Genomic DNA, 114,003 nt, shown 5'->3' with positions numbered 1-114,003 from the left:
ATTTGAAATGAGAGCAGTGATATGTTTTAACTAAAATTATACTCTTATCATAGGTTGTCTGTCCAAAATATTTCCCAAAGCTTGCAGAATTCTGAGAGGTTAAGCTGAGTGCACTGAAATTTAGAGTAAGCTTTGTATCTAGACTTTGAAGCTTTCAATTTTTAATTCTGAAATCTTTATATAACATTGTCAGCCAAAAGAAATCAGTCTGGATTTTTTTTTCTGAACTCTAGCTTACTACTTTCTAACTCTTTTCATCTTTTCTGCTTTCACGTTATCACTCTGTATCCTGCACAAAAAATAGTCTTCATTACAAAATCATGAACAATTCCAAAAGCACAGTTTAAAGATAACAAAAAATTGGATTTAGAAATGTAGCTGAGTTCTAATCCAGGCCTGTAAGTGCCAATTTAAGAGACATTATTCTTACTGCAAAAAGAATTTCTAACACCAGTCTGCAACTATTCATTTAAGAGGTTTCAAATTAAATACAGTTATCCTAATAAAAAATTCCAAGTGTGTTCATTAGATTCTTTCATATTGTTTTTCTTTATTTCTGAGCATCTTTGAAACCACCTAAATCATCTATCAGATCGGTAGCTTTAAGAAATACCAGCTTACTTGGATTTGAAAGACAGTCTGAAGTTCGGGAAACTAGTTTGTGGCAAAAGCTGTTTTCAGCTAGGTATTATACCAGAAATGTCCTGGTCTGATGTTGGGCAAGCCCAATTCTCCCGTCATAAAGTGTGTGCCCAGTAGCAGAAATGGAAGTATCTATAGGATTTTATTAGCAAACACTTAGGGCTCTAAAAGTTTTAGGTTCATACAACAGCAAGTGGCTAACAAGCTACAGGACTGTGAATATCAGTAGTGCTGAAACGTTGGCTGTAAATACCTTACGGAAAGACTTGGGCTTGTAGTTCCTATTCGTGAACCTAGCCCCTAGCTGCAAAGCAACATATATTGTTGACGAACTGGTTAGGAAGTGACTAATTTAAACATTAACTTTGTACAAAAGCAGACTGATTCATCTTTTTCAGATGAGAGATAAAACTCACCTTATGACCGTTTGCTATCACTAAAGTTGCTGTTGTGATTCTACAAAACTATAGGGAAAATCCAATAGGATTAACATTCTGAGTTAAAACTTCAGACCACTGTATTTGCAATACAATATCAGTAATAGATTATGCTGCTGTTTTTCTTTATTAGTCACTACATTTGGTTAGATGATAAAAACTGCTAGATGCCTGCAGTAAACCCTAGCTTTTGCTATTTGATTTCCTCAGGAACGGCTAGTTTCCATGCAGTATGCTATGTCTCTATGCTAGATGACATCATTAGTTCAGATTCCCCAACCATCCCTAGGACCTCCTCAAAAAATGGCTGGAGCCATGATGATCATGGCCTATTTGGAATAACAAGGGAGAAGCACCAAGATAACTCAGGTCTTAAAGCATATTCTTGCTTTGTCCTATCAGGATGCCTAACGAAGCGTACAGACTAGCTCCATGGAGCCCTCAAGCAGCATTCTAACTAAACGGTCTGGTATAGCTTTTAATCAGTTATCAGGATCTGTCCCCTGGCACAGGTTTTTCAACTCCTTTCATTTTGTTCTGAGATACTTACCATTATCTGAAACTATCAGTTATCTCATGGGGGTATGTTCAACCATGACACAGATAAGACAAGATGCAGGTAAGTGTTAAAAAGACCCTAGGAGGAGATGCTGACAGAGCTTATGAGATGGCTGTTGTGCCTGAGAGCATTCTATGTGGTGTCCCCTCACTAAGGAACCCTAAGATCTGGCTTTCCAGCCTGGGTTGCCTTTAATGGAATGAACCTCAAAAGCAGAGTAGATATAGTCCCGGGTAACCAGCATTTGAAAATCAGGTCATTTACTGGCTGTGTAATGACAAACTTCATACTTAAAACACCCAGTCTGAAAAAAAACCCTTGTTCTAAGTCGTGTTGCTCACATCAGACTCCCTAACTTAAAATACCAACAACTGATAACGTAAAGCTTTGTAGCACTGAAGTGTCAAGATTACTCTTAAAGAACTTTTTCTTAAACATTTGGTTCCACATTAGAAGCACAAAAAACAATAAACCTTTTCTTTTTAGAGGTTTACATGAAGATTTAACATATTCCACATGTATTTTGAGTTTTACATACATACTGAACTTAAATGAATAAATTTTAAAATATATTGCTGTCTGACACACTAAAATGGCACTTACCCACTATCGATTTGTGGGCACTACTATATCCTGAGCTGCATCTCCAGATCTTGAGAAGGATGATGAAACTTCAAAGCTGGAAAGAGATGATAATCTATAAGAATGATGTAAGGAGCTGTATGATCAGACAATGACGGCGGTATGGCAAATGGCATATCAGAAGTTCAGATTAATGACTCAACTTGTCAGAAACAATATTGTATTGAAATGACATGATATTAAAAGGATACATATATTGAGGAAAAAAACTTTTCTTTGGATCAAAGTGGCAGTTAGGAAGTACAGCTATGTACCAGCGTTGGTAAAAATTCTGAATGGATCTTGGGTCTGGTTTCCATAAGTAATGTAAAATTTTAGGTGACATCTTCATTTAGCATATATCTGTGTAGCACCACTCCAGTACACTATCTGATTAATTTGGCCCATCGGATTTGTAAAATATCCCATTACCTAGACAACAACAATCTTCAGGAAGGCCAGATTAGGAGGGCGAACGTTTTTTTATTCAGAAATTGTGATCAATTGTTGCCATGTGAAGCTCTAAGTCATTACCCATTTCTACATGCTGTTCCCAGTGCACTGGTTGAGTACAGTTAACTGTGTGCAATGAGGTGCTGATCTCTGCTGAGGTAATTGGAACGGGATTGGTTCTAAGCCTCATCTTTATAACTGACTATGAAGAATATGCTCTATTTCCCCTGAATCCCACAACTCATGCTAGGAAAAAGGCATGTTGAGAGGAATGTTACTTCACTCTTTTAAAAAACCCTGCTGCTCTCAAGAGGCGTACCCTTGTCTGTCATGTTGCTTAGAGATTAACTAGTTTCTATCTTTAAGCCTTGTCTGGTAACAAATTTAGTTACTGCATATCAAGGTAATAGTTAAATATTCAACAGTAATGTTTGGAAAAAGTGACCAATACCATTCCCCTTTGCCAAATAATCTGCAACCCAACCTGAAGCAAGAAAAATGCCGTTCCAGACAAGATTTAATAAAGAGGTTGCCTTGTCTTTCAGATGACTTGTATGAAGACAGAGTAGCCACTTTGCACCACCCTATTGTTTGCATGTCCTGGGCTATTTCTTGTTTCTTCTCTCTTTCTTTTCTCTACCATGTGCCTCTGTCTTTGTCTTTTTCCTCCGTAAGCTCTGATCTCTATGTCCATAATTCCGAGCTGGACTGACCTTTGTAGGGCTTGCTTCCTTTGTTTGTCTGACTGCATCCTCTGGCAATATGGGAGTTTTGATGCCTTCTCTCCTCAGACTAGCTCTTTTTAAATTTTTATACTTGCTATATCTTTCAGTTGTACCTTAAACTCTCTCAATTTTCAACCTTAAAGGAGCTTTTCCTGTTGTCAGTCTGAGACAAAATAAATAAAGTACAATAAATGCACAAATGGTTTCCTAGACTTGTAAGATGCACACTTCTCTGAATCTCAATATCTATACCTATATGTAGAGAGAGAGATATCTCCCCGTTCAATATCACAGATAGGCTTGGATTAAGCATAGTTTTTCTAATTATTTCCTCCTTAATTTTTGACAGCAGAACCACCAACTAGCCTTGCAAATTTATGTATCTTTATATTACATTGTTAATTGAGTTATAGTTTATAAAGCATTTTTGTAATGTGCAGAGCATAAGCTCTTTACAGAATAAGAAGGAAATGCAATGAAACATTTTGTATTACCTTAGAGCTCTGAAAATGAAAAAGTGAATCTGTAAATTTTGCAGATATTTAAATAGGAGCATAAATTCTTTCCAGGCCCACATCGTAAATTATTCATTATCCAAGAAAATGGAGAAATGTCATTTAAGCGTCAGAAAGATTACACTTTGAGATGCAGTGGGTGTGTCCATACCGCTGTGCTAAACCACACCAGATAAAAATGAATCAAAAAAATTATATAATAACACAAAAGAATTAAAACATCTTTCAGGAGTGTCAGTGTGACTGCTTCACCTTTACAAGTGTCAAGCAAATTCATGAAACAAAACTAAAAACATACAGTATTTCTATGGTTTTAAAAATGGATCACCTGAGAATAAACAGCCTGTAAAAAGTACTGCTGATAAGAGTAATAAACAAGTTGGCTTGAAGACTACAAAGTAGTTAATACCAGTTTCTGACGTCACAGGTTACAGATCTGTTTCTCCAGTGGCACTGATACGCTAATGACAATATGGTTTCATGCAGTGACTTTTCAAAGCGTAATCTAGAGACGTGCTTGCAAGGAGCCCAAAGACTCTTACGAAACACAGTCTTGCATTGTTTATAGCACTTTTGTCCTATTTTCAGTTTAAAGTTTGGTAATAAGAATGGGTGGTGGCATATGCAGGTTCATTGGCCAAAAAAGCGCAGGGGTCACTATTTAACACTGCTGGGCAGGTTTTTTTAGATATTGTCACGCAGACAGCTCACCCAAAACTACTGCTGCACCAACAGGAACAGCAGGGTAACTTGAAACATGAGCCAGCCCACGGGCTGCCTTTACTGGTACATAATGGAAAGTAATCGAAACTAATTATAATCTAACAAACCCTTTGTGTACTATGCCCTGCCCTAGTATGAATACGGTTACAGAGGTTTGTTAATGTAAACAGGGTTTAAAATGACCGGCTGCTTAATCATCAAGCTGATTTGAAATTCTGCCAAGAGACTTCTGTGAAAAGCACAAACTTCTGTGAAAAATTACTCCATTTGATTTTCCAGCCGGGTCTCTCAGTTGTACTTGTGATGTTTTATTTGAAGAATCAATTAATGATCCTTTTTCTCCCCATCTGCTATGAATCATTTCAAAGCACAGAAGTGCTTTGTGTATCATTCCAAAGAGGAAGTGCTTTGTGTGTTTTCAGACAGCGGCTCATCCAGCAAATTAAGATTTAACTTTACATTTGAAATACAGGGTATTTGCCTTTGAAGTTTATGCACCTTTAGATGACGGCTGCAAATAGAAATTTAAATTAGTTTCCATCAGTGTTCTCTCTGCTGCTTAAAGCAGCTAGCCTATACTCTAGATCCTGAAGATCATGTCAGGATAAGAAATTGATGATAGAATCAACGCATCTTTGATGCAATATTATTTACTTGTAAAAAGACACACAACATTTAGTTTCTCTCAGTATATTAAGAACAAATAACAGAAAGCAATTACCAGTTCCAAAGCAGCCATTTCAGACAGTGCTGCATGTTAGCGTGACACGTCTTGCACAGCCTCCCTCAACTTCCACTACTGTACTTGCATTGCTGCTCTGGGACAAAATAAATTGTTTCTTAGGTGGAGAAATATGGGCAGAGGCTAGAGAATAGCTCACACCAGGGCCTTGCCCCTTGCATGCACAATCTATGCAGAGTCTCAGTTGTTCAGGCTTTTTTATCCTGCAAAGGATGAGGTCTCCTGACTTTGCGCACCCTTCCAACCCCCTTGAGTCACATCCTAATACCTGCATATCCTGCCCCATCACCTTACAAAAACACATGACCAACAAGCTTTAGAACAGGCACCTCATTTATGTGCACCTTTAGCAAGATACAGTACACACGTAAGAGGAGACAAGGACCTTCACTGAGTTTTAAAAATGCCACTTTCATGCCTTTGACTTTGCTGACAGGAATACTCACCAGCTGCAATAAGAAGAGACAGCAAATGATCTACCAGAGGTTGTTTTCATATAAGATGACAAGAAGTGCCTATTCAACTTCAAGAAATTGAAAAACACATGAATATAGTTCCCCAATCTACACTGTGCTACTGAAGATCTTTAGAATTGCTCCACAGTTCTCTGGGCTGGGTCCAGCCACCAGTTCTCTGTCTTGGCCTGTTCTGGCACAAAGACAGCCCAAGGATGCTGGAGGACCTTACCTGTAGGCCACCCAGGCCAGCCTCTCCCCTGTGCCCTGAAGCAGCACAGGCCAGCCAGCACAGGACTGCACACTGGAGTGAAGGCGATGAGTATTGGCTGGATAAAATTTCTAAAGTGAGGAAAATTTTTCTTCCCAGTCTTACCCATGCAGAATGAAAGCGAAGTCCATAGGACAAAGTACAGTGACTTGTACCTCTTTATGGCATCCTATTGTTATTACCCAGCTGGCATGAATTGATACTAATGAACTAATTAACTAAGGTACAGACCCTGCCTACAAAAGGCGGGCCATTTCCTCCTGGCTGTGGAAGATGCAATGGCATCCTTGGAGCTGCAGCTTGGGCTGGTGAGCAACATCTGATGACCCTGATGTGATACGTCTGAGAAACCCTGAGGACCGCGACTCCCTTGCTGGAGCCAGACTAGCCAGAGCGAGAGTCCTTCGGTAAAGAAGGTAAAGCCACAAGCCCCGATGTGGTATTCGTGGGGGGGAAGCGTGCTGGAGTCGGAACAAATGGACTGGGCCTCTGCTCACTGTAAAGCCTTTACTTTCCTCTAAAAACAAAAAATTGTAAAACAAAAAGGGGGAATTAGGGTATCCTGTTATTACCCAGCTGGCATGAATTGAAACTAATGAACTAATTAACTAAGGTATAGACCTTGCCTACAAAAGGTGGGCCATTTCCTCCTGGCTGTGGAAGATGCAACGGCATCCTTGGAGCTGCAGCCCAGGCTGGTGAGCAGCACTGCTTGATTTGCAAGTCACCAGTCACAGGTGCTTATTTTGATAAGTATGTCACTGCCTAAGTTACACCCAGCCATGTCATGCATGGTCACAAGGTTGACGAGGTGCCCATTCCTCCCAAGTAATTCCCTCTGGAGGTAAGCAGGTGAGTGATGTTCTGCTCCCTACACACCATAAAAATACTACCACGCTCCTAAAAAAAATGTGCCATGCTCCTGCTGTGAGGTCATTCAGACTACCCCCAGGATTATGCCATTTCTTTCAGGTTCACATGTCTGCCAGCAGGTGCTAAGTCACTGCATCCATTGCTCCTCACCAAGGAATTATCCTCAGATATGGTCACTAAAGGAATGATTGCAGCCTATGTGTTTACACAAAGATAGCGTCCTTGAAATGTGGGTATCTCAGTAGGTTGTGTCTGGGGAACCTCCAGTGAACTGTACCTCTCCAAACACTACCAAGCACAAACATCTTTGTCTCCACAAATACCCCTGATGGAGAGATACTGACTTTCATTGTTCCACTGCTTTCTTCAGCTCTTGGACCAAGAAATACTCTGAAGCAGCTCAAAAAGACCAAGCATCATTTCCCTGATGGAACTTCTGGCTTAAGCAGTGCCATTTGGATAACTAGGTAAATCAGTGCCAGGCTCTGCAAGAACACCTCACTGCAACTTTCAGGAGTAAATGTAGATGAAGTGCTGTTAACAGCTGTGCTGTATGATGGCAAATGATGTGCACTTGCACTGCTATTTTGTCTTGGAACATCCATGCTGCCCACATACTAAGTGTTAATCTGCATCAAGGATGCCTGGACAGCTTTGTTTTGCAGCATGCATTCCAATTGGAAAGGCTCCATAAAGTTTCAGACAAGTTACGGCTCTGTTACTATGTTTTCATTACTGCTTATCTGACAACTATGGTACTATGTGGCAACTATAGTTGTCATGATGATCTGGAAACTGCCCTTGCTGGTCTGTTCCATGCAGCCAGGCACCTGCAGGCACATTTGCACCCTACCTGCAAGAGCTCAGGGCCTGGCTGACCAACACTGAGTAGAGCTGTATGATGAAAAGGAATAGTGATAAGCAGTAACATCAATAATCAGACAAATAATCTAAGGCTGACAAGGACCACAATCCTTATGGAGATGAGAGTGCTGCTTTGTCCCTAGTGAAGATGCCCAAGCTCTAGAAATCACAGATGTTACATACTTATTTGGTAGACTGCATCACAGAGCCTGTAAATCATCAATGACAATGTTCACCATCCTTGAACTTGTGAACAAGAACTTGCAGAATCAGTAAGTCAAAATCCTGAACAGTCAAAGCCTCTTGCAGTGGGACCCAAATGAAGATCTGTATGTCATTCATGGCTCTTCTTCCTCTATACAGAGACAATATGAGACTCCATGTCACATGAACCTTTGAGAACCTCAGCTTGGCAGTAACATGGGGGATAGAATACCTGGATGATGTGGCAGTTCAACCAAGCAAATGAGTGTCACTACATTGACCTGGTTGCCCAGTAATTTGTAGGAATTAGGAACGAACTAGTTTTGTAGACAAATGGCCATCACACTGACCATGGGAAGAGAGGTTCTGCAAGTGGTGTGTTGGTGCTGCAGAGTACTAATGGTGCCTCTAGTTTCCCTCTCCGTTTCTGAACTCATAACAGTCATTCGAGGCCAGCATATGATGTAATCCCACTGGGCAATGGTCCTCATCCACCAGAATAATCCTTGACGAAGTTGTCGATCCAGCTGCTAGGAATTTTGTCTGCTAGGAATTGTGGTATTTGTAATCAATTAATCAATTACCTTGAAGTTAAGACCCTTTCTACAAAAGGTGGGCCATTTCCTCCTGGCTGTGGGAGAGTGACAACCTGTTTTGGAGCCACAGTCTGAAGCCTTCTTCTGATGACCCTGATGTGATAATAGAGACCCTGAAAGAGACAGAGCCAGAGTGAGAATTCCTTCAACAAGAAGGTAAAGCTACCCTGAAAGAGGGAAGCGAGAATCCTACTTAACTTGAAAGAGGGAAGAGAATTCTATTTAACAGGGTCTCTGCTCACCATGAAGTTTGAAAAACTAGTAAACAAATACGAGGGAATTGTGGATCCAGCTGATCTAGCTGCTAGGAATTGTAGAATTTGTAATCAATTACCTTGAAGTTAAGGCCCTTCCTACAAAAGGCGGGCCATTTCTTCCTGGCTGTGGGAGAAGTAACAACCTGCTTTGGAGCTGCAGCTTGAAGCCTTCTTCTGGTGAGTGATATGAAGTAACAAATTAATTACTCTACAGCCATAGACTGCAATGGTGTCTACTGTCTAGAAGAAAGATGGGCTTGAAATCCCTAATTACCTTAAACTTGTACATTGAGGGAAAGGATACAGGGCCTTTTCAAACTGTCCTGGACACCCAACGCCAGAGGATGTGGATGGTTCTGACGCAGTCAGTCTATCACGGTATCCTCAGAGTGTCAGCACCGTGGCTCTGTAGTAAGCGCAAGAGAGAAGTTTAGGAGCTCTGCTAGGCTTGGGTCCTAATGGAGGTCATGTGAAGAACTGTGTCATATAAGTTTCTGGTTACAGACTAGATTAGCTATCAGATGATTAAATGCTGTCACTCTGTTAGCTATTCTGTGGCTTATACAATACACTACTGTGCTCAATGCAGTTACAGCAGACATATCTCAAACCACTGCCTTCAGGTGCAGTTTCAGCAGAGAACGCAAGATGTTGAAAAAATACATAGTTCATCTTTCTAGCTCATAGAATTAATCCTGAACTTTTACTGCTTTTCCCTATGTTCCGTGAGTAAATAGAGTAAGACCTGTATGCCTATCACCCTCGTACCTTTTATCACCATTAAAATACTTTTTTTTTTAAAAAGCAGCTCAGTGTTAAAGAGATGACTCACAATGCTGCAGCATCAGTTAGCTGACTTGAAAGAGATGTTAATGTCATCATTTTGATTTTCATTACCAAACAATAAGAAGGTAAGGGCTGAAAATGTCTTACACATCTATCACCTCATTTTATTTTTTTAAAATGTAAATAAGCTACCAATGGTATGTCTTGGTGTGGTCTACTTCCAAAATTCCATTTTAATATAGATTTGAGCCCATATTTTGTATAGAAGGAACACAGAACAAAATTTAAGCTATTATTATTTTGTGTTTATTTATTTAAGGTTTTGTTCCCAGATACAGTTGAGGTAAGATGCGTAAAACTTTGTCTCAGAGCTGACAGTTTAAGGATTCAAACCTATAGTACTTCCATGAATACAAGTAATAGAGATAAGTAGTCTTATTGAGTTCAAGGACAGATGAAGTACTTAAGCATTTGCTGTATTGTACTTTTAATAAGTACAATAACTGTTTGCATACAAGTCATACTATACACAGACCTGAGTAAAGAAAGAAAAGTTAGTTTAAAGTAAAGAGAGAAAAAGATATGAGCAATACACATAAGCAATACATGTGCTTTTTATAAACTTGTGTATGGAACAAGCTAACATCCTTGATATAAAATAAGTTATAATTAGTATTGATAAATCATACAGTTTGGAAATAAGGTTTAGCTCTTTTTCCGTCTGCTTAGCAACTATTGATCCTTTTTTCTGTTTTCTGTACACATGCCAGATAAGCAATTGCAATAATGTACATTAAAATTCCTAGCTTCTACTTAGGAGGTGCTTTAAGATAGTAAGTTTTGAATAACCATTTTTGTTCTTGGATTTTTTTCACATAACTTATTATATATCCTAAGTATGGAGAGTGTGCTAAGTTTTGGGTTAGTTTGTTTTCAGATGGGAAAAGATTCTTGGCTTGAGTATTAGGTTTTGATCTGGCTTAACTTTCCTCCTCTGAAATAGATTTGACTTTCCACTACATCATGGTGCCTTAAGATTTTTGTGGTGTGGATTAATACATGAATAAAGTAAAAATAATTCAAAACATTATTACAACAGTATTATTCAGTAGATAGGATTCAAGCTACATCAAGTCCAGTATTGTGACTTTGATAGTGGCCAATAATGCATGTTTAAGAAAGAGCTTAAAATCAGAGCAAACGTTGACAAAACTTAGTTGGTATACCCTTCCAGCATTCCGTGACCTGTGGTTTAGGAACTTTGGAGCTAAGGGTGATTTCTTTGTTTGTATAGGTTAATGTAAAAACTGATAGCCAAGGGGACTTTGTCCCATATAACTGCAGTTTGCAGTGTATTATATGGATTTCATTAGCTACCTTCTAAATTAATTTACTTTGCTAACTGTCTAGATGCAAAAGCCAAGAATTTTGCATGTATTGTTTTATTAGGATTCCAGTTCCAAAGCTAATACATTTAAAAGTAACCAAACTATCTTTATATTAAAATGCAATCTACAAACTCAGACATTGCTTTAATCTTAATTCCATAAATATATACCCCCTTGAGACAAGCATCTTAGAAGGGTATTCTAAATACAATTAAGAAGCTATTGCTGGCAATATCTTCTCTCAAAGAAGGGCCGCACAGTATACACAGTGAAAAAAGACATGACAAATTAGAAGCACTCAGCAGCTTGCACTAATGAGCTCCAAGTCTAAATGTACAATTAAAATAGGGTATTCATATTTTCAAAAACTGAACTGTGAAAATCTATGGGTTTTGTCTCCAAAAGATTAGTCAAACATGTGGCGTTTTGATTGTGGGGGAAAGGGAGTATTGAATTCGGTTCAAACCTAGGCCTATTTACCTAGCTTCTCTTTAATACAATTAGTATGAAAAAACATTTTTGAGACCACCTAGAATTTTGAAAATGGAATGAGTACTTAGGATCAGCATTTCTGGACAGAAAAAGATAAATCTACAAAACAGCTAATTGCTTGGAAATAAAACTAAACAAAAAGCAGGGTATACTGTATAATATATCGCTATATCATACCTATCAGGAAGTATTTTTAATAATATGCAAAAATGGAATAACATCATTTGAATACAGGCTGAAGGTGTTTCTCACTACAGAAAGAAGAGAGAGGATTTTAATCAGCTAAAAGGAAGATGAACAGGCATCAGTCATTAGTACGTGCTATGATTTCCAGTCAGAGTGATGGAGCAGTAGAAGACTGCTACTAAAAAAAATAGTTACTACTACTAAAACATTTGAAAAGATGATGGTAGCTAATGACTTTCACATTCCATTCTCTATTGATAGATTTCCCTAATGGAAATATCTTCTCCATTCTCATGATACTTGTCTTTGTAAATCAACTGACTTTGACACAGAAAGTTTGGTATACAAGGCTAATTTGAATCTACTAAGCACTTCAAACTGCAGATATGTGAGATATACAATCATTGCGTCCATGGGAAAATTGTCAGAAATAATGCAAACTTACTGGAGCATGAAAATAGAAGACTGGAAAGAAGTGAGACTTTCTTGCTTGACATCAAAAATACAGTTTACCAGAAGGCATATAAAAGAATATGAAACCATATATAAGAAATAGCAAATCTGCGTCCTCCTGATCAAACAATAAAAATGCTCTTTTGTATTCCCATTTACTGGAAAGTCTAAAAACTAAGCATTCTGAGTAGATCCAGCTTCAGTTTGGAAAATATTACCTAATATTTTCCACTCCTTTTGAAGAAGGAAACTATTGTGATCAATACTTGGTTTCAAACTCCAGACAAAAAAAAAGTGTGTTTATATATAATATATATGCATTTGTTCCATGGTTGATCACATAAAGCAAACTGTTCTCAATTAAAGGGTTATTTCAAGATTCCATAAATTTAACAGAATAAAAGACAGTCCAAAATGAGTATCTTATAGTTCAAAGAATAGAATGATCTGTATGTGGCTTTTCCATGGTTACTAAGTATACAGAAGAAAATATGCAAAACAAAGTGTATTAAGCAGGCATTGTTTAGGATTTAATCTATGTATACTAAAAATAGCTAAGAATATTAACAGAAATGCATCTAACTTCAGTGACTTTGGCTTCATGAGCTCTGCAGAAGTCACACATCTCAAATGTCTTTCTTAAAAATGAACAGGAATAGAGAGAATACCATGCTTACACATGGCCTGTTTTGTTCCCGATAGACATGTAGCTTTAATGGACAACCAATTTCTGACCTTTATAGCAACTATCAGCTTCAGCGAAAAAGTTAAAGTTTTCCCAGTTTTCAGTTGTACTCTAAGGGCTTTCATCATAGCGCATTAATGAGGAATTTGGGAGGGGGCATCTTTTTATCCTGGCACTGTACATTGCTCAGCACAAAGGCGCGCCAATCTATAGCAAGGGCTCTTCAGCATTACTGCAATGTGATGTAATGTCACTGAACGCTTGTCCTGTGACTAAAATCATAAGCATAGGTTTTCAATTATAGGTTGAAACTTCTGCTGAAAATAACCTCAATACCACCTATAAAATAACATTTAGAATTGATTCATTAGATCTTTTTTAATAAATCAGAATAGATTTGTGGCTTCTTTGAAACAGCTTGTTATACGTAACTTGACTGCTGGGATATTTACTGCATGAATATGTAGACCTAATAGGTAGATGCAAGATAAGCAAATAATGAGGAAAGACAAGAGAAAAGCCTCTCCAAAGTAAAAAGCTAAAGATTAGCAATGAACATTCTATGAACGAGGGATAGTAAGATTATTAATACAACAGACAGGCAGACTTTCTTTAAATGTTTTGCTTTTATTGTGTTCTAGACAAGGCTCTGTTTTAGTAAGACTATACTATTTCTATATTTGCAACTTTTAAGAATCTCAACAGGAATAAAGTTTCCAAAACCAAACAGACCAACCAACCAAACAGGGCCAAAACATCGATTTGTAGCCCAAAGCTTCAACTACATAAGAGGATGCACTGTGAAGCTTCAACCCAGGTAAGTAAAAACATTCAAAGGAAGAGACAAGTGATGATGTGCAGCTGCTCAACACCACCTGCAACTATGACAATAACATCCCTGGCCTGTAACTGAAGACGAATGATGCTGCTACTGTAGCAGAGGCAGGGAGTCGGGGAGAAGGCTGCTCTCCTGGGGCTTGTGGGCGGGGTGAGAAGGCATTTACTTCTGCAGAGAAAGAGAGGCACTGGCAAGATTGGGCAACCGTTGCCTCAGAAGAGAAATGATTACTTTTTCATGGGATACCTGAAGTCAGAAAGGGTACATAAAAGACTACAGAAAGCATGGTCCTGGTCTGGTTTGAAACACGAGATTAAATAAGGGATTAACACTCACTCTGTGTTTGTCAAAAGCAGGAAGAGACTCATGATTTTTGCAAAAATCCCCTTCATCTCCTTTATCCAAAAAAGGATACTGCTCCAGGACTGCATGGGTTCGTGTCCAGTCCCAAAAGATTTATAATTCTGTTGCTTTGGTACTTCCCATCCAAAAGCAATTACTTTGTCTTAACGTTTAAACCAAACCAGTACCTCACCCTTGTCCTCTGTCTTGAATCACGTAGCTTTCTAAAGAAAAAAACTGTCACACGGTGGAACAGTTTTTTATCTAAAGACTTAAGAAAATAATGGAAAGCATCTTGCAACAACTCACTATCACCCAAACCCAAATGTTTTGATGGGAAGACATTGTTTGGCCACACTGCAGATATAAGTTACTCAGAGAACAAGTGATCGAGTTGAAGTCATGCCCTAACTCCCCCACATATGACACGTAATTCTAAGAATCTGTGTGGTTCACCTCATTTGGCTTCCCATTTTGAAGATGCATCTCACTAGAGTCATAGAAAGGCAACACTGAGTCCAATGGGAAGCGAATCACTTACTAGAGAGTTTATGTAATGACATGGTGGATTTGGTGTTGTAAAATCTAGTTGAATAGGAATGTGTTCTTTTGAAGCTAGAAAGAGATGTGGTATTAGTGTAAATCTTCATTAAATCCCAGAAAATGCTGGGGGGTGAGGGGGCTGAAGTAGCTCAGAGTTAATGAGTTATTTATACCGTCAATAATCTGCGCTGCTGTAATGTTGCCCATGAATATAACAAGCAGTCACAACAGAAAAGTAACTTTGAATGCCACGTGTTGTGAGGAGGAGGATGCCAAACCTCACTCTTAGCCAAACTTAACAAATGACAGCCAAAGGAAAATTGATTAATGGGACATTAATAGAAGTCTAACACTTCAGAGACAACGCACGTGCTGAGGAATTTACAAAAGGAGTGTAAAATGCCTTTTGATCAACTGGGGTTTTGAGATCCTCTTGAAAGACTGCTGTAGCAAACACTTTACATTAGAGAAGAGGTGTATTGAGGGTTCTAACATCTAAATAACCTAGCTTTGCCCTACAAGCTCTTTACTAGAGAAAAATGAAAGAATGAGGCTGTGCATGGATTACTGAAAGCTCAATGAACTGCTAGTGCCTGGGGCATAACTTGTACCTACAGCAAATATTTTACTGGACGTTTTGGGGTTGTGGACTAGTGCTTCACATTCTGGGTTTGCCTGTGAAAAAGGGGCACATCCAACAAAAGCATGGAGGACAAAAAAGGTAACAATTCTTTACTCTGTTTAACTACATCATATGGGTCATCAGATGAAAGCAGCAAATGGCAAAGTCAAAGCAAACAAATGGAGGTCTTTATTCACAGAATCATGGAATCATAGAATGGTTTGGGTTGGAAGGGACCTCAAAGATCATCTAGTTCCAACCCCCCTACCATGGGTGGGGACATCCTCCCCTACACCAGATTGCTCAAAACCTTGCAAGTTTCTTACCACAGTTTGTCCTGACACTATACAACTGCTGTTGGCTAGTGCTGGAGATGGGATGCTGAGCTAGACATACCCTAGTTTGTATCCTATATCTCAATAAATCAGTATGAGATGAAAAACTTAAGAAAAACAGTAATGAAATGATAGAATTGCTAAGTACCATTTACTGGTTAGCTCTAGTCCCAAGTCACACAACTTACAGTGCCAGTGTCAATTATGCCACTTCACTTAAAATCCCCATTTTCTTACATGTATTGAAAATTGTAATTTATTATTATACATACTGGTTTTACTATCTGATTTTTCACAGTAGTATTTTATATCTGGTGTGTGTCCATGGAATCATGTTTATCTACTGGTTTTATAATGCATTTTATTTTTTTTTCATCCTTTAAAACTAAGGGTAATCTTTCAAATCTTTCCTGAAAACATTTTCCTGGTCCTTTTGAAGAGGTTTTTATTTGTAATGCTGCTTATATTAACTCATATTACATTACGTTAAGAGGTACCTTCCAGTCAGCTGGTACAGTCCTTGAAACTACTGGGAGTTTTTATATTTTTTCTGAGGAGGTCCAAGTTCCTTTCAAACTCCAGAGATACACCACCTGAGTCTGGAATATACTTCTCTTAATTTATTCATCTGCCTCAGAATTTTCTCTTCTGTTATTTCATGGGAGGATCTCACCTTTTTAACTTTAAAATAGTAGGTTCAAAATCAATAACCATGAAACTTTTGCCAAGGTAAAGGGAAAAGGAAAAAAGGAATCTTTGCAATATTGTTCACTCCATTAAGTCATTTCTTTGCTCTATGGTAACTTAACAGATGCAATATCTTTAAACATATCAGTAGAAAAAAAAGCAGTGAAAATTAACTTACTATCAGTTGTGCTTTTCAAAACTGCCTTTCCCCCTTCATTTTATGTGGCACTTATTTTTGCTTACCTCCATTTTGGTAGCCTCTCTTTAAGAACTACAATGCATACCTTTAAGCTTTGCCATTTAATCACTTTTTTCCTCATGTTTTTGCTTCCTTCTTTGGGGATGGAAAGCAGATGTATGGCTTCTGCAACTATCAGGATGTTCTCATGGTCTCCACATCAAGTTAAAAGTTTTAATTTCCTCATCTCTAGCTTTCAGATCATCTTGATTAGCTTCTCCTTTCTAAAGTCCTCTTCTACAAAGTTTACAGTCAACTTTCAAAATAGTGAGAATTCACATGTGAGTCTTCTGAAAAGGATTTTGAGTTTAATCACACTGCCGTCAATATTACTCAGAGGTTTAATAATACCATTATGTAGAATAGCCCTTTATGTTTCTTCCAACAAATTTGAAAATAATTTCAAATTATTGCGAGTGAGTGAGGATTAGGATCCAAAAGTCAATTCTTTGTATTAACTAGAAATTCCATCTCTGCCTAGCTCTAAGCATTTAAGCAGATCGGAAATTGAAATAAACCTCTATTTCTGTTTTAATAGATAGTGCTGCTTCCTTTCCTCTCTGGACAGTGTTAATTCATTTTCCTTTTCCTCATCAGAAACTGAGTAACATAACGAATATTTTTATTGGCTTTTATAGCCATTTATATTTTTAACAATTAAACTTTTGAAAGTGTTGCCTGAAATCGCAGTTTTTACTGTACTGTAACTGAAGAAAAAATTAAAGAATGAATTTTCAGTGAAGAAATGAATACTAACTGAAACAGGACCTAAGTTTAATCAAGGATGCAACCCTAGAATCAGTAACACATCTTCACTTATATGCACTCTTTGAAGAAACGATCCATTTCCTGACAGAGTTGTACCACTTCCGTTAAGAGAATTATTAGGCTTGGATGCTTAGCATAACTTCTCCTTTCATGGTAAGACTGTAAGTGGTTTTAGAGAGATAAAATTGTTGGCCAGAGCCATTTCATACAAAATGCTTTAAACAGCAAATTTACTTACCCAATCTACTTTTCTGACAGTTATCAAGAACATTTTCTTTAAAAAAAAAAAATCACAGAGAATACGTGTAAACTAGAAACTAGAACTAATACTGTACTACTATCTCACACACAAGCTGTTTCATGTCATGACTGTCTTTCACGGGTGTCCTTCCCTAAATTCATTTCTTGGTTTCCAAAATTTGATCCTCTTTTTCCTTTGCTGGGCAAATGTTCTCTGTGGAGTGATTAAGGGGAACATTTTGTATCATCCGGCTTTCCAACATTTGTACTTTGAAAATAACACCTATTTCTGTAACAATTTGATGACCGTAAGAAAGCGCCAGATGCCTCCAACTTTAGCTCCATAGAAACTACATTTTTCATATGCAGCTCCCCTTCAGAAAGAAAGTAAATCAAGTACCTCAAAACTGTGAAGCAGTGACGCTCTGGAAGTACACAGCTACAGCACTCATTTTTTTCTTTCTTCCTATCTGTCTCATTTCCTCTCAGAAGTCTGTACGCTGAACATTTTAATTTCACCTCAGCCCTCAAACCAGCTTGGCATACCATCTCTTTCAGAACCAAAAAGGAAATATTGTGACACTTTTTCTTAAATGAAGTTCAATAATATCTTTCCACGTGGGTATTTCCCACAACATTTTTTCCTCCCTCTCTTCACAATTAGGAGTGGCAAGTAAATACACATATTTTTGAACAGTTGTGTTGTGGGGTAGAGAAGGGACATCTATCTTTAGAACTCTGTTACTCCATGTTCCCAAACTTGCAGCACATGCTCAGCCCAAACATTGAACTGTTGGTTGATTGACCTGTCAGGTTGCTCTTATCATATGCATAAATTTGAAAATGCTATTGTAAAAAAATTATTTACACTACGGAGGGAGAGTGGCTCTGCATCACCCCATGGTTATTAGTTGTTTTTACATCAAATATTTTTCCTTTTAACATTGGAGAGGTAATCTATTGAATGCAAAACCGTGCCAAATAGGTTTCTTTTTTTTGTGTGTGCAGTATCATAGCACACACTTAAATGAGTATTTAAAATGCAAATAACATTTTCAGTCAGTTAAATTGTACTCAGAGCAGCACTTCTAAAAACACAGTTTACATAGCAAGGGTGGTTTTACTTCTCCAAATTATAAAGGCATCTCTTGCAGTCCATTCTGTACTCCCTGTGGGTCAATAGCCCATCATTGTTTCTGTACTTTCACATGCCTGCTTTGGCTGCACGCTCAAGCCAAATTTCCTCCCTCATCTGACTCGGTGACTGTCTGTGTTAGTGATTTAAATGGGACAAAGGCAGAATCTGAGCGCAAGCACATGACTATCCATAATCCTGACTGCTGGCATGCTGTCGGGAATGGTTGGGCCCCTGACAAGTACTCTCTCAGATAATGTCCTCGTACAAGTTGAGGGCTAGCATGGCTCAGTAACGGTTTGCAATCTGTATAAATCCAGCAGGCAGTATGGAAAAGGCCACTCTGTTTTGAAGGGAAAAGAATTTAGCTGTGTGCATGCAAGCTATGCCATGCTATGCCATGCCACTCGCCCTGACAGCTAAAGAATGAGTCCTAAACTCCTGTATTTTCTGGTACAGATCTAGCCTGTAGGTTTCCACCTACCTGTAAACCCTATCTAGCATCAAGGCTGACAAAACCAAGTCCTTTTATTAACACCACAAAACCACATGATACAAAGACGAAGGTGATCGAGGTAATGAAACCAGCCCACTATGCCTGAACTATTCCACTGAAGGCAGGTCCACTCTTAAACACTCAACCAAGTTTAATCCTCCACTACTCCCAAAAGTTCAGTCAAAATGAAAACTTGAGCATAGTCTTACACTCATGGACTACTGACAGGAGGTTTAGGATTTCAGTGTAAGTATAGCTCTTTTGTCTGTCAAAAGATGGGATTCCTTCCAAGCATTCAGTAGGGCTGCTTTGCTGTTTACGGGTATGACACAAGAATCCCACTGTAAAAATATTTCAACACTGAAGAGACTGTTATGTAAAAATTACTTTTTTTTAATGGAACGACCTTGTTGCTCAGTTACTTTTTCCAAGGTGCAAGCATCAGCATATCCCTCAGTGGTAACAATGAACTTTCAGTTCATGTAATAGTACTTTCTAAGCTCAGTCACAACTTAAATCTAAATATACAGGGTAATCACTGTGTCTTGCTATATGCACAGTCAGCAGCTACCACAATGGATCACTAACCTTGGTCTGATGTTTTAGGGTTATCACCTTATTCTTTAAAGCTGTTTTAGCTGAAATTCAAAAGGAGAAAATAGAAGGTTTCAGCCTCAGGCAAATACGCAGATAAAGTCTGTCAAGTTATGAACATCTGAAACTAAGGCCATTAGCAACTACCGGATTCATTGCCAGCTCCACTCACACGGAGTGCTACTAAGGAACAGAGTGGAGTCAGATTGCAGTTTCTCTCTTCTGAGGCTGCCAGGGACAGTTAGTCCAAAGTGTAGACTAGTAGAGCCCCTGGATGAATTATAATACTAGTCTCTTTAAAGTGTAACATCTGGGACACAGACTAATCCGAAGTGGTTGTTACTCCTTGTAAAGAAGAAGTAAAACTGACATTCCCCACTAGTCGCACAAAGGAGCTGTTAACTATAAAGATGCAAAAATTGAATTTAACAAGCAACTTTATAAGTTTCTTTTCTATTTTCATTATTTTCCCTTCTGTAATTTAATATTATGCTGATGTAACATTTACTGTCTCTGCAATAGAGAGGCTTCTAAAATCAAGTGACGAAACTTAGTGAATCAATTTTTTTCAATTTGAAAACACTTTCTGTGCCTACACTTTCTATATTTATAGTCTTAATACCGTCAGAAAGCTAGGTAGCTGGATGGACATTTTCAGTCAAGTTATGTGTGTACCATATGTTACAGGGAGGTACCTCCACAGAACACCTGCAGCGCTTTGTGGAAAACACCTTCAAAGTTTTTCCAGGAACACTTATGAAACCCTTAGGCAGTATTTTTAATTTTGGGGCAGAAAACCAATCCCAAAAGCGCTCTAAAAATGAGGTTTGGTATTTAGACAATTCTATAGTAGAAAGGTCTTATCAACTTTGAATAGTTCAACTCAGTTTCTCTACGGGAAACTGTAGAAATGTGTGTATGTATATATGTACATGCATTTTATGTATATATGCACACAAACACATACACACAAAAATATATAATACTGGTATGAGAATGAAGGATTAACAGAAGACATTTTATTCCATTAGTGTTTGATGTACCAGAATCAGACCCTATGTGTGAACACAGCTGTTGTATGTGATATGGCACTGCAAATTAGCATCCTGTTACACAGTGTCAAAGGGCAGGAAGCAAAAACTTTCAGAAGGAACATTCTTACTGCAAATAAGAAACGGAGAGAAAAGTGATTGGTGTGATCCGTCTCAAGGAAACGTGGACTGCTTTAGACGTATCAGATAGCCTCCAAAACATAACAGACTGACAGGCTGAAGTGAGATGATGAGGTCTAACACGATTCAAACCACATTTTCCTTAAAAACGAATCAACACCTGCTGTCAGAACAGCGTGTCCCACGCAGCTAACAGGACTCAAGCCGTGCGGTGTGAACCGGGAACCTCGGTGACCCGGGTACCTTCCCCCACAGCACACCGAGGCGGCAGCCCTCTCCGCCCTACGGCCGGGCCGCGGACGCCGCCTGCTCCCCCGACCTGGGCCGTCGGGCGCCCCGGCTGAGGGCGAAGGCCGCGCCAGGCGCGACCCGAGGCGCCTCTTCGCGCAGCCCCCGCAGCGCAGCGCAGCGCAGCCCGGCGCCCGCGCCCGCCCGCCGCCCGGGGGCCCCGCCACCCGCGCCCCCGTTTTGTGGGGCCCTGGGGCCTGCGTGGCCCGCGCGCGTACGGCACGGCCGCGGCGCGGTCCCCGGCGCTGAGCGCGGGCCTGAAGACGGACGTACCGAGGCGCCGCACCGACGGCGGCAGCGCTCCAGCTTCCCCAGCCCAAGGAGGCAGCCGCGCCCTGCTCTGCCGTGCCGCTGCTGCGGGCCCGCACACACCGCCTGCGCCGTGCCGGGAGGCGGCGGTTCAACGGGCCATCGGGGCCCTGCGGGAAACCGCCCCCCGGCCGTCCCTCACTCCTCCCTGCCCCGTGGCGTCCCTAGGCGAGGGGGATACCCGTCTCCCTCATCCCGCTGCTACCTCCCCCGCGCCGGGCTGGAGCTCTGCTCGGTTCCCCCCCTGCCGCCACTGCGAGTGGGGAAGGCCACGGCTGCTCCCCCCCGCCCCCCAAGTACGATGGAACCGGCCCATAACGCGCGGGAGGGGTGCCACCCGCCGCTCTCTCGGGTGATTGCCAGCCCCGTTGGTCAATCAGCACCTTCCCCTTTCTCTAGGCAACCCAGCGCCCGCCCTCAAGCGGAGGGGAGCGGGAGAGGAGGGCGGGAATGTTTACAAACAAGATTAGGGAGCAGAGGGATTGGGGGAAAGCTGAGGGGGCGGAGCCAGCGATTGGCGCAGCCGCTGGCCCAATGAGGGAGCGCGCCTCGCGGCGGAAGGGCGGGGGGAGGGATGTAGGACGTTCTCTGCCCAACAGCTGCTTGGTGCTCGCGGGCGCGCGCGCCCAATGAGCGCTCAGCGGGGGGAGGGAGGGGGCGCGAGCGCCTGAGTAGGAGCCGCTTCTTACAGCGCCCCCTCCTCGCGCCTCGCTCAGCCTGTGCTGGCTGGGCCGCGCTCGGCTCGGCTCGGCTCGGCTGGGCTCGGCTCGGCTCCGCTCCGCTCCCTGCTGTTGGCGGGGAGGGCGGCCGGAGCAAGGGGGAGGGGAGCCGCAAAGACATGGGCCGGCTCTGAGGGCCGAACGTGCGTGTGCTTCCTTGTATCTTAATAACTGTTTGTTGTTGGGTGGTGTGGGTTTGGTTGTTGTTTTTTTTTTCCGTTTTCCCCAAGGCGGAGGGGAGAACAGCCGCCCTCCGCCCCCAGCGCGCCTGCATGGCTCCTCTACCCCGGAGCGCCCCTGGAAAATAAAATCCGCCTCAGGCCAGGTGACGTCCCCCCGCCTCCGCGCACACACATACGGGGAGCGGCAGAAGCGGGGGAGCGCCCGCCTGTGAGAACATGGAGGGACCCTCGGGCCCGGCGGAGGAAGGGGAGCTGCCGCTCCTCACCGTCAAGCACGAGCTGAGGAACGGTGAGCGGGGTGGGCCTGAGGGGCCGGGGAAGATTATGGCGGGGGGCGGGGGGGGGGGATGTCGACCGGGGGCAGGGGGCGCCGAGAGGAGCGTTCTTGCCTGAGGGCAGGGCGGCGGGAAGCGCGGGGGGGGGGGCGGACGGGGCCCGAGCTGCGGGACGTGGGGAAGAAGTGTTGAGGGAGGAGGTTCGAGAGTTGATCGGGACCAGGAGGGAAATCTCCGTGAGGAAAACGGAGAGGATGAGCTGAAAGACATGGGCAGCAGCGTGTGAGATGGGGGCGGGGGGTCCCTTCTTTTTTTTCTGAAAAAAGTATTTCAGTCGGACTTCTGCTGCGTATTTGGCTCCCGTGTCCCACTTCCTCAGTGGTATTTGACGCTTTTGAAGGAGATAAGAGTTAACTGTTTTTTGGGTTTTTTTAAATTGTGTGTTTGACTTTTACGGCTATGTCAGTACTGGAGGGGGCTGTTCGTTACTGTCCTAGATGTTGTTTTATGTGACAGCTTTTCTCTGACCTCGGTGAAATGCCAGAATTGTAGGGAGGGGAATGTGCTAACATGTAACCGCAGAGTAATCTGGCTTTTCACTCTACGAATCTTCTTGTAGGTCAGTGGTTACTTGAAGACCCTCTGGAGAAGTAGTTCAGCACATGAAATATAGATGACCTTTCAAGATACAACAGAAATGCTCTGTTGTACATTGTTATGTTCGGGAAGGTCTTTATATATTTCTAAGAGGGATTCTGTGCTTCTCAGAAGTTTCTAGGCAACTTGAACACTGCGGTACATCTAGATATTACTGTTAATTTAGAAGTCCTTGTAAAACATAATCAGGATGTATATTCTCTGTATTTATTAACGGTGGAGGTGCTGTTAACCCATGGCCTTCATTCCTTTTCTCTCACCTTTTTGCTTCATGATGAAGTGAAAGTGAGTACATGATGCTATTAATCACAAAAGTTTGAAAGAACTGCCCCCCAGCTTAATGTAGTTGACGTTCTCTGATGGGCAGATGCGGAAGGCATGTGGTGGTGCTGGATCTCTCTTACCCCTCGAGTCTAGGGGCTCAGTGGAGGTGCCCCAGCGGAACGTAGCTATCACTGCAGCTGAAAAAAAACCCGCTCTCTTCCTGATAGCTTCGCAGAAACCAAAGGGACTGTAGTTTCCTTCTTTCAAGAAGCAGCAAAAGAGCTCGTGGAAAGCCTAGTTGTCTCGCTGAGTGTTGCTAGATTTGAGTGTGCAGGAGAGAAAGGGATAAGGGGAAAGGAAGTGGAACCCATTTATTCTATATATTTACCTAGCTATGTCTAGATTTGTTTTATAAAAGTTGAGACAGCACGTATCCCTGTGGGATAGTTATTTAAGTACAGTTTGAGGAATGAACATATTCATATAAACTAGATGAAGAGCTGTCTAATATAGCATAATAAGCAATTTTCATTTTGATGCTGATCTTAAAGCTTTATAGATTCACTTGTTTTTAATTTAAAAATTTTCAAGCTTCTGAAATTCAGCTTAATAGGAATCAGTTGCTTCTCCCCACCTCATTCTCTTCTCCTTATTAAGTATTTCAAAAACTGCTTTCTGAAAAATGCTTTCTAGCAATGGCTTGTCTTATTTCTGGAGCATTAGGGTGGAGGAGGGAGCTGCTCTGTCATGTACTCCTGGGAGACTCCTACTCCTGAAGGTGACAATAGTGTCATCACTATGCAAGACGTATCAAGATACTGTTTCAGAACTTGTCTCTACATAATGCACAGAGATATGATAATTTGAGGAGAAAAATTGCAATCAGCTTCTGTTAATACAGAAATATATTAATAATCTATAGGATACTTCAGCTGTTTTTCTTAGTTTTTTGTACTGGGTCTAGCTGCGTGGGTGCCCAGCTGCTGGCTAGGGTCAACCTACCAGTTTTAAAGTGTACAGTATGTTTATTTGCTTTTGCTTCATTTTGGGAAAGAGGGTGAGGGGACGCACAACAACTAGAATTGGAGCCAGAAGATCTTTGTTGTTTGTAAATACTGAGGTTGTATACCATGAATATCCTTTCAATGTGTAATTTGTTTAGATTCTAGTGTTCCCTTCCTTTTTGTTCTTCCTTTGATGTTGCTAACTCTGTGACTATTGAATGATTTAGAATTACATTTCGAAAGTAGCTGTCAGTTGGCAGATGAAAAAGAGGTCAGTCTCCCCAGTGCTTTGAGAGAATATACTGTTGTGGTAGAAATAGTGGCTTCTTTGAGAAGGGGATGTCTTGTATTGTGGAAGTCGTCGCTTGAACCTCTTGATAAAAAACTCAAAGTACAAAGAATTGTGTATTCAGATCAACTAAACGCAAGTGATCCTGCAGTTATATTTGGCATTTGCAATTACTTGGGTCTTGGAATTGCTCTAAAAATATTAAGCGAATTAGAGATGGGCATCGATTACTGTCAAGTGAGTAAGTGAACATACTATAAAACTTGAATTTAAGATGAAATGAGTATCTTCATTCTTGAAATAGATGATTGCGATTACCTTCAAGCAAGTATTGCAGCATATGAAAACGCACAGTTAGAGCACATGCGGTGCTATTTCTACACAGCTCCCAGTTGATTGTTAACCCTGTCATACCATGGTTCGACTTCTCAACTTTGACTTTGAAATTTCAGTGCTGACTTTGATATGTAGGGTCAAGCTTAGTTTCAGCTCTATATCCTGTATTCTTAGGGCCCTGCAACTCCTCTGCTGCGTGACCAAAAAGCAATTGCTGAAAAAAACATCACTTCATAGGCATGTAGATTGGGCCCGTGATAGGGGAGGAGCTGTGATGCGTAACACTTGAGTGCCTCTATAAGATGCCATGTGATTTGCTCTATTATAAATACTGGGCACCGCTCTGTGTGTATATATTTTATTTTAATGATGCAAAGAATCAGAATGACCCTCTACTGCTGGGGAAGCTGTAAGCATGCACGTGCTTCAGTGATAGTTCCTTCAGTTGGTTATTTTGCGGATTAGGTGCAGCAGTGACTTTCAAGACACATTTCAGTTAATAATATTTTTCTCCAGTGAAGTTTTAGCAACTTTTTTTTGCCTCCCCCCCCGTCACACAAACCATTTTTTTCTCGATAGAAGCCTCACAATTCAGTCACTTTAGAATTGTCACCATCTTTATTTTCTCACTTTGGGAAGGAAATGAGTTTTTGGGGAAAGTGGAATCACCTTCTCTTTTCAGGAAGTAGAAGGGAAAAATATGCCAAAGATCAAATGGTAGGAATTGGTGACTGTCTCTTATTCTCACTGAAGCTCTCCAGTGGAAATAATAAGAAAATAAAATTTTCTGCAGCATCTGTATCTAGAATCTTGTAAAAGAAAACATTTTATTTTTGAAGGCTAATCTCAGAGTTAGTACAACTTCAAGTCTTTTTGGAGACCTAAAAAGTTACATATTATTTACAGTAGAAAAAGAATATCGTTGCCTCTTCACATTTTCTGTTTCCTGGTGATGCCATGGAACTGAACAATGGCAAATTTAAAACCTATTAGAGAAACATTTTGGTGTGATAGGGAAGGATACAGGCAGAGAGGGAAGGACTTGTGATGTAGGAAGGTAAGAAGGAAATAGAGCTGTTAACAGTGATATTTCCTCCCGCTACTTCCTGTTGACTTCTGTTATAGCTCTTGTTTTTTGAAAAAAGAATAAAATAAGAATCAAAGGATCTTGAACCTTCAATGTATGTGACTAGGCAGGAGGTTGACCATCTTGCAGTATGCATGTGCACTCCCTGCTTTGCCCAGTGAGAGGCAGAGATTGGCAAAACTGGGATCTTGAAGGGAACTTGTGAGACATTCCATGAATGTTTGGGTGATAGGCTGTATGTAGGTTTTTTCTTTTGCTGTAAGATGTTCTTTTCCTCTTGGCAAGTCTGTTTTGAGGAGGATACTGGAGTCATTTTAATGCTATCACAAACTTTGGGCTAAAGAACTTGCTTTAGTTTGCAGTGTGTCTGACTGTAACACGTGGCACGTGAAAAAGCATGTGTAGCCCGTAAGTCGACGTAGCAATGGGCTACAGGGGTCCAGAGGCAGAAGAATTTGAAACTTCCACTTGAGTCGAATAGTCTAACTTACAATTCAGTACGAAACTATGAACGACTTCAGACAATAAATGTACTATTTCAAAGTTTTAATAGTGCAAATTCTTAGTTACTCCTTCTTGAATGAAAACTTAAAGTAGAATAGATTTATTTGTAAACTGTAAGGCTCACGTTATGTCGTAAGGCATGGTGAAAATTCCTGTGGCTAAAAAACATGATGAATCTTGCATTAAATAGAGTATTCAGCCTTCGCTATGGAGCTACACCTGGCACCTCTACAGTATTCTATGGTGTTTTTTTTTATTTTTAAAAGGAAACGTTCTTATGAAAGTTCAAGGATACTTTTAAAATTATATCTTCTGTAAGACACAGATTATTTTTTTAAATTTGACTCTATGTAGTAACTCTATTGTTTAGAGATCAAGAGATATTAATAGTTGAGTATTTAAAAGCTTCAGTTTGCTTTTACTTCTACTTTTCTCTTTTGAGCACTAAAATACATGTGTTCTCATATTGCTGTGGGAAGTATAAGGAGTGTTTCAAGAGTGTAAGTTTATGAGTCATCCTTAATATATCTTAAATCTCTGGATTTTACTTTTTACAGAATCAATGATTTCTAAAAATATTTTGTAGTCTAGGAATTTATTGTTATTTGTCTTCTGGTAACTTTGATTATGATAAGCTTTGATTATGAAGGAAGAGAATGACTATTGATTCTGCCCCCCTACCTGGGCTTTGGAATCTAACAAACGTGACTAAAATGATCTATAAAAGGATCTGGTACCACTGCTTGTTTTGTTTTCATTGCTTCAGTGATATTCTGAAAAACGTCTAATATAAATTAGGAGTAGTAGTTGCAGTCTTCATTGTCAGCCTGTTGTTTAACTTTGTTCCAGTGTGTTATAAATGCGATAGTTTAAAAGCTCGTGCTAGATTCCACAAAAAAGTTGGGAGACTTATATGCCACTTTAATGCACTTTAGGATTTAATTCAGGAGGCAATTAAAAGGCTTACCAGAGTTGCTTAAACTTATGAGAGAGCCTGAGTATCTGAGGGTGTGATTTGCATCTATATTGTTTGTGTAAATATTTCTGTTGGATCCTCTTCATTGCTTGGCATCATTCGATATCTTATGGTAAATATTCTTTCTTTCATTCTCTCTCTTTTTTTATTTTTAGCCTTTATACAATCCTAATGATGAGGTGCAAGCTCTACTAAGATTTCTTTGCTTCTGACTCATTCTGTAGATAGGCAGATGACCTGGTTTATGAAGGATTCACATTACACACAGTCACTTTATTTGTTTCTGTGTTTTGTTTTGGGATCTATTGTGACTGTTTCCTCTTCCCGTGTTTTGTTGATGTCTGTAGATATTTTATGCTAGCTTGGACAGATGGTTATAAAAGCTTTACCTGAGAGAGAATAATTGTGAAGATAATTAAGTTTCCTGGTTAATGTCTGCATAAACTAATACGTAAATACCTTCCATTAACATTTAAGTTGTCGGTTGCTCTTCTGTTGATAAATTAAACTACATTCTGTTGCTTTTAACACTGTGTCCAAGGTTCTTGTGATTGAATAAATTGATTTGGTTTTCTTAAAGTGTTGTACTGATTTCTGATGATAGAGAAGACCAAAGTTGATTCATATTTTGTACTTAGGTTTATTTTCTTTTTTGTAAAGATATGCACAATCTTTAGATATCAGTTATTTTGTTCTGACTGTTTCAACTCTGTTCTGCATTAGACTATTTGTAGCAACATTATTCATTAGCGTCTTGCCTAACTATGTTTCGATTTGTTTTTTGTTTTGTTATTATGCGATGTATATTATTACCGCACGTTAAGCTAACCATGAAGGTGCTTCTAGGTTGAATCTTGGTGACCTCATAGTGATTCATCTCATCGTAACGACATGGCAAAATCACCTCTGTAAGAGCAAAAGGGCAACTGCTGATGAATGCAAATGGATCTTAACATGGAGCGTTCTCCAGTTCAGACCATTGTGAGTCTGGATTGTTAATCTCAGATCTCTGCACTTTTATCTTTATTTCAGCTTCTGATGTGCAAATGATAACTTTGGGATAACCTTCTGCAGCTTCACTCTGTTTTCGTAATGGTAATGATAGTTTCCTGTCATGTTCCCCACAGCACTTCATGCTTCTGAATTTCCACATACTGTATTTTCTGTTTAGCTAGTACTTCAGAGATCTTCATCATCTTTGGCTGTGTAAAGTTTTGGCTTCCAGACCTTCTAGAATGGGATCAGTAGCTTTTTGAGATAGTGAATTTTTTTCTCAGTTAAGATGATCTTCTGCTTAAGCATACGATATTATAGAGAACGAACAGTTGGCACCTCAGTTATCTGAGTTGTGATCCTAGAGTTCAGAGTAATATGAATTGGATTTTCTCTTCTTTGATGTGAGTTCAGAACTGTATGCATGTTTTATTTTTGCTCTAAATTTTTCCTTTTTGGCCTAAGCAAAATGCAGGTAGTCCTTGAGATGGTATGCTTTTTAAAATTCCATTTAAGTTGGTAAGATAGTTCCCCATCCTGATTAAATGGTAGTCTTATTCAGTGACCTGACAATTACTACTTAGTGATGGTCTGTCAGACTTCAAGGACTGTGGAATATTTTTCACTTCCCTTCACAAATAGTTCTCAGTTGCGGTAACCAGTTACAATCAAACTATAATTTTACATATAGCAGAAAAACTATATAACATCCTAGATGCATTTTTTCAGTGCCTAACAAAGTAATAGTTGTGCAATTTCTGTTATGTGGTGGTTTTGTGTTTGTGGGGTTTTTTTTGTCTGTTGTTTTTTTTTTTCGCCCCGGAAAGGAATGTGCTAGTTTTGCTTCATTTCAAGGCAAAACACCCACTCTTCACTCTGAGTAAGGGATAATCTCAGGTTTGTGTTCATATAACTTTGAAAACAGCATCTGTTCTTTGTTGCTGTGACTTAAAAAAGCAGATCTGCTAGGTGAGTTGGGATGGGCTGTTGTCTGAAGTAACAGGTTAGAATCAAGTTGATCTTGGTACCAGGCATTGGACACCTAATAGGACACAAGACATTCTGTAATATTTTAAACTGTTTTCCTTCTTACTTTCTCTATTCTGCTTTGAATTGTCGGAGGTTCATTGTTCTGCTCAGTGAAACAGCAGAGCTGCGCTCTCACCTTACAGAGAACAGCAGAGACAAGTCACAGCTTTCAGACAGAGCTTGTCTTTGAAGGTTGCTTGTTCTAGTTCAGTAGAGGAAGCTCTAGTTTCGTTTGTCGTCTTCAAAAGTGGCATGCAATGGAGGACATAGCATGAATTAACTTGAAAACAACCACTGTTGAAATAGTATTTCTTAAGACTATAAAAGTACAGTTAAAAGCAAATAGAGTCATTACACAGTACCAGCTTGCACAGTTCTTAGTTCACACTTGGCCGTCTCAAAGTTCAGGTATAGTGCAGGTGACAGTCATGTCTCTCATGTCATCTGGAGGTCCTCCATCAGGGAGTTCTGGTTCCCGGAGTTAAACAAGCTGTCCTACTTTCAGGGGATCAAGAATGACAATACTGATCTCCATGCACTGGTGTCCCTGCACGTGGGGATTTGTCTTCACAGTGGGAATATTTCTAGACGTTTGCTTTCCTTTTGCCTTTGGAGGTGATAATTGTGACCAATACTGTTAGACCAGTACCATTTCCACTTTGTTATTATGGTTACTGTGATGTCTTGGCCTTTCCTTTTAGTCTTTGTTTCTGGGTTTTCTGTTTTATCTTGATGTTGCTCTTAGCTGCACACTTTCCTTCTTACCATGTTGGTCCAATGCAGATTACTGTGGACTACAGTAGAAAATCAGTAAAGGGAAGCTTTTCCTATTTGTACACCTATCCAGTTAGCTTGTCTCCTAGAAGGTGTCGTGAGCTTACTGCTTTTTTTCCATGATGTACCACCATCCGTTATACTGATGTGTCACATGTGGCTTCAGATCATTTGTGAAGAAACTCTTGTCCTATTGACTTGGGCAGTTCTTACTTCCTGTCCAAGCTTAGCTCCCTTCCTTGGTACTCTTCAGCTGATATGTCAACAGACTTGAAGAAAAACGGCGTGGAGAAGTAAATCTTCTGTTTCCAGAACTGCTTCCCTTGCGCTCAGTTCTTAAATTATGAGCTTTCCCAAAGCCACTGTTTCTGAATGACGTCTTTGCATACGCTGAAGTGTTATGATGCTATTTGCAAGAAATACTGCTAGCTAGATGCTAGAGTGTACATCCTGTTGCACTCTTGACAGATATGTTGTGTTCATGCAGGTTGCAAAGGCAGTTGTTGAGTCGGGTTCTCGTAGCAATCCTAGCATGGGGATGCCTGCAAGGTGAGAGCAGCTTTTCACTGTTCTGTCAGTGGTAGTAGTAGTGGCTTTCTTGTTGCAATCCTTCAAAGCTTCTCAAACTTGAAACAGTTGTCTTGTATTTGCGGAAAGCGTTCCTTGCGAAAGGTCCTCCAGCAGTGGTCAGTTGGGGTCCTGGGAGTGACTGGTGAATAGAATAACAGATCTTTGGGGATTTATGCTTCTGAAAGGAAGTTGAAGGAAATGCCAGTATGACGACTTTCGTTCTGGAGAAGCTGGACCTCATCTCAGCTAGAATGTCAAAAAGTGCTGCACCCCGGTTTCAGCAGATGAAGACAAAGAACTGCTCTAGCAGTGTCGTTAGAAAGTATGTATGTGGCACAGACACAAGCTCTTCAGCTTGCTTTTCTAGGAGTATGACTTCAGAGATGGACTGAGTGCAGCAAGTGAGGCTGTTGGAGCAAGCCATTCCTAGCTGTGGCAACACTGGGAGAAGTGGGAATTGTTAATCTTTTATTGTAGCTTTGAAGATGTGTTGTTTTTTTTTTTATTCAGGATAATTCTACTTCTTGCTTTATAAGGGGTAATTCTGAGAGAGTTTTTAAGTATCACGTGTCCTATCATACCTCTATGTGTTATGCAGCACCTTTTAGGTATCTGATCTTGTGGGATGGCTTTTTTCGTTAGTATAATGCAAAAAGAATGAGATGAGACTGAGATCATATGCTTATTTGTGATGTAGTTTTTGCCTTTTACTATGAAAATAATATTACAATAACCTTGAAGACATCTTTTTTTTTTTTTTGTTTAGGATAAGGCAATTAAACTTCCTAAATGGAAGTAAAATGGCCTTAAGTGGATAGTACAAAAATTACAGTTAAAAATTACATTGAAACAAGTGCATAATAATTCAAACTAAGTATCAGTCAGCTTTTTACTGTGTGGCCTCTTGAAAGTGGGAAAGGTTTTACTAATGTTACTGACTGTAGAATAAAGGTTAAATTGAGTTTATGATACAGTTTAGAATAATGGATTGAGTTTAGGACTTAATCTCTTTTTAGAACTACAACCAGCACTACAAGTCTTCAGCACATTACTGGAGATGCAGTGTGTTTCACTTTCTCAATCTTCCTATTCTGTGTTCCATTCTCTCAGTCTTCCTAGCAGGAGTCATCCCTCCTGGCAGAATTAAATGACTGTTTATTTTCTAGAAGGATGTTTAATTGAAAAGCCTTTTGCTGACAGCTCTTAAAGGATGTGAGATGGTAAAACCTTTCTGGAGTACTCCATAATGGAAGATCCAAATCAGTGGATTTCTTACTGAAAATTTGTTTACACTCTTGAGTTCAGCACACACTTATCTAGTATCCAGAGAAGTTCTCTTAAATTATATCCACTGCTTCATTAAAACTGTGGATGCTGGGTCTCTTTAGGATTGTTCCTGATTCCTGCTATCCTTGGCAGGAAAGACACTGTTTTGGAAGTGCCTACATTGAATACCGTTCTCAGTACTTGTTAAGAAGAGTAATATGTAGTATTAAGTTGCTCCAAGACAGACTGCTTTCTGACTGTGACATGACGTACTGTAATTATATGGACACTAACTCAGGCTGGATTTGCCTTACCTGCTGTTACTCCGCTGACTTCAGCGATGACTGTGATGTGGCGGTAGCAACAGTGTTTGTTCTGTTTGCAGTGAAAATAGTATGGCAAGCTTCAGTTCTACTTGTGGTGTGTATTGCCTCATTGATTTGTTAATGATTCTGGTTCTGTCTTGCCTAGCACATGTTATTAAAATGGAACTGATCACAAAAGTAATAGTTCTCGAATAATAATTTCACAGTGCTGTGCGTTTTTGAGGTTTTTTATGTGTAGTATTAGGATAGCTTGTAGATTCCCTCAGATTTGCAAAAAAAAATGGTCATGTGTGCTGCTGTTTGTACAAGAAAAAATCCTGAAACTTCTCCTAGGCTTTCTTATCTCCCAGTAATTTCAAGTTATCTCTCTGCACTTATTCCAAGCTTGATTAATCTCTCGTAAAGATGAATGATAAGAATTGAAAATAGTATTTAGATGAGATTTCATCAATGCCTTGCATGAGGGCACTAATGTTACCCTATCCCAACTAGATGGATTTTGTGCATGTTTACAGATTCCTAGGATTGTTGGAATAAGTCGCGAATATGCTTTTTTGTTTGTCCTTCTGAAGCTTGACATTTTCTGTTTGTTTTGAGTTGTTGAGTTACTGTAGTTCTGCGAATGGTGATTAACTATACATTTTGATAATTCAGAAAATGCACTGTCTTGATAAAGTTTCTTAGAAAAATCAAACCAAATGGTAATTTCTGTTGAATGAAGCAAGTTGATTTCAGCATTTCCTATGAAAAGAGTTTTCCTCTTTGGTTAAGAGATCTTTGTACTTGGAGTCTGTGGTGCTGCTACTGAAAGCTTCTTGCACAGCTTTCCTAGGCGCCCCCCCCCCCCCCCCCCCCCCCCCCCCCCCCCTTTTTTTTTTTTTACTAGCCTTTAGACATACAGTTTGACTTGAAGTTGCTCTTTGGGAAACATTCTTTTAGCAGCCATGCCAGCGTATGCAGCTTCTGCTGCTTGATGCTGCATCCTTAATTGTGCTAGTAAAACTGCTTATGCAGCAGCTTGTTAAATTGGATCAGGAAACTGAACTTGGTTAAGAATAATCAAACCTAGTTAGTTTTTGCCTTGCTGCTTTTAACTTGGATCATTTCAATGAGCAACTTTGGTGCATGGCTTGCGGTCATATTGATGCAAATGGATGGATAATTTATGATAGGAATGAAAGATGGAAAAAATGGAAGTGCTTAAGGCTTTCTTTTAGCAGCTTATAAATGAAAAAAACAACAAACCAACCCACCACAATTCATTTTTTAAATAAGACTTCTCATTTCCCTGCTTAGAAAAATGTCTGTTAGACAAAAAAATACTCAGTGGTATAGATTTGTATGAACATAGAATCTCCTCCTCCTGAACTCCCCAACAAATGAAACAACTTTGTAGCAGCTTTGATTTTTATAGACTACTTGATTATGTAGACTCAAGGTCTTTCCAACTTGATAGTAGTGGAGAGTCTTTATCAGTTTAGTAATCCTATGTTAAGTACATGAATAGTTACCGGAGCTCTGTTTATGTCATCTCAAGCACCATATAATCCAAGAATGTGAAAGCATTCAGGGTGTTTGGACTAAGGGATGACCTGATTGCTGCCTCTAACTGTGATTAGAGATTACAGACAAGGTGGAACTAGACTCTTTTCAGAGGTGTCCAGTGATAGGATGAAAGATGGTGTGTGCAAGCTAGATGGGTTTCAGTTATTATTCCGTGATTTTTATACCTCTGGGAACACTGATTGCAACAAGAAAATTGCTCTCCCTTGCTTTTCAGGTTAAAAGAATACAGTGTGCAACTGGTATGTCCTTTTAGTGCTGCTTATTTCATTCATCTGCTAACTTGTTTTTACTGAAACTGTAGTAATATGTCAGAATGATGTTTTAGTGTACTACGTATCTGACATGAATTTTTTTTTTTTCCTTTCAGCAAATTTGACAGGCCATGCAGAGAAAGTTGGCATTGAAAACTTTGAACTCCTGAAAGTTCTTGGAACAGGAGGTAAGATGTACTCTTTTTCTAAGTTGAATGTTGGAAGCATTACTCTTAAGTATAGTTTTATTTACTAGCTGAGGTTTTGGTAATTGGAACACTCTTTAGGAAGTTATATCACTTTTGTATTGCATAACATAACTTTCTTCACTTTTTTCCTCACAAATTTTGTGCAAAATTGGAGGTCACACGTTCTAGGTTATAGGGCTTTTGAAGATGAACTTTTTTAAAAAAATGGAAGATAAATGGCTTGATCTCTGACAATTTTCATATGGTTGGTGAAAATCTGATCTAAGTTGAGGCATGATTTTGATAATTTCATTACTTTTTCAGACTATGTTTTAATGAATTTTGGGAGGAAAAACCCAGTAATGTTAGTATATTATTGAATAGGATGCTCCACTCTTAATATAGTTTAGAATTGGCATTGACTCTCCTAGTCTTTTTCTGTTCTATTCCAATCCCAGTAATTTTTAAGATGGAAAATGGTCTCTGTTGTATTGTGGATTTCAGCACAATGTTGGAGATTTGTAGGATTGCTGACTGTAACTTTGGTTCTCCTTTGTTAAAGGACACACACAGAGACCTGTAGACAAAACGAAAGTAATGGCTGTTATTCTTCTTAGTGTGTTTATGCATTTTTTTGTCAGTGTTAACATCAGATGCAGTGTTGAGTAGATTGGGGTAATCATGAAGGTGGACTATCATCAAGGTCTGTGGAAGTTAAGTTAGTTATGATACTAAATTTTGGGTGTTACCAACCATTAATGGCTAGCAGTGAGGCTATAATTGCACAAGCTGCTACATCACTGAAAAGAGCGAAGGGTTATGATTTCCACGTTTAGCTGTCTTACAGATTCTTTCATAAATCCATTAAGCCCTTAAATCACCTGAGAGTGTATTTTTCTGTTTCTGAAGTAATTTTCTTTAAATTTAAATTCAACAGGCTTAACAATTCAACCCTTGCTGTTAAATTTCAGTAGTTAGTGGTAGAGGCAAGGAAGCTTTAATATTCATAGATATGTGTTGCATATTCATAGGTAGAAGCAGCTATGCTGTTCTGAAGTGGTCAGTATTGGTCTGTGTGGGGTTGACCAAAATGAAATTACTTAGTTATGCATTTATGTGAGTATGTCTTTCCCTCCTGCTGATGGAAACATTGGCTGGATTTTTAATTATACATGTGTATGTGTGTGTACAAGAAAACTAGTCCTATACTTGAGTTTTTTCCTTTTTTCCTAACCACTGCCATTACTCAGAGATCACCTTAAGAGTGCAACTATTGCATTTGGAATACAAAGTAAGTTTTGGTGATTTCATAAGTATCAGTCTTCAAGTTCAGACTCACAGTAGCCTGATCTCCTTCTACTGTGTTTAGGTAGTATCTCTGAAATACCCCTTTTGCTGCTGTTGAACTTCTGTCTGTCATTCGCAGATACCTTCCATGCCCTCTCTTCTTCATGAACAGATTAGCCAAATTTCTCCTGGCCTGGGATACTCTTAGTCATAGCAGGTAGTCTTTAGGCTCATAGTGCAAAGCTATCCTATTCAAACAGGTTAACAGTGTAATTTTTGAATGACCCCTTTCAGAGAAGTCTACTTCAATGGACTGACAATGGAACTGACAGTGTTTATATTCATGAAGAGAAAAAGCTGAGGAAGCACGTCTGTTTTCTTCCTGCTCTAGTAGTCATGTTGCTTCAGAAACATCTTCTGTCTTAGACTTCAGATAATTTCAAGAACTGACTAAAAGGTTCCTGCAAACATTAGGAATCCAAGGGCACTGTGGGTATCCTGGAATGACATTTGTAGGAAGAGTGGTGTATATATATATTTTTTTTTTGTCAGGGAAATGCTAGTTGCACTTTTAATATGTAATTTTAATCATAGCCTGAGGTTCTTGCTTCAGAAATCTTAAACCATCAGGACAGTTGAGAAGCTTTGTTCAGTCTTAAGTGTATCACCGCTAAGACAAGTGCACTAGGTGTATCAGAGGTTGTTGCTTGGCAATTATTGGAAAGCATGAAATGTGAGTGACCTGATCAGAATAAAGCTAATTCCTTTGGCTTTTGGGGAAGTGACCGTCTGTGAATGGTCAGTGTTTGCAATAACATGGAATTACTGAAAACAGGACTGGAATGGACTTGAAGAGATCCTCTGATTGCTTGGGCCAAGTCAAGTTTTATTTAGTTTTTAGGAAGTTCTAGAACTACCATGTCAATAACCAGAATTATTGTGCAAGCAATCTATTTTAAGTATGGAAAACCAACTTAAATGCTGTAGACCTTGCAGTATCTGCTGCATGTGAAAAATCTGGGGCTACATGTTGTTATTTAGCTATCTTACTGACTGTATGTTTTTTTTCTTGTGCAATGTACCTTGCTTTTTTCTCCACAACTTCAATAGCAGAGAGATTATTTTTCAAAAACTTCCAAAGACTCTAACCACCTGTTTGCATGCAGACTTTGCTACAAGATCTCAAGTGTGTTGTGTTAGGAGTTATGGGGTCCTGTTTAGGCCTGCAACTTCTTGTTCTCATACTTGAATTGAGGTTGGAGGAGCAAGTATGATTGCTCTGACTTCTCAGCAATTTGTACTAGAATATATGTTTATTTGGGGCAATGAGAAGAAGCATAAAGAAAACTGTCTATAATCACCACAACATGTCAGAAATATTTGGAATAGCAAGCTCTTATTGCAGACTTGTCTTAAATGATACTGCACATGAGTAAGGCCTCGTTTAGAATTTGTACTCTCCTGTACAGAGCTACTCATCTGCATTTCAGTTGTCATCCTTAGGCTTGCTCTCACAAAGAAAAGATGCCTTCCGTATTGGTACGAGTCTGAATTATCTTGTTCTGTAGGTTTTTATTCTAGTATAATAAGAAAGGAGGATGTTTTCTTCAATGTATGTATGGCTGGCAATCTAGTTATGGTGAAGCTAAATGCCGTGCCTCTAAACGGTATCTGCCTGTTGGCTAGATTGCAAACTGTAGGTGTTTGTTAGATGCATTTTACCTTTCAGCCAGAAAAAAAGAAAGATAACTTCATTATTTCAGAAATTTGAAATATTTCAAGTATTTTCAAGTGATATGTGTGTGTGGAGGGGTTTGTTTTGTTGTGTTTGTTTTTTTTTTCTTTTTAATTTTTCCCTTTGTTTTTAGTCAGGATCTGTGAGGGAGACAGGGTGACTCCTGGAACCTAGAGAACTCTTGAAATAGCTGTTGTATCTCCATTAGTGACTTGCCCCCAGATTATGAGCAGGATCATAAGAGAATCATAGAATGGTTAGGGTTGGAAGGGACCTTAAAGATCATCTAGTTCCAACCCCCCTGCCATGGGCAGGGACACCCTCCACTACACCAGGTTGCCCAAAGCCTCATCCAACCTGGCCTTGAACGCTTCCAGGGATGGGGCAGCCACAACTTCTCTGGGCAATCTGTTCCACTGCCTCACCACTCTGAGTAAAAAATTTCTTTCTTATATCTAACCTAAATCTGCCCTCTTTCAGTTTAAATCCATTGCCCCTTGTCCTATCACTACATGCCCTTGTAAAAAGTCCCTCTCCAGCTTTCCTACAGGAAAAGGCCCCCTTTAGGTACTGGAAAGCTGCTATAAGATCACCCTGGAGCCTTCTCTTCTCCAGGCTGAACAGCCCCAACTCTCTCAGCCTGTCTTCATAGCAGAGGTGCTCCAGCCCTGTGATCATCTTTGTGGCCCTCCTCTGGACTTGTTCCAGTAGCTCTATGTCCTTCTTGTGTTGGGGACTCCAGAGCTGAACACAGTATTCCAGGTGGGGTCTCACGAGAGCTGAGTAGAGGGGCAGAATCACTTCTCTCGACCTTCTGGCCATGCTCCTTTTGATACAGCCCAGGATACAGTTGGCTTTCTGGGCTGCCAGCACACATGTTAGGTTGTGTTTTTTTTTTGTTTTGGGGTATGGCTTTTTTTTTTTTTACAATTTTGAGAACTTTGTTCTTTTACACTAGTAAATTCTATGAAGTTGAAGTTGAGGCTGGGGATTGAGGCCACCTTAGACGAATTGATTCACAGAGGTAAAAGGCATACTACTGCTTTTTTTGGGAGCAATTTAAAAAAAACTGAGGAAGAGGGCATCTGATGTCTTCTATTTACATGTTACTGTGTATTTTTAGGCAAGAGCTATCTTTACTCTGGTAGTGAAAGCCTTATCCTGGTGTGAGCTTTTAGGTATTACTGATATTACTTTAATATAGCTACTGCTAAATAAAAGCTGTGATGCTGTTTTAAACTTCTTCGCATGCTGCATAACTCCACAGTGGTGTTTTCAAACTATCTGTTACTTCAGTGCTCTACAGTAGTGCAAGGCAGAAAATATTGAAACCTCACAGTCATATTAAGTGATGACTGTAGATGCAATTTTAATTAATTACAATATTTTAAATATAGTCTGCTATGAAGCAACTGGAATAACTAGAGAAGATACTCAAAATACGTTAAATTAAATGATACCTTGCTTAAGTATATGTCATTATGGTAGTTTCATAGAGACTTGCTGGTGTTTTTTTTCAGGTAACAGCAGGGTTTATTTACATCTCATTTTTTTTAAGCTTTTAAAAAATAGAAGACAAAAAACATTAATATTATTAGAGATGGTATCCTTGTGTACTGATGTTTCTCCTGTGGAAGTGATTTTTTGTGAGTTTTTTTGTGAAAACATTTTCTTCATGCTATGGCTTAGCATAATTTCATACTTACTATTTTTAATCTGCATTTCTTTCTTTCTTGCATTCCTTTATCTGGTTTGTTCTTCTACAGACTCAATTGGGAACATGCTTGTTATATTTTGCTTTTTGGTATTAAAATAGTATACACATTCCTCTTTTGACCTTAGTCACAGGAAAAGATAAGGAAGCAAAAATCTGAATTAGTAGCCTTTTAATCTGAGTTGGATCCTTTTACTTTGGGTTTAGGAGCTACTAATAGAATAAACTTCCCCATTGAAGAAATCAGTAACACTTTACATCGGTAAAAGAAAATACATGACAGTATGCCACTATTAATAAAGCTGTTAATAATGTATGTGTTGCTCTGGGAGCAAAGTATTGCTTATTTGACTTCTCTGACTTGTGTTCTACTCAGTATATCTTTCTGAAATTCCAGTCTTTGTTTTTGTTTAAGTCCTTTTCTCCTGCTGTTACTGTATAGCCTTGCTAATTTGGAATTTTCAGGTTTCCTATCCACTTAATTCATGTTTCCAGCTATCCCTTCCTGTGACAAAAAAACTGAAGTCTATTCTATAGAAGGAGGTTACTTTACAGCAAAGTGATCTAATTGCTTCCCAAAGCCATGAAGGGAACAAGAGAAGGTGACTGCGTTGGTTTCTGCATGCCCACTTGGCTTATTTGCTTCATTCTTCGTGTGTTTTTAAAATAAAAAAAATTGTTAACATAGAGTGCGCATACATTTTTCTACACAGAAATTGTTCCTTTTTTTCTACTGAACTGTTCTTCTTTTGATGTCAATAAATTCCGTTTTCATTCATTCAACTGTGCTTAAGAAGAGACAATAGAAGTGTTTCTTGAGCATGTGCTGCAATAATCTGGTCTACCATTTGAACTACAGTTCAGTAATGAAGACAAAAAAAATAGGAAAAAAGAATGTAATTGCTATCTATAAAAGAACATTTTATACATGGCCTTTTGGAATTAAGTGCTTATATGGGAAGGATGTGCTCCTTCTATGTGGAGATACTTAGAATCTGAAGGATGTATTCATATGAAGGGAAGAAAATTGGTAGGATCAATCTCAGATTTAAGAAATCAGCCCAAAAATCTTGTTATTCAAGAAGGAATAATGGAGTTCCATCTAAGAGGTCAGAAAGTATTCTGATAAAGTTAAGACTGTGAAATTAAGTCAGATCTTTCAATGTATATCGAAGAAAATATAAAATATTATTCTCTCATAAAAGCAGGAGAAAGAAAAAAGTGTGGTTAGTGTACTCAGGAGAATGAGCCAAAATTAAGAAGTGTCTAAAAATAATTCCAAACTCTAGTTAATACTTTACTTCAGTTTCTGCTGAGGACAGCTGTGGTGAATACTTAATGGAAGATGAGAGGCTGATTGGACACAGAGTTTGGAAATAAGAAATTATTTTTCTATACGAAGAGTGAACTGAAAGGAGGGGCACTGTGTTCAATCCAAGAACCTGGAACCTGGACAAATTTGTCCCATTCATCCATCAGAGAATTCTGAAAGAATCTGGACATTAAATTGGAGATCAGTAGCAAGGATTCTTACTGGAACTGGTGCCAGAGGTGATTCAGTATAACTGGGGAGAATAGTAAATGCAGTCCTCTCTAGAAGATAATTCAGGCAGCTGTTGGTTAATTGTTCTGACTTCTTCTGACTTTAGCAGTACAAAGTGCCTTTAAAGCAATTTTGAAGAAAATAATTTACCTTAATTTCTGTAATAATTAAAAATTAATGGCATGCTTATCCAGTGGTAGATTGTGTTACATGTGTGAGCCTTCTAAAAACTTGCCTAACTTTTTCTTTTTTAAAGAAAGTATGTGTTGCCTGTCATACCTATATACTGTAATAACATTTACTTTTTTAAAAAAGCTAAAGGTAAAAAAGGAAAAAAAAGAAAAAAAGCACAAAAGCAAAATGCTGATAGAAAGTATGTTTTAAGATGCAACTTACGCCCTCCTGTCAGTTTCTGCCTCTCTTATTTATCATCTCTCACTCACTTGTTTAATGGGACAGGGAACTTGTTCTTGGGGAAATAATAATGTTGGAAGAAGTCCATTAAAAATTCTTGCCTAGCTGATACTTAAGGAAAGATGCCTCATCTTCGAGAGTGTGGTAGTGGACAATAAAAATTGGAAGTGCTTGTTCAGTGCTATAATTTGATGTTTGTTAAGGTTTTTGCTTGGCTTTTTCTTTTTTTGGAGGGGGTTTTAGCTGCTAGAGCTATATGCTCTTCTGACTTTGCATTGTCCCAAATTTTAATTCATACGGACAGATGCCTGGACAGAGAGTTCTGCCTCCAAATTCTTTACGAAGATTAAATCTAAAGACTGTTTTAACAATAAAAAGTGTAGAGTGAAGAGGTCATTAGGCACATATCATGCAAGAATACAGTGAAATTTACTCAAATCATTAAATATTTTGTACCTCTGAGCATTTTCCTGTTGTTGTCTCATGATTATTCTTACACTGACAGTAAAAAAGTAATTTACAAAAGAGGTGTATCTCGCCTTAGCATTTGAAAACACTTTTTTAAAACTGTCTATATACAAATGTCAAGTTTTGATGGATTTAGAAGTCTGCATAAACCATCTGATGTGCTATAAACAATAAGAATTGCTTGCCTTTTTCTCTGTAAGAATTAGCTGACATGATGCAAGGGCTTAATGTGCTTGCGTTTATACAGAGAGAATAAAGAAGCAAAAAATACTTTATATTTTTAATTCATTGTATTTCAACAAGTGTGTACTTTAGAATATTCTAATGACTTGCTGAATTGTTACTTATGATTATGTGTATTACTATGAATGTGTATTCATGAAAAAGGCAGTAGTGAAAGGAAAGCTTTAACCTCTAATTATATTTTTCTACTTCACAAATTATGTGGAAATTTTACATAAATTGCTAGTATCAAATCTCTTATTCATCTTACAGGCCTTATATCAATCTTCAACTAATAATTGCTTTTTTCTTCAACTTTAAATTTTTATTGTATTTCTCTTAATAAACTGCAAAGTCAATCTAACATAGTTAGTGTTTGCATGTGTATATGTATATAGTATGTATTATATAGTCTTTTAGTTCTTCCACAATTTAAAGTATTTTAATGAATTTTGGGGGTGAATACTTGGTGACCCTGTGTGTTTCTTTATGGGGAATATATTGCTGGCTAAATATTTCTGCCTTGGAAGTAGTTGAAACGTGCATCAGATTTTATGAGAATGAACGTAAAAATGCAGCTCTCTAAGAAAATAAAAAACCTTTTCTGAAATGAGATTAACAACTAAGGGTATTCTTGCAATTAGCTTATGTGCCTTCTCCTTGCTGCCACTCAAATGAATTGCTTTTGCAATGTTGTCTTTTAAGTAGATTTCTCGTGGTGGTATCAGAGATTCTGGTGTTGAATGTATTGTGAGTCATTTGATTAAAATAGTGCTACTTAAGATTTATTCTCATCAAAGCTGCTGAGAATCCTCATCATTCTGTCAGTCTTTTTCAGATTTCTGAAGAAACGATTTTTGCCATGGTAAAGTTCTATATTGCGAGTTCTTTTATGATAACACTAGCATAGTTTCTAGAGATTTCCTTACAGCTGTTACACTTAGATAATTTTCTGCTGTGCTGTATGTAAAGCTGTAGTAGGTGCCGCTAATACACTGCTAGCATTCTGCCACTTAAAATGCATTACTGTATGTTTTTCTAAAGTGTAGTTAAAGGTACAGTGTTAAAACCTAGGGGCTTTGGTTTATTTTAATTTAGGTCAACTTAATGTTCTCCAACATTTTTGATAAAACTACTGTTTCATGGGAACCTAAGGAAACTTCAATTTAATGCTTTAGACTGGGCTTTTTGGAGAGTCCAAAGGAAGTCCAATGTCAAGCCGAAAATTGGTGAAAACCAGGGCTGCTCCCTTAAGTGGTTGAGAAATGCAAGTTAAGGCCATTCTCCACACTGTTTTTGTTGCGTGTTAGTAGAATGTAGAAGTGTTATCTACTTTTTTTTTTGACAAGTAACTTCTTAAAAAGATGTAAATACTATTTTTGGAATTTTTTTTTTCTTTTAACTAATACTCTCAGGAGTAGAGGTCTGTTTTTCAGATGCTAAAAATAATTTTACATCCAATATTGGAAAAACAAGTGAATAACATTAAAATTGTGCATATGCATAACAGTATTACTGTGGTCACAATATTATGGTCTATACAACCTTGATTCATATTACTTATATCTATACATCATAACAGGATTTATGACCCATGCCTATTTTACTAAAGCAATCTTTTTACGTCTATGGTTGTCCATTTTTTGATGACTGGCTTGTGATTATTGAGTCCGACTTAAAAGTTGGGGAATGTGATATAATACTGAATGTCTTGAAAAAATTTGTCCTGGGTATCTCACATTTGTCTCCCAAAAAGGAAGGATATGTTTATGCTAACCCGTTCTGACTCTATTTGCCATTCTTGACAGATACGTTCTGAAAACTTATTTTATGAAAGCTCTTATTGAGAATAATGAGTTCTGTAAAGAAGGCAAGCATGATTCCTTAGCGTGTTTTTTTAATAAAAAAAAATTGTTCATTGTGAGCAGTATCACTTTTGTATACTGAAAGGAGCAGAACTTGGTTGTAGGAAAAAAAAACACACATGTAATTTGATAATTTAAAATTCTCTATTACCCATCTGGAAAAAAAAAAAAAACCCACAAACAAAACCAAAAACCAACAGAAAAAAGATCTGGAGTTACATGTAATTACTTACTGGGAGCAATGTATGCTATAGCATTTTTAAACAACTAAATTTGAGTGTCTTGCGTCAGGACAATATACCCTGTCTACTGTATTTACAGTTTTGAGATACTAGAGTGTTCTTTTTGAGAAAATAAGTGAAGACAACTATAGAGTTTGGATGAAACGCCCAGCTGGTTCAGTTTTCTATGTCTCTTGATGGTTTAAGGAGGTCGTACAAGAACATGGAGAGGCATACAATGATGGTTTCCTTAGTGAACTTGTAGCAGCCTGCAGTTTGGGATCTGCCTGAGCCAGAGATTCTCTTCTGTGTTTAGCAACACTTGGTATACTTTCCTCTCCGTCAAGAATTCATATAATCTCTTTGAACTCATCTATATTTTTGACATCTGCACCATAATGTAACAGTAGTTCCACCGCTGACTGCATTATTTGTTTGTGTGTTTTAGGCAGTTCTTAATCTTGATAGCTAATGATTTAATTTGTTACCTTAGTTTTATTTCTAGAAATAATGAAAAGTTGTTCCTTACTAACCTTCATGTAATTTTTTATTTTTAACTCTCTAGCATCTTCTTAAGTACTCTACTTGTTGAGGCTGAACAAAAGTCTAAGTGTGTTTAGTTCCCTTCATAAGTAGAAGGATTATTTTATCTTTTTCTGTATCTTTTTTTTTTAATGTTCTCCTATACTTTTTTTTTCTGATGAGAGGGAAGGGAACTGGGGACAGAGAAGAGGAGAGACTGAAATACTGTGTATCGCTCAAAAGGTTTCATAAGGGATTTCTGGTTTTGTGTTGAAGATTTGGGGGATGGTACATTTGTGTCATTTTCCCCTTCAATACTTTTCTTGAAGTTCTAACAATCTATTTGGTTTTTGGATTACCGCTGATGTTTTCTCATACAGCTGTCTGTGGTAACTCTAGGTTGTTGTTTTTTTCTTCTCGATTACAACACTATGCCCAGTTAATTATTATCATACTTGATGCGGATTACTCATTTACCTATTTGGAATTTTATCTGTCATTTTATTTTTCAGTTACTTAGTATTTTGATACTGTGGTACAGTTTCAGCAGTCAGCTTTGATTTCTGTTGCAGTGGATAATTTACTAAACCAGGAAAATCAGCTTCTTCACTGTTCATATATGACTGAATCAGGCAGGATGAATTCTTGTGGTGACCTCCTTTCACTGAAAAAGCTGAATATTTATTTTGAACCCTTTAGTTTTTTGTCTGCTGATATAGCTCTTAATTCGTAAGAGAACCACCCTCTTTGCACCCGTGATTGTTTAGTGGTTTTAAGACCCTTTTGTAAGGGAACTTAAGTACCTTGGAAATCTAAAGAAGTCAGCCATATCATTGATCCATCCTCCTTATTCCTTTGAGCGATTATTAATGAAAATAATTATTACCATCTACAAAAGTAACACTCATTCTTTCACGTAGTATCCTGTTTGTGTATCTACTGATTCTTACCTCTTACTGTTTCTACAGGTTTACCTCATAGAGGTATCAAATTTACTTGTGTGCAGTTCCCAGGAGGCCTTTTTATTTATAAATAAATAAAGGATGTTCATGTTCACCACTTACTACTCCACTATGGAGTGTATTTTTAACCCAATACGTGAACAGAACACCTAGATGCAGTAATTTAAAACTCTGGAAAGACTTATCTTTTGGTCCTGGTGACTATTTCTTGTACTGTTTGTGTTGAGAAAACTTTCTTTTTGAGATAATTCCTCTAGCGTATTCTCATTTAAGTCCAGTGTGAGAGCTTCAGGAAGTTCCCATGTACTAAATACTGATGAGAAGAATTCATTGGCTTTTCTATGGGTTTTTGGAACTTCAGTGCTATAAAGCCAATAATGAAAACGTGTAAGTTGTGTAAATATGGGCAGACTCTTTTGAGGACAAAAACAATAGCATCACTCTTGCTCCAAGCTCTTGCTAAATTCTAGGCATGGGAGTTTTAGATTATTAAAAAGGAATAAATCATCAACTTTTAAAATTGTTTTTAAATACTGAAACTCTGTTTGAGTTCCCGCCCCTCCCCCCACCTTGCTGTGTTGAGTTATGTCCTGATTTAAGCCCAGCTGGCAACTAAGCACCATGCGGCTGCTTGGTCTCTCCTTCCCCCGACTCCCCGGTGGGATGGAGAGGAGAAAATATAGAGAGACTTGTGGGTCAAGACAAGTATGGGGAGGGATCACTCACCAGTTATGGTCGTGAGTAAAACAGACTTGACTTGGAGAAAAAAAAAAATCAGTGTGATTTGTTACCAATCAAATCAGAGTAGGATAATGAGAAATTAAACCAAATAATAAAAACATCTTCCCCAACTCCTCCCTTCTTTTCAGGCTCAACTTTTCTCCTGATTTCTCTACCGCCTCCTCCCAGCATCACGGGGGGACAGGGAATGGGGGTTGTGGACAGTTTACCGTGCATTGTTTCTGCTGTTCCTTTCTCTTCTGGATGAGGACTCCTCACACTCTTCCCCTGCTCCAACATGAGGTCCCTTTCATGGAAGACTGTCCTCCATGAACTTCTCCAACATGAGGCCTTCCCACAGGTTTCAGCTCTTCACAGTTTCAGTGTGGCTCCTTCCTGCGGGGTGCAGTCCTTCACCAACAGACTGCTCCACCACGGGCTTCCCACAGAGTCATGGCTTTCTTTGGGCACAGGCATCTCTGCTCTGGCATGGGGTCCTCCAAGGACTGCAGGTGGATCTCTGCTCCACCGTTAATCTCCATGGGCTGCAGGGGGCTGCCTGCTGTCTCAACACGGGCTGCAGGGGAATCTCAGCTCTGGCACACCTCCTTCTCCTTCAGTGACCTTAATGTCTGCAGAATTGTTTCTCTTGCGTCCTCTTCCTCTCTCCACTGCCCAACGAACCATGGAGGCCCCTGCAGGCACCTGTGTGCACGGGATGCCAGGGATGAGGCCCCCACCTCCCTTCTTTCTCCACTGCAGGTTTCCCCCAGCAGTTTCTTTTCTCCTTCTTAAATGTGTTTGTCACAGAGGTGCTGATGGGCCTGGCCTTGGCCACAGACAGGTCTGACTTGGAGCTGGGGAAGCTTCTGGCAGCTTCTTACAGGAGGCACCCCTGTAGCCCCTCCCCTGCTACCAAAACCCTGCCACACAAACCCAACACAAGTCACTAATCTCATTTGGTTAAAATTTTACTCAGAAAAAGGTCATTCTGAAACAAAAAATGTTTTGGAAGATTTTAGCCTGTATGGTTACCGTTTGCCATAACGATGAGTAATTGAAATAGTGATGATATCAGTGAGACCTGTAGTATGAGTAGGTGACTGTTGTGGTGTTTTTTTTCTTCTCCCCCTTTTTTTTAAGCCTACGGAAAAGTGTTCCTAGTAAGGAAAGTAAGCGGCCATGATGCTGGAAAGCTGTATGCCATGAAAGTACTGAAGAAGGCAACAATAGTTCAAAAAGCCAAAACAACTGAGCACACAAGGACAGAACGACAAGTGTTGGAGCACATTAGACAATCACCATTTTTGGTCACGTTACATTATGCCTTCCAGACAGATACAAAGCTTCATCTCATTTTAGGTGAGTAGTTTTCATGATTAAACTCTTATGTTAATGAGGAAGAAAACCTCTGCCCTTTTATCTCCTTAATGTTTTGTAGGTTTCTTTTTCATGTGGTCTTCAGTACTGTGTGTTTGGAGATTGCATGAGAGACCATAGGAAGTAAAATACTGTTCATCTTCAACTGTGTCTGTTTGTGGTTTTCCTGTTTGAACATCAGTGTGCTATGCTGACTTGGCGGAGGGGGAGAAAGTATTATCAGTGACTTATATGCAGTAAAAAAACATATATGACCATAAGTACCTAAACCAGAGAAGTATTTTCTTGAACTTCACCTAGAAGATGAAATTTTGATTTACACTTTTTTAACCATTATTATATACTGCAGTAGTTTTGTACAGGTTTTCAGACAATCTGCTACCATGAATGGAAAAGTTCTTAATCTGTATGAATATAAGCATTAAAGTGATTTAGTTAATTTTCTCTGCACGCTGCCTTTGTGTATGTGACACATAGATTATCGATGAAGTGAGGTGACCCAACATAGCGTTGTTACTGGGATTAGTTGAAAGAAGGAAACAGTAAGGAAATATTTAAGCAGCAGAAAGCCTTCTAGTTCAAATATACTGCATGTTTCACTCTAAGAACATGTTGTATATTGTCCTCAGTGTGATCAGTGTTTTTGAAATGTTGCCATCTGTCTGAGAGGACAGGGCTACCTGTTACTATGCTGACCAGTTAGTACACTGTTTTAGCACTGAAATGCTGCAAACTGAAAGATCATATCAGACAGGTCTTTTTTTATGAACAAATGTGCTCATAACATGGGCGATGCCAGTTAAAGTTGATGGTGCATTATTTCTGGTCAAATTCCTTGTAACACTGGTATTTCCAAGTCGTTAGTACAGTTTCCTGCTGTAAAATGCAGATGAAATAATTGAATTGTGGATCAGTTTCTTGTTTTATGCACTGTGATACTTCATTTTGGTAAGTTCTACCAGTAACTTTCATGAATCTCCATTTACGAGAGATGCTTCTTAATGAACTATTGTATAGCAAGCCTTATTAGAACATTCTTCGTTCCACTTCTGCCCTTGCCATTTTGCTTTCCATTTTGATGTGAGGAACCACATCTATTTCTGTAGCATTTGCAAGGTTGGCAGAAGACATATCAAGAACTTAAGGTTTTACACTCAGATACAACTTTGGATGTGTGTATGTGTCTCTATTCTCTACCACTATCCTTTTTCAGGACAGTAACGTTTTGGAGAATCGTAGAATGGCATAGGCTGGAAGGGACCTCACAGATCATCTAATCCAACCTCCCTGTCATGGGCAGGGACACCTCTCAACTAGATCAGGCTACTCAAGGCTCCGTCCAACCTGGCCTTGAACACCTCCAGAGAGGGGGCATCCACAACTTCTCTGGGCAATTTATTCCAAAGTCTTACCACCCTTGTACTGAAGAATTTCTTCCTAAGATCTAATCTAAATCTGTTCTCCTTCAACTTAAGCCCATTTCCCCTTATCCTATCAGTGGACACTCCTGTAAAAAGTCTCTCCTCAGCCTTCCTGTAGGTTCCCTTCAGGTATTGGAAGGCAGCTATTAGGTCCCCCCAAAGTCTTCTCTTTTTAAGTCTGAACAATCCCAGCTCCCACAACCTGTCCTCGTAGCAGAGGTGCTCCAGCCCCTGGATCATCTTTGTGGCCCTCCTCTGAACACACTCCAACAAATCTATGTCTCTCTTATGGTGGGGACACCAGAACTGGACACAGTATTCGAGGTGGGGTCTCACAAGAGCAGAGTAGAGGGGAAGAATTACCTCTCTTGACCTGCTGACCACGCTTCTCTTGATACATCCCAGGATGCGCTTGGCCTTCTGGGCTTCATGAGCGCACTGCCGGCTCATGTTGAGCTTCTCATCTATAAACACCCCCAAATCCTTCTCTTCAGGGCTACTCTCAACCCACTCTGTGCCTAGTTTGTATTTGTGCCTAGGATTGGCCCGACCCAGGTGAAGGACCTTGCATTTTGACTTGTTGAAGCTCAGGCAGTTTGCACTGGCCCAATTCTCAAGCCCGTCAAGGTCCCTCTGTATGGCATCTCTTCCCTTAAGTAAGTCCACGGCACCACACAACTTGGTGTCATCAGCAAACTTACTGAGGGTGCACTCAATGCCGTCATCCATGTCGCTGACAAAGATGTTGAACAGCACTGGACCCAGAACAGACCCCTGAGGGACACCGCTTGACATGCTCGGATTAAGGAGTTATATTCCTTTTGCTTTATTCCTCGTTTTCATTGCCTTTGAAGAGTCCTGTCTTTCTCAGAAGGATGAAGGATTTTTCTTGATAATGAGGAATACTTACTTTGGGAGCTGAAAAGGTGTATTAAAATCAGCTCTCAACCTTACTGCTTTAGGAGCATTTGCTGCCAAAACTTTTGCTATGAAACCATCTGATCTTTGAGTATTGAGATACTTGTATGCTTCGATTTTTGAGTGTTGAGAGGCAATCAAAAATCACACGTTTCTCTGCTGAAAGTATAGCTTGTTCATAAGGCTTGGCACCACTCTGAAATTAGAAATATTTCTACCTTTTTGGAAGAAGGAAGCAATTATAAAATGTGGGTTATTTGTACTTTATTATAATTTTTTTCATATGCTTACTGGTCGAGATAAATAATTTTCCTCACATTGTTTGATTCCACTAATATTCCTTCCCAAACAGAGAACTGGAGAACTAAAAAGAGGAGAGAGATAAGAATGTCTATAACTTGTATATATGCTTTCTCCTTCAAAGTATTAATTTACTCATAATAGTATTGAATCTTTTTCATCAGTTATGTATTATACCAATGAATCTATAGAAACCATACTCAAGAAAATGTTGAATAAGGTGGTGTGGGCCATGTTCCCTGCTCTGTATACGTAGACCTCAAATACAATATGAGTGCTGTGGGGTTGCAAATTAATGACTTTAATGTACACTGCTAGCATAAACCTCTGCCTCTAAAATGTGTTTGTGTTTCAGTGGAGCTCTGTTGTAATAATTACTTTTTTTTTTCCCCCCTCCCTGACTGTGGGGAAAAGCCTTGTGTAATAACCTGCAAAGAATGAAAGTGTGGTTTCCATGAGGGAATGTATGTGGAAATAATCTCCTCCAGCAAGTTTTGCCATCAAAATTCCCCTTGCAAAGGATAAAACTTGTAATTGTCCATAGCTGATTATTTCACCTAATACCGGTTTTCTTAATTGCCTTTCTTTGTGTCACTCTGCCTTGTTGCTCTTAAGTATTTCATAAGAGTGTATAAGTTTTCTGTTTGTAGATATTATTTGTACTCCTTTCTTTTCATATTCCTAAATAACTAAAAGACTGATTTTGCAAAATATCCATCTTTGTAATTTATGGATATTTGAGGATTATTTCATGGTTTTGCTGCTTATTTGAGTTGATCGTGTTCTTCTGTCAGTCCTCTAAGAAGGAAGTTGAATATGGTACATCATCATGAAATATTACTGAATTACAATAAAGTAAAAGCATCTGATCCCAGAACATCTTATTTAATAACTTACAAAGTACGTATTAATATTCCAATAAGAAAATTAACTTGTCAGACAGTGAAATTATAAGGTTCTTTATTCTACTTTTTAGACTATATAAATGGAGGAGAATTGTTTACTCACCTTTCACACAGAGAGAGATTCTCAGAAAATGAGGTGCAAATTTACATTGGGGAAATTGTTTTGGCACTTGAACATCTCCACAAGGTAAAGTAACTACCACTGTTTTCTTTTCACATCATATTAAGTTAGTAAGGAGAACTATTTCTTTTTTTTCAGATTATTTTAAATTCAAAGTAACTTTATCTAGCAATGGGACATCCGTTGTATAATTAGAAGTCCTTCCAATGAAGTGTCTATTCATGTGCTCCAGATTAAGGCTACAAGTTTTCGTCTGCAGTGTGAAAAGTGTTGTTATTGACAAATGATTGTTAATTTTTAGTAATCCTGATGAAATGGTATACGTCAGTAAAACTGTTTTGTAGTCAACATGAACAGTGTTTGGGTTGCACTGTTGTTCAGTTATCTTTTTTTTGATACAGTTAAACAGCAGAGTTCTGAAATTTTGGCACAACTGTATGCATGAAAAGAGTTACAGTTTTCAGAGGTAGGAAGTAGATTTGTAAACTATTACAAAGCATGCATGTATGGTCTAGAACATATTACAGAAGCATCTATTTTTGTTCTTAATGAAAGCTGAACCGAGTTCTGTACTCAACAGCAAGTATTCAGTCACTTAGATTGAAAGCTTGTAGTATGTCCTTTAAATTTAAAGACACTAATGACAGTGTAATTTCTCAGAAGTTTTAAGTTGCTCAAAGTTGTTTCTTCAAAGGCATTTTAAAATTGCCCTTTTTGAGGTGCAGCTTTCAGGTGTCAGATTACCTTAATAACGGGAATTTAGCTAACTTTGTATTTAAATGCACTCAACAGTGTCTCCTTTCTGTGGTTACACTGATTTGGAAATACTTTTTCTTATATTCTGTTTGCAGTTGGGGATTATATATCGGGATATAAAACTTGAGAATATTCTCCTCGATTCTGATGGCCACGTGGTGCTGACAGACTTCGGTCTGAGTAAGGAGTTTCTTACTGATGAGGTGAGTATTTGAATCTCTAGTAAGTGTGGACAGAATCCAGCAAGGTCACAAAGTCAGATTCTGTCTCATGGAAATCATGAATGCATTTGAGAGAGGAGAAAAGCCACCTTCTGGACTTTTACTTCATAGAATAAAATCTAGTACTCTCTTACTGGGTTTTGAGCTTTCAGTTCATTGGTCTTTGGCCTGCCAGTGTTGTCAGGCGTTTTTGTCTGTTCTAGTTTTCCCTGAAATGCCTTCATGCTCCCTCCTGCTGCCCTTCGTGTGAAAAAGGAAAGATCCACATAAGTCTGAAAAGCCACTTACATTATCATTTTCAGATGCCTTTTTAAAAATGCTTGACTGTGCTAATACTTTGCAGTGACTAGGCAATTGGTATGCTATGACTCTTCTTTATGCTAATAATAATTAATATATTATTATCTTGTCTCTTTCTCATGTCTTTATGTCACTTTTGATAAGCTTAATTGCAAGCTTTTAGGATAAAAGCTTATCTCTTATTAAATATGCGCATAGTACCTAACATAGTGATCTCTGACTGTTGGCTTGTTAATTATTTTTAAGGTACAGTTTTCTCTCCAAATATGCTTTTTAGATTTCAGAGAGTCAAAATTATGCAGTATTTTACTTCTGAAAAAATTTAAAAATGGTTGTTATTTGGCTTTCACTTTAGATATTAGAGGTATTGAAATCTGGGACTGCAGATCTAGAAGTATTTGTTGGAAGCAGCAGAGGGATTTTCTAAAAATAGACAAGTGGTAGTTTCCTCTAGAATATTTGCATTTCAAATGGAGTCTGGTGGGATTTGGGAGGTACCATTTTAAGAGATATGAAACATTACTTTCTGAATCAGGGAAATAGTACAGATAATATCAGTATATTCCTTTTAGATTATAGTGTGAAACCAAGAGGAGGTTCAACTGGCATGACAAGGGATTAACAGCAGATTGCCAGACCAGTGCAAAAGAATGTGCAGTTTTCAGCAGGAAAGACTGATAGTAAAAGGTGTGACTAAGGAGAGTAAGACCTGCTTAAAGTTGTGAGAGAAGCTGTGCTGGGCACAAAAGACAAAGTAAAGTGCTTGGAATGGTATTACTGCAAGGATGAGAGAGAAAAGAGAAAAGGAACAGTCCTCCAGCCTTTGAGCCAAAGTTGAATGAAGCAGCAATCTTCCCTGTGATAAGAATGTCATAATGAATCAGGACCACCTTTAATTCTCAAAACAGACAGTTTTAGGAAATATGCTTATTTCTTATCTGTGCTCACCTTTGGGATGTCATTTACAAGCACTGCAAGGAAAGGGAAGGACTTGGATAAGTATCAGAGATGCCTGTCTGGTCTGTTTTTCCCACACTCTGAATGGGATTCCTCTTTCTCCACTTGTTAAATAAAGCAGTCTTGTTGCTTGGTCATTTAAGGTTGGTTCCTCTGACTCTAATCCATTCTGGTTTTAGTATATACCTCATAAATCTCTTCATTTAACCTTTTTTTTTTCTCTCTCATATTCTCCTTCACATTTTGTTTGTCTTCCCTGTCAAAAAAGCTCAATATTTCTAGTGTTTCTTTTAAGGAAAAGAGCAATTTCAATTGTATTGTTTGCTTTCAAAATCTAAGGAGTTGTCTTCACTTGACTACAGATTTCATGTGTGCTATTGTAATTTAGCTACTGAAACTAAACATGATTATAATGACCCATTTACTCATAGAAATTGACATTTCATATTGTATTCTCTGTAGACAATTCAGCTACTACTAGAACACTTAGAATTCACATTAAAAAAGATACCTAACATGCACTTCTGAACCAATGCACTTACAAGAGGTAAAATTTGCCTGTATAACTGCGTAGCTTTATATCTGTTTCCATGCTCATTGGGTAGCACTTGTGATAAAATTATACAATTGCGTAAGTCAGGTAAGAATGTAGTATTTGCAATTTAGTGAGAGCATTATGCTTTCCTTTCTCCCTTTTTCTTCACACTTCTTCCCTGGCCCACCCTGTGTCTTGCAAGAACTTTGCCATTAAAAAAGTATACTGAACCGAAGTGGCATTTATTCTAGCAACCGCCCTCTTTGGATTGGATTTTCTGAAACAACACATATTTAGTAACTAAGAATTTATACAAATTATCAGCAATTATGTTTACAATTCTTTCCCATGTATTTATGAATTTTGGATGGTTTTGTAGTTAGGGATACTTGCTAGGAAACGTCATAGTTCAGTGTTTTCATTTATCTCTGCTTTAGTCTGATGGTTGTTAAATATTTCCAGGTACCTGAGCAAGTATAGAATCTTAACAGAAAATCTTTTATAATAAAAAGAGTGTACTATTCTTGACTATAATAACTATAGCAGATTAATTGACTGTTCAACAACGAAGAGATGGGAAGCTGCTTTTCCTAAGCACTGTTTGAGTGAAAAGAAGCAAAGGCATGTGACTTGTAGGAAAACAGAAACTTACTGGTCTCTGCCATGCAGCTACTGAAGCATGAGTGTGAAGAGTGCATTGTCAAGTATCCGCTTTGTTTTACAATTATTGTGTGAAAGTGCTTATAAAATGTAAGAATTACAGAGGCGAGCTGAAAGCATTGTGATTTTAAGAGCTCTAAAGCATTTTATACTAGTTTTGCAAGAAGCTGAAATTTCTCTTGAACAAGTGAAATGGCAGTCTGGTTTTGCCTTTGTTTTATCTTTAAAATGAAGTCTGTGTGCTTGTATTTGCATGCAAAAAGAAGAAATAACCTGTCTCGCATGAAGTAGTTTATTAAAAATGAATTTTCACATAGGATAGTTCAGTGTCACAAGGTATTTAGATATGAAATGACTTTGGATATTCAAATTTTATTTAATATCTCATGAAGACCTACGGTTTGACTAGCCTAACCATAGAATGGGATTAGGTAAGAGATTGAAATTTGCTATTAAGTTTTATGGCATTTGTATTCTTAGCCCCATGATGAATTTAAGGATAGTCTTTCTGGCTTTTAACTTTCAACTGAATTGCAAAGAAAATTGAGATAAACCCCACACTCTTTACCTTATGCTTTCATGCATCTCAGTTGAGTTCCTGTCTAACTGGGATATAGAATATATTTGCACATGGTGTTAATATAAATTGTTATCGGGGGTGCAGGGAATTGATAGGACTGACAGACTTTGTATTGAAACTTCTACACCGTTGTTTTGATCATTGCATAAGTGCAATCACTTTGATGTTGCTATTTTTTTCCAAGTCTTGCATTGCGTTTACCTTTAAAAAAAAAAACCACAACCCTGCTTTGTTGATTTTTTTTTTTTTGCTATCTTATTTCTTGTGTAGTATATTTATCTTCTGGATTTGTGGCTTAGGCATATTTTTATTTTTTGATCTCATTAATAGCTCTCCTTGTATGCTGAAATTGTTTTGATTTGGTTAATGTCAGTTTAATCTAGTCATCAGGTCTGGTGTTCATTTTAATGCTTGTTGTTAAAATGGTACTTAATTTTTTTAAATCTTTTTTTCTCTTTCTTTAATTCTATAACTACACTAAAAATCATATTTTAGTATATGTGGAGATCTTTGTCTTCAAAAAAATCTGAACATGTTAATTGAATTATTTTAGTAGTAATCTGTTCCATTGGACTATGCATAACGATTAACATTTTTCTTGTTAATTAGATCCCATACAGTACGCTTTCTTCCAGAGTATGGTGAAATGTTCAGTTCTTCTGCATTGGTACACATCTTGTGCATTAGCTTCAGTTTGTTTTGAAGTTTTTGTGTTTGCTTAATGAAGTTTAAAAAAAATATGTAGTACATATTGAACATTGTCAGTCTTCAAACGTTATATCTGAGAGCATACAAATGCCTTAGTGATAAATAATACAAGAGTAGCTATTTTGTATGAGGGATGATTGAATTGTAATATAAGTCAGTTGGATGGATATCTGTGTACTTCTGTCTGATGTGTAGAATGAATAGTTCAGATACATTATTGTTTTTTTCTATCTGAAAATGTCTTTATCAGAGTTGCAAATTTAGTTATAACTGTCAGATGCTTTTCACTGTTGATCATTTATTAGCTGGTTGAGTGAACATTTTGTTCTGGAAAGAAAATTAGTATGTAATTTTAAAAGATTTTTCAAGGAAATTTCATTAAAGGAGAAATGATAGAAAGGTGGTTAGTCCACTAGGGATTTTAGTAGATGAAGTAGGAAGAGATCCATACACATTCTTAGAGCAGTTTAAAGGTAGTCCAGAAGAGAGGGAAGTGACTACAACTTGACTCTTGTTTAGTGCTGTATGAACTGTCATTTTACTTGAGTGATGTGGTAGATTAGCTGTGCATTTAACTTTGGAAGACTTATTATTGTCCAATTAAAATGATGATGATTATTGAAATTTAATCGTGCATCCTCTAAACATTGAGCATTCTCTTGCAAAGATGAGTTAGAATGATCCATACTGTGGATGACTTACTAAGATGCAAGCAGATGTAGTTAAACAATTGTTCAGTGATGTAAACATAGCACAGTTATAAGGAGTAGATATACATTTCTGTAGAGAGGAAAAGGTAAGAAAGAGTAAACTGAATAGTGAAGTTATTCCACAGAAGCGAACATTGGCTATAGATCCGTCTGGACAATTAGTCATTATTTCCCTTATTTTGAAAAGGGAAGTAAAACAATGGCAAAAACTTTTTCCTTTAAATGATATACTTCTTTTGGTGTTTTAAGTGTCCTGAATTTGAATATTGAGAACATACCAAACACTGTAAAGGCACATAACTGAACTGTTAATTGCAAAACTAGATCATCAATGATCAGATGACTGTTCATGCCTTAGACCAAGAGGTATCCCTTTTTCAATGCTTATCACAAAGATGATTGTGCTTTCCTGGCGTGGAGCAGTAATGCAGAAGACTGGAGCACAAAATACATTCTGTTCAGACTTTGATGCCAAAATCTCCAAGTGCCATTAAGAATTTTTGTAAGACAGATCATGATTTCTTACAGTGACTGCTCTAAGGATACTGTTTTCTTATTGTAATATACCACTTAAAAATCACATTTTGGGGAGAAATACTGATCTGTGTGTTAAATAGCCTGATATCTTCTATCAGATCTGGAAATGCTGGAATAAACAGCATATTATTCTAATATGTTGCTAGTCAACACGGGAAAATTCAGCTTCCATTTTACAAGGGGGAAAAAAAAGTAACTTTTGGAGGGCAAACACTGCCATCCTCATTAAGCTTTTCTTTCTCATAGTTTTTTTTTTTTAAAACCTCTTGAATTATTATAAATACCTAACTTCAATGCTATTTGGGCAACCAGATGTGAAAAACTTACATGACCAGAGATTCATGGCCATATGAAAATGAATTTTAACCAGATCGATTGCATTTGAGCAAAATTGTCTGTTCTACTCATCAACCTTTTACATCTGGTGCTCTCTGATACTATAAATGGTTATTTGTTGTTATCACCTATGCTTTTTTTTTTACATTCTCTTTTTAAAAAATAAATTTTTGAAGGCTTGCAGTAGCAGCTAGTAGAATTATTCCCAGAATTGGTACTTTTATACCTTATAATTCTGCTTCTTATTTGAAGAAGGATTTTTTTCACGTTTTGCTTTGTATGCCATTCTTCTCTCTTTTGGTAGCTACCTCTCTCTCCTCAAAGGACGATGCTTTAGAAAACAAGTCTTCCCAAAAATTGGAATTTTGAGAAGAACCTAGTACAAAACGTTCATCTGGGATGACAGCGGTACATACTTGTATCCCTCCCACACAATTATGTGCTGTTTATGATTTTTTTTGCCTACAGAATTAAGACTTTTGTTTTCTTTTCTCTTCTTTTCTCTTTGTTTTTTTTGCTTTACAAATCCACTATCAGGAACTGGCTTAAAGAATTTCTTGCAGCATTGCAGTTATATTGCACTGCAAAAGCAAACATAGCTGTTGTATAAATATGATAAGGGTTTCTTGAACCTCTTCTCAACATTAGATGAGGGCTTAGCCTTGCATTGAGTTACTTTTTGGGGCTACAGCTGTAGAGGTCTGATATCGTTTAGCCCCAGGCAGCAACTAAGCACCATGCAGCCACTCACTCACTACTCCTCCTCCCTCCTACCCTGGTAGTGTGGAGAGAAGAAACATGTTACAAAAGGCTTTGAGGATTGAAATAAGAACGGGGAGGAATCACTCACCAACCATGGCCCCGGGCAAAACAGACTCAGCTTGGGGACAAATCGGTTTCATTTGTTAACTGTCACGTTCAGAGAGGATAATGAGAAACAAAGCCAGATCTTAAGAACGCCTTCCCCCAACCCCTCCCTTCTTCCTGACTCTAACCTCCTCCTCCTCCCCGAGGCAGCGCAGGGGGATGGGGAGTGGGGGTTGTTGTCAGTTTGTCACATGGTGTTTGTGCTGCTCTTTTCTCCACAGGGGGAGGACTCCTTTACAGCCTTCCCTTGCTCCAACGTGGAGTCCCTTCCTACAGGAGTCAATTCTCCATGAGCTTCTCCAACATGGGTCCTTCCTGCGGAATCCAGTCCTTACCCATCAGACTGTTCCAGCATGGGCTTTTCCCATGGAGTCATGGCTTTCTTAGGATGCATCCATCTGCTCTGATGTGGAGTCCCTTCCCATGGGCTGCAGGTGCATCTCTGCTCCCCTGTTAATATCCAGCAGTGTGAGGTCCTTTTGCACAGGAGAAAATCTTTTACAGACTCTTTCAGGTGCAGCTGCCCTGTCCAGAGTGCAGTTCCCTATAGGCTGCAGGTGGATATCTGCTCCATTGTTAATCTCCATGGGTGGCAGGGGAACAGGCTGCTGTCTCACTGTGGACTGCAGGGCAATCTCAGCTCTGGCACAACACCTCCCTCTCTATCTTCACTGACCTGGGTGTCTGTGTACTTGTTTCGCTCGGATCCTACTCTTCTCTCTGCTGCAGCCACACCAGACCTGACCAGGCGATGAACCTCGTCAGTCCTGGCAGGATGAACTTCGCCCAGGGGGTGCCCTGTGAGCAGCGCGCTTTGGAGCTCTGCAAGCTGCACCAGTACGATCATCTCCAGTTGGGTAGCGCTGGCCCAGAATGGGCAGCTGCCTGCCGGGGGGACCAGCCCCCTGCCTCCACCCTCTCTTCAGTGTAGGTCCAGCCTTGGTTTGGGCTCCTTTGTCTCAGTCTTGAATATGGCATTCGCAGAGACATTGATTGGCTTGGCCCTGGCCTGAGGGGATGGGGAGTCCAAACCGGCCAGAGGCCGGTCCCACTGATTTTGGAGCCAGAGAAGCTTTTCACAGCTACATACAGGGGCCATTTTTGCAGCCCCTCTGGTGCTACCAAAACCTCTTCACGTAAACCCAGCGCACTGATGTATGAGATGCTTGGTGTGATACTGCTGAACTCTTCAACTGCATAAGCTCTCTAGTCCTATAATCTGTTTCTAGAGGAACTGTGGTTCGTGACTAGTTTGTCAGGGAGCAGCAGGATGGAGAGACTGCTCTCTGCATTAGTGTGAGCTGGGAACCAAGGATGAGAGCAAGGCAGGCGTGGATCAGTATGCTCACTGACCAGTGGCACAATCCCACAGTTGCTAAACAAGAAGATCAGAACAATTCTAGTGGCAGTAAGGCAGGCTCAGACAACAGTCCAGTGGTTATCAGACTACCTTGTCGTGAGGAGGGAGGCTTGAGGTCAAGCCAGGATTTGAAGTTGGTGGATCAGGATCAATGAGGTATGCAGCCAAGTGCAGGCATCCCTGCAGCACAGCTGACACAAGGATCAAGAATGGGAGCCTGAACTTCAGCTCTCAGCTGAAGGTGGACAAGGCCCCTGACAAAGTTCCACACAGGTTATTCAGCTCATGTGTGTCAGTGTTATTCTTGAGCACAGATGCCTTAACCTCTAGGGATGGGGAATGAGGTTGCAGAGCCTGTTGATAAGCTCAGGGCCCTGACATGGTTATCCTAGGAAAGTTTTCACTATTTATACTTGTAGACAAAACCTAAGTTACAGCTTTCAGAACTCTAATTACATCCACTCACAACTGTAAAAAATAGCAACAATAACGATACGGTCTCCTGTATTCTAGAAATTCTGCTATATTTTTTTTTCTGTTTGATTTTATTTATGACACTACTGATAGAGCCCAGAAAGAGTCTGATTATTGCAACCTGGAAGTTAACTTTGAAGTTCCTTTAACAAAGAAAGTAAGACCACTTTGGGCTTGAGACATCTGTTTAGAGATATAAGCAGTTAAGGAAGGTAGTTTTCCTCCAGCATATTTCTCTGAGTTAGTCAAATGAAAAGCAACAGTGAGACTTCTCTAGCACAGTACAAATACTGCATGTGCTCATACCTAGAAATGATCTACCACTTTAGGCATTTGAGGAGATTAAGAAATTAATTATATATGTTGCTGTTGAAAGGCAAGAAAATTATTTTGTTTGGCAACCTGTGAAACTCTTTAGGTGGGCCTATACCCCTAGTTAAGTCTGAGTCTTAGTCCTGAACAGAGTAGTGTAATATATCTTTTCTAGCCTTTACTGTCTGAATTTACTTATTTCTCAACTAATTACTTTTTTCTTTAATGACCTTATAAAAATAGTAGAGTGAATGATGCTTCTGTTGATATCCAAATATGCATTGAATAAATTAAAATGATTAGAAGGGACAGTTTAGTGTATACTGTTGAAAACAATCTTCCTTGTTAACAAAGAAATTGGTAAAACCATGACATAGAAGGGCCATTTGCCATACTATTGAGGCTAAAGTTATTCCTGTTATTGATGCTGATAAATACACACACAAGAGATTGCAGGAACCTCACAAAAGCACATCAGCATTATTCTTCAAGGGGGTTTGCTGCCTATTTAACAGTTCTATTAGCTCTTGCTACCATTTCTAGTTCTGATTTGGAGTCTGTTTTTCTGCCTTATCCTCTTGAGTTGGACCTTCTGCAGAAGTAACATGCAGGTTTTGTTTGGGATGACTTGTTCATCACTGGGTGAAGTGTCACAGTCCTAGCCGAGTATCAGTTAGAAGTATTTGTGCAAAGAGTGTTGTGACTTCTGCACATTCAATTTAAATTACTGCTGGGAGCTGTTAAACACTCTAATACGATGTTAGATAGTCAGTATCTTCTGGGACAGCATTGCTCTTCCAAGCAATTTGTTTACTAAAGCCTTCATGAGAGCATGCTAGGGATGTTAGTTACCATCATTGAACCTTCAAAATAGAACGATACAATCTATTGTATGTCTTTTGTTTGAGCAGACTGACGTTTTTTCTGCTGGACTCTTGTAGCTGATGTAAAAGAAAGAGCTGACTTCACCACACAGAGTTAAGACCATGTGAGAAATAGCATATGAGAAGTCATAGAAATTGTTCTGTGGGATTCCTGTTCAGAGTTTGTATGAAGCACTACTTAAGAAATAGAATTTTTCATTTTTCTTAGGTACGGTTAGTATATTGATAATTGTACAATATAGGAAACAGTCATTTGAGGAACTTTACAAGCAGTTCTGGATTTTTCCAATGTAACCTTGCAGTCTGACAGTATCTAAAACAATTCACAACAGTCTTTCTGCAGATGCCAGAAATACCTAGCAAGGCCAAATCATAGAATCATAGAATGGTTAAGGTTGGAAGGGACCTCAAAGATCATCTAGTTCCAACCCCCCTGCCATGGGCAGGGACACCCTCCACTACACCAGGTTGCGCAAAGCCTCATCCAACATGGCCCTGAACACTTCTAGAGATGGGGCATCTACAACTTCGCTGGGCAACCTGTTCCAGTGTCTCACCGCTCTCAGAGTAAAAAATTTCTTCCTTAGATCTAATCTAAATCTCCCCTCCTTCAGTTTAAAGCCATTGCCCCTTGTCCTATCACTATATGCCCTTGTAAAAAGTCCCTCTCCAGCTTTCCTGTAGGCCCCCTTTAAGTGCTGGAAGGCTGCTATAAGATCATCCCCGGAGCCTTCTCTTCTCCAGGCTGAACAGCCCCAACTCTCTCAGCCTGTCTTGATAGGAGAGGTGCTCCAGCCCTCGGATCATCTTTGTGGCTCTCCTCTGGACTCGCTCCAGCAGCTCCATGTCCTTCTTGTGTTGGGGACTCCAGAGCTGAATGCAGGAGCCAGGTGGGGTCTCAGGAGACCTGAGTAGAGGGACAGAATCACCTTCCTCGACCTGCTGGCCACGCTTCTTTGGATGCAGCCCAGAATACGGTTGGCTTTCTGGGCTGCCAGTGCACATTGCCGGCTCATGTTGAGCTTCTCATCCACCAGCACTCCCAAGGCCTTTTCCTCAGGGCTGCTCTCAATCCATTCTCCGCCCAGCATGTACTTATGCTTGGGATTGCCCCGACCCACGTGCAGGACTTTGCACTTGGCCTTGTTGAACTTCATGAGGTTCTCACAGGTCCACCTCTCCAGCCTGTCAAGGTCCCTCTGGATGGCATCCCTTCCCTCCAGCATGTCCACACCACCACAAAGCTTGGTGTCATCTGCAAACTTGCTGAGGGTGCACTCGATCCCACTGTCCATGTCTCCAACAAAGATGTTAAATAGCACTGGTCCCAGCACTGACCCCTGAGGAACACCACTCATCACTGGCCTCCATGTGGACATTGAACTGTTGACCACAACTCTTTGAGAGCAACCATCCAGCCAATTCCTTATCCACCAGGTGGTCCATTTGTCAAAACCATGTCTCTCCAGTTTAGAGACAAGGATGTCGTGTGGGACAGTATCAAATGCTTTAGAAAGTCCAGGTAGATGATGTCAGTTGCTCTTCCCTTATCCATCAATGCTGTAACCTCATCATAGAAGGCCACCAAATTAGTCAGGCAGGATTTGCCCTTAGTGAAGCCATATTGGCTGTCACCAATCACCTCCTTATTTTCCATGTGCCTTAGCATAGTCGCTAGGAGGATCTGCTCCATGATCTTGCTGGGCACAGAGGTGAGACTGACTGGTCTGTAGTTTCCTGGGTCGTCTTTTTTCCCTTTTTAAAGATGGGGGCTATGTTTCTCCTTTTCCAGTCAGTGGGAACTTCACCAGATTGCCATGACTTTTGAAATATGGTGGATAGTGGCTTAGCAACTTCATTTGCCAGCTCCCTCAGGACCCATGGATGTACCTTATCAGGTCCCATGGACTTGTGCACCTTCAGGTTCTTTAGATGGTCTCAAACCTGATCTTCTCCTACAGTGGGCGGTTCTTCATTCTTCCAGTCCCTGCCTTTGCCTTCTGTAAATCTTGAAGAATCTGCTATATTAAGTCTCTTTTCTTAGTTCTGTAAAGACTTGTGAAGTGTTCTGTATACCTAAAGACTTTTGTACATCAGGGAAGTGATTCCTGGCACAGAATGCTGTGCTCTGGTCTCATTGTATCATAGACTTGTAGAATATCCTGAGTTGGAAGGAGGCCACAAGGATCATCAGGTCCATTTTCCAAACGCTTTATTGAATGCTGACAGGCTTGGGGCCATGACCACTTCCCTAAGGAGCTTTTCCCAGTGCTTGGCCACCTTCTCAGTGAAGAATTTTTTTTTTTTCCTAATATCCAATCTGAACTTCCCCTCATGCAGCTTTAATCTGTTCTTTTACCTTTCTATCATTGGACACTAGAGAGAAATCAGCACCTCCCTCTCTTCTCCCCATCATGAGAACACTATAGGCAGCGATAAGGTTGCCCCTCCATCTCCTCTGCTCTTACCTGAAAAAAACTAGTATCCTTGCCGGCTCCTCAAAAGTCATCTCTCTTACATGCAGATTGCTTCCAATTTGTTGTAGGAGAGATGCATTTTCATAGAATAGTGGTGTATTTGACTTGCAGCCTTGAGTATTTTATAGAAGTTAGAAACATAGTAGTATCTCTTGTGATTTACATGGTGTACATGTTCATATGAAGTATAACCTGTTAGGTTGTTGCTTAAAGAAAAGATGATTTTCATCAGTTTGATCTTTTTCATCTATATACCTGATCTGAAAGCTCATATGGAGAATTTTACTGCCTGTGCAATAAGAAGGAATTGTCCTTGACTTTAAGGAGAAAGACCATATCTGTGTTAGATTAAAACCTTGTTTAAACTTACTGTGTGATTCCACAGTGCCTTTGACAACAGCTAAGCATTCCTCTTGTCTTGCTAGGTCATGACGTTTGAAACCTTCGTAATGATAAGGTCAGATTAAGTGAATGAAGGGATTTAATTTGCCAACTAAAAAGTATGGACGAGCATAGCAATCTCATAAGAATGTTGCTGAAATCTATGGAAAAACCTAGCCAAAACATGCATAGTAACTCTATTATTTCTCTGTAACAAAAATGTGACAAGAACTAGTGAGTAATTCTTGTCTGGATTAGACAGTTTTTCAGTGGACTTGTGGACAGTCAGTCCTCACAGTAGCCCTGAATGCCTTCTGTCTGGCCACCTGATTCCCTTCTGTTCCATTGCACCCTCTTGCTCTGTGTTGCTTGGTGCTACTTAGTCACGGAGTTGTTACTGACAGAGGAAATACATGCCATCAGAGACTGCTACCCTGGCTCTCCAACTCTAGAGGTAGTCTTCGTGTTCTTTGGCCCAGCAGCACTTCGTGTTTCTAGGTTTTGGTTTTATTGTCATTTTTCAATATTGAATACACTAAAGGAGTAATTCTTAAACTATTTGATTACGTTCCTAGAATATTTTATATGAATACAGAATGTAAGGACGTTAAAGTCCAAGCCAATTTAATGGCTGAGAAGTGCCTTTCACTAATATTGTGTAGTTTCCATTTCTTTACATTTTTTACACTAGAAATTAGGGTTTAACCAAGAGTTTAACCAAGCTTTTTTATTAGCAAGGAATTCTTGTTAGAGAACAAATACACTATTAAAGAACATTTAGAGAAGAGTAGCTTTGGTTTTATGTTTTTATTTTTTAAAAGGTTGCAAAATTAATTTAATGAGTCAGGTTTCATGGTTTGAAGAAATATGATAGTATGGTTTCAGAATGTGTCATATCTGATGTTCAGGGTAGTAGTCCAGCTCGGTTAAGAGCAAATATTTGTGTATTAAGTAGTTGGAGAACAGAAGCAGTCTATTCTATTTCAAAGGTGACCTTTCATGTAGTTGAAGTGAGTCCTAATTGTGAATGCTGAAAAGAATGGCTTCAGTGAATACTTGGCTTATGCTCTGGCTAAAATACGTTTGCACAAAGACTGCTGTGAATAAAATAAGCTGTAGAATTGTAGGACCCGAATGTCCGTTGGAGCAGTGGCACGTGTTGTTTGAATGCAACTGGTCAAGTTGAAGTACTTTAAAGGCCATATACTTAAATGTTAAATAATACGTCTTCAAATGGCAGAATGACTGTCCTAAAATGCTTGAGTACTTTCCGTATCTGCCTTCATGCTTTGGAGATAAAATCACAAATGCTCAAGCTCTGAAGTGTTTTGCATAAGCAGTGTTTGTGTGGCAAATAGATGCTCTCTGCAGGCTCGGTACATACCTATAGAACTGTATACTTGGACTATGCCTCAGTATTCCGAGCCAGATGCTCTAGCTAGTTTAAAAACTTGGCAAGTTTTTTGTTTTGTTTTACCTATGTTAATATTCTGTTAGCTAGCTTTATCTTAACTCACCCATTCCAGTATTCACACCTCTAGAGCCTTCTTTCATGTTTTTGTATGAGTGCTTTGCTTTGATGTGTGTTTGTTTTGTTCCTGAGGCCTCTGAAACAATCTTTTGAGTTCTTAAGATTTCACTTCATCTTTTTCTTTTTGTTTTTGCTCACATTTTTCCAATGGTCAAATGGCAGGCTCTAGTTTGTTCAGTCACTCTTGTACAAACAGCCAATTTGGCAACAGATGGGTGCATTTTGTGCTTAATGTTTATATAGACAATGTTTATATACAATCTCTTGATGTAACACCTAGTTACCTGCAGAAATCTAAACAGAAATATCACTTTATTTAGTACTCAGCAGCAACATACTGATGACACCATTGACTCAGGAAGTACTCAACACATCAGCCCTTTCCTGCCTGAGTCTTGAACCTTTCAGTGTGGGTCATGTTTTTATCTGAGGCTACTTCGGAGCTCCAAAAGCCATTCTCTGTACATTTCTCCAAGCTGATTTGGATGCCCTATCTGCCGTGCTATGAGTAAACATGACAATCACAAGATGTGCTTTCCAGTTATCGGTTATGCAGATCCCAGTTTCTTGAGGATATGGTTAACTTGATTTTATTTTTTTTGAGTCCCTGAAGTAATGATGTTCTCTGCTTATTGAAGGTGTTATAATGCCATGTAACAGTCCCTTGGGGTCTTGTCCTCTGCTCTAAGACGACTTTTTTTTCCTTTATGAATAATAGTTTGGCCCTGACATAAAGACAGTTGTTTACCTGTGTCCTCCTAACTGAAGATGTCTTCAGCCAAGTATTAGAATTCACTTTGGAATTACAGTTCTTGTCCCACATACTTTGTTAAGACCTGTTGAACAGTTAGGAGAGGAACTTAACTGTCTGAGCTACCATTGCGTATGCTGCTAAACTGAATTTACATTGCTGTAGGCTGGGATGTGTACTCTCAAGGACACATCCTTGTATTGAAGTAGTGACTGTTTCTCTGTCAGTCAGGCTTTTCTTGTAGATGTGGTGAGTTTGATTAGTCTCTGTGGAGAAATGGAGTTTCTTCCTCTTGCCTATTTTTGCCACTGTTGATGCACTTTTTTTACTTGATGAGGGAGCTCATTAGAGAACTCTGAAGGCATAATGCCTCTCTGTCTTTGAGGAGGAAAGTTTACATGTATGCTTTCTACAACTTCAGGTTGTAAAGCAGGTCCAAGTAACGGTACCACAAGATCATCAAGAACATGATGGTTCAAGACCTCCATCCTTCTGTCTGCACTTCTCATTGAATACTGGAGCTAGGTTTTTTGATCTCTGGAAATGGTATAATTGTGGTCAGCCTGCCAAGATCAGTGTATGTAGTCTTAGCAAAGAAGACACTGCTTTGAGATTTTTTTCTTTGGTGAAGCGACTGTCTTCTAGGGCAAACGCTAAACCACATTATACTTCTCCGTCTTGGATAGTCACAGAATTCTAGTTCTCTGTTCTAAAGCTGCTCAGCGGTTAGGTGCTGTCAACATCTTCTGGATGGAAGACAAATTACACCCTTTCTTTTTCTTGATGAAGGAAAAGGAAAATGGGGTGTTAAAATAGATAATCTGGAGAAAAAGCTGCAGGGATCATATAGATGTGGTATAGAATCATAGAATGGTTTGGATTGGAAGGGATCATCTGGTTCCAACTCCCCTGCTATGGGAAGGAACACCTACCACTAGATCACGTTGCTCAAAGCCTCATGCAGCCTGGCCTTGAACACTTCCAGGGATGGGTGTTGAAAGTGCCCTAGCAGGTTATAGCAGTTACTAGGATGGTCAGATCAATCAGAATGATTGTGAGGAACTCAGAAAGAGGGCAGTGCGCTTCTTAATATCTTTTTTTATATTGCCATAAGTGGAGTGGCAAAAGTTAGAGGTCTACCCCATGTAATAATTTTAATAACATACAGGTACATCCACAGAGTCTGTGTAGCTCAACTTGAAGAATAAGTGTTAAGGGAGTATACTTTCTTTTTCCTAATGTAACGGGGATGGTTTAACAAAGTGAACTGACTGGCTGTCCAGGTGAACCCCGCTATGTTCATTGATGAAGAGCTCTTAACAAAATTCTCTTTGTATCAGTGGCTTCATGAAAAGTTGTTGCACTCTTAAGCAGAGAACTGGTTTGAAGTAGCCGCTTTTATGCCTTTACTAAAAACTATACTATTGCATAAACATTTAGATATGATGCTGAACTTGGTAAAGAAAAAAAAACAGAAATCAGAACCAGCTGTTGTGTGCTAGAAGACTGAAGACTATCTCCAGATTATCTGTAAACATGGAAGCACAGCTGATTGGGAGCAAGCATAATGACACTCTTTCAAAGGCAAGGTTGATATCATCAATAGAGTTGTTAGAGATGGGTTAGCCATACTTCTGTTTCCTTTCATTAGCATGTGATTCCCCCAGAAGAGGGAACTGTGGTGTCTAAGGCATACGTGCCGATTGAGGGGAAAAAAAACGAGCTTTCTGCATTGCACAAGAAATTCTTAAGCTCAAGTATTTGCAAGATGTGCATGTTCAATGAGAATTCACCTGTAGGTAATCTCAGTTCAGTTGTTGTTTAATAGCTTCCTTTCTTGTATTGCATCTCATAACATGAAAATACTAGTAATGTGGATTCTGGAATGTGGATTTATGTTATAAAGTTGAATGAAATGTAAATGCCTGTTTCTGACTTACAGTATGAGTTTTTCATATTGAAATTTAATTATAAGAAATTATTTTTTAAATGATACAATACCAATTTTTTAAACATCCAAAATTCTTTTGAGGGTTTTAAACACTGAATTTTGCACAGGACAGAAAAATACCTCAGCCATAAATTTAAGAAAGAAATGGAACTTATTTTCAAATACTGTTTCAGAAATTCCATCTTTCATATTAAAAGCTAAAATTACTGTAAAACGTAAAAAGTAAATATAATTGAAAATCAGAACCACCAGTCGTGTAGAGTAAGGATTGTAACTGTTCCTCAAAAAAGCTGCTACTAATAATTGTGCATGTTCTGAGGTGTTTCTAGTGAGCCTTCTCGCCGGCAAAAGGCTCCTGAGATCATAAGGGCTCTGCTGTACCGCTGTATACATTCATATACAGCTCCCCAGTCTGTTTCTTGTCACTGTAGTATGTTGTAGTGTAGCTTTATTACATGAAGTGGAGACAAAAAAAGGCACAATTTTGTGCATGATGTGCTGAATTTGCAGCTAACTAAACGGTAGTAGTTTTCATCTGTTTGTTTTGCTATTAGCATTGTAAATTGTTTTCATAAATCTCAGCTTGGCTGCATTATCTTTACTCTTTGGAGAGGTGGTAAATGAAGAACAGTCTCGTTTTGTATTTTTCACTCCCTTTTCTTTTTTCCTCTTCTTCCCCGCCTCCTTCCCTCCCAGTTGAAGTAAAAATGAACAGAGGGATATACGAATAGCTTTAGACTGGCTGGTGCCAGGATGGAGGGCTAGGAATTTCTGAATTTTTTTTTGGTGTTTTTTTTTGGTGTTTTTGCTTTATATCACACTATTTTTCTTTTAGATAACAGGTACTGGAAAAGATAATCAAAGAGAAGCAATAGTTGTGTAAAAGGAAAGTAGAATCTTGAGAAGTTTATTATTTCATGGTTTTGTCTCAGAAGTTAATATTTCAAGTTAACATTTGAACAAAATGAGACCTATACCTATTTCGAAATCAGAATTTCACCCCAACAAACCAGTCACAGTATATGTATTTTAATAAATACAGTTAAATAATATGCTGTTGGACTGTTTTTGTTTTTATGCCTAAGGGTAGCACTGAGCACTATTTCTAGTTTTAGAAGTTTCCTCTCATTAGTGTAGTACATTCTCTTATATAGCACCTGTTTTAAACTCCAAATCTGACTCTACAAATGTAAAACCTGACTTTTGAAATATTTGCTTTTTTGAACACTCTTCTTTAAAGGACCTGTCAGGATCTCTCCCCAAAATGCTAGAAGCTTGAAGGATAAGGGAGGAACAATGTTGCATGGCCCAAACACATGTGCTTTCGTCATTAGCAAGGTACAGCATGACCTCATGTTGACCTCAAAGGTAAATCACTAACAGGGAACAATTATACATGCCTGTGAAAGCAGCTTAGTTTTGAACATAATCAAGACAATAACTTCAGTGTGTAGAATAAAATTAAATTTACAACTCTGTCTGTCTGCCTTTCTCTCTCTTGTCTCTCTCCAAGTCTCTTCTTGAGAGAATGTTGTGTTTTTTATATATGTGTGTGTTGCGAAAGAAAATTACTTTTCTAGAGGTCATAATAAATTCCTAAATGTGGGGAACCCAAAGGATCTTGTATCCAATTTAGTCAAATTGTACATCTTACAATGAAATGCTCTTTTTAATGCAAAGGTTTCATTTGTTGTCTAGAGTATTGATATTGCAGCCTTCAGAACGTCTGTCTATATTACCTTGGGGAATCTTGTGTAGCTCTGAAATCTATAGATCATTTAGACTTACGGGAAAGTTTTTAAATTATCAATACGTTAATTTTTGTGTGCTTATCTTGGCCTGCCACACAAGCCTATGACATTTTATTTTTTCATAGAAGATTGTAAATATTCTGTAGCATTATGTGATACATCTCTACATGATGGAATATGATTTAGCTAGCAGTTCTGAGCTATTTGGAGGAGAATTGCTGCCAGCATCTTGGAACTGTTAGCCATATCTGTCCCATATGATTCGTATAATATAATTGTTTGACATGAATTTTATTTTCTTTTTTTGCTAGAATGAGAGAGCATATTCCTTCTGTGGAACAATAGAATACATGGCTCCCGATATTGTAAGAGGAGGAGATACAGGACATGATAAGGTATGTTCTATCTAAGTTTCTTACTGAAAAAAAATTAAGTCTTCAGGCAACATTATTGTTGAGCTTGAGGGGTTTTTGTAAAATGTGATAACATCTTATTTAAACATGCCTTATTTCAAGTTGTCCTAAAATAGATTATTGCCTATATTTAAAAACATCAATATGATGTGTTTTTAATCTTAGGTAAAAGTCATATTTATAGAGGTATTGAGGCTTATTTGTGTTCCTGTTAAAAATTTGTTCTGAATGCACAGCGGGACAAAAAAACTTAGCTGACACTTTCTTTTAAATAAAAAACTGTTTAGTTCAGAGTGGAACAATGACTGTTGTGTCTCTTTCTGATACATTTTTTTTAAACTGTACATCAGGGAAATACTAACTTTCTTGAAGTATGAAGTGAATTATTAATGTTATAAATGTTCTCAGATTGTAAAAATTAATTCTGTTTAGCTTGATGCTCAAGTTTTATTAGGAATTAAAGTGTAGGTAATTGATGGGAAAGATCAAGACAACTATAATTCATAGATGATATTTGAAACAAACAAAAAAAACCTTACTCCCCAAAAGAATTCTACTGTATTCCTAAATGAATTATTCTGGTTGCTCACTATACTGAGAAGTTTTGGAGGGTATTTAATCTCTTTTGGTTTTTTGCTGTGGATCGAGTTGACTTGTCTTTCTGTTGGGGGTCACAGACTATAGCTGATCAGAGTACCTCTTGTGAACAGCCCTTTTAAGCATCGGAAGATGTTATGTCACCCTCATATCCTTTTTCTAGACTACCTGGACTCTGACTTTTGCCTGAGAAGGTTCTTTCTTCTCCTTCTCTTTGTATTCTGCTTCACTTTTGGTCTAAATTTGCCTGTATATTTCTTCAGGTAGGAAGCACTGTAGTGGGCACAGTGTTTCAGCTAAGAATTGGCATTTTGAAGTACAGCAGAACGGCAGAATGATTACCTCCTTGATTCTTCTATTAAATGTAAAATAGAACATGCTTTGTCTTTTCTCTTAGTCATTGTCTCACACCTGCTTTGTATGCCACTATAACCTCTTCATCTTTTTCTACTGTACTGCTTGCCTAGTCATTATTAAAAATGGAATTTTACAAACTTATGAATTCAAGCTCTTTACTGTGCTCTATTTCTTAGTTTAGTCTTGCCAGTTTCAGAGCACCTCTGCAATGCATCAGTCACTTTGAATTGTGATTTTCTTTTCAAATGCTTACAAGTTCAACATTGTTGCTGATTTAAAGAGGAATCTCTGTTATCTTTGATTCTATCCCATATTTTCATTAGATGTAATGCAGAGCCATACAATATTCTATAAGAAATAGCTTCAGAGTTTGATACCAAATGTTAGCTGATAAGTAAGGGTGATTTTGCAGATACCTATGTGATGGTAATTGTTTAAACCACACACTCTTTGTGTCATTGGCAATGTTATGTGACAGTGTTGGAAGGTGTTTAGTGTATTTCATACTTACTTCGTATCTAGCAACTCAAAGATCTTATTTTAAAAAAGAGGAAATGAGATTGCTTTAGTATGCTATGCTCTCATTAATCAATGTTTTTTATTTGTAATCTCTTCTAGATAGCGATATTGTTTGTCTAAAAGGCTTGCTCTAGTATTTCAGTATTTGTTTTTTTTTAACGTTTGATTTCTGATTCTGCAGATCTTCCTTTTCTTGTGGAAAAACATATGCCACAGAAAATTCTTCTTTGGGATTTTCTTTGATCATTGTGTATTTACAAAAATAATTACTAACAGTACAGAGACTTCTTCAGCTAATTCTTGTAAACAGTCTTGGTTGAATATGTGAAACACCAGATTTCATGTATCTTGAAGCAAAAAACCTAAAATAAGAGGCCAAATTGTCATCGTTTCACTAATCGTCTTCCTGTATTGTGTTAATGTTGTCAACATAAGTAAAGCAGAACTTCAGTTTCGTTCATTTGCAAGTTTCATGGAAGAAAAACTGGAAAGTTCAAACACCTGTAGTTAAATTAATTTTGTTGAAATGACTAAACTGCTACCTTTCCTTTTGCAAGAGATGAAATTTTGTAAGTTACAAGGTATCAGAGATACAAATAATATGATTAGTATATGGTAAACCAAAGATCAGATGTGTTACCAGGGAATGTAAGATAAAAATCCATAGCATTTACAGGTGCCCTGGTTAACTGTATGTGACCTGTCCTCTTTAAGGAACTTCGAAAAGGCACAATTTGTTTCATTTTCAAGCTCCTGAAAGCTCAGGTTCCACTTCTTTTTAGCAAGGCTTAGGTTCCTCTATTGTTTTAAGCATGCTTTAGAACTCTTACCACTTCACAATGGTAAAAATAAAAATTAATCGGGGGGGGGGAGAAAAAAGGAACTTTAGTAGTCAGTGGAAAGAGTTCAGCTTGAGAAATTACTCGAAGCAGCTAAGTGGAGGGATTTCAAAATAAAATTAATTTATCATAGAAAACACTTCCAATGAGTCCTGCAATTGTTTATGCTTTGTGGTAGCCAGGTTTGCTTGGGTATTGATAGGCAGGTTCTTCCTTTGCTAATTGCTTTCTGTGTGCCTTGTTTAATTTCTTCTTTTGTTAACAATTATACTTCAATGGATCATAACATACATAATTATTGCTGTTCTGTAGGCTGTTGATTGGTGGAGTGTTGGTGTTCTTATGTATGAATTATTAACTGGAGCATCACCATTTACAGTTGATGGAGAGAAGAATTCCCAAGCAGAGATTTCTAGGTAAGATTCAAACCAGTAAAGTACATGTGCTTGCTCACAAAGTGATGCTTATGCCATAATATATGTTTTGTGAGACTTTTAATCTAAAATTTAGGAAGAAAGTGCTACCAGGGTAACATTTTAGGTGCTCCAGTTCTTTTTAACAGTGACATCTGGAAGCAGATAGTCTTTATTAACTATTATTATTGAACTCATAGAACTGAACTTTACAGAAGACCTGTTTTGTTCAAACTATAGTGAAACCACAGCTTCATAGATATTCAATGCAATTGCATGTTTACTGTTGAAAAGGAAATCAAATTAAATATGACATTATATTCAAAATGAATAATAAACATATATATAGCTGGAGAGGTTTTTGTCAGCTCTTGCTAGTTCACTCTGTCAGACTATAGGTTTTGAGTGTCAGGATGTACCCTACTCCCACCTTTTTGTGACAGGTAATATTTAATTTATTAGTGTATAACATGAAACAAAGAACCTGATCTTTTTGAGCTATACTTGCATATCTAAGAAGAAATGAGTATAATACTTACGGAAATTAAATAACCTATACCATTCTTACATTTTACATGTGAACTTTTCCTTACTATCAACTTTGTTACATTCAGTAATCTCTACAGTTCAAAGATTTGTTTTTAGTACCCATGTAAAAGCATTTGAACACTTTAAAAAGACAAAGCTATGAACTTACTCAAAACGCGTTACTGAAATCTCCAAAAATGAGCATTTCCTATTACTGGATTTCTCTTGGGGCGAGGAGTCAAGGGCTTAAATTGCTCAAATTAGTAACTGCTGTCAAGATCATCCTTTAAGTCCAGTCCCCAAACCAAGAATAGTCTTGCTCCTGTTGGAATGTGCTACTGTGATTCTGATCTTCACCTAAAGTTGCTGGTTATTTAAGGTTATAACGGACAACAGAATGTACATCAATTATTTAGATAATTTATTTTACTTCTGTTATAAATTCAGGCAATTTCTTGGAAGGTTGAGACCTGTTTCTAGGTCTCTACCAGATCAGGAAACTAAGAGGGCCACTAGAAAAAATATGGGGAGGAGGGGCATTATTAACAAAACAAAATTCAGGACTTCACCCCCTTGGTCATTATGATGGAGTTAAAACTTAAATTTACTCTTTCTGACCTATGTAAGGTTAGAAATTTTGTTGATTACTTACTTATGACTTTAAAATGTCTTTAAACTGAAAGAGGCTAGATTTAGATTAGATATAAGGAAGAAATTTTTTACACTGAGAGTGGTGAGGTGCTGGAACAGGTTGCCCAGAGGTGTTGTGGATGCCCCATCCCTGGAAGTGTACAAGGCCAGGCTGGATGAGGCTTTGAGCAACCTGGTGTAGTGGAGGGTGTCCCTGCTCATGGCAGGATTTGGAACTAGATGATTTTTGAGGTCCCTTCCAACCCTAACCATGCTATGAGTATGCCATGTCTGAACAGATAATTTTGACTCTCAAGATTTACTAAATGGAACTCTGAAGGAGTTAAAAAATTTTTAGAGAGAATCATAACCTGAATTTTACAGATACAGTTTTTCCCCAAAACTGGGAAACTTTTTAGATATATATTCTACAGATTTGGCTGTCTTATGGTAGGTCCTTATGTGCTCTTTAATATCTTAATCTTTCTGATAATTTAAATTCAAAGCTGAGAAACTGCAAGGTTGCTAACATCCATCCTCTGATGGCTAATAACCTAATTTTTGATCTAAATTTAGTTGTGGCACATGTATTGTGTTGTTGCTCAGTATGCTTTTGTTCTGGTTGGTGTTTGTTACACATTTATAGACAGCAATTCTGTAGTCTTTCAGCTTTTATTTTGATAAATTTAGAGGGTAAAGTCTTCCAGTTTTCTCTATTTAAAGATGTTCCCCAGTGTTCTTATTTCCTGAAATAAACCTTTTTTTAAATCATCTTGTATTGTTCTTTCTTACATATGGACAATTTATTCCTGGTGATATTTCAAGAGGATCTTGTCTAAGGGAAGTAATAATTCAACATCTGAACAAAAAGATATTCCTTCCTTTTTTCTTGGGTTCCCTTGTTGATGCCAATGGTGGACTGATAAATCTAATTCCTCCTCCTTTTCTGTCACTTCCAACTGATAAGCCCCTAGTTTATAGCTGAAATCTCAGTAGTCCCAACTATACAACTGCAGTTCAGATTTGTTTTCATGTCTTCTGTAACTTCAGTACTCGTAAGACCCGTGGTTTCTGAATCCTTTCCATTGATAGCAGTTTCTGTGCTGCATGACATCTGTTTTGTGTGTTTGCAGTTGATTATGTAATGAATGTTATGTTGCTTTTAAGAGTGTGGCTGAGCATACGAGAACATTGCTGTTTTCTCTGCTCTGGCTGCTGCACTGAGTCACATGGAACCTCCTGGGGAGTGGAGGGTGCAGCATGCCATGGGAAGCCAGGGGAGTGTGTTTGAGGCTTTCCCTGAGGGTAAGGTTGAGCAGGCAGAACGGATGTGAGATATCAGCAGACTGTTGTGCTCCTGCAGCCCAGGTAGAGGGTGAGAACAGTGGGGAGCAGAAGTACACCTCAGAGGAGAAGGAAACTAAACCTTTTTGTGAAGATTAAAGAGGACTGATTGAAGGAGTTTGCTGCAGCTTGGGAAGCTATTGAGCTGCTCGCTTGAGAGCATGCCTGAAAGAAATGATCTGCCCTTCCTGACGTGCTAGCTAGTTAAATTTAGATGTTCTTGTTACCATATTTGTGGCTTTTCAGAAATGCCTTCCTTGTATTTATCTCTAGCATGAGTACACTGAGCTGTTTCAAGAAATAACAGCTGAATTACTGAAATTTCAGTACCTGAAAAAGTAGCCTAAGCTTGTCTGGCCTAGAAGCTATGATCTTTATTTCCTTTTTTCTTTGATATTTTTGCCACTGAGGATACATTCACAGTTTACACTTAATATCTTTTTTTTTGATTGTTAATTCTTTTAATTATGTCTGCAGCTTTTTCTGTAAAGTTTTCTGTTGAATTAGAATGCAGACTCTAGATAATTTTACACCTATAGGTGTAAATAGGTTCCAAATTCTCTCTGTGCCTATCTTTGATCTTTCTCATTTCCTTTCTTCTCTAAACTGATGAAAAACTGAATTGCAGATAACTTCCTCAGATATTTACAGTTGCTGTTGGTAATCAAATCACTTGCACAGAAGTATGAGTTGATACAGACTTCTTTCTTGATGGCAATGTTACTCTAAACAGAAATTGTATTCCCTGACCTAGATATGCTGTAACTTGCCAATTGCAGCAGACTTAGAGGATTCAGTTATCTGTTACTCAGTCACGAGCCCTGAAAGCATAGTTTCCATGACCTTTGATTTTTCTGAGTTTAAGGAAAAAAGTTGTCTTCTAAATGAATCCAGATCCTTCTTTTATTTTTTCCTAGGTGAGAAGTAATAGATATTAGATATTTTTAGATAATTTTGTTCACTTGTGTGGCACAATGGCTATCTGCTGTTAAATTTGAGCATGAAGTTTTGTTCTGAAACCTCTCTCCAATGGACAGTTCAGTTCTCTCAGAAATAGCTACTGTGGGTTTGTATCTTTTTTACTCTTTCTGATGAGAGATTGTGTTCAATTCTTTATCATAACCTTTTTGACAGCACTGTGGACTGCTCTTTCATGGCAAATGCCACATAAGTAAGTGCATACTTTAATTTTCCTTATGTCTCTGTCTCTGAAGACTCTTTTTTGTTCACATGCTTGATGTTAAACTTTGATTTAAAAAGATTTCACAGAATTATTCCAGTATCTCTTTTTCTAGTATACCCTCTCCTCTTTTTTTCTACCTGCTTCCTTTCTTTTCATTTTTGAGAATTCTGGACTTCCAATGCTGCAGAGCCATGAATGGGACCCATCTTGCAAAAGCATAGGCAAAGGGCTGGGTTTGATTACAAACCCAGTATATTCAGTTTGACTGTGAGTGATTTGTAGTGCTGACTTGAAAGACAGACAAATCCATTTCTGGATGTTGACTTTTGGGACTCTTATACATACAGGAGTTTAAAATGAAGGTTTTGAAGTGCTATTTTGCTGCTGTGCAGCGACTTAGAAAATCTTACTGACTTTGGGGTTATGAATAGATAGATATCTATCTTTTTCCATTTTTATGCATATATGTATCTATAAAAGAATCTGTAGAAGCATATGATGCCATATTAGCACGCTCATGCTAATAGCAACGTATGTGCTTTATTTGACATAGTTGGTTAGACTTTATTTAAAACTTCATGGAGGGGAGCTGAAATTTGACCATCTATTAGATACTATGGAGATATTTTTTCCACAAGTCTGCAAGAAACCTGTTCTTGATAAAACTATTGGGAAGATGCATAACAGGCATGTACTGGGATTCCCTTCTTTATTCTCTGCCTGTGAAGACTGCAGTGATTGCTTGATCTTTTAAAGGACCGAGCAGTCATTAAATCCAACTTGTAATTTGCATGGTGTCTTCTGGAATTTTGTCCTAGAGCTTATAGCTCTCTACCTAGAATGTACAGCATTTATATGCCTAGGTGGGAGTCCAGAGTCCGAGAACTGACAGGCACTAACGTAATGATGCTTTTCTAACAAATAGCAATGAGTTAGGAAATCTCTGCCAGATGAAGGAAACCATTTGATGCTAGACTTAGTGTGAATCACATCACGTCAATGACTGCCTACAGATCAGTTCAACCTTTCAGTAAAGCAGATGGTTTTAAGAAAGCTGTAAGTATTGCATCAAAGTCTGACTTGCCTAGAACTGGGGATGCATATACAGATCTGACTGGCCAAAGCTGAACAAAATAATTTGGCATTAGTAGTTCTGGCAGGGCATTCAGTAGAGTAATTCTCAAATGTGAAGGTGAAAACTTTGCTTTAGAAGCTTGTCCCTCTGCCCTTTAACAGGGTTGCAGCTTGGGATTACTTTCTCTTATTCCCTGAACACCAGGATCTCTTTGGTGATGCTTGTAATACAGTTCTGGGGGCATTGATAATAGATTGTCTTTTACCTGGTGGAAGAAAAAAAAACTTAAGGTTCTGCGCTTTTGATGTTTTATTATCATCTCTTCCACAGTCAGGTTCAGGCATCTGCTTTTAGACTAATCAGAGTGGAGGTTGAAAGGTGGCTTCCATCTCAGTATCACATATTTTATGTCTGTATCTTGACCAGAATAGTTGGGGTTTATTTTTTCTCTGTCTATAAAATCTTTCTTTGGTTGGCATCTAATGGTTACCACTTCCTAAAGTTTTTCGTTCTCCTTCCTTGTAATTAGTTTTGTTTCTCACTGTTACTATTTTAAACAAGTTACTAGTTGTGGTTTCCAATAATGAGTTGGCGTTAGTTTGTTCAAGCACCTCATCTTCAGTTAGTTTTCCATAGCTTGTGCTTTACTTCTCAAAATGATGACTCAGTGGATATAATTAATAGTAGTTTTTACAATGTTGTTTATAGATTGGTTGATATAATGCTAAAAGATAAATTGGTCAAATTGGTCGAGAAGTCAAATTGCCAGATTGGTCTGTTGTCAATAGATGTGTTCATATTCTTTGTCATAAATTGGATTTTCTCAGCTATGCAGTGCATCAGAATTTTAATTAGTTTAGCTGTTTACAGAGTTAATTAAAATGAAAAATAAAGAAAATATCTTTCAGCTTCTGGCTAACAGCATATTTTCCCCTTTCGTTTATCTTAACCACTGGGAGCAGTCTGCTGTCTATGTTGGAAAACTCACAGTGGCACTGTTTGTCTTTGTAAGGCCTTTATTGAGTATTGCAAGGGCATTCCTGCTTAAATCCGTAAGATTATCACCCCGGAATGAACAAGGTCAGAATCCTCTTCAAATTCTCTTTACTGACATCATAGTATAAGCACATGGTTTCTGCATTTCTGGTTGGTTTTAAATACTGTGCCTTCTGTAAAAGGCTGTTTTATTCAGCCGGCAAACATATATCCTGTCTCTACTGCTTTGGTAAAGGACAAATAAGAAACCTGTGGTCAGTCTATGTAATTTTTAGACTACCAACTAGCATAGATCAGTGGTGGCAACTCCGAATTTTTTTTATAACAAAATCAGCGAGTTCCTTGGCTGATTTATCAGGCTCAGCAAGCTCCACCTGTTACACAGGAGTGGCTCTGAAGATACTGATAAAGAGGAGGAGCATCTAAAGGTCAAGGTATTATTTCCCTACTGTATCCTCCACTCACTGAAGATTAAACATCTCCTCTTCCTCTTTATCATTCATTAGCATGTCCTTTGCATTATCATGTATGCTCTTGGTCTGTAGTATTTATGGCAGAAACTCATCAGAGCTTAAGGTCCTGAAAAACTATACCAATGGGGTTGGCTCCTAGTTCTGCATAGTCTGCCGTAGAGAAGGGTAAGATGGAAATGATCCAGGTCTTCAAAGTTATAACCTGCTTGACCTATGCAAGGGATGGTTTTTCTCAAAGTGCTTTCAGTACATCCAGAGTGCTCTCATCAGCAGGGGTAATCTCAGCTCAGAGCGGTTGTACTAGGCTAGGAGAAACAGAAGATAACAGCAGAGTAGTCCTTCAGCAGCTTTGACCACAGTTGCCACTTGGGATACTTAATTCTTCCTGCTTGCTTCTGTCACTGTTTTTGGACAACATAAACATGAAATGTACAAGAGGATGGAGGTGATCCAGAAAAGGAAAAGAAGTTGATTCTAAAGGCCACAGCTTCTTTTCAGAAGCGCAGATATCCCACAAAGGACTTCGACACACTCAGCTTCCTTCTTCTGAACACTTTGGGCTACTGTTACAGACTTGAGTGACTTACCCTTCGGTACAGCACTTCCCTGATGGTGTACTAGTGAAGACAGACACTCTTTACTAGATCACACTACTTGATTAGTCTTCACCAATTTCTGCTCTCTCACTTGTTGAACCTTTCTGGCAGCTTGCTTTCTATCCTAGTTAATGTGTATACAGCTTCACATACTTCAGTTCCATGATAATTGTAAGTAGTTCCTGGAACTTCTAAATGAATTAGCTTCATTCTTTACTATTTCTGTAGTGTGGTTCTGTGAACCAGTCCAGAACATTGTGAATATTTTACAGTATCTGTCAACCTCCAAAGTATTTCTGAATGAATGCCACTGGCATGTATAAATGCAGCTTATATGGAGTCTGCTTGTACAGCATGGCAAAATGCTGCCTTCTCTGCAGTGGGCTCTAGGAGGGTCAACAGATGGAAGATAGCCCTCAATATAATCATAGCTTGCTTTTCACATTGCTAAATACCACTTCATTGTTAATTCTGCCTATAAAAAGAAACCATTTAAAACAGTAATATTGGCAAAAGGCACAAATTTCTGATGCTGTTGCCACAGAAGTTTTCTGTTAAGTAAAAATAGTGTTATACCAAACCATAAATGGCAAAACATGTATGCTAATTGTTTTGACAGATACAGTCTTTATAGAGGATTCCTTCCCCCAAGAATTTAAGGTGTGTTTTCTACCCAAAGAGCAGAATGTCAAGTAATATGAAAAGTTGCTTTATAAACCTGTCTCAGCTCAGTTACCACATCAATGGTACAACTGATTGCTGTTGTCAGGCTGACCGAAGACATGCAATATGTCACTGGAAATTTGCAATTAGCAGGATGAGACTTAACTTGTGTTGTTACTGTGGAATTGCTTCTTTTGACTAAGAATTTTCTGGTAACTTAGCTGTGCAGGGTTCTATAAAAGCTTTTCACTTACGTTTGTTTCACTCTCTCTTTCTTACGTGAATGTTTGTATTTGTATCAGAAACCTGAGACACAGGCAAGAGTCTTACTGGTAGCACTTACCAGTATCGCTACTCAGAGACTGATCTTCTGAGGCTGCACAGAGAAATTGTACTCATTTGTTCTTATTGTTACCAGTCATCCCAATTCAGCATCTCTATTCAGAGACACTTTCAAATTTTTATCTGACTTGGGCATCTGTAATCTCTGACATTTTTCAGACAGGAAAATGCTCTAGAATTCCTCTTGCGGATTCTAAGGACATCCCAGAGTCTCAATCTCATTGCTTTAGAAATCAATTTTAAAAAAATACTAACTTAGGGATTTTTTTTTTTATCCCTTCTGAGACCCTAAAGAGAACTTGTCTGTTTCTGGGATCTTTGTTATATTTATAAATACATTTCCTCAGACTCTTCTAGCTGAAGTGATTTTTTTCAAACTAAGACGACATTGTAGATTTTGTTGGCCCTCCCATAAATAAAGTAATTTTGCTATCAAGATGTCCTGTCTTCTCTTACAACAGGAAGATTTTCTTACTTCCTTACCCACTTCCCTTTCTGAAATTAGATGATTTCTGAAGAGGCTAATGTTTACTTCTCCGCCAGTCCTACAGTGTAAGAATCCTCTTGTTTAGCAATGTTTAAATTTGGTATTAACATCCCTAATTAAGGAATCATTTGGCAATATTATGCTTTCTTCTTCTCTACAAAGTGAAGTGTGTCCAGAAGTTGAAGACAAGGCCTATGGTTGTTGTTACTTCTGCTAGCAGAGTGGGCATGATTTAGACCCTTATTGACAGATCATCCTTACTTTATTTAAAGATACATTCCATGTTAAAACTCGGACTGTATTTTCCTAACTCATTTCAGTGTTACTTAAACCAAGAGGTTATCTTGCTTGTGTTTTTGTTTGCTTGAAATTGGGTACTATTTCAGTAGAAACAACCCCTGGGATATGTGCATATTCAACTTGTTTTTGTCCTTCCACACTGGCAGGACAAATTTATTTAGGAAACAATCTGTTTGCATCTATTTTTGGAGTAATCCAAGAAGTTACATATTTCAAGATGAATTTCCCATGGGAATAGCTGACTCTAAGGATATGTCATGCAGTACCTTCAAACAAAATTTAGAAATGTCCTGCAGTGATCAACTTAAGCTCTATCAAGGACATTTAACAACTGAGATTTTAGTACTGCCACAACCTCATATAATTTCAGCCTCACAGTCTCTCACAGCTTCAAAATCTTTCAGTCTGTGTTTAGGGGAGGCACTCTAAGTCCTCCTTCTATGTACTGTGCTTCCTGAAGTCACCACAGTGAAAGTGTGCATATAGATACATAGGTACTAAGTTGAACATGAGACAATAATGTGTCCTTGTGGCAAAGGCAGCAAATGGTGTCCTGGGCTGCATTAGACAAAAGTATCAGCAGGTTGAGGGAGATGATCCTTCCTCTCTGCTCAGCAATGGTGAGGCCACACCTGGAGTACTGGATCTGGTTCTAGTCTCCCTAGTACAAGAGAGACATGGACATACTGGAGAGAGGCCAGGAAGAAGATGAAGGTACTGAAGCGTGTGAGGAAAGGCTGAGAAAGCTGGGACTGTTCCACCTGAAGAAGGGAAGGCTCAGGGAGATCTCATCAATGCGTACAAATACCTGAAGAGAAGGTGCAAAGAAATGGAAGCCAGGCTCTTTTCAGTGGTGCCCAGTGACAAGCCCAGAGATAACAGGCACAAATTGAAACACAGGAGGTTCCCTCTGAACATCAGTAGATGCTTTTTTACTGTGAGGGTGACTATGCACTCTGACACAGGCTGCCCAGGAAGGTGGTGGTGTCTCCCTCCTTGGAGATATTCAAAAGGCTTCTGAACATGATCATGGGCAACTGGCTCTAGGTGACTCTTTGAGCAGGGGGAGTTTGACCAGGTGACCTACAAAGGTCCCTTCTAACTTCAACCATTCTGTGTTTCTGTATGCTAAAGGGTTTTGTGTGTGTATCTTTTTAAACCTTTTGACGTGTCTTTGCTGTGTGTTGTCTGTGTGTGCATTCCTAATTTTCCTTCAGAGTCCTTAGCTTCATTATCTATGTTTGGAATAACTGAAGGAAAATTTGCCTTCCTCTTACATAAAACTATAGGAGCTACACATATTAAAGATAGGTGTTGAAATGTGATTGTACTTAGGCTTCCAAGATTTTGAACTTCCACTAGCTTTGTTTGATAGCTCCCAGTTCTTGTATTGAAAGAGCCTGTGAGCTTCCTATTTGCTTTCTCTTTAGCATTTGTCGTTTTGAGAGGAACACTGTGCCCAGTCCCCTTAAGTCCCCTTTTCACTAAGCTGGATAGTCCTAGCCTTTTTCATAGATCTTCATATGAAACATTCTGTATTTCTGATTAATCTTGTTGATTAATCTCTAAAACTTTTCCAGTTATAGTGCCTCTTTTTGAGAGTCATGCATGAGCACTGCACACAACATACAAGGTGCAGGAAAACCTCATATGGCTCAAGTGTGCTTTTTTCCTCTTTATTTTCTAATCATTTTTAACATTGGAATTGTTTTTTGGTTTTTGACTGCTGTTAGGCGTCAAGTTGATGTCTGTGTGGAGCTATCTGTTATAGCTATGAGATTTATTTGAATAGTATTAGTAAGGTCAGTATGTATGAAATGAGGATTGTTTTTCTTTTGTGGATTAAGTTACATAATTTATCTCCTACGGATGTTGTGTTTTATGTCCTCATTTCCTCAAACCTTTATTTTAAAAAAAAAAATAGTTGGTTTCACATTTGTCATCATCCTGTCTTTGAGTACAATAGAAGCTTAAATGAAATGTTAAACACTACCATTAGTATGGTTACTCTTTGATTTAACACTCAATGTATCAGGTAATTACCAAATAATTGTTGTTTTGTTTGTTTTGCAGGAGAATATTAAAAAGTGAGCCACCTTATCCACAAGAAATGAGTGCACTGTCTAAGGATATAATTCAGCGTCTTTTGATGAAAGACCCCAAGAAGAGGCTAGGTTGTGGTCCCACTGATGCTGATGAAATCAAACAGCATCCCTTTTTCCAGGTAAAACAAACAACAAAAGTCCCCAGATACCACTTACTGTATGTCAGTGCCTTTGAAATCCAAGTCTAAAGATAAATTCTGTTGTTTTATTAACAGAATAACTTAGAGGTGTGCTAATTGCATGAATAATTGTATTGAATTTAGTAAGAATATCCATGTGCTTATATATATGGATATACTACAAGAAAGGCATGACAAATTTTTAATCTATTCTATCTATCAGGTACTTTGAAGCAGCCAAAAGACACTCTACTTAAACCGGAAGATTTAATGGAAAACACTTAAATTATATGTTATGTGTTGTTTTCTTTAAAAGAAAGTTTGCTGCTAACATTATTAGTAAAACTTAAATATTGATAAAATTCACCATTAGTGATAAATGCCTCTTCCGTGTTTTTCTTTGCTTAATTAAATCTTTAGTCTTCAATTCTGTTCAGATTTCAGTGTATTAACATTTGATTTCAAACAATAACAAAGATTGGATTTGCATTCAACATCTGTGCTGTTCCATTCATTGCAGTCAAACTTGTTTGTGTGCTTTCTTTGAAAAAACTAAGTATGTATTTCTGATGCTTCTGAAGTTAAATATATTTTAATCAGTATAAATTTTGGAGTATTTAAAGTTGGTAGTATAAGTTAAACCTTTCAAGTAAGTATTCTCAACGTAATTATCATAACATTCAGCATGGGCAATATTTTGACTTTGTAACTTCTAAAATTCTCCTTATCCTTTCTGTATTTCCTTCCTCTTATAAGAGTCTGACGAAGTAGAGTTAAACTTCCTTTATTCACTGTTTGCTTTGGAAGACATGCTTTTTCCTCTTAGAACACTTTCAAATCTTGACCTCATTTCAGTTCTACTTCTTTACAGCAATAGGGCTGTTTTCTTATAACTGCTATATCTGTGCTTTCTACTTCTAGCCATGTATTGAGGTAAGAATCCAGAGACATTATGCTCTCAGGGCTCTGGAAACTGAGATTAGTAATTAAGCATAGAAATCAGCAATGAAAATTTGAAGATACTGCATGCATGCACTATGTTTGCAAGACTATAAGTGTTGTTTCCTCTGAAATAGAGGAAGAAATTTAAGTGCTTTTAAATTAATCATTTGGCTTATCTCCACTGTTAAATTTCTTTGTGTGTTTTTTTTTAATGGATTCTATCTACATGCAATTAAGTATGATATTTATCGCCTTTACCTAAGCAAATTAGTAGGGCATAATTTGAATGCTTTTCATCTGCCTATGGAATATAGCAAATGGAGTTAGGACTGTGTGTTTCTGGACAATTCTCTCTTTCCAATATCTATTTCTGTTAAATTTTCATTCGATTCAAATTTATTTTCCTGGTTTTGGTTTAGAATATGAATTGGGATGATTTAGCTGCCAAAAAAGTACCAGCTCCATTTAAACCAGTAATCAGAGATGAGTTGGATGTCAGTAATTTTGCAGAAGAGTTTACAGAAATGGATCCGACATATTCTCCTGCAGCAACCCCTCAGACTTCAGAAAGAATATTTCAGGTATTTCAAGAATTCACAGTAAATCTTTAAAAAAAATCATTTATTGAACAATTCCACGTGTATAGCTAGCTTTTTTTTCCTCTGCCTTCCAAATTATTGAGAATTAAATATATAATTTCCAATCCCAGTTCCCAGGGCTGTTTGTTCAGCAACTGCAAAATGAGAAAGCTGGAAACAGTCCTACTATAAACATAAAACTCCATGACTCTCCATTCCCAGCTGAATGTCTTACCTGCTGGACTAAAGTCAGTCTGTCCTTTATTGGTTCTTCATACTTGGAGTCTTGTCATCTTGACTCCCATCAGCCTGGGCTACCAGCTTGAACAACAGCAACATGGTTTGCCCATGCCCACCTTATACTCTCATTGAGGTATTCTTCTCATAAGTGAGCACTAACTGCAGGGTTGAAAGTAGGTTCTGTAGGAGTGCTCAAATTACTAGACTGCTACATACGGATCAATAACAAAGCTTTCCTTACCATCTCCTCCATGCTGTTAAAGAATGATCCCTTCTTGGACTGCACAGTCTGGATGTCAAATGGACAGAAACAGCTCATGTGCAGCCAACTTGGTCCTAAAGCTGCAGAGGTGAACAGCAGTTCAGATTGCTTTCTCTCCTCACCCTCCTTGTGCTTTTTTTGTTTTTTACTGTCTGTTTTTGAGCAGTTTAATACTTAGTGTACAGGAATGTAGCATCATATTTTGGGAGTTTAGATTTGTAGTGACTGTAGCAAGCAATTTATGCGTGTCATAATATGATCTGATTCATCCTGCAGTGGTAGTCACAGCTGTTCCTGTTACGATACCCAAACTGGGCACATCACTAATGTGAAGCTTATTTTGTTTTGCCATTTAAAATGATTTGATGCTTACATCACAATATAAAAAATATTTAATTATTAACTTAAAGATGTTCTGGGTAGCTAGCTAGTTTGAAGTGTGAGCCTTTATCACTGTTGCAAAACAAATGAAACTGAGCCAGATTTTTAGCATTATTTACCAGAATATTTGTGGTGTTATTTTATCTATAACTATGGAGAATCACAGAATTCCAGGAAGATATCTGTTCACATTGAGCAGAGTAATAGCTATGTATCAATGAGCCGGTTATGGTTTCCGTATTATGTTATGAAAATTCTGATTTGTTTGAAAAATTCTTCTGAAACTTTGAATGTTTTGTGTGCAGTATGATAGTTTGTGTGCAACAATTTCAAGCCATGCGCTTTTCTGATGTCTTAATTTTGTAGGGATATTCTTTCGTTGCACCTTCTATTTTGTTTAAACGCAATGCAGCTACAGTAGATCCTCTTCAGTTTTATATGGGGGATGAGCGACCTGGAACTACAACTATTGCCAGAAGTGCTATGATGAAGGTAATAATAATATCAAGAGCTGAATTAATTTGGTTAACTTGAAACTGCGTATAACTTTCAAAGCAGCAATCACAAGCTAGGCTACAGATTACAAAATAGTCATTATTCATTTATCTGTTCTCTGTAATGGCTCCTCAGATGATCCAATTTGCATGTGGTACTGTTAAGAAGTGGTTGAAGTTCAATCTGAAAAATGAGATGATTGTCTAGATCTTCAGAAGACTGAAGTATAGTAGTAATAGTAGTTTGACTCCTGATAGTTCTTACTCAGCCAACCATTGTGGATATTTTTGAAGCTACTTTATCAGAATTCCTAAATGAAGTATTTGCCCAAGAGTATGTATAGTTGTGTGAAGCCTTATAAGAACACATGCTATTGTGATGTCTTCAAACGAGCACATAGTTTTGTGGATAAATGTATGTACAGCCATCTTTGATCCTGTTTGTCTGAATATTTTGTATCTTAAGCTATTGTAGTAGTAATGATTTATTTAGTGATTATGTTTGTTTAATGTAACATAGTATTTACTCTTTGATTGTTAGAAGAAAGTTTATGCATTTTATTAAATAGAAGTTAAGATTATATTTTATCAAAAAGAAAACTCTTTTACCATTTTAAACGTAGATGACAAATTCTCACAAAAATTTACTCTTTGTCTTTGACTGTGTGTACTAAAAGTATTCTGCAGAACTAAATACAGACAGTTTCCTAACAGGACTCTCCATTTTATCATCATTATGAACTGGATCTGAAAGAGAAACCATTGGGAGAAGGAAGTTTTTCCATTTGTCGAAAGTGCTTACACAAGAAAACTAGCCAAGAGTATGCAGTAAAAATAATTAGCAAAAGGTATAAATATTCTATAAGACAATAAAAATATTTTCTTTGCTTACTGTCACCCATGGATTAGAATAATGTTTGATACATTTTTGGAAGTGGAAAATAACTTTAAAATAATTTCCTATTTGAAGAATCTAAAGAAACTCTTTTTACAGAAACCTTATGACATTTAAAAGATTCTGGGAGTCTTATGAAACAATATGCTATTCTTGTTGGGGAGGACACAAGAAGAAACCTAAAGAGTACTTTTCCGGTTCCTAGTTATATTCTGCCCTAGTTTACCCTAATTTTGCTCCTAATCTGAGTAAGTTATAAGGTCCTCCTATCTTTACACCTAAGTGAACTGAATGTAGACTTACACTAGCTAGTTTTCCTAAGCAGCCCAATGGATTGCCGTGGACATTGCTTTTAAGAAGGATCTGTAGTGTGCCTCAAATCTAATTGAGTGTGTGTGTAAAATGGAATTAGACTATGGAGTTGTAAGTTGCATCTTATTTCCTGGATGTTCTGAAGAGGCAGCTGACTACAGCTGCCACAATGGAGGCAGCTGACCTGTTTTGTGCGTGGGGACCATCTAGTCCTCTTCCAGAATAGATACCTCTGGCAGTTTCTGAATTCAGAGAAGAATGAAGATAAGGGGATTCTTTAAGGGGTGGATAGATTTTTAGTTTCATTTTGCAGTGTTCATTAGTAAATATGTCCCTAGTGTGTTGTAGAATGTCGTTGGGAAAGGAAAGTGTAAATGTTCTGCTGTCAGAATGACAGTTCAGTGATCTCTTCTCCAAGACATTTGGCTGTACCTCTGTTTTTCCAGACTCTAGAAGTAACTGTCCATCAGACTTAAGTGTTTTATCACATGATTTTTGGATAGGATACATTGAAGAATAAGACACCTAAATATAAGTGTCTGAGTCAGTTTTCCGAGGTCTGCTATGATTATGTAGCCCTGCTCAAAACTATTGGTGGAGCCTACAGAGAGACTCGAATGACCAGGCACTAGCAGTGGGATTCAGTAACTTAAACATAGGCATCTACATAGTGCCATTTTAGCATCTGTTGGTGTCCTCTCTGTCCTCCAGTTCCTGTCAGTCTTGTGACTACTACCTTTATGTAGATGTCTTCATGGCTGATGTCTTCTAGGCTCTCCTATGCTTAGGCCACTGAATCCTACTCTAGGTATGTATTTCATGGTGAACTAGTTCACCCTGTAAAACTCGTGAATTAGAATTTCACTCACTATAATGAGACCTTAGACAAGTAGTATGCAGTAGACACCTAAATTGGGGTTTTTAATCTGGAAATCTCTGCCTTGTGTCTACATTCAGAAGGGTTTTTTTTTCTGTAGTGCGTGCAGAGCTGCAGATCAGTGCTCCCATATCATCTTAAGCTAATGGATTTTTTTTGTTTGTTTCTGGATAACAGTGAGCAAACTAGTACTGACTTTTCCCATAGAACACTTAGAAATTATGTCCCTAAATTATATTACTCACAGGTTCTTTTGCTCTTTCTCTTTCATCTTGGTGGACCAGGCTAAATGAAGGTAAGAAGTGGTCTGTATACAGAGATTTTTATTACTTTTTTTTTAGGATTGCAGGCTGTCAGAAGAGTCAGAGCATGTTTGTGTAGTATTTAGAAGTAGCAGTAAACCCACGCTCTGAATGACTGGACACAAATCAGCCTCAAACAAGAAACTGTTAAACTCTAAATAATATTGCTCTAAGGACCACACTAGTAGCTCTTGCTAAAAGGAAAAGTATAATAGGTTTCTAGTAACTTCTTTGCCTCAAAGTCAGTCTTTCACTCCTACCAATCAAAGGTGCCAAAAAAGTGAATCCTACACCTGGGCAAAACTTTTAATGATACTTGAGGTGAAAGCTCAGATCGAGAGTTCCTCTGTGATGTTGCTTTGTTAGTAGTGCTGGACCTGCCTTGATCCAACAATTTGATGTTTACCTGTGTGTCTGAAGGCCAACGCAACAGTGGAGTTCTATAAACTTGCTTGACTTACTGGTTTAGAGTTTCCCACTTGTTTTTCATTATATTGTCTGTTTAAAATCTGAGATGGTGAATATTTATAGAGGAGAAATACTCAGAAAAGGCTATGCACAAATTTAAAAGGTTTATGTTCGTGATACTGAACCTTTTTCATCTGTTTCCTAGGTCTGCCTTCTCCTGGTAGTGGTTTGGGGGGGGAAGCCTATCTGAGTCAGGTTTTTTAACTTCTTAATTAAAGAGATGCAGGTGGAACAGCTTAGTTTACTTGTTCTTTATGTGAAGCCTGCAGAAAAACAGAATTATCTTGCAAAAAATTATCATCATAGTTCTGGTCCTAATTGGGGGGGGGGGGGAAGCAACTAAAAATTAAGAACACACGTGGTGAGAGAGATTCTGTCTATGTTACCCATAAGGCCATTCTCTAAGTCAGTGCAGGATTAGCGTTTCTTGGATAGAGTTTTGGCAAAAATTTTCAGGCATTATTTGCCTAAAATAAATCAATGTATGTATTTAGTGGAAAACAACATGTTCTGCTCTGTCCTCATTCTCGTAGTTCTTATGATGTTCACTGCGCTCACTTTTTTTGGCTGTAGAGTTCAGTACTTGAAAGAGAAGTTGTGCGATGATTTTTGCTCTGGAGCTAGTCTATTCTTATCTCTTCCATTTCGTATTTTCACAATGACCTGTTAGGAGTTCATTTGTATAACACAGTTCATATATAGATGATGTTACTCTTTTTTCTAGTAGGAGCTCACAGTTTCCATACAGCTTTGGAAGTACTTATCTTCTATAAGAATGGAAAAGGATTGAGCCAATAATTTTAGTCTTCAGGATAAAGCTGAACTAACAAATATTTGTAGGAACAGAGGTGAAGTCAAATTGCCCTAGACTAAGGGAAAGGTTTGTTTTAGGTAGAAACTATTCTATAATATCATTTCAGCTCTTGCTGTAGCAAGTTGCAGTTGCATCAAAACCATTGTTTGACTTGGGTGTTGTTTTTTTCATGTCCTAACTTGCAGGATTATGTGGAGAGTTTTGCTCAGTTTACTTGGAGTATGCTTTTAATTGTGTTCAAGCAGTTGTAATATTAAAAAATCTGGATTGCAAGCAATTAAAAAAATAGATGTAACACTTTGAATGTGCAATTTGCTCAGTAAAATTGGTACAAAATGACTGCTCAATTTTTCCAGAATGGAAGCCAACACCCAGAGAGAAATAACTGCTCTGAAACTCTGCGAAGGACATCCGAATGTAGTGAAGTTACATGAAGTTTATCATGACCAGGTATTTTGAAGAAACCATAATCAGTACTTGCCATGTGTTTTCCCAAGAACTTTTAGGAGTTAAGTGTACTGTTACTGTGAAGGCAACTTTTTTCCTTGGGCTTTTGTCTAGTCAGTGTAGAAGATGAAGCAGAAGTTCTGCATTCCAAGGAACTTGCAGTTACTCTAGCAAATCAAAAAAGTATGTGGAAGAATTAAGAGTCCTTGGTCTACTTTGTTAATCATCATACAATATATTCATGGCCCAGTTTCTATATCTATGATACTGAGGTGTCTAATCACCTTCCCTCGGGGTTGTTGTGAATCTTAAAATAATATTTGTGAAATAATATTGAAATCTTGCCTATGGAGATTACATACGTAGTGGTTTTTTCTTACATAATAGTAACTTAATGGACATAACCAAGTAGCTTGCTAAATTACCTAATGTGAAAGTAAAGCCTCTATTTGAAAAATATATTGAGATCAGGATAGGGTTTATTTAGAGACTTAAGTTGTCTCTTTCCTTAGTGTAATGCAAGCTCCACAGCATGTAATACACCACAATTTGATCTAACTTGGAAGTTGGCCCTGATTTGAGCTAGGGGTTTGGACCAGATGTCCTGCAGAGGTCCCTTCAAACCTAAACTAATCTGGTTCTAGTCTATAATTTTGTAATGGAACGTGGGCTTTCTTGCCTCCTCGTGTATCCTGGTCTATCCCTGTAATGCTGTTTATACAAGGAGCAGAAGAGTGCTCATGTAGAGCACTTCTAAAATGAGGTGAGAGAATGAAAAATCTATACTGTAATCTTTTAATGATAAGGCAGTACTGTATATGTGTATAGAACAGGACACTTTTTTCACTTTCCTTTGAGTAAAATGACTATGCTCACGAATATCTGAAAAAAATGTTCTTCAAATTGCTCTGCAACTGAATAGGCTACTCTCAACCAGCCAAACCATTACATTTTTAGTTGTTCCTGGTAGCTCCCAGGTTTTATATTCCAGATTACTCATGCACAATATTCTGAAGACCAGACTGATCAAAATTTTCTAGTTTTGACATTTCTGCAGTTTGTCTTAAAAAGTAGTTCCAATGTTTAACTTGCTCTAATATTAGCCTGATCAAACTCTACATTAATAATCGAATTGTAGAGTATTGAGTTACAGTCTCTTTTGGTGAGCCTTAAGAAGTTTTCTAGCAGAGAAAAGTCTCTTTATCCTTTCCAGCTTTCCTGTCAGCTGTTCCCAAGACATAAAGAAAATTTGCAGGAAAGGGTATCTTACAAGTACTGCTAGCAATGTGACTAGTAGACACCTCGTTTGTTCCAAGAAGTGTTACTGCTTTCCGTCTGCATAGCTCTGCTTAAGTTCCTTGATATCTAAATACTGTGCACCTTCTGTTCCTGACTATTTCTTTGAATTTCATTTTTTGGCCTTTTCTCAGAACTTTTTTCTTTGCTTGGAAATACTGCTTTTGTTACTATCATTCAGAGGAAGGAAAAGCTAGAAGCCATGACATGCCTATGTCTATTGCCTTTTGAGAATGCTAATTTCACTTTCCTGCTCTGAGAAGTCTACTGTTAGTTTAATGGCAAGATACTTGAATTGTGGTTTATTGTGTGCTAGTGTTGTCTTGTAATCAGGGAAGTCACTGCTTATTGATTGTCTTGAAAAGAACAACCATCTAAACAATCACTTTTGTAATTAAAAAATACTCTTCAATGTTTGGGCAGATGTCTATTGTGATTCTAATGATAGAGTAGCTTTGACTACTACTCTGTAGGAGATGAAATCAGAAGAGATTCTAGATAATCTTTGATTTCACAGTAAAGTTTCAGGGTACTTTTAAAGGATTTGGTAACATTAAATGGCTAACTCCTTGTCTATATGAATAGAAACGTATCTCTACATCAGAACAGGCTTAAACAGCAGAAGTCTAGCTTTTTCCAGCTTTATTTGTTAGCCTAAAGAAAGACATTTCATCTCCCTACAGATTTATCCATTTACATGACGACATTGTGTTTTTGTAAATAAATATGGGAGGACATGGGGAAGACCTCAACGTTCTTCAATCTTAGTGAGACTGATGGGGAAAAATATCATCTGAGATGCAGTTTGGTGCTTCATATTGACCTTTCGCATCGCTATGAGCAGCAGTCTTATTTCCTCAGACTTTGAGAACCTATGAGAATAGCACCTAGCTCCTGAATTAATGTTGGTTTGTAATGTTAAATTTCTAACATGCCTTACTTTTCTTTATTGTTTCAGCTTCACACGTTTCTAGTAATGGAATTGCTGAAGGGAGGGGAATTGCTTGAACGTATTCAGAAAAAGAAACATTTCAGTGAGACTGAAGCCAGTCATATTATGCGCAGACTTGTTTCAGCGGTGAGCCATATGCACGATGTAGGAGTAGTCCATAGAGATCTGAAACCTGAGGTACAGTGACTTGCTTATATATGTTTAGACATTAAGTTATTAAATATCTGGAATGTGACCTATTTATGTTCCTCCAGTTTTTATTACAGTTTCTTCGACTTGTATATTTTTAATAAAGTGTTATAACTTTTACTTAGCAAATGCTGTAGATATTTTTCTGTTTATAGGTAAAAGTAACTGTTAGGAAATATTTTCAATTTTGTAAGCAATTTACACTCCAACTTGTTCAAAAACATTCTTTGCCTATTTGGGGACAATTTTTACTAATAGTAAGTACATATTTTTATGTGAAACAGTTCACAAGCAGAGGTAGGTTGCTTGGGTACTTTGCCTGTACACTTACACCTTTTGTTTGATCTTAATTCCCTCAATAGGGCTTCTTTTGGGGGTAGCTGTGATACCTTTGTATTGTCTTCTGTCCTAGTTAAACACAAAATGCATCACAAACTAACGCAGCCAACTAATAAAGATGTGCAATTTAAGTTCAGTGAGCTTAGTAGTTTCCCAAAATAAGCAATTATTTAGTATATATTTTTCAATAATTAACTTGTTCTGGTATTTTTATTGTGCAGCAGCATCTTGCCTTCCAGACAATCAGTTTACTCTGGTAAGGTTGACCACTGGCTTTGTAATGCTTCCTGGAACCAATATTTTCTCTTTCTTTCTTTGCCAACAATGGGCTTAGATATATGTTAGTTTTCTTTTGCCCAAGAATAGTGTTGATTTATGTTAGTTCATTCAGTAAAGACGTTATATTGTATTTTTGATTACAGTTGTTGTACCTCAGGAAATAGCTACTCCTTTTGTATCTGGAGTTTAAAATGATCCACCATTCCTACCTGTGTTTCATTGTTTTGTAACATACCTTGTGGTATCTTACAAACTCACTTCTTTTATAGTCATTCCAACTGAACTGGTAGAGAAGTCTGCTAGGTGTTAGTATTAAACTGTTTTTTGAAAATTAGTCCAAAATATATGGACTAATATATTAGTCAGCTCTGTACTGGGGTGTCTGTATTAAACAATTAAATAAAGAGGGGCTATTGTGAAATTGTAATGTATCAGTTGAAAATGTGACTCTTGGAAAAAGTTTCTCTGCTGACATCATGAAGGAAAGAAAATAGCTTTTGAGACAAGTCGTAATTAAAAGGGCAAAACCCAGAAATCCTTTCTCTCTTCCTGTTCTCATTGTTTTAGTCTTATTACCATCTTGAATATAAAGGCCAGATTCTGTAAAGCGGAGGTTCAGCTGCGTGGTAAATTAGGCAATCTCCAATTCTACATCACAGTCAAGAACAGAAGTCCGGGAAGCCCAAGTAATGGAGGGTTAGCAAACAGCTTGCAGAATGCATTGCCTCCACAAAGTTGGACGTAATCAGCCTGACTGCTTGTTGTTTTGAAAGTTACTATTTTAGGTTCAGACATGAACTTAGTATGGGAGATGCAGGCTTCCCGATATAGATGAGGTTAGTGCACCTTTCTGTAAAAAGATATATAGGAAATTCTGTGCTTTTCTAACAGTTCTAGTCAAATTTGTTTGATGTTCAACTTTGACATCTAATGTGATACTGATAGTCTATTTAAAAAAAAAAAAGACTGGTTACATGTCACTAAGAATGAGGCTTTTTTAATTGCATGGACTGGAAGACTGTTCTGTTTAAGCAATAGTAATTACATCACATATATTACTCTGTGAAATAGAGGGAAAAGTACTGGATAGAAAATAGAGAATTCACAGAAATAAAGAATTTGTGTAGCATATATGACCATTTGGAGCCTCTCAGTAAAAGATTTGAGGGCTGTTTCTGTGACGTGATCATTAATCTGTAAACTGAGTTCTAAAGATATGAGAAAAAACATACCAAGGTGGAGATAATGTTTGTTTCCTTAAAATATATGTGAAATATAGCTTTAAGTGTGAGTTTTTGTGGAACATGGTTTATTTACCTAATCAACAAAGCAGTCTGAACCTAACTTAGGACATTTGGACTGTATCTGTCTGTACATAATCAATTTCACTTTTCTTTTAAGAAAGGAGGTCTTTTTAAACCAATGTTACTGCAGTTCTTTATTTACTTGTTGGCTATGTAACATCACCACAATAAAAAGATGATTGTATTAATCACCTATCCTCATTGTATTAATATTTTTGCTGAAATTAGGCTTCCTTAAGATCCATTTTGCAAAGCAGCTTAATATAGAACACTGACTTTTCTGATTGTGCATTAAGCTGTAACAGGAGTACAGAATGCAAAAATACTGTTGTGTAGCAGCTATTCCCTTTTATCCATAATGAATGCTCTCAGGTTCTTCTTATTGATCTGCTTGCAGTCTAGCAATCTTTTTTTTCACCTTTCTTAATGAGTTTCAAATTAATTACTTTGTGTTGAGTCATTTACCTTTTGTATTACAAAATTACAGGAGGCTATAGGATTTCTGTTAGTAAGACTTTTTCTAGCATTACGTAGATTAAACTTCAAAGGCAAGAGCAAAATTTTACTCTCCTCTTTTCTCTCAGAAGTTCAAGCAGGGAGTAGAATAATTTATAATTCATCTTGGTCTCGCCCAGTTCTTGTGTCTTTCTTGACAAATACAAATACTCAGGGAAAAGAAGAACAGATTGTCTTAAGTCGTCTTCTGAACTGATAACAACCTGTCTGCCTTTAAGTCTGAGATGCCACATTCCAGTTTGTAAAGCTGCAATTCTCAGGGACTACTGTACCAAAGTTTCTTTACCTTGGTATAAGGAGTAGGCCATTGCTTCAAGGTTGGGCTGCTATGTGATCTTCAGTGCTTGGATGCTGTTGGCCCCAGAAAGCATAGCTCTATTGACTTTGAGGTCCATGCCAGACAGCAGTCATACAACTACTGAGCTATTGGTGCACTTTCTAACCACCATCCTTCGCTTTCAAGTTATTCTTTTGCGTCATAGTGCTCGTGGCAGTATGGCTTCAGTGTGGTACCACTTGAGGGCCAAAGACTAGTCAGTCATAAGACAAGACATGCAACAAGAGTCCCACACACAAGAAAGCTATCATGTGCAACATGCCAGAAGGAAGTGGAAGTTTAAGAACACTGAATTTTGTTTGAGGAAGAAGGCAATTCTCCATTTATGTTGATGTCTTTGCTTTTTTTCATGTTAGTGCTCCCCAAATTATTTTCCCCACTGTTCTCTGCTAAATACCTGTTTTCATTAATAATCTCAGACAGAACTATCCTGACTTGCGTATACAGAAGGCGGATAAACGCATCACATTTTCTTGCATCCCAGAGTACCGTTATTTCTACTTTTCTATTTTTTTCCCAATGTCTCCCAGTTCCCCTTTTCTCTAGATAATGGGAAGTTTTCTGTAGTAATAAATGTAGGAAAAAGAGAACTATTAAGTATTCTAACCAATTTTCTACCTAGTGCTGGTATTGATTTTTGTCTTTGCTTTTCAGAATTTATTGTTTACAGATGAAACTGATAATTCAGAAATAAAAATAATTGATTTTGGCTTTGCTCGTTTAAAACCACCTGATAATCAGCCTCTTAAGACTCCATGTTTTACTCTTCATTATGCTGCCCCAGAGCTCTTGAATCACAATGGTTATGACGAATCTTGTGATCTGTGGAGTTTGGGGGTCATTTTGGTGAGTTACTGATATTTTTAATTGTAACTTTATTGAATGTTTTTACTTTTTGTTAAAATGCAGAAGACTTCACACAATTTCAGACTTAAGCTTGGTAGATACTGAATTCAAGTGAGGTGAAAATACTGCTGCGCAAATAATAGGTTCCAAAGACAGATATTTTCTAGGGATGGAGATTTTTTCCTAAGCTGTAAATTAAATTCAACATTTCTGAGAATTGAAAAAAAGCTTGATACAGTCTGGTTCTTAAAAAGGGTTATTCTTGTTAGGAAATATTACAGGCATCCATACAATCTTCCTACAGTTTCAATTCAGAGAAGGAGTCAGCTTGCATTATGATTTACAGAAAATTAATTTCAATAGATATAAACTGAGTAGAAATACTAGTGTGTTTTGTTCATACTTTCCTGAAACATATGAATGTTTCTTCTAGCAAGTACTCCAGACGAAGTCTTGAATGTTTTAAATTTTCTATAGCTTGAAGTTATGCTAGTCAAAGTTTTATTGTACAGTGCTGGTGATGCAAATCATCAGCATTCCATATTTAGTAATAGGGTTGACAATAAATATGCTGTATTTGTTAATACTCCTTTTGTTCTCATGACAGTATACGATGCTATCAGGACAGGTACCATTTCAGTCTCAAGACAAAAGTTTAACATGTACCAGTGCATTGGAAATCATGAAGAAAATAAAAAAGGGAGAATTTTCCTTTGAAGGAGAAGCTTGGAAAAATGTTTCTGAAGAGGCTAAAGAGTTAATTCAAGGTATGTACTCACAAATACTTTGTGTACCTTACATTTTTATTTCAAAAGATAAAATTTACAGGACTACGCAGTATCTGGATGCTGAGAGTAGTATCCACAGCTTGAGCTGTGTACTGGCCTCTACAAGTTCTGGGTAAAGGTGAACACATCAGAATGGCATTATGCATGGCTTGTATGCCTAGCAGAGAGCTTTCTCCTGTAGTGAGATGCTGATAGAAGGTTAGTGGGGTTAGAAGTAACTGAAGAGCTTCAGAAACAGTGAAGTCACTCTTCTAAAACATTTTAAAGCAGAGTTTTTCTTTCTTGTTATTTTTGCTTTTGTAAAAACACTAGGTTGTGAGATGAATATTTTAGAAGTTGAGCTTTTGTAGAAAATGAGTGTGTTATACTATCATCTTTTCCTCGGGCTGTTTTTGAATACGTGTACCAAGACTACTGTATTTCTAAGCTGCTTCATTCGTATTTGCTTTGGTTCTCTTTGAGCTTTTGAGCATCTAACTATGTTTTAAGCATGAGATAGACACCAATCTTATTTCTACTAAGATGGACTTCTGAATTTCTGTAGAAGCAGGCACGTAATGAATTTTTCTGCCAAAAGCGTAGCATCTCTGGATTCAGACTTCAGTGGATCATGCAGAGAATCTGAGGCTTACTCTCTCGAACTTCATCCTAGACAGGTTTTAAGTGAAAAAATCATTTGGTAGCTCTGAGTTCATGTGAAGAGAGGTGTGAGTTATCAAACAGTTAAATAGCAATTTCTTGCATTTAATGATTCTTCCGGAGAGAATGATAGTATAACATTGTGTGAGCCTTATCCAGGATAAATACTGACATACCAAGGATAAATATTGTCATGACTTGCTTATCAAAGCAATGCATGAAATTTTCTTTAAAATAATTGCCTTTTCTGTTAAAAGAAGAGAAATAACTCACAATTTAAGAGAATGTAATATATTTCTATTAGGACTTCTAACAGTGGATCCAAACAAAAGAATTAAAATGTCCAGCCTGAGATACAACGAATGGCTTCAGGATGGCAGCCAGCTGTCATCCAACCCTCTAATGACTCCTGATAACTTAGGCTCTTCAGGAGCTGCGGTGCATACATATGTCAAAGCCACTTTTCATGTAAGTTCTGAGAAGTCTTATGTCATGTGCTGAATTTTGTAATGTGTTAATCTAGTTTTTTGTTTGTTTTTTTCTTAATTACACATAGGTATTTGTCCTTAACTGATTGCTTATAGCTGCATTTTTTCCTCCATACATAACATCTACGAGTACAGTGAAAACGTGAATGATGAGGCAAGAATAAATTTCTTGAAGACATTTATACTAACGGGGTTTTGAGGACTGAGACACAACTGTTCATGAAATAGCTATTACAAATACTCTGTTTCTTTGAAGATCTTTTCATAGATTTCTCTAACTTTTTTATAAAAGAGAAGAAACTTTCTATTTAACTTAAGGAACTGTTAGACTTCTTGTCCCTGTGGTTATAAAATCAAGGTAAAATTTCTGGAACAGATCTAGTTGATGTTTTTAATAGCACAGATACTTTTTTTAGTGGACTTACTTTTCTGCCATTGTATATTTACTGAAAGTGTTTGAACTGCAACTGTATTATACAAACGTAGTGTTGATTCTCATTATTCCTTCTACAGAGAATAAACTGAAATTGAGCAGATTTATGCTGAAATACTTGTAGACACTTATTATGAAGAAGAGAAAGAAGGGGGTTGTTACTTGGAGAGGTCCCGATAATGCAAAGTTATTTGGGCTGAAAGAAAAACTCTAATTTAACTCAGTGTTTTTTTCTGAAAATGTAGTCTTAAATAGGTTTAAGGCTTAATAAAAAGTACTTCTAAACTAAAAAGAACAAGGAGGGGAAGATGCCAATTAATAGTGTTATGTATTGGCTCTTAAATACATGTAAAGGCTAGTAAAGTTATTGTTACAGCTACAATAAGAATTAGTATGGAACTGTCAAGAGATTACAGTTTATCTTACAACGAACCAGAGAACAGTGATAATAAGCTACGAACCTTAAAATGTCTTAAACGTCTTGAAAAAGCTTAGAATTACCTTTTATTTTTAAACAGGCCTTTAACAAGTACAAAAGGGAAGGATTTTGTCTCCAGAATGTTGACAAAGCACCTCTTGCAAAGAGAAGGAAAATGAAAAAAACAAGTACAAGCACAGAGACACGTAGCAGCTCCAGTGAAAGTTCACATTCTTCTTCCTCTCATTCTCATGGTAAAACTACACCTACAAAGACACTGCAGCCAACAAACCCTACGGACAGCAATAACCCAGAAACCATCTTCCAGTTCTCTGACTGAAAAGCAGAGAATATCCTGTCCTGAAGATTTACATGGTTATAAACTTGGTAGTACCTATATTGTCTTCTCCTGCCCTTCCTCCCTGTGGCTTAAAGGCTACAGGACTATGTCTGTCGCTTTAAAAAATGTATTTCAGTCATACTTTTTTAGCTTTGTATTTCAATACATTTCTGTTTAGCATTAAGTTTGGTATCACTGGATATGGTATAATACTATTATACAACCAACATTGTATTCTCTTAGGGCTAAATTACTATTGTGCAGAGAAGCTCAAGGTAAGGAGCTATGCTGCTCGTGGTACAGCTTAGAGGAAGACTGTTTCTCCGTGTCAGAATCTTCCTTCCAGTTTCTTCCCCACTGTTCAAAGAAAGGAAAGCTCTGTAACACATATAGAACTCTTGGATATTCTGCTCTTACCTAGCTGTCTGAAGAATGTGGTAGAATTTGATTCTTCATTGGTACAATGCACCAAAGCAGTATAGTACTTTAAGGCCTTTTAAATTTGTGGTTACACTCTATCCCATTTATTTGAATTTTAAGAGCAAAGAAATATTATGGAACTCTTATGTTGTTGTTGAAAAGTAACTCCGTATATTATGTTCTAAACAACTGGGAATATAAGTTTTAGGGTTTTTTTTAATTTATTTCAGTTTTTAAAAAAATATCTCGGGTAAAAGATTCCTGATAAGGTGAGGTGTCTAGTACTGTGATACAGTAATTTTTATTTCTACTTTTTGAAGTTATTAACTTTTAAAACGTCTTACAGATTCTAAAATGTAATGCTATAAGAGAAAGTGAAATTTCATATTGGAATGCTTTGGAAAATGATCACGTTAAAATATCTATCTCAAGAATTAATTATAATTTATATTTTCTTTTTATATTTACACAATAACTTTAAAATACTAAGATATTTTTAAAGATGCAAAACCTCCCGTTTCAACATTTGTTATTATAGGGTCCATACAAAATATACACCAAGTTATTGAATTTTGCATTGTGCAATTATGGCAGTTTAATAGTGACTGTAAAATATTAGAATATATGTTTTCTTTTTTGCACTTTATAACATCAAAAGGAGATGTTTTGTAATAAAGTGCACTCGGATCTCCCTTCCTACGAGGTGCTGAGCACTGTTTTACCTAGGTTGAATGACCTTAATTCCACCGTATTGGTGGTTGTGGTCGTTGTGAAGGAGAATTCTGTACTTTGCAGGAGTAAATCCCTGTATATTACCCGCTGTTTTCATTCCTTACTTTAAACTGCAAAGCTCTTTCTATCTTGCTTTTACATTGTATATAACAAATACTAGACCTGGGCACCTTGTGTAGTGTAGATGTTAACAACTTATGCACTGGGAATACTAAAGGGAAATTATATTGAACACTGTGCTTCACAACTTGTTCACTGTGGTGTTCTACAGTGAAGTATTTCCTACTGTGATAGTATAGTATGTACATAACTGTTTGGAATCATAAATGTGACTTTCAGAAACATCAGCATAAACTTTTAAATCAGCATATTTTATAAATTTATGGAGAGCTCTTTTATTGCTCATATTCTCAATGACTAGAGGTAACTTAAGTGCTAAAAATGACTCCAGTTTTGCAAATGCTTACATGTGTAAGTTTCCACTGAAGTCAGAAAAACTCCTTGTGTAAAGTTAATCATATACCTAAATTTGTGTGATGGAAGACTAATTGACTAGGGGATTTTGTTAACAGCTTGGTCTATCTTAAAGTAACCTTAATCCAAACCCTATGCAAAAAAGGTTATAGGAATTGTTTGTATCAGTGGTTTTATTTATAGAATTATATTGGATATCAGTATTGACAAATACAATACATCCATGTTTACAGGGATTGTGTGTATCAAAACAAGGCTTTGAAGCCCAACATGTTTTTTCTGTGTTTCTTTAATATTAATAATGGCATTCTGAAGTTTTGGAATTGCTCATGTGATATAGTTTACTACTTTCTTGATGTGAATGTCAACAGTAATTGCAGCATTAATTTCAGGTTGATGTGAATATTGAGATTTGCACTGTTCATGTAGAAGTAGTATATTTAAAGATCAGTATATGTGCTAATAACACAACCAATTTTAAGTGGCCGATGTTAAAATACTGAAAAATAATTGTCAATGTAATATATTCAGGTTTGCTTTCTGAATGCTCTCTTTGGAAGTAATCTCAATAGTGAACATGGCTCATTTGTAAAAGAATACTTTCCCTCTCCCCAATAAACTTGCTGTAAATACAATAAACAATCCACCATTAATACTTGTTATGCAGACAGTACAAGTAAATTGAAAGGTTGGAGAACAGGTTGCTTGTAAAGCTTGCACTTTGAGGAGTTCTTGGAATTTGTTGTCTTCAGGGTGAGGACAAAAAAAAAAACAATTTTCGGTTTGATTTCGTGTAAGCGTAAGAAACTTTTGGATACTAAGTAGATCTGGAATATTGTGACCTAGCTGAAATAACTTCTTACAGTGAGGAACACAGTGCAGCTGTTTCCCTGTTGGGAAATTTAAACTGTTGCTTGACAAACTGATGAAAATAGAAAGAATAATGCTTGCACAGGATACTAGAAACTAGAGATAATGGCTGTATTGTCAGAGTTTTTTTTCACACAGGTTTTGAGAGAATGTGTTGAGACTAAAATTATCAGAATATATGACTTGTATCAAAGACAACTTTTATAGATGAATGTTTGTGTCCTCTTTGTGCTCTAACATTAGTTAGTAAATAAAAATTTTAAAATGGGAATTCTTTTTGACAGGAGTAAGTACATTTAGGTGTTGCCTTGCATTTGCTTTGAACTGGTTACCTGGAGTAGCTGAGCTGTTTTATCGCCTCTTACTTTCTGCCGCCTCCAGGTAACAGAGCTCTTGAGGAGGTGTGTTTGACACTAAGCTGCCTGAATTTTTAGATTAGCATCTTTACATAAACAACTGCTGATCTCCATTTACATTGATAAAACTGAGTTGCAAACTAGGCAGCTCAAGAGCAGGTTCAGTTCTTGTTTACATGTCCCCGCAGGAGACCAGTTACTCTTGGCAGAATGATGATGTCTGTTTAATCCATTGCCCAGTCTGGCACTCTAGGTCATATGAAGACCATGGGCCAGATTTTTCATATTCATACCACTAATATTTCAAATCTAAAGTGTACAAGCCAATCTTCATCAGTACTATAAATAATATATATTGCCTTGGTAAAGAGGTGTTAGACTGTCAATTATGTTTATAGTCAGATTAAGTTTCCTTCACGGTGCTGCTATGTGTCAAGCAACTTTAATGTCTAGTAATGATACCTCTCTGCTGTCAGGAATGTAATGCAGTCAGCAATATTCTGGACAGATTTGTTTGAAAAATCAAATTTCTTATCAGTAAAGATTTAAATAACTAGCGTGGTTATTAATCCAATCTTCAAAGCACTCGATATTCTGTAAAGCTATTTCTTTGCAATACTTTTGGAAACGCAAATATTAGCAATTAGGAGTTAATTCCGCTAAAGGATTTAGAGGAGTACAAAGGAAGCAACATGACTTGACTTACTGCTCCTCTGGAAATTAGTGAAATTTCTGCGCTTTTTATATAAGGAAAAGCAGCTGAAATATTTATTATTTCTTCATAGAAGGGTCAGTGCATTTGGCATATGTATTGTTTGCTGCTACAAAAAAAACTTCGTTAAAATTCTTTATTAAACAATTATGGGGGGGTAACATAAAAATACAGTATTGCATCAGAATGGATTGAGGTTCCAAGTTGGCATTGCTGATGTACATATTTTCTCAGCCTTTTTCCATGGCTACTTTTCTTAAGAATATAATGATACCTGCACAGCCATGTTCCCTAGTGCTCATCCAGGAACAGAGTATTTCTTGGCAGAAAATATACTCAGAATGATGTATGTTTATTGGTTGTGATGAAGTGTTACGCAAGTGTCTTACATTTTTAATATATGCATGTATTATGTGCATGTATGTAGGTACATGCTGTATTGCATGTCTAGGCCTCTATTTAAAGTAAAATGCCATGTTAAAGAGAACCTGTACTTAAAAATTAAGTTCTCGACTCACACAGATTCAGAGGACCAGACAACAAGGGGGCTACCACAGAAGAGGAAGAAGGTTATGGGAAGCCAGAGATGAAAGGCTTCTGGGAAGATGTTTTCAGGGGTAAATTTCTCCCCTCACTATCTCCATTTACACTTAATATTCACTGACACTGAATTGCAACCTTTCTTGCCGGTTACCCAGCATAAACACGTTTCCGAACTCTACAGGTCTGTGCATATATGTGTGTGTGTCTACACACATAATGTGTACCGCTATATGACATTTTGGACTTCATTGGAATTTTTTGTTATTTCTCAACTATCCTTCCAGGTGTTGTACCAAGCTGGTGGTCTTCATTCTTTCCCCCCATATATGACAGTCTTTCTCAGCACCGATTTTTACATTGCGAAGCATGACATTGCCTTCCTTTGGTTGAGATAGTTGACTGAATATTCTGGATTGAGAGAACAAGAAATAACATGGCTGTTTCTGCTATAAAGAGATAAAAGTGCTTTCATCATTGTGTACATGTGAGAAACACTTCTCAGTTTGCTCCTTTGACCCACAAGGCACTGGATTCTGTAAAAAATAAGAAATGCAGAGCTGTTGTCTAGCTCTCGCCTGCCATCCCACATTTTTATATATCACTTGTTCAATAGATTCTGAATGTTCAGAACACCTATGTAGAAAAGCAAAACTGAGGATGATTCCTGTAGTCTGCACTAGTAAATAAAGTGATGCTTTCAATTACGTAGACCAGCTGAAGCAGTCTTGTTTGTTGTGCCTGGAAGCAGCAAGAGCAGAGAAACCTAAGACACCTGCAATAATGCAAATTTGAAGAAAACCTGTGTATTTTGACAGCATTCATGTTCTGTGTGATGGAAAGGGATGTCTGCAGCTGCCTGGGAATCGATGGTAAGTGTTTAGGTAGATGAGATGGTATGGGCTGCTCTGACAGCTTACTGTCACCCCCAGGGCCATTCCTGCTCCTTTCTTCTGGCCACATGCTCTACCCTTTTCTTGGTTCTGGTGTTTGTGTCACCTCTTAGCCGGGAAGTTAAAGGGTTCTGTTAACTTAGTTAAGACATTTTGGTTAACACTGGATTAGTTGGTTTCATAGTTAATTCAAAATAAAAGTAGTAATGAAGCATTGCAAGATCTAATTGCTATAATGCTATGATTTTTGAAAATAATACTTTATTCAGAGGTAGAAAAGAATTCATACTATTCACGCATAAAATCACTTTTTAAAATTGACACCAAATCTGGCTATATTCACAAAATTCATGGATAAGTTTGCTAACTTCCTTTGAAATGCCAACAATAAAGCAGAGAAAAACAGAACTCTTCTTTAATTGTTCAGGAGCTGCTCAAAAACCTATCACAGATGAAACTGGAAACTGCTTGCAAACTTGCTGCATTTTTCTTCATACAAAGATAATTTTACTTTGTTGACAAATGAAGCTTCAGATCTTAAAATTAGCATCTCATTTATGTTCATCTGATTTTCCTTGCGTGGTTTTTTTTTTTGAAATATGAAATTGCTGTAGTATGATTGTAACCAAAGTTTTCTTCCCATAAATAAGAGGAAAAATCTAAGGAGTTAAGCTAAGGACTTGCAAACAACCAAAAGAGGTCTACGGGCGAAGGTGGTCACTATCTTCAGCTAGTTTAGTTCAAAATACACATACATATAACTGATATCTGCTGATGTAACTACATCTACCCAAGTACATTTTACGTCAGTTACGGGTGTGATTTTGTGTGACACATTGAGCTATGCTAAAAAAGCTTTCAAGTGTAAACTAGTCTAGAATTACAGCAAAGTGAGAAGAAATGGGGGGAAGCTGTATTTAAAGATGATGATGCAAAGAGGGGCCAAAGCTCAAGGTTTGTCTCCAAGTGACGCTGACAGAGGTGACTAGTTGATAGTGTTATCATATTGTCTGGAGGAGCTTATTCATTAATAACAGTATGTATTATTTTGTCCTTTAAAATCAATGTACAGTGGAGAAGAGAAACTAAATTAATTCACAAAAGCAGCAAGTACCTCAAAGCTTTTCTCAGATGTCTCCTTAATGAGTTTTCATCCTTCAAATATGTAGCTCAGCTGTGCATAATAGTGCCTCTGTTGAAGCTATGCCTGCTTGAGGGAACAGGATCCCACTGTCTGGTGATGCATTCATTGTAAAGTGATTGCATGAATTGGAACTCAAGGTGCTGTATTCCTGCTGCTCTTAAGTTCAAGTGTTAATACTATTCTACTTGATATGTATCACCGTGTCAGTCCATCCGTATGCAGCCCTGGCAGGTCACTTAGTTCAATTTTAAAGCTGTCAGATTAAAAGGAAAATTTCAGATCTACTTCAACACCAAAGTGAAAACAGGCCTTTAATCTTAATCTATATCTGGATTACAAAAATGAATAAAACCTCGGCATTGGCTTTCAACCCTGACAGTCTTATCTTTAAGATGCTATTGCAGCAAATTTTGATGCTTGCAGATGTCTTTACAGTAATGATCACTTTCACCTGTAGAGAAAGAATCCTGCAAAATTATTTCATGTCAGAAAAAAATATCTTTCTCTAGAATCCCAGTAGAAGAGATCATACATAATTTCTGCCTTTACCTCTGAAGCTGTGAAGGCAAGAAATGAATTGATGACAGATTCTGACAGCTGGTTATAAAGGAACAGGCTGTGTTAACTTGCAGTAAGTGGAATGGGGCATGCTATTACTTGTGTCAGTGTGGGCTGGGAGGAGGAAGAGGGAAAGTAGTGAAAAGAAGGGAATACTGAGCACTTGCCTCACCATAATGTACAGGAAATTCTGGTTGCCCACCATTACTTTTGAAAAAGCAATGGTCTGCACATTTAACCTAAAATCTTTAAGGGAAAAAAAACCACACAGATTCGCTGGTCAGCTTTTTTCTTGGAGGGAAATGGTGCCATTTTCAAATGGTAAAGGTGGCAACATGGACATTGATTTCCTTAACTCACTATATGCCAGTTGTCAACAGATTGCAGTGAGGTTTCTGTCTGACAAGTATGCAGTTCTCTAAAATTCTTAGTCACATCAACAACGTGCAAAACCTTGGGGCAGAAGTTTACCAAACAGCAAGATTAGTAATTGGAATGGTTTATTTTACCTGATATCCAGATATTCAGAAAATGAATGAGGATAGGGTTCCAATTTTGGATGTGGAAAAGTGAGCATCATTTTGTGAATGCAGTGGTGGAAGAAGTACGAGAGAGCTGTTTTCTGGAAGACTGCTCAGAACTCATTGAAGATTTGCAGAACTAGATGTCAGCTGAATGCTCCTGTCTTTAAAGCTGTTAAAGCCTAACCATGCTGATCTGGAGGATGGTAAGTCCAGCATGTTGTTAGCCAGTTCTGTCAGAGCCACAGGCTGATGAAAATATGTTGTTGGGGCTTCTATCTCAGAGGTAGTTCCCCTTATTTCTAAGTCTTGCTAACCACCAGGGAATAAACAGTGTTTGGCAAATAGGTTCTTCAGCTCTGTTGAATGATAACTGTAAGGAAGGTTTTGATCTTCAGTCAGCTTATTTTCTTCTCCAGGCCATGGTGTTCACAAATAGGAAGAGATTTTTTTTGTTGCCCTAAATTGTGTGGTTAACCACTGTGGTGGCTTCAAAGTTAATGCAAAGCAATCTGGAGAAGTACATCATGTCATTATTAACAAGTCAACCCTGGTTTCCCTCAAGAGAGACTCTTGCCAGAGCTGTGCACAGCACAGAGCAGCAGTGTGGGTATTCCCCTTGGATAGTTAGTGATCTGTGTGTCCATTGCTCCACTGACTCTTCAAGTTGTGCTGGGAATTCTTCTTACAGAAGAATTAGAGGAAAAAAAAAAAAAGCAAGCTGAACATCTGCTAGGCAGATAATACTTGGATGGAGGCAGTTTTGTAGGTAATAATCGAGGATGTTTATTGGCTGTTACATTATGCTGAACTTTTATGGAAGTAGGGAGAAGTATCTGAGCAAGGCTCTAAGACTTGAGATTATTTGAGCTATTACTGAGCTCCAGCACTGTCAGGGGCTTGTTTTTGGAGAAAAATGTATGAACATGCCTATATGTTTAAGTCCTATGGTGTAATGCTATCAGTATACCTAATGAATCCCACATTTTTCTAGCATGCATTTGGGTTAAATAGTTATGCAGGTTTTGTTTGTGGGGTTTTTTTAATTATCATTTATTTTTACTCTTCATATTGTATACTTAGTTCTTTTCCTTTCCTGAGCTTTATGTGTATGTTAAACCTCATATCTCTTTCATCTCTCTAGTTTTTCTGCTTAACCTGAAAGGTAATGCATGGCTCTTTCTGCCCAAAAAGAACTGTAGAGTCAAAAGTCTGATATATAGAAGGAATATAAATATGAAAGAAGGCTATGCAACAAACCATTCCCTTTATCAGAAATGTAGAAATACCTAGCTTAACTTTTCATCAGAGTATTTTATCTTACTCTTCAGACAACTGTCATATTTGATAAATGGAGTGAATAGTGTTAGAAGTACAAAAAGAACAGTTTTAAAAATACATATTTTTGTTGTTGTTGAGAATAAGTGCAAATCAAAAGGTACAAACTCAAATAGTGCCACCAAACTTGGATCTAAACATATTCTGAACAACAGGTGTCAGATCTGGCTGGCTGATTTGCCTTTTACACTTTGAAGCAGGGTTAAGTCAGAAGCATGCAGAAGAAATCCGCTTTGTCCTACAGATGTGAAAATTCAGATTTTCAAGAACCTGTACTTTGCCCCAGCTGGGAGCCCTGTGAGACTGAAAGCTGGCAGTTAGACCCCAGAAACTTTGCTTGTGAATCATCTTTGTACACTGAAGATAGATAAAGCCCATAGAATGATAGTTCACATCTGTCCTCAACCAACTGTAGTCACAGTAACATTACTGCTTGCCACTTTAGTTCTTATCAAGCAGCTAAAAAAAGCACATATATTCTCTTGTTACCTGGACTGTGCTGATAGGTAGAACGATCTCTGGGGCAGTGAAGCAGACTGGAAATGATCCGTTCTGTGGTTTCAGGCAAATACTAGACCTTTTGGAGTCTTCTTTGATCATGTTATTGTATTTTAAATAAACTGCAGCTCAGTCCTATTCTTCCCTGGAAATACCTACTTGAACTTTTCGTCGAAAGGAGCTATGACATGGTGGTGTATGTGAAGAGGAAAAATTTTTTTTTCTGGAGAATCTCAGAAGACACTAACAGAAATTGTCTTTCTGCCGATGAAAGCAAGCGTTTAAGCTATAGAGTTCTGAAAACCATTCAGCCCTAACCATTCTATGATTCTATGAAAGGGCCAGTTAAAAGGAAGTTGCAGTGTGTAAAGCCAACTGAGTATTGCAAGAACGTAAGAAATGTCCTGCTGAGTCAAACCAATAGGACCAGAAATGCGTGCAGCACTCAAGACGCAGGTGTGCCATGGTTCATAGAGTGGCAGAATGATGCCCACTGCTTTGTTCTCAGTAGCCTTTCTAGCGATGCCTGGTGCTTTGTAGGCTGCCACTGCACATCTGCAGCAAGGATTTCGGGGCAATGTCTGTGATTTCCTATCTGACATCCTGTGTAGAACAGGGTATCAAATGTAAATCAGTTAGTTTTCTGCAAAGCAAACAACTTGTTTGACTAATTCATGTTATCCAAAAAGCATCCAGTCTGGCTTTGGAGACATCCAGACTTGAAGAATCTACTGCCTCTTTGGTATTTGAACAAATAGTTAATTATCCTGTTATTGGTTCCACATTTTGCTAGTTCTTAGTGCTTCTGCCTACTTGAAGTACAGATCTCTTGAAATTTGCTCCAGCTGATCCTAGGAATACTCCTTCTCCCCTCTCTGCTAAGGACCTTGCTTTTGGAACATCATAATGTAACCTTCTATGCAAATTTCCAGATTTTTCACTTAGAGTCACATCAGGCTAGGCAGGCTATATTCTGCCACTGTCTTCTGCCTTTCTTTAGCACATAGGAACAAGCTCAGTGTCCTCATGGATGCCTCTGGCATTCCATGACCTATTCAGAAGGATGTGATGAGACCAAAGAGGGCAATCTTTTGTTTTAGGACTGTTGTATACTAAATCTGAATCTAGTGATTTTAAAGACTTCTCTCCAGTTACTAACATCATTGAAAAAAATCTAATTTAAATGCATGATTCTCATTCTTTCCAAACACAGAACAAAAATAGTTACTGAACACACTTTTATCTAGATCACAAACGTTTCTCTTACCTCTGATAGGAACCTCATCAGTTCATTACTAGAATTTTTAAATTGTCTTTACCCCCAGCAGCTCCTGATCTCTGCAGATTCCTCTAATTTGTTTCGGTTTTCTTTCCCATTTGTCATTGTACTAACAACATACAGCAATTTCTGTTAATGTTTTTAACTGTAGGCTACTGGTTTAGAACTTTCAGAAACTATATGTAGTTTTCGACTCCCTCTGGTGGTTTGACAATGTAGTTGGCAAGTTGTTTAACTGCTAATACTGACGGTAACAAGGAAAATATTTGAATGCAGTATGACACTGATGCTTCAAATTTCACCATCATTGTTTGTCCCAGATGCATTTAAATAGCAATGGGGAAAATATTGATGTTTATTAATAATAGAAATATTTTTTGTTACCAGGGATTAGCTAGGAACACTGGGGGTAGGGGGAGAGAAAGTGAAAATTCAAAGCTTTTCTTCTATGTAACAATTGAATTTATTTAAAGGAATTGAACTTAGTAACTGAAGAAGAAATGTAACTCATCTGCTGCACTCTGCTGTAGCAGTAAATTCAATGTGAGAAGTGTTTGATCTTCATCTTTCTTTAAGTGGTCACAGAAGTGCAGTTTGAAACAGCAATTATGTAAAGACAGTAATTCCTGTGTAGACAGAAACTGTTATGGGAATAAAAACAAAGTATTATTTTAGCCAATGATGTAATGAAATCAAACAATTGTACTAGAGAGGGAAGAGCTGCCACTATTACTTTGCTAGCTAAAGAGGCGTTATTCAGATTTAAAAAGAGGTTCATATTTACTAAAATCTAGTTTTTTAATTTCCTAATGTGTAATAGATATTTTATTTTTACCCTTAAGAAATATTTAAAAATGATATGTGGCTTATTTTCTGTGCTGGGTAGAACAAAATGAACAGCAAAGCAATGGCTAATTAAAATGTGTTTATTTCTTTCTAAAAATAAATAGTTATTTTTTAAAATCCAGAATATTTCTACTCTGGCCACTTTTTGGATAAATGAGTCATAAGAATATGAAAATGTCTTTGCCACTGAGGTTCAATTTATCTAGAAAGATTTTTTTGATTACTGTTATTATTAATTTTTTTTTTTTTTAGTTGAAGCAACAGATTAAGCTACAGTCTGGATCACATCTAGAATTTAGCTGAACTGCGTCGATCAGTTTTGTTATTTTGCAGAGACCCTCTTTACCTGCTGCCCTACAAGTATCACTGGGTGGGACAACAGTTTGAAATATAGCAAGAGGCTTACCATGGCTGTAACACAATGGAAGACCCACAATTAGATCTTACCATGGCTCTTCCCTGAACTTAAAAGAAGCCAAAGCATTTATTTTAAATCCTTAGATCTTTGAACAAGGCCGAAAAGTTTTACACTGGTACAACACACATGAGAAACAGCAAACTATGGTATTTTGTTCCCATTTTTCTTCCTGTTAGTTACTACTTGTTAATATAGGATAGCAACTTTATTGGCAATATAGTTTTGTAAAAATACAGCTGTGGAACAAGTAGCAATTCAGATATAAGTACTCACATCTACTCAGCCTATAAACACCAGTGAAGTGCTTTTTTTAGTTCTGGGAGGTGACCTTTTTTTTCCATGGTGGTGTTTTTTCTTTTGTATGTGTAAATATATGCATTTGTGATGCAGAAGATATTTCCAAACACTCGTCATATGACAGGTTTAAAATGCAGTATGAGTCATAGAATCATAGAATGGTTAAGGTTGGAAGGGACCTCAAAGATCAACTAGTTCCAACCCCCTGCCATGGGCAGGGAAACCCTCCACTACACCAGGTTCCCCAAAGCCCCACTCAACCTGGCCTTGAACACTTCCAGGGATGGGGCAGCCACAACTTCTCTGGGCAATCTGTTCCAGTGCCTCACCACCCTCAGAGGGAAGAATTTCCTTCGTAGATCTAATTGAAATTTCCCCTCTTTTAGTTTAAATCCATTGCCCCTTGTTCTGTCACTACATGACCTTGTAAAAAGTCCCTCTCCAGCTTTCCTGTAGGCCCCCTTTAAATACTGGAAGGCTGCACTAAGATCACCCTGGAGCCTTCTCTTCTCCAGGCTGAAGAGCCCCAACTTTCTCAGCCTGTCTTCATAGCAGAGGTGCTCCAGACCTCGGATCGTCTTTGTGGCCCTTCTCTGGACTCGCTCCAGCAGCTCCATGTCCTTCTTGTGTTGGGGACTCCAGAGCTGAACACAGTATTCCAGGTGGGGTCTCACGAGAGCTGAGTAGAGGGGCAGAATCACTTCCCTCGACCTGCTGGCCATGCTCCTTTTGATACAGCCCAGGATACGGTTTGCTTTCTGGGCTGCCAGCGCACATTGCCGGCTCATGTTGAGCTTCTCATCCACCAGCACTCCCAAGTCCTTTTCCTCAGGGCTGCTCTCGATCCATTCTCAGCCCAGCCTGTACTTGTGCTTGGGATTGCCCTGACCCACATGCAGCATTAGGCTGAAACAATATGATATTAATATATATTGCCAATTGATTGATATTCTTTGTTGCCCTTTCATTGGCAATACCGGTTCTCATTTAGCGTGAATGGGCTTGGAAAGGATCTCTCTTGGAGTCTGACTCTTTATCTTTTGTGGCACAATTAGCAATTAAACTTCAGGTTCAGCCTATCAATAGCAATGACTGTTAGCACTGTCTTTTATTAAAGACTGAGAATTAACATAAAAGGATTTCATACAATAGTAAAAAATAAGTATTTGTCAGAGTGTACAGGCATACATTCCTTTTTAAGTATCAATTGTACTACCTATTATTTGACAAGTGCAGTATGAATTGAATCAGTTTGAAAGCAACAAACTACAAAATCAAAAGTTCATTGTGAAGGAAAAAAATGCTACCCAGGTTCCTAGATTTTCTTGAGTTGTTTTGTGTACGATTTTAACTTTGAAACAGCAGTAAGAGCGTAATGGTTTAGAAAATAATGTACATTCACAGA

General features: G+C 38.0%; 1 protein-coding gene across 7 annotated transcripts; it reads left to right on the top strand.

Moving 5' to 3' along the window:
* The first annotated feature begins 22,350 nt into the window (after window positions 1-22,350).
* RPS6KA5 (ribosomal protein S6 kinase A5) lies at window positions 22,351-103,434 on the top strand. 7 transcript variants are annotated; one of them, XM_086613872.1, is made up of 18 exons: window positions 22,351-22,724; window positions 34,719-34,790; window positions 47,607-47,825; window positions 51,459-51,574; window positions 52,360-52,467; window positions 70,859-70,942; window positions 73,585-73,688; window positions 84,376-84,526; window positions 85,888-86,049; window positions 86,550-86,636; window positions 87,296-87,421; window positions 88,138-88,271; window positions 91,448-91,541; window positions 93,793-93,963; window positions 97,405-97,596; window positions 98,204-98,363; window positions 99,328-99,491; window positions 100,463-103,434. In XM_086613872.1, the coding sequence occupies exons 1-18, from the start codon at window positions 22,652-22,654 to the stop codon at window positions 100,700-100,702; spliced, it is 2,457 nt and encodes an 818-aa protein (XP_086469998.1). In that variant the 5' UTR covers window positions 22,351-22,651; the 3' UTR covers window positions 100,703-103,434. The 7 variants fall into 7 exon arrangements, with proteins under 7 accessions (XP_086469998.1, XP_086469999.1, XP_086470002.1 ...); XM_086613873.1 differs by lacking the exon at window positions 86,550-86,636 and adding an exon at window positions 23,045-23,119; XM_086613876.1 differs by lacking the exon at window positions 47,607-47,825.
* The last annotated feature ends 10,569 nt before the right edge of the window (window positions 103,435-114,003 follow it).

The sequence above is a fragment of the Tauraco erythrolophus genome, chromosome 6 (genome assembly GCF_009769465.1).
Source record: "Tauraco erythrolophus isolate bTauEry1 chromosome 6, bTauEry1.pri, whole genome shotgun sequence".
NCBI lineage: Eukaryota > Metazoa > Chordata > Aves > Musophagiformes > Musophagidae > Tauraco > Tauraco erythrolophus.
Note: the sequence above shows the minus strand (reverse complement) of the source record. Positions and strands in the feature narration are given on the sequence as shown.

What these genes read in the sequence shown, in the direction of transcription:
- RPS6KA5 (XM_086613872.1), top strand. Translation starts at nt 22,652, where the DNA reads ATGGAGGGACCCTCGGGCCCGGCGGAGGAAGGGGAGCTGCCGCTCCTC. An exon ending in AGGAGTTTCTTACTGATGAG is followed by an intron (nt 52,468 to 70,858) that starts GTGAGTATTTGA and finishes TTTTTTTGCTAG; the next exon opens with AATGAGAGAGCATATTCCTT. An exon ending in ATAGAGATCTGAAACCTGAG is followed by an intron (nt 93,964 to 97,404) that starts GTACAGTGACTT and finishes TTTGCTTTTCAG; the next exon opens with AATTTATTGTTTACAGATGA.